This window comes from Aythya ferina, assembly GCF_964211825.1.
Source record: "Aythya ferina genome assembly, chromosome: 24".
In the NCBI taxonomy this organism is placed as follows: Eukaryota; Metazoa; Chordata; class Aves; order Anseriformes; family Anatidae; genus Aythya; species Aythya ferina.
Window position 1 is genome coordinate 4667261 of NC_140322.1, and position 140392 is coordinate 4807652.

General features: G+C 52.7%; 1 protein-coding gene and 1 long non-coding RNA gene across 5 annotated transcripts; one reads left to right on the forward strand and one right to left on the reverse strand.

Moving 5' to 3' along the window:
• Positions 1-8994: 8994 nt before the first annotated feature.
• Positions 8995-63996, forward strand: PTPRU (protein tyrosine phosphatase receptor type U). Of its 4 annotated transcripts, XM_084497390.1 has the most exons (32): positions 8995-9150; positions 22085-22213; positions 27753-28024; positions 28194-28275; positions 29260-29375; positions 29516-29690; positions 30280-30573; positions 32763-33071; positions 36026-36135; positions 36455-36656; positions 37503-37605; positions 37693-37966; positions 39563-39599; positions 40270-40408; positions 42612-42641; positions 43182-43339; positions 44866-45056; positions 46226-46298; positions 46856-46932; positions 47682-47699; positions 48141-48177; positions 48431-48528; positions 48617-48733; positions 49564-49718; positions 50928-51063; positions 51416-51565; positions 51679-51852; positions 54065-54205; positions 56254-56379; positions 58444-58601; positions 59186-59321; positions 61665-63996. In XM_084497390.1, exons 1-32 carry the CDS (start codon positions 9078-9080, stop codon positions 61725-61727), a joined length of 4353 nt encoding a protein of 1450 aa, XP_084353516.1. In that variant the 5' UTR covers positions 8995-9077; the 3' UTR covers positions 61728-63996. The 4 variants fall into 4 exon arrangements, with proteins under 4 accessions (XP_084353516.1, XP_084353517.1, XP_084353518.1 ...); XM_084497391.1 differs by lacking the exon at positions 47682-47699; XM_084497392.1 differs by lacking the exon at positions 42612-42641.
• Positions 63997-76170: 12174 nt separating this feature from the next.
• Positions 76171-77696, reverse strand: LOC311423401. Its single transcript, XR_014685700.1, has 2 exons — positions 77609-77696; positions 76171-77056 (listed from the first exon to the last, which is right to left on the reverse strand). It is a non-coding gene; the product is annotated as an uncharacterized lncRNA (long non-coding RNA).
• Between the last annotated feature and the right edge of the window lie 62696 nt (positions 77697-140392).

The following is a 140392-nucleotide window of genomic DNA, read 5'->3' on the forward strand; positions in this document are numbered from 1 at the left end:
GCTCCGCCAACCATTGCCGAAGGCTCTGCTAAACAGGCGAGGGGAGCGGAGAGAAAAATAACTTTTTCTCGCCAACTTCTTCCGTTCGGAGCTGGAGGTGTTGTTTGTAACAGCAGCGGGTGTAAACGTGCTCCGACACCCGGGGGATGTGCAAGCGGGTAGCTGCCGGCGAACACCCCCGCAAACACCCCGCACCCACGGAGCTGGTGGCCTCCACGAGCACCGACGGCACTTGTGACGCTGGTTCTGGCCACCAGGCTGGAGGGGCTGCGGGGACACAGCTCGGGCTGGCCCCAGGGGTGGCACAAAGGGGCAGGGGAGGAGCAGGGCTGGCCCCGGGGGGGCATCCAGGAGCCAAAGCCACCATGGGAGCAGCTCAGCCAGATCCTGTCTCATGGCACCGCGTCACCCCACAGCCCTGGGTTGCTCCGTCATGGGAGTTACTGGCTGCATTTTGCATTTTGCAGGGCTGGCCAAGTGCTTGCAAAGGGCACTGGTGGCTTGGGAGTCCCAGGTGAGCCCCCAGTTTTGTATCCCCCCTCTTGCAGGTGACCCCATTCCTGCCTCCAGGAGAGGCCGTGGGAAGTTGCTGCCCTTTCCTTCCCCACCTCATTTTATTTCACGCTTTCGATAGCACTTGCTGGAGCCTGGCTGTCCATTTCCCCACCTAAACATCGTCCCCTCCACCTCCCTACACGGCAATTAATTCAATATATTCATTTCTACTGTCCTAAATTCAGCATGGCAATCAGAGAGAGATGGGCAGGAGTGCCGGGCAAGTGAAGTCAGGCACAACCGCGGGGGTCTCTCGGCCCATTTTCCTGCCCCAGCTGGCAGGACACCCACAGCCCCATCTCCAGTGCCCCTGGTCCCTGCTCCTGCAGAGCCCCAAAGGGCAAAATGGGCTTTTCCCACGTCTGGTGGGATCCTGAGCATGGCCGTGTCCTAGAAGCATCCATACCACTGGGATGTGATGGTCCTCGGGCCGGTTGCCCAGCTGTCCCCATCCCCATTACCCCCTTTAAATCAGCACTTCAATGCACAGCCATAAAACAATGGGGTTTTCACTGCACCAAAAGCTGCACCTTTCTGAGGAGACTCGTGGCTTTCCCTGGTGGGGCTGTGAGGTCGGTAGGTTTTCCTTTGCCATCGAGAAAATTGGGATTTGGGCCAAAAAACTGTGCCGTGGTGCTCCTATGGCTGCAGTAACCCCATGGCTTTGGGCACGGTGGCAGTGTGGAGGATGCTGCTGGGTTTAGGATGGAGCAACGTGGACGAGCAGGCGCACTGGGAGGCTCAGGTGCCCAAGCTCTGCACTGCATGGCAAAGGGTTAATAACTAATTACAGCAGCCAAATGAGATGCCTTTCTATAGCGTTAGAAACGTATGCATTGGCAAATCAGGGCTGGCAGACTATTTATGATTATTTTGTTAATGTTTCTCCTGTAACAAGCACAATTTCCTGGTGATTAATGACTGCTTCATCTCCTGAAATTGCAATTTTTTTTTTTAGGAGAAGCACACGGAGATTTGCATGCGAGGGCTTTGGGAGTGGGTGGGGAGAGGGGGAAGCGGGGACGGATCCTGAGGCAGAGGCAGAGAGAGAGCTGAGGCCAGTGGAAGGAGAGATGCTCCCGGCTCCCCTTTGCCTTTTCCTGCCTAAAACCCACTGCTGCCAACTGGCAAAGGTTTGTCACAGCTGATTTGGGCTGGTCACACTGCTCAGGGATGGAAAGCAAAATGCTGCCAGGCAGGGGGTGGGTTTGGTTCTGCACACATGGGGAGCCCCTGGCCAGGAGCCCCAGGGGATGCTCATGAGAGCTGAGTGGCACCTGGGTGATGATTGCTGTGATTTTGCCCCTAAAACCTAAATCCTGTTGAGGATGGGAGGGCTGCAGGGATCCCCTGGTCTCCAAGGGGGAGCCCAGCGGCTTTGCCCCAAGCCTTGGAGCTCAGGAGTGCTGAGATGCCCCCGGCTATCACTGCTCTTCATCACATCCATGTGGGATTATTAATTAAGTACTTACAAGATCGACACAATTTTAACTAAGGAGAATAACAATCTGTTGCCTTTTTGGTGGAGAGATTGAAGGTGGACCTGTATCGCTTGGGAATAACTGGGAAAGCGGAGGCTGAGGGCTGGATTTTGGAGGGTTTTTGTTTGGGGACACACTTGGTGTTGTGCCTCGGTGGCCTTCCTGCGGAGGGTGGGTGCAGCCGAGCCATGCTGGACCTTGGAAACACCAGGACCGCCGTGGGGGTTTGGGCTTGCACGAGAACAGACCTGGGAAATCATCTGCAAAACAAGCCCCAGTTCTGTGCAGAGAAAGCGATGCTCTGACAAAGAGTCGAGGCCGGTGGATTGTCTGATTGCCTTTTTATTAAACGTGCCTGGATCTTAAAATGCAAAATACATTGTGCTTAAAGAACCACTTTCCATAATCCTTGGCTTATCCCCGAATCCCTCATTTAACACCTCTGATGGCGCTGGACAATCCCATAGCCTCTGTTGAATCCTTTACCTAAAGCCACCCTCGTGCCCCACGCTCCCGGCTCTGTGCGGCAGCGAGGGAGTTGTGGCTGCCAGCACGCGGATGCCCAGGATTAATTTTTTTAAGCAAGCCGATGGCTGGCTCTTGTGCCTCCAGAACAGCCTCCAAAACTGTATTTCCTTTGAAATGTTTCATTGTCAGATAATAACACAAAAAAAATAAAAAGAAGAAACACAACGCTCGGCGGCTAACGGAGAATTGATGAGTTCTGATCCTCTGCCAATGAGATGAGAAAGGAGGCTCTGTCCCGAGCCATAAATAAGGAGAGGAGCTGACAAAAGATCCAGCCCTGCCTCGTAACTCTGCAGTGGGACCTCAGAAAGTCACCGCGGTGTCTCCTGAGGGTGGGCAGTGCCTGGCTCTTGGCAGGTGGGGAAACTGAGGCAGGGATGGCCGGGGTCTCACTGAGACAGTGAGATGGGTCCCTGGAAGCCGATGCGCACACGGCGTGCACAGGCATCCCCCTGAACACCTGCCCTTGTCCATACTCACAACAATGTGTGATTGAGGAGATCTCAGGGCAAATCCTTTATGGGGTCAAGCCAGAGAATTGCAGGGCAGGAGCCAACCCTTTTGGTACCGTTTTTGGTACCGAGACCGATTCCATCAGAGCAGTGACCCCTCTGGGCAGGGGAGAGCTCTTGAAATAGCTTGGAAGAAAGCTCGGGTGAAGAGAGGAATCAAATCAGCACCTTTTATGCTTTTTTAATCTGCCTTTAACTTTTCCTTCAAACTTTTTTCCTCCCTTCCCTGCTCCAGCTCCCGACACGTCTCCATTCCGCCCCCTGACCATGCAGGCTCCTATCGATGGCAGACCTGACACTTTTCCAGCCCCGCATTAAACTGTGAGCACGAGCCATGCTATGTGGGACAAGAATCGATTGTTCTCCGGGTTTTGCTGGTTGTTTTAGTTCGCTCCTGTTCAGCTCAGCTGCCTGACGAGCTCTTTTTGTTGCAAACTGCAGAGCGCATCCTTTCTCTGACGGCGTTTGGAAAAGCACCAAAGCGGAGCTGCGAGGAGGACAAACACAGGGGAGGAGAGCCGACACTCCCCGCATACATAAAAGCGAATAAAACAGAATAAAACAAGCTGCAGAAGCAGTATCTTCCCCCAGCGTAAGGATAAATAGGAAGTGCTGGACACGGCAATGCTCCCTCCTCTCCTCCAGGTTCGGGGCGGGCAGGAGAGGCAGTGCTCGGGCAGCAGCAGAGCTGATGATGAGAAACCTGAGCGATACCCCAAATCTGGGCTGAAAACAAACAGCTCTTGTGATGTGGGATGCGATCAGGGACCACGAAGCACGCCGGCTGATTCATGTTCCACTCCCCCTTTAAAAAAAAAATGCAACAAAATGGGAAAAGCGCTGAGTTTTGGTGCAGATCTGCTGGGTTTTAATGCCTGTATTCTTTTGTACCGAAGTCATTTTATTGCTGAATTTAGGGATGAGCAAATCCTTGCAGCTGGGATTGCAGCTGCTCTGTGGACCTGGGTTAAGTGCTGGCCAGCATCAGCCTGTGATGTCTGGGATATTTTTGAGTTAAATGGTTTGTAAATCCCTGGGAGCTCCTGATGCAGAATGAAGGGATGCTCCTGGGCAGCTCCGGGCTTTGGGCATTGGGAAGGGCCTGGCACTGCCTGTTGTGCCCCTGGTGATGGGATTTTTTAATGCTGGCAGGTGCTGGGCTGAGGAGAGAAGTGCAGGGCTTCACCCCGACCGCCCTGTGGGGCTTGCCACGAGTCCAGGAGAAGAGCACAGGTGAACACGGCCCTAAGAGAAGCATTGGGGTTTTGCATGTGACAGCAGAGCTGCTGCTGGGGGCTGTTCCCTGCAATCCTGGGGCACTGGCTCCCACCAGAAGTGAGCACCTGGCTTTTTGCTCCATGAAACCCCTTGAAAATGCCACTGGGGGAATTTGTGGGTGCAGCACGGGGACGATCTCAGGTGGCTGGGGCTACCGGCATCCGCTCTGGCTGGGGAGCTGGGACACTGCCATGGGTTCTGCTGGCACTTTGGGGTGTCTGCATGGGAAATGCAGGGCTGGCTTGGGACACCTCCTTTGGAGGTGAGAGCAACGTTTCTCCTTGCACTCAGGAGCTGGGGTGGAAAAAGCAGCGTTTTGCTGCATGCGCCTGCTTCTCAACCTCAGCCACACGTCGGGTTGGTGCCATCGGCTCCAAAACTGCACCGGGGCAGGACTCAGCTCTGGGGCTGGGGATGGATCCTTCCTCTTCCCAATTCCCCAGCGAGAAACCCCAGGGCCCTGGGAGCACAAAGCAGCAGGCAGGCAGGGAGTCGGGTCAGAAATAACCCCGCATAGCTCGGTGTAACACCGCACAGCATCTCCTAACTGTTTCCTCCAGGAACTCTTGTTCACTTGTTGCCTCGAACAGGAATATGGGCGGCTCTGCGGGTTTATTTGGACGAAGACACAGAAGTTATTTCATCCTTTCAGGCGGTGATAACTCATCTAATAGCCCTATTACATCCGGCCACCGCACCGCGCCGGGCGCCTGACCGCTGGCCGGGCGGGATGAGATAAGCTGTTTTGTCTGTTAAGAAAGAAAAGGATTTTTTGGCATTAGGAAAGGCAGGTGATTTGAGAAAATAGCGGAGACTTATTAGAGATAAAGAACTGGATGGTGGTGTAATAGGCGTAGATATAGAAGAAGAAAGAGGGAGGTGTGTGGAGAAGAGGGAGGGAGGGTGGCACGAAGGTAATGGAGGGGAGAATTAAGCAGGAGGTAAAAGTTTGGGGTGTGAAGCAGGTTAAATCCCCCCCGTAGCAGTGCAGAGTGCTGATGGACATGTGGCCACATCCTTAGCTTTTGGGTCCTCATGGGAAAAATAGGAAATTATTCCACTGGCAGCAAAAAGAGGCGTTCTGAATATAGGCTAAAAATGAAAGGTTTTGGCACAGGCGCCACGGTCACACTCCTGCAGCCCACCTGGGTGCTGTGGCCCCGTCCTGTGGGTGCTGGGGAGGGCTCGGGGCAGCCCCACTCCATGGCTCTGCCCTTTTATAAGCAAGTGCAAAAAACCCTCCCCAAAGTGCTGCTGATTCCCAACAGGCCCCAAAGCCCCAAAACCCAGCGTTTTACCCCCAGCCTGGGGGAACCCAGGAGTGCAGACGTGCCCGCTGTGTTCAGGCTGCTGTCACCGAACACCCTGGAGCTGAAAACATTTATCCTCCGAATGGGAGAGAGGGTTTCGGCTGAGACCATTTGCAATCACAGAGAGGCCTGTATTTTTGCTGCAAATGACTGTACTTGAAGAGTGATTACTTCATTTTAGCTCGATTGCTCCTGCAGGCGCTTGGGGCTGATGGCAGTGGGAGACGGGGCAGGGACGGGCAGGGGGCTGCGGGCCCAGGGGCTGATCCTGCGGGGTGCTGAGGGCTCCCTGGTATCGGCCCCCTGGCTCCTGCTGCCAGGAGGAGGTGGGGAGGGATCGGGGTCAGGGTCCTGCTGTGTTCTCCCCTCTTTCAGCCCTGTTACGCTGATGGGGTTTCACCTGGATGTGCCGGAGGGGAAACTCTCCTCAGCAGGGCCTGATCCTGCCACACTCGTGGCTGTGGGGCTGCCCTAATGGGCAATTCCTGCTTGTCCCCAAACCTACTGGCAATAAAATACATGCAGGCATCCCCTCTGTCCGTCCGTCCATCCACCCATCCATCCATCCATCCATCCATCCATCCATCCATCCATCCATCCATCCATCCATCCATCCATCCTCCCATCGCATCTCCTCTGCGCATCCCATCCCTGCACACTCAGCCCCTCCACCCATGCCCCCACCTCATTAACTCCCCATATGCCCCCATACACCCCTGTATACCCCAATACACCCCCATACACCCCCATACATCCTCTTACACCCCCATACACCCCCCATACACCCCCACAACCCCCCTTGCAGCTGCCAGTCGCTGAGACCCCCGCAGCAGGGGGCAGCCCCTAACAACGTACTTTTGTGGCACCCCTGGCTCTGCTCATGCCAAATTTGGGCTGCGTCCCCACAACAGCTCCAGGTGTGGGGCCTCCCCAGCACCAGCAATGGGGATGCTGCGATTTCCCCCTCCCCATGACCCCCAGAGTCACCCATGGGTGCAGATTGTGAAATGTTGGGGAGCCTGGATGAGGTTGCGCCACGCTGGCTGCTAAAGGAGATTTTGGGACAGCTGCTCTGGTTCCCCCTTTTCGTTTTGGTTTTGAAACACAACTTTTGGGTTTAAAAATGGGCAGCGTGGCTTCAACGCTCCATGTTCGGGTTGTTTGCCCCCAAATCCTGGCAGCATCCTGCTTCTGCTGGACCCCATCCAAATCCCCCCCATGCTGAGACGCTCGGCTGCTGGAAACAAATCCCAAATCCCCCAAATCCTGCAGAGTGTCCCCAGCTTGTCCCCTGCACAGAAACACAGGACTCGTGTCCCTCAGGCAGGGTTTTAGTAGGATTTTAGTGCTGGGAGGGGATTTGTTCACTTTGCTCCTTGCTCGGTGCCATTTGGAGGCTGCTTTGGTTTGGAGAGAGGGAGTGGAGGTGTCCCTGGGCTCTCCTCGCCTCCCACCCCAAAACGTCCTCCCTGGGCTGGGGACACACGGGGCAGGACGTGGCCAGGCCCTGTGCCCTACGGCGGCTTCGGTGCAGCCCTGCAAAGTGCCACCACGGCCAGGAAAACGCGCTCGTCTTGGTGGCAGGGAACTGGCCTGGCCCCTGGCACGGTGCTAACTGGGCTGGGGGCTGCTGGGAGCAACTGGGAGCAACTGGGAATGGAGAGAACTTGTTGCACAGCCCTGTGGTGCCATATCCTGGGGCTGGGCATTATCCCTGGGACTGGGCAGTTTCCCCAGGGCTGCCAGCAGAGCCATTTTTGCTATTATTATTTGGGATTATTTGTTTTTTTAGCCCCAATTTTGCTGCAGCGTCCCGGGGAGGCTGCGCTGGGAGGGTGCCGGTGTCCGTACCTGGGCGGATTTCACCCTCTGGGGATAAAACAAACAAACTCGGGGTGCAGCAGCCGCAGGGCAGCCGGGCTGGAGGTGGATTGCAAAACTCCCCCCCCCCCCCCAGCTGGAGGAAAAACCTTTTCCTGCAGAGCCGGGGCTGGAGGCGAACAAGGGCCCTTTCATCCCCTGGCAGCACCGCATCCCCACGGGCACCCAGCGCCGCGTCCCGCGCCTGCGCCCGCCGCCCCGTGCACATTTTCCTTTTTTTTGTGCCCCTTTGGGTTTGTTTCCCCCCCCCCCCCCCCCCTTCCCTCGCTGCAAGCCACGGCTGTGCCTCCTGCTACCTGCCCCCCCCGCCCGTCCAGGAGGGGCGGTGGCTTTGCTGAGTGTCACCCATGGGTGCTCCTGGCACTGTCCCTGCAGCTGGGGACCCCCCCACCCCGGGGACCCCCCCACCCCAAAGCTGGGGCCCTCTGGAGGTAGGGGTGCCCCAGGATCGCTCCAGGCTAGTGGTGGCCCCCTGCAGCTGTCCCCCCCCAAAAAAAAACAAACACACCGGGATCCTCTGTGCAGCTGGGTCCCCCCTGCAGCCATGCACCCCCCTGCAAACAACCAGGGACCCCCCCCAAATTGCAACTGTGTCCCCCCAGCCTTGCAACTCCTCCATGCAACTGGGACCCCCCCGAAAGTGTCTCTATCCTGCAACCATGCACCCCCCAGCTTTGAATCCCCCCCTTGCAACCTTGCACCCCCCAGCCCCGCACCGCCCTGCAAACAGGGACACCCCAAAACTGCAACCACACCCCTGAGCCTTTCGCCCCCCCCTTTTCAACCTTGAAACCCGTGCAGCAGGGGACCCCCCCCTTGCAACAGGAGACCCCCCCCACCCTGTGCCCCCCGCCACTGGGGACCCCCCAAACTGCAACGGTGCCACCCTGAACATTTCCCCCCCTTACAACCTTGCACCCCCACAACTGAGGACCCCCCCAAACTGCAACCGTGCCCCCCCAGCCTTACACCCCCAGCAACTGGGCCCCCCCTTGCAACCAGCGACCCCCCCCAAAGTGCACCCCCCTGCAACTGGCCCCCCCCCCAAACTGCACCCCTGCACCCCCCACCCCCATTGCAACCTTGCACCCCCTGCAACCCGGGACCCCCCCAAACCCAAACCGTGCCCCCCCCTTCACCCCCCTTCCCCCCCCCTCCCCATCGGGGGCGGGGCCGCGCCCCCCCTCCCGCCGCCAGGGGGCGCCCCCCCCCCTTGCCCGCAGGTCCCGGAGGCGGAACGGCGGAGCTGGAGGGGGGGTGTAGGGAGGGGGGGGGCAGGCTTTGTTGGGGGGGGGGGCGGTGGCGAAAGAAGGGGGGGGGGGGCCCGCTGGTGACGTCAGAGCGGCGCGGGGCCGCCGCTATTTGAGGCGCGGGGCGGGCGCCGGGGCCCCGCTGCGCCGCCCGCAGCATCCGCGGGGCCCGCAGGCGGCGGTGGCCGCCCCCCCCCGCCCCCCCCTCCCCGGGCCCCCCTCCCTCTCTAACCCTCCCCCCCCACCCCTTTACCCCCCCCCCCCTTCCCCAAAGCTCGCACCATGCGCAGCGCCCGGGCGCTGCTGCTCGCCCTCGCCCTGCGGGTCTGCGCCCTGGACACCGAGACGCCCTCCGGTGAGGGGGGTTTTGGGGACGGGGAGGGGATGGGGGGGACGCGGGGGGGTCGCTTTCGGTCGCCCCCGATCGCTTTCGGTCGCTCCCGGTTGTTTTCGGTCGTCCCCGAGCGCTTTTGGTTGCTTTTGCTCGGTCCCGGTTGCTTTGGCTCGCTCCCGGCTGCTCCAGCCGCTGCCTTGTGCGCGCCCCTCCGGAGCCCCGCGTTCCTTTGGGGAGGTTTTCTGGGGGGGCTCCGGTCCCGATGCACGGCTCTGCCCCCCCTCAGCCTGTCCCCGGTCCCGTCCCGGTGTCCCCGCAGCCGCCGCTCCCGTCCCCGTCGGGGCTCCGCCGGGTTGCGCAGCCTGGCAGCGGGGTTCGGCGCCGCTTTGGGGAGGGGGTCCCCGGGGTCTGCGGGGGGTTTGGGGGGGGTGAAGGGGTCTGGGGTCCCCCCCATTGTCCCCTCCGGTCCCCAGCACGGCTCCAGGAGCGCTGCGGAACAGGTGGCGGCTGGCAGCGCGCTCCGCTCGCAGCCCAGCGCTGTGCTGCGGGGTTATAATTAGAGCTTCCCCAAAGAATGTGTTATTATTTCTTATTATTTTTCCCAATTTCGACGTTTTCCCTCCTCCGGGCTTCCCTGCCTGGCCCCCAGCCGCTCTGCTGGGCTCGGAGAACAGCTCCTGGGGTGCAGCAGCCCCACTGCCACCCTCCCCTATTGGGGTACCCGTGGGGTCTGTGGGTTTGGGGCCGTGCTGGGTGCGGGTCTGGGGAGGTGCGGGCACGGGGGAAACTGAGGCACGGGGCAGAAAGGACCCGGTGCTGCAGCTGCCGGCTGCTGGGAGCCGCTCCCTGCTTCGGGGCTTGGCTTTGCCTCGCTGTTTCCTGTTTTCCTTTCACTTTGGGGCGCAGCGGCTCACCTGCGTGCAGCCCCGGGGTTTGGTGGTGGCCCCGCTCCAAAAATCATAAATAGTGCCGGGCAGCTGCGGGGAGCTCCGTCGGGCTGACCTGGGTGCGATGGGGAAACTGAGGCACGGGGCTTTGCTGGGTCCACTGCTGGAGAAAGGGGATTCTGCCCCCACCCCTGGTGCTGGGGGGTCCGGGGCTGTGCTGCTCCCCAGCCCCGTGTGGGGTTTTTCCCCCTCATAGCATCCCGGTGTTGTCACGTCTGGTCTGCAGCAGCCTGCGTGGGGTGGTGGTAACGGGGTCTGTGTGTGAAACATCACGGCTTGTGGAGGGGATTTGTGCTGGGCAGTTTTGGGGAATCGTGGTTGTTTTCCCCAGAGGGGGGCTGCAGGGGACCACCCGCCCGCCTGGGGGGCAGTGGGATGGGGCTGGGTTTGGATGGGGAAGGGGCTCGGGATGGGGTTTGTGTGCTCCCAGGCGAACCTCTTCCCTCCCGTGGGCCTTGGCATCCTACCCCCAAGTTGAAATTTGCTGAGGACCGGCTCCAGCCCCAGTCGTGGGCAGCTGCGAGCCGGAGCCGCGCAGCCCCGAGTGCCTCCGCTCAGCGCTTCCCCTGCTACAGGCAGCGCCCGACCTGCCTCCAGCCCGCTGGGTCTCTCGCCTTCGCTGCAGCCGGCAGTTTTCCCCAAATCCCAGTGTAAATCCCAGTGTCTAGGACTCAGTGACCCGGCTTCGTGAACCCAGACGGGTGCCCAGTGCCCTGGCCGCAGCCTGCCCCGTCCCCCCGGGATGCTCCCCGCTCCTCTCCGGAGCCCTTGAACTTTGGTGATTTGTTACAGATTTGTTAAAATTTCCCAGTGGCTGTATTGTGCATATCACAGTGTTTTATTTTTTATAGGGGAGGGTCCCTTTGGTGGCACCCCTGGGTGCTCTGGTAGGGGCTGCTCTCGAGGGGTGCCCCGATTTGGGCTGCCCGTGCCCCCCAGCACCAGCTCGGGGTGCTTTCCAGCAGTGCCTGGGGCGCATGGCAGCAATTAGCAGCAATTAAGCAAATAAAATATTTGGGTTTGTAGCTTTCCCTTAGGAGGAGGTTCAGGGGGGAGCCCAGACCTGAGGTTTGGGGCCCCTCTGGTGGCACCAGGACGATGGTTTTGGGGTGGGCAGTGGAGGGGTCAGCACGGATGAACTTGGCCTCTCCCCTGACCCCGTGGCCGTGCTGTCGGGGCTGGGTGAGTGCGAGCGGCTGCGTTCCCCTGGGTCAGGGATTGGGGTCGGGGAGCGGAACAAATCTGGCGGCGTCCCCCCGGCCGTTAACGGCCGCGTCTTTGTCAGCAGAGGCTGTGGGGACAATGGGGGATGCTGGGGACAATGGGGGATGCTGCAGCTCAGCGTCCCCACGCAGGGGTCAGGACCCCAGGGGCCGGTGCGGATCCGGGGGGCTCTTGTCGCCGGCAGCCCCCTCGCTGGTGCTGGGCATGGGATAGTTCCTCCTCCCTGCCTGTACTGCTGTGTTGGGAAGAATTTTGCTTGCTGTTTTTGCTGCATTTTGGGGCTTTTTAAGCTGTGCTCCGTGCTGCTGTCGGGCACTGGGGTGAGGGCTGGCTGTGGGGTGCTGGATCCTGCAGCACCCGGCCGGTGCGGGCACACCGCGTCCCTCCTGGGGTGCTCTGAAAAATCCTGCTCATGGCAATGTCCCTGAGTGTGCCCGGGGTTGAGCTTTTCTGCTCCCCTGCTCCTTCATTTTTGGCTCTCTCGTGTGGTCCCCTCTCTGTAGGATCCGGACTGCACTGGGCTTCGCTGTCCATGGGGGTGCAGCAGAATTTGGGGATGCTCGGTGGTGTCAGAGCCCGCGGATGGAGCCGGAGCTGTGGCTCCATACCCGTGGTGGAGGGCTGCAGTGCTGCTTCTCTCCCCCAAAGGCTTGTGGTTGCGTTTGCTTTGCTTTTGCCCTTTCTCTCCCCTCTCCGGAGCTGGTGCTGCTCTCCCTGGGTCGTGTTTTCCCCGGCCGCGGGCGGGTGCTTGGACCTGCCCCGGGATCCTGGTGAGTCACCTCTTGGCCCAAGCTGAGCATATTTTCCTTTCTTATACAAACTAAGACAAACCATCCAAATCCCAGCTTCCTGGGGAGTTTTCCCTGCATGAAGCCAGCGGGATCAGCAGGATCTGGCCCCTGGAAGACAAAGGTGGCCGCTCGCTGGTGGCTCCAACCCCTGCCTCCCCACTGCCAGCTGCTGAGGATGATGTACCCCTGAATGCACTGGAAGGAAGCTTTTTTTTTGCTCACAACCACTTCTTGGCGTGGTGCATGAAGCCCTGAGCCCCCTGTCGCCCTGCTCACCCCCTGCTTGCTAGGGGACACCCCCCAAAAATCCCCTCCTGTCCATGACCCCCCAGGTGTTGGCTGCTTACTGCCAGCAGCCGTGCAGGGGTTAAGCGTGCGGGGCTGGAGGCAGGGGCAGGTAAATCCCTTCCGCATGCTCAGAGCTGGGAGGTGGCAGGGCTCGGGAGAGCCTTATCAACACAGCCCTGCCATCTGCCTGCTTAAACCTCCATAAATAAGCTTTTTAATAATCTATTATTAACATGCACTATAATTGTCTTATTAGACATGTCTGGGAACCTTTCGTTACTGCGTGATTAAATGTCAGATTCCCAAACCTCCTCCTCTCCCCGATGGCAGCCGGGGGGCTGCTTTGCAGCTGGCTTTGGGCACCGCTCCCGTGGCCATGGGGTCCCCACTGTGCCCTGTCCACTGGGAGCCTCATGCAGGCCACGCTTCCACCCCATACGGATTTATAAAGGGTCTCATGCCGTGGCCCTTGCCATCCCAAAGTCTCGCTGTGCCCTTCCAGGCTGCACAGCCTGGGGAAACCGAGGTTTTTCCCTCCAGGCTGGAGCTGCGGCCCGGGGAGACCTGGGCGAGGAGGATTCCCAGTGCGTTTCCCCCCCCCCCCCCCCCCCCGGGCTGATTGCCTCCTTGTTGGCAGCCTTAAAATAAATCCGTCCTGGAGACGGAGCGCTCTCTTTCCGCCGCAGATGGCCTCTTCAAACCCCGCTCCCTGGCAGAGGCTGCTGTTGATTTTTAGCGTGGGGACGCATCCGGGTGGGTGCCCGGACCTGGCACGGCCGTGGGACATCCTGAGGACACGGGGACCCGCTCGTCCTTGCTCTCACCCCCGCAGGGCAGCCCTGGGGAGGAAGAGGAGGAGGAGGAGGGACGGTGGGAGCTGGCAGGCGCCGCAGGGACTTCCCTCTTGCTGCCTGAGCTGCGCTGGGTGTTTGTCGAGCTCTTTCCTTTCCCGGCGCTGGGAGCGGCTTCTGCTACACCCTCTGCGTGGATCCAAAGTCCAGCGCTGCTCCAGAGCTTGGGGACAGCCCTGTCCCCTCCCCAGGCTGGTGCTGGGGACACGCAGGCTGGTTGGGGTCTTGCAGTCACCAGCACTGCCCTCACCTGCGTGCCGTGGGCTGCGAGGTGCTGGCAGAGCAGTTGTTGGCTCCCTCCTGTCCCCAGCAGCTCCCCGGCTTCACCCGAGGTCCTGGGCTGGGCACGATGTCCCGGGGACACACACACACAGGTCTGGGGGGCTCCGGCTTTGCTGCGCCCCAGTTCCTCCTCCCCAAAGCAGAGCCCGTGGGGCTGCACCTTCCCGGGGCCATCCCCATGCCCCCGACCCCAAATCTGGGGGTGCCGAGGGCTCTGCTGTGGCTTGGTGGCCGGGGCTGCGCCGTGCGGTGCCACTGCCACCAGAGGGAGCGGGGACACGGAGCTGCTGCAGCAGCAGCCAGGTCCCCACGGCTGGGGACACCGCGTGCACCCCTCGGTGCTGGAGGAACCCCTTCTTTTGGGGTGGGGGGTACAGAGGTGCGGTGCTGCAGCTGGAATACAAATGTATTGTGGCTGGAGAAACACTGAGTTTATTTTTATTTGGTGATTTGGCTTTACAAATATTGGGGAATCGCCCATAGCAGGGTGGTTGCAGCGGTGCAAAATTCCACTGTGGGGAGCCCCTTTCTCCGGGAGCCCCCCCGTGTGAGCCAGCAACTGCTTTGATTGCTTGGACACCCCCCTACATGGATCAGCTCTTGCTTGGCTTCGTTAAGTTAATGAGGGTTGTGGCTCGCTGGAGCTGCCATCCCAGCCCTCCCCGGACAGCACGAGGCGGCTGCGGTGACCTGATGTGCCGTAATGAGGCCGTGGTCGTGCTCGGTGCTGGTGGCCTCAACTGGGGCAGCAGAGAGGAGCCCTGGCAGCCCCGGGGTGTTCGAGCCGTGCGTGCATCCCTGTGCATCAGCCATCCAGCACAATTAGCCCAATTAGCCCAGCCGGGGAGCAAGCCTCGCTCCAGCCCAGTGCACTTCATCTATGATGGCACCTTGGGGACGATGGCACCGCGGGGACAAAAGGGCTGCTCCCACCCAGCTGCTCCCCACTGAGGGGCTTTGTCTTTGGGGTAGTGCCTGGGGTCTTCACGTCGTTGGGGGGAGCCGGTGTTCCTGGGACGAAGGCTGTGCAGCATCACAACTGCTTGCCCGTGGAGATGGAGGCAGGCTGGATGGATGGACGGAGCATGGACAGACGGCATTTCCTTGCTTGGATGGACCTGGAGGTGCCCACAGAGCTGCTGCAGCTATAGGGGATGCTCTGCGGGGTGCCACTGGCCGTGTGCTCAGTGCCACCTCCCTGCGTGGTGCTGGTGCCCCCGGTTGGATGTCTGAGGGTGTCCCACGTGTCTCGTGTGCCCTTCCGCTGAGCTGGTGGAGCCTGTGGGTTTTTGGGGTCGCTGGGAACCTCTGAAGACTTTGCTTTTCGTGGGAAAGAGAAGCCTGAGCTGTCACAGCAGGGCTTCAACAGCAAACTGAAATGTGTGCCCAGTCCTGGGCTGGTCCCGAGTCATGCAGAGAGCAAAGCCCCGCTCTGAGCTGGGCAGGATGGCAGTGGGTGGCACCGTGGGGCTGCGGCCATCGGCGGTGCTGCAGGGACCTGTTAGACTCATTAATGCTCCGTGTAATTAACCGAATAAATGCTTCTCACATAATCATCAGCTGCAATTTGCCTGATGGTGTTAGCGGAGCAGGGAGGGCCCCTGGTGACTTTGCACCGGTGGTGCTGCACGTGGGGGGCTGCAGGGCTCTCACCAGCCCTGCCTCTTCCCAAGGACTCTCCCAGTGCTGTTCATTTTTTTTTGCTGTATTTTCAGCCTCACGGTCGCTGTCTGCCTCCTTGCTGAGTGATAAAGTCCCATCGATTTTTTTTTTTTTTTTTTTTTGTTTCCATGACCAACAACCGGCCTGCTTTACTTTTGCATTAGCAGCCTCAAACTAAAGCAGCGCATCTCTGCATGGGGAGAAAGTGTTTCTCTTTATCACTTATTTGGTAACTCTCACCCGGGCTCTTGCTCATTTGCTGCTGCTCGCCTGGGGTGCGTGGGGCCCTATCCTGCCTGCTGGGTTCATCCCCCGGGCTCTCCAAAAACCCAGCCCTGATGAGCAGGTCCCTGCGTGGGAGAAGCTGGAGCGATGCAACAGACGGAGGAGAAAAGGGAGGCACGAGGCTGTGCAATGGCCAGGACACAGAGCAAACCCAGCACCCTGCGCTGGGCTCGTGTTTTTATCCTGTTTGCAGCAGATCTCAGGGTTTTGAAAGCTCGGCGTTTTGCTTTCAAGGCGCTGGGTTCACTGAACCTCGTGGTTCGGTGCAGCGAGTTGGCCAGACCTCAGCCCAGCACCCGGGCACCTCGCTGCTGTGTTTTCACAGGCCTTGGAAACAAAGTGGGGGAGCTCTGAGCTCGGCAGAGCCCTCCGGAGAGCTTGTTTGTATTCCGGAGGAAAGGGAAATTCAATTTTTTGACAAATGACACAGGCCATTTGCAGAGCAAACCTGGCTTTGCAGACAGCGCTGCGAGCGACGGAGGGGAGGTATTAAAAGCAATAAATAAGCTGTTGAGGGAAGGCAGTGGAGGGCTCTCGCGGCTCTGGATTTACGATGTGCTGGCCCCCAGCGATGGCTGCTCTGGAGCCAGCACCTGCACAGGGACCTGGAGCTGTTACCTGATGCACAAAGGGGCAGGGGGGTGTGGGGCTGGGGGCTCGCTGTCCACCCCTGGCAGCACAGAGGGGGCATGGAGACCCCAAGAGCTCACTGCAGGTGGATGGGGTCCTTCTGAAACCCCCCCCCCCCACTGATTTTTTTTTTTATTTTTATTTTTTATTTTTTGGCTCAGCTGTATTGTGCACCTTTTCCTTGTTTTCCCTGCCGTGGGGAATTCTGTGGGGCGAGCAAGCAGGCAGGGGGCTTGCTCACAACAGCCCTGTTGCCACCTTTAAGTCTGCATATTGCTTTCCTCTCCTTGTTTTTCATGGCTCAGCCCAGCCAGGGAGGGTGATGCTGACCTGGATTTTGCAATGGGATGTGCTCCTGGTCTGCCCTGACCTTCCTCCCCTCTCCTTCCCCTCCTGCCCACTTCACTTATAGGGGCAGGATGCTTTTCTCCCCTTTGAGGCTGCAGCACGGGGTTGTTTTGGGGCTGCTGCAGGGAACTGAGCTCCTTGAAGCCAGTGGCACATGGTGGCCATCTCACAAGGGTTGTCCTCTTGCAGCCCCCATCATGCTGCAGGTTCATGGCTCTTCTGAACCAGGAGTGGCCCTGCTCTGGGTGTTGTGAGGCCATAAATAACGGGGCTGAGCCCCCCTGGCACCACCACGTGCTCCATCACTGGAGGCTTTGCTCCCTGGCGTGCTGCTCCCCGCTGCAGCAAGGAGGTACCCGGAGGTCGAGAGGCTGCATCCCTCCCTCTAGAGGGGGATTTATTCCAGAAACCCTTTTTTTCCTTTATTTTCCTGGCGTGTTTTCTGCAGCTCAGGCTGCTAATGGAGCCCCACAAGGCTGCGGTGCTGATGCTGCTCCTGTGCCTGTCCCAGGGCTGCTCATTTCACTGTCCCAACCCATACTGGGGAGCATCTCCATGTGCTCAGGGCTTCCCATGTGCTTGTTGCTTACCTAAAATCAGCATTTTGCCCATGTGGAGCCTTCACTACAGCCACGGGCCCCTGATGATAATAGCAGGTAGGAAAGAGGCTTGAGCACCATTTTTTTTTTTTTTTTTGCCATTTTTTTTTTACCCCCTCAAGGCCAGGTGGATGAGAGCTGCCTGCACGTCAGCCCAAGGGCTGTAATTGCGCTGTGAGCAATCGATAACTGCAGGATGGAGGTTTCCAAAAGCCTGCGTTTGTTTTTCTTCTGATGCCGTAGAAGAGGCAGCCCTGACTTTGTTAATTAAGCAATGGTTAATTATGAAAGCACTTGCGTTGCAGCTCGGTGGCCTGCAGCCAGCCCCTTTCCACATTGTATTCTCCCAGCGTTGCATTTTCATGCGTTGCGTTTGCTCCCCAGAGGCTCCCAAGTGTCCACAGGGGGTCCGGGTCTCCCCGTCCCCACCCACGGCTCTGTGGGGCTCAAGAGCGGGGCCTTTGCAGGTGAAACCCATAAAGGGAGTCTTCAACAGGCCCAAAAACGGATTTATGACTTCTGTAGTTGCTGGTAGACGGATATTGTTCTCTTAGTCCTGCGCTTTCCAAACACCGAGGTTATCAGGCATAAGTGACTTATTATGCAAATCCTCTGTCTTAATATCTGGCTGTTCTCTCCCTGGAATTGCATTGGCTAAACCCCATGCGTTATTGGAGCTGCTAATGTTTACACATTAGCTTCTTTGGCTAATATACAAGGCTTGAAGTTGCAAATTGATGTTTCTTACAGCTGAGCAAATTATTTTTCTATTAAATGCAATATTTAAAATGATTTGGAGAAGCAAAACAAACTACTGGCAAGAATTTTAATGGAGCTGCTTTCCATATTCTTCTAATCAGCTTTTATCGGGTCCAGGAAATCAGTAATTTTTTTTAAACGTTTCTATTTCGCCAGAGCGGGGAGAGGAGGAGAGGCAGGGAGTGGGTTTGTTGTAATCTCCGGTGTGTGTAATGCAGGAGGGAATTTGCACGTGGCTGTTGTGCTTGTGTCCCAGGTCCTTTGAGTGTGCAAAACGAAGCTGGTTGGGTACCTAGCTCCATTCTGCCTGGACTAAAGGGGCATTTAAGCTGTGGGGACTTAAATCAGTGAGATTTGGGGCTTTGAGGGGCTGTGGAGCTGTGGTGGTATGGGAAGGAGTGGCTGGTAGCCCCGAAGGCTGTGCTGCGTTCAGACAGACCTGTACAGGGTTGGGCTGAGAGGAACCTCATTAAATTCAACGAGGGCAAGTGCAGGGCCCTGCACCTCAGGAGGAATAACCCCAAGCACCAGCACAGGCTGGGGGGGTCCTGCTGGAGGGCGGCTCTGTGAAGAGGGACCTGGGGGTCCTGGTGGGCAGCAGGCTCACCGGGGGGCAGCAATGGGTCCTGGTGGGCAAGAAGGCCAGCGGGGGATCTTGGGGGCATTTGGCAAAGTGTTGCCAGCAGGCCGAGGGAGGTGATCCTGCTCCTCTGCTCGGCCCTGGGGAGGGCACACCTGGAGCACTGTGCGCAGTTCTGGGCTCCCCAGTACCAGAGGGACATGGAGCTGCTGGAGGGAGCCCAGAGCAGGGCTATGGAGATGATGAGAGGACTGGAGCACCTGTCATGGGGACAGGCTGAAAGCTGGGCCTGGTTAGCCTGGAAAAAAGGAGACTGAGGGGGGGAGCTCATCAGTGTGCATAAATATATGAGGGGAGGGTGTTGAGAGGATGGAGCCATCTCCTTTTGGTTGTGCCCAGTGACAGGAGGAGAGGCACTGGGCACAAACTGAAGCCCGGGAGGTCCCGGCTCAATGTGAGGGGACACATCTGTGCTGTGAGGTGACAGAGCACTGGGACAGGCTGCCCAATGGAGGCTGTGAAGTCTCTCTGAAGATATCCAAAACCCATCTGGATGCCATCCTGGGCAAGGTGCTCTAGGTGATCCTGCTCGGCAGGGAGGTTGGCCCAGATGATCTCTAGAGCTCCCTGCCAACCTCGGCCATCCCAGGATTGTGTGTTTGGAGCGTGGCACCCCACCACAAGCACTCCATGGGGATGGAGGGGTTCCCAGACCTGCAGCACCCTCGCTGGGGCTGGGGCATCTTTGCATATGGGGAGGGGGTGGAAACGAGAGCATCTGGCACGTGAGAGAGCTCTCGACCGATGGCCTGGGATTGCTGCATTTGGCCGCAGAGGTGCCCGATTCCCATGGCTCTGGGGGGCAGTTCAGCTGTGGCCTCCCTTTTGAAGCCTCTCTTTTAAAGCCTCCCTTTTGAAGCCTCCCTGCCTCCAGTGGCCGAGCCCCAGAGGGCGTTGGGCAGCCCCGTTGGCGCGGGTGCCTTTTCGAGGCCGCTCGATAAAAACGAGGGGAAGCCCGCGGAGCGCGTCCCACAGCGCGGGAGGTTAAACAGCAAAGGTTTAAGTGTGTAATTAACTCCAAAACGAGAGCAGCACAGCCTCGGCGGATGAAAGAGCGCCGGGCAGGCTGGTGGGCAGGCGTCCACGCGGGGATTTAATGAGACGCCGCCAACTGCGCGCGCGCTTCTTCGTCCTTTCCCTCCCTCCTCTGCACGGATCTGTTGTGTCCCTGCAGTCCTCTGCTCCTTCCCTTGTGGCTTGGGGGGGTTAGGCTAATTTGGGATGCTCAAGCATTGTCTGGGCTGCATCGAGCCGTTGGGACCAGGCAGTCACGCCCTCGGTGGTATTTTTATCCGCTCTTGCTGTTGGAGCCGCTCCTCCCGTGGCGCTCGCTGCATTTAGCCCCGCGCCGAGCTGCTTTTACCCTGGCGTCGAACCAAGGCAGGGGCTGCAGTGTGGAGCTCTGTGCTTCCACCTGGGGATTTTTCAGGAGCATCTGGACCCGGAATGACTCCTGCCAGCCACATCCCGCTGCCAGCAGCCTTTTGGATGGGTAAAACCATCCCTGTGTGTGCAGAAGGGGATTTTCGGTAGCGGGGATGGCCTGTATTGGTTGTAAGCATGTCGATAAACCCTTAATTTGAGGGGGGCAGCTCAGCGTGGGAGCAGCCAGCTCTGTCCATGCCCTGCTGGACTTGTCACAGCTGCTGGAGGGTGCTTGGGCTGCTGTGGTGTCAGGGTTGGGTGCTCCTTTTGGGGAGGAAGAAGGGAGTGGGCAGATCCTGGGGTCTGTGCAGTGCAAGTGCAGGAGGAGGCTGCCTCGGCCCCGATGGTGGGAATGGTCCTTGGGAGTGGAGCCTTGGGGAATCCTTTTGTCTGGGACATGGGGCTCTGCAGCCCCAAACGCCTTGCAGGGTCCTGCTGCTTTCCCTCTGCTTCCTCAGGCAGGATAAAACAACCCCATGAACGACTTTCTCCCTCCTACAATATCCCATCTCAACAGACTTTGGAAGGAAACGCATGTTTTTTTTTTTTTTTTTTTTTTTTTTCGACATCACTTGGCACTTAAAAATTTCCAGCACTTATTTTGCCTTTTTTTTTTTTTTTTTTTTCCCCTTTCCTTCATGGAAAATTTTGACAGATTTCTGCTTTTTTTTTTTTTTTTTTTTTTCCCTCCCATTAGGAAGCCAAGCCAAGCTTCAGGCTTTTTAGGCTCTGGCGGGGCTGGTGATGGGAAGCAGCCGGGGCCGCATCCGCGCGTGGGCACGGCAGGCGAGGCAGCGGCGGGGTCGGCGCTGGGAGCTGAGCAGCACAAACGGCCCATTTAGAGAGGGATTTGAGAAAACTGTCAGGGCTCCGCTCCTTCGGTCCTATGAATAGGAGAGGATGTGCTTTTAGTCTTTGTGAAAGAAGTTTCCCGTTCGCGTGGTTCTGGGGAGAAAAAGAGCTCGGCGCTGTGGATGGTGCTTTAAAAAACTGAGTGTAAAAAGAGAAAAAGCCTCAAATCTGTTCTCATATATGAAAGTGTTGGGAGACATTTTTTTTTTTTTTTTTTTTTTTTTTTTTTTTTTTTTTTTTTAAGTCTTACAGGATTTTTTTGCAGTGGTTTGACTTGGCAACGTGGCTGTTTTGGGGCTGTTTGCAGCAAAAAGGCATCCCTAGGTCCCCGCTGTAGCCTTGTAGGGGAAAATCCCCGTCTGGTTCCATCCCATTGCCCCCAGGGGGTGACGCTGACCCTGCCACAGTCCCAGTGGTGTCCCCACCATGGATGGCTTTGCACAGGAGACGTCTGTCTGTGTGTCCCCTGGTTGCTTGGGCAGGGAGCATGACCTGCACCAGCTCTATGAGTGCAAATCCCCCAGCAGCGGGGAGGATTAATTGATGTAATTTGGGGATAAAATAGGAAAAAAAAGAACAAAACCCCAAAAAACACACCCTGGCCCAGACTCTGCTTTTCCGCTGGCCTGTTTGGGGATGTTTGTCTTTGTTCTTTCTGCTTGCTCAGGGCTTTCCTAATGTGCCTGCCCTCGCCAGCCTAGGGGCTCATGTTAATTATCACTGGAGCCCCAGTGCTTGTAATCAGTGATTTTAGCAGAACAATGGGGCAGTGTTAATGAGCCGCCCTGGAGCAGCTCCCCAGAGCCCAGGGGCTGGCACACGGAGGGGAAGGATGGAGAGGGAGGGCTGGGGAAGGGAAGGATGTGGAGCCCCACAGCCTGGGGATGCGCAGCTTTTGGGTTTGCTCTTTGCAAGGGGAAAAAGCAACACCCCCCAGCTCACAAATAAAGGGGCATGGGGGTGCCAGCTGCAGCTGGGGGCTCGGCAATGGGCTCGTGGGGTGGGATTGCTGCTGGGGGTCTTGGCTGGGGCCCAATGCTGGCGGGTCAGGCAGTGCAGAGCTCACGGTGTAAGGGTCAGAGTGGGATTTTTGCCCCCTGAGCTGAGACCTGGCAGCTCGTTTCACTGCTGGGGAAACTCAATGGGAAGGGAGGGAGAGGCAGCTGATGGGACCTGTCCTCACCCGACCCCTGGCAGTGTTTGTGGCTGCACGGGGCAGCTCTGCTCCCGCGTTGGCAGGAGTGAGAGCAGAGGGAGAGATGCCCACACCACTCCCCCTCTTTTGTGGGATGCAGCAGCATCCATCCCGGCTGGGCTTTTGGGGAGGGAGCAGCCGGTTTGCGGGGGCACTGACACGTCTGTCTGTCCGCAGCGGGCTGCACCTTTGAGGAAGACGACGACCTGACCCAGTGTGAGTACAGCCAGGGCGAGGACGATGACTTCGGGTGGGAGCTGGTCCGCAGCTACATGATGCCGCACCTGACGGCCGACCTGCCCCACGGTGAGTCCCGGCCCCGCGGGCATCTGCCCCAAACCCATCCCCTGCCCTGGAGCCTGGGATGGGAAACACCCTGTGGGGCACTTGGGTTGTGATTTATCCTTAGTTTTGGGGTCGGGGTGCTGCTGTGCCTGATGGCGAGGTGTGATGAGCTGTGTCAGTCCTCAGCAGGGTGCTGCGTGGCCCCGGGGGTGTCACAGCTTGGGGACATGGAGCACAGGGCCCTGCTGCCAATGCAGGGAGGTGTCCCCGCAGCCCTGGGCTCTCCCCGCTGTGGCGCTGGGATGGCAGCAGCTTGCCTGGGTCCCTGCAGCATCTCCTGCGACGCGCGCCCAAGCTCGCCGTGCCAAATTCCCCATCTGTCTTGGAGTGCTGCATCTGCAGCCCCTGCCCTGCCTCGCCAGCACGGGAGCCCCAAAATCCTTCTCTGACGGTACCTTCAGCAGCTCTCCCTGCTGGGGCATCCATCTGCTCGTTCCATGGTGCTCGTGAGAAGGTCCCATCTCCGGGAGTCGTGGCAAAGGGAGAAGTGTGTTCCTGGCTCTTGCACTGCGGGGAGAGGCTTTTGGCTGTGAGCTGGAGGATAAAAATATGAATTGAATTTCTTATCTTCTTTTTTTAAAATCTCGTTACTTTGGAGCCACTCTTTGTTGTTTTTTGGGTCCAGCTTCTTGCTCTGATGTCTGGGCTGTCGGAGTGGGTGTTTTGCTTGGGGGCTTTGCTCATCCCAGCCCCATGCTGCATCCTGGTGTGTCCCCACTGAGCTGTCCCCATGCCTGGCAGCCCAGAGAAGCACCCAGAGGCCAGATCCCACCCTGAGGCTGGGCAGAAAGAGGGAAAATCTGGTTTGTAGCTGGAGAGTAAAAATGACTTGTCATTTACTGCCTCATAGAAATCTCGTTTCTGCTCCATCAGCCTGCCTCCAGCCGCTCTTCTGCCTTGGGCTCGGCTTGCTTCTCCCCTCTGCTAATCCCTTCTTCGTTTATCTTCTCCTCTTCCCAACACCTGTTTGATCCAGGATTTCTCTCAGCATCCATGGGGTGCATCCCTGAAGGCAGCAGCCTCTACTGGCTTGGAGGGCTGGGGATGTGCCATGGGGCCAGCATGTACCGGGCACTGCAAACCAGCCTCAGCCACCCATGGGGGCTGTAGGACTGCCGGCAGCTCCTCCCCAATGGTTGTCCAAATAATTGCTTTAAACCGAATTAACCTAATTTGTGCTCTGATGGGGTTCACCTGGGGGCAGTGAGATGGGAAATGGAGCTGGGATGGGGATGCTGGAGATGGAGGATGGCGAGTCTCCCGCCTGTAATTGGGGTTTCTGTTCGGTTTCCTGCTGTAATTTAAGAGCTGCACTGAGCTGCTGCAGTTCAAAGCCTGGGGGCTTGTTGGGGGGCTGAAGGGGTCAGGTGGAGACTGTGCTTGGCCACAAAGCTGGGGCTGCTTGCTTTGCTCGAGGATGTAATCACCAATTAGTGAGAAGTGGGGGCTTAAATGGAAGCAAAGAGTTGACCTGTTTATTCTGCTGAAACTCAGGGGTGCAACCATCTGCGGTGCTGAGCTACGAGAGCGTGTGGCAGGGCAGGGTCCGGCCCTGGGAAGTGCCCCCATCCCAGATGCTGATCGGGGAGAGACGGGTGGCACCCATGGGGGTGCTCAGCCCCTTACCAGGGGTCCCCAAGAGCTCCCCCAGCTGTTTGCAGACAGGGGCACAAGGTGCAGGCAGCACTGTGCCTCTCGGCCCCCTGGCAGCTCGGTAGATGAACGCTATTTCACAGCGCCGTGGCCTCTCCAGGGAGCACTTTACAAAGGAGTCTCGTGGTCCTGGATTAAAATGAGTTTTTATTGGAGATCAGCCAATTTCAAGGAGTGCAGGATTTATTTGAGCGGATGCTGGCTGCCAGCCACCCGCTTCTACCTTTTCTTCCCTCTTTCTTTTTGTTTTCTTGTTGTGTTTGTTTTTTTCCTCTCTTTCCGTCTTGACTCGTCTCCCTCTTTCACATAAAGAAGACGGATGGGTCTCTCCCACGTTGCAATCTTGCTTTTTCAGCTCGTTATTGTTCTTTTAAGGGAGAGTGGTGGAGAGCCGGGGCAGGCTGCGCCACCGCTGCTGTGGTGCTGCTGTGCCGGGCACCGGGGCTGAGATGAGGGTTGGAATTTGCTTAATGAGCACCCGAATAAAGCGGGTGCTTGGGTCAATCCCTGCATGAATCTGTTGGATGGGACAAGGGCAGGATGGAGCACAGGTCTGGTTTTTCAACTGGCTTTTTTTTTTTTTTGGGTTTGCATTGCAAAACCATCAGAAAGTTTTCTATCCAAACCCAGTGGTATTGGAAAAATTCCCCCGTGGATCCCTGCTTGTCTCTTCTACATCTTCATACATCAAACTCCTCTGTGCTCCCTCCGTCGTCCCCACTGCTGCCACCCCGGTGCCTCTCCTTCAGCTGCAGCCCTGCTTCCTGACTGGCTCCTGCTGCATATCTGTAAAAACCTTGGAAAAAAATGACCTCGGTTTTGGCTGCTGGGCAGAGGTATTGGGGCATTTCCAAGCGCCCCGTGGCAGTGGCTGGCCAGCCCTTGATGCCAGGGCTCCCTGGGGAGATGCTCGTCCTATGGCTCAGTGCAAAAATTGGGTGCTGGTGCACGCTTCACATGCCTGCCTCGCTGCCTCTTAATGGCTCTCTCCTTTTATTTTTATTCCCCTTTCTGTGGTTTTGTACAATAAAATCTCAGCAAGATGTGGAAGTGCTGGAGGGGAGCACGGCAGCGCCTCCAACCTCCCTGCAAATCGGTGCTAGAGGTGCTGAGTTGTCCTTGAAGACCTGGTTTGAATCACAAGGAAGGGATGATGTCCCCAAAATGGGAAAACAAGGCTGGGGACCTTGCACAAGGACTTTGCAGGGACAGGTCCAGGGCTTCCTCCTGTGTGCAGCCCATGCAGGCAGAGCTGCTTTTGCAGCTCAGACCTTCAGACGCGTCTCGCCAACAACTTTAGCCTAACAAATTGATGTTTTTTCCCGTCGGGAACATAGCTGGAAACTTATTTCTGTTTTCATTTGAAATATTATTTAGCGCTTTTGAGACTCCTCTGTTTCTCTGCCGAGCAGTTGGACTTTTCCCTAAAAGCCCACCTGAAAACTAAATTAAATTAAATTGCCGGTGTCCTCCCAGCCGAGCAGAGGGGCTGCTTGTCTCCGGGGGGGGCTGGCTCATTACTTGCAGTGACGAAGCGGGGTGACAGCCCGCTGGGCCAGCGTGTCAATTAAAACCAACCTTAGATTGGATTGAACGGCGGAGAAAGGATTTAACAAACGAGGCGCGGCATCGATCGAGCCGCCTGCGTTAATGGACTCGGCGCGGCCGGGGGAAGGAGGGACGCGGAGGGAAGGATGCTCGCAGGGCTGCCTCCATCCTCAGCCCAGCCACGGCCCCTTCCTGGGGCTGCTGAAGCTGCCTGTTTCGTGTGGGTTTTGCAAATAATTCCCTTCTCGTCATTTTTGGAGGGGATTTTTGCTGTAATGCTGGCATACGGACAGGGCTCACAGAACCCGGCTGCAATGTCGCCTTGTGCTCTGGCTGCTGGGATCGGTCCTGCCCATCCCTATGGCTTTGGGATGCTGCAGGGCAGGGATGTGGCCTCTTTGCCTCCCCAGGTCTGCTGGCAGCAGTAGGATAATTCTTAATTTCAAGCCCCCTGGGGCTGCCCATTGCGCTGGGACCGAGTTTTGTGGTCTTACCACCTCTCGGAGCTCCCTGTGTGCTGGTGCTGCTCCTGGGGGCACCCAACTGGGGCCACACTGCCTTTGTAATCGGGCTGCTTTAAAAAACAACCAGAAACGGGCTGAAAATTGGAAAAATGCCTGCAAACAAGCCCAGGGGAAACCTCTCCTTGTCCCCTAGCATTTAAAATACCCAACCTGCATGCAGGGGCTTCAGGTGGAGGCAATGCTGGGAGTCAGCACCGGTCACTTTTGGGGAAAAGACATTGCAAAGATGCATCGTTACTGCCAGAGCAGGCAGCGGGAGCCTGGTTTTTCCATTGCAGCAACACCAGGAAAGAAAGTCACGGAGGAAAATGTAGAGGGTGGGAAGCCTTGCCAGAGGAGCTCTGCTGCCCTGCTGCAGTCAGAGCCAGGGGTGTCGAGTCCCAGCTGAGGTAATGGGCGTTCTCTGTCTTTAAAATAACTTTTCAGGGGGTTAATTTTAGTCTCAGTCTTTTTATTATTAGTTTTTTTTTATGTCCTCTGGCTTTGTTTTGTTTGTGGACAGGAGGAAGGGCTTCAGTTATCGATGAGAGCCCGGAAGATGGGGCGGGCAGAGGTTGCATTTGGGAGATGTGTGTCAGTGCCAGCATCCCCTGGCCCGAGCAGAGCTGCTCTCATCTGTGCAGGAGTAATTTTTCAGGAGAGAAAGGAAAAAAAAACAACCAAATAAAACCCAGAAGGAATAGCTGCATATTGGCTTCCCCTCTGTCCATGAAATGTGTCTGTGTTATCCGAGAAACTAAATTTATTTCACCCTGGGCACCTGCCTGGAGAGGCTGGGATGCTGGGCAGCAGCGTGGATCGGTGAATATGGCCCAAATTTTGCTTTTTGGTGGTTTCTTTCCCCTTTCAGCTACCCCTGAGCTCCATCCCTCTGGTTCCTAGCTCTAAAGGATGTCGCGGTGCAATGCTGGTGCCACTTTTCCCCAGGTGAAGATGGGGCCCGTTGGGTGCTTCAGGGCCACCCATGGGTGCAGCTCCCAAGGGCCAGGGGAGTTGGACGGGTGTCCCCTGGCCTTCGTTAGGCTCCGTCGGTGCCCATGCCCTGGTCGAGCCGCTCGCCAGGGGTTGTTGGGAGAAAAGTGTGTGAATTCATGTAAATTAAACAGCGGTGAGAGCTATTAATAATTAAGGGGCTGCTGTCAGGAAAACAACGGTTGACTTGAATAAATGGCCTGGCTTTGTTACTTACAGTGCCTGCTGTTATTAAAGTGGAAGGAATATTAATAGTCTCGTCCTTGCTGTGGGGTGGGGGTGAGGACCAACTGTGGGACCCTGGGCTGCTCTGGGACTCCAGTGGGATTTTAGGGTACAGCCTGGGGGTAGATGCTGCATTTTGGGTCCCCTTTGGGCTTTTGGTCCTCATGGGAAATCCTGGGTGGCCCTGGGTTGAGCATCAGCACCTATGGGCTCATTACTGGTGGCTTTGGGTGTGGGGCAGAGTCTTTGGTGGCATCAAAGCCACTGATGGTGGCACAAGCAGCAGGACCTGGTGTCCTGGGGGGACTGGGGCCACAAGCAGCTTGTCCTGGGGGCAGCAGGTCTGATCCTCCCCTCCTCCTCCAGCTGCTGGGTCCTATTTTGGCATTGTGCTGCTGCCTGGATCTCCGGCATCCCTCTCTCCTTTAGGGCCCATCCTTGGGGTCCCCTCCCTCTCAGCTCCTTCCCATGGGTGCCACCCTCCCCGTCCCCAAATTTAGGGGCGAGGCGGAGGAGAGAGGCACCGTTCCACGCTCTCCCTCCTCTCCCCCTTTGATTCCCCCCCTCCCCGGCCACAGGCTCCTACCTGATGGTGAACGCCTCGCAGCACGCCGCGGGCCAGCGGGCTCACCTGCTCTTCCAGGCGCTGAGCGAGAACGACACCCACTGCCTGCAGTTCAGCTACTTCATGTACAGCCGCGACGGCCACAGCCCCGGCACCCTCAGTGCCTACGTGCGGGTGACGGGGGGCCCGGTGGGCAGCGCCGTCTGGAACGCCTCCGGCTCCCACGGCCGCCAGTGGCACCAGGCGGAGCTGGCCGTCAGCTTGTTCTGGCCCAACGAGTACCAGGTGAGCCCCCCCAAGCCCCCCAAATGTGTTACAGATCTGTCTCTCCGTCACCTGCTGTCAATGTGTGTTTAAAATCCCTTTGCTCAGGGGATGGGGTCGCCTCCGAAGGCTGGGTGCTGGGTTAGGGGACCCCCCGGGCCAGGCGTGACCCCTCTGTTCGGTGCCACAGGTCCTCTTTGAGGCGGTGATTTCCAGCGAGCGCCGCGGCTATCTCGGCTTGGATGACATCTTGCTCTTGAATTATCCGTGCTGTGAGTAGGGGGTGGGATGGGAGTGGGTGCTGTGGGGAGGTGGATCAGTTGTGGGTGCTCCAGGGCTGGTGGCCCATGGGCCAGTCCTAGGGACAGTGAGCACCAGGATGTCCTGCTGTCACCGGGGTGGGGGGCTCCCATCTCCTTGGGTACCTGCAGGGCTCCTTCTTCATCTCCAGCCTTGCTGGAATAGAATCACAGAATCGTTAAGGCTGGAAAAGTCCTCCAAGGTCATCTGGTCCAACTGTCCCCCATAGCGCCACCATCACCCACTGCCCCTGTCCCCCAGCACCACGTCCAACCTCTCCCTGAACACCCCCAGGGACGGGGACTCCCCCACCTCCCTGGGCAACCCGTCCCAACGCCTGAGCGCTCTTGCTGAGGAGAAATGTCTCCTCATTTCCAGCCTGAACCTCCCCTGGCACAACTCGAGGCCGTTCCCTCTGGTCCTGGCACAGTTCCCTGTGAGCAGAGGCCGACCCCAGCTCCCCACCCCTTCCTTCCAGGCAGCTGCAGAGAGCAATGAGGTCTCCCTGAGCCTCCTCTGCTCCAGACCAAACACCCCCAGTGCCCCCAACTGCCCCTCACAGGACTTGTGCTCCAGGCCCTTCACCAGCCTCGTAACCCTTCTCTGGACACGCTCCAGGGCCTCGATGTCCTTGTAGTGAGGGGCCCAAAGCTGAACCCAGCACTCAAGGTGCAGCCTCACCGGAGCAGATACAAGGGGATGATCTCCTCCCTGGCCCTATTGGCCAGAAAGCACAGGCTCCTAGGATGGGCACCAGTCCCCAACCCCAGGCTGGAGGTCCTGCCCCAGGAGATCACCATGGGCTTACTGGGCCATGAAGATGCCCTTGAGCCCATCCAGTGCTCTCAGGAAGCTGCATGCTCCAAGCTAGTCTCCCCCAGGGCGGGTTTGGAGGCTGCAGCAGGGATTTGGGGCAGACAAGAGCCTTCTGACTCTTCCCTTGTGTCCCTCGGCAGCCAAAGCCCCCCACTTCTCCCGCCTGGGTGACGTGGAGGTGAACGCGGGGCAGAATGCCACCTTCCAGTGCGTGGCTGCCGGCAAGGCCGCCGAGGCAGAGCGCTTCCTGATGCAGGTGAGAGGGGAGGATGCACCGGGCCAGGGGGGAGAAGGACGACCCCATCCTCTCATCAGAGACATCCTTTGGGACCGTGTTTGGTGCCTCTGGGTGTCACGCTGACCTCTCCTCATGCCTTTTCCCTCATCGCCGGGCAGAGGCAGAGCGGCGAGGTGGTCCCTGCTGCCTCCGTGAAGCACATCAGCCACCGGCGCTTCCTGGCCACCTTCCAGCTGGACGAGGTGTCCAAGGGCGAGCAGGACCTGTACCGCTGCGTCACCCAGTCCAGCCGCGGCGCCGGCGTCTCCAACTTCGCCGAGCTCATCGTGAAAGGTGGGTGCTGCCCCCGGGCGTCCCTCTGCGTTGTGCCACGGCTCCTGATTGCCCCTGGCTGCTCAGGGGTTTCCGTCAGGGCACCAGGACTGCGTTTGTTCGCTGTGACTGGCATGAGCTAAACTGTGCTTTAGCATAAAACCTGGAAACTACCTTTCCCGCTGGCCTTCATTTATTTTTCATTGCAGTCGGTGGGAATTAATTAATTCTGGTGAAACTTTGTACTACCTTACTGAATGCTGGGCAGTGCATCTTCTAAAAATAATTGAAGTTTGGTCAGGTGAAACCCTATTGCTGCCAAGGCTGCTGAAGAGATGCAGGGCACGTGGCACAGGCTGAAATTTAAAGATCAGCCTGTTCTTTCTGACATTTCAGTGTCAATCTCTTGTCAGCATTTTGCTCATCCTCTGGGTGCGAGATCAGAGTTTGTCCTGTGACCTGACAGCGATGGGTTGGTTTGGGAGGAGATGTGAATGTGCTGCCTGCAGTCAGCTGTGGTACCTGTGGCTTGGGGTGCTGGGATGGGGGATGCTCTGGCTTTGAGAGGGGATGCTCCAGCTTGGAGAACCACTTCTCCTCTCTCTTCCAGAGCCCCCCACACCCATCGCGCCCCCCCAGCTGCTGCGGGCCGGCTCCACCTACCTCATCATCCAGCTCAACACCAACTCCATCATCGGCGACGGCCCCATCGTGCGCAAGGAAATCGAGTACCGCATGACCTCGGGGCCCTGGTCGGAGGTGCACGCCGTCAACATGCAGACCTACAAGCTGTGGCACCTGGATCCTGACACGGAGTATGAGATCAGCGTCCTGCTCACGCGCCCCGGCGAGGGGGGCACCGGCAAGCCGGGACCCCCCCTTATCAGCCGCACCAAGTGCGCAGGTGGGTTGGTGTCCATGCAGTGTCTGTGGCTGGGAGCAGCAGATTTGGTCCAGGGGCTGTGGTGTGGGTTGGAGCATTTCTCCTCTGGATGCATGGAGCTGCATTTTGTTGACTTTTTAGGGGCAGCGCCTGGTTCCCATCTCTGATGATGGGTGAAGGGGGCTGGGGACAGCTGCTCACCTCAGTTGCGGGGTCCCCAGTGCTGTCTCTATCTCAGGGCATCCCTAAAATTTCAGGACAGGCTGGCTAGTGTGTGGTGGCCACCTTGCTGTGGTGACTGGGGCTTGGGGATGTCCCCGTCTCCAGTTGTTGGGACAATGAGGCTGGTGGAGGCACCTCTGCTGCCCCACGGCAGCCACCTCTGGTGTGAGCTTCGCAGTTCTGGCTGAGCACAGGTGATGAGGTGGCAGTGAGGGGACGTGATCGTCACATTGACACCATTCCTGCCATCAGCTGGGTGGCAATGGCAGTGGTGACAATGGGCCAGGACTGTGCCCTGTTTTAGTACATACACCAAAACAAGACAAAACTGGTGGTCCTCGTGCTTTGGAGCACTTATCCTTTCCAGGAATGAGCTTATTTTGTTGTTTTTAATCAGCTCAGCCTTAATGCTGTGGGTGGAGGGTCCCTGTCCCAATGGATGCTCCCTTTGGGGGTGATGGAGGGATCGAGCAACTCAGGTATCAGCAGCATCCTTCCCTCTGAGTTCGAATCAGCCACCAGGGCGTGGGGACGTTGTCATCGTGCTGGTGACAGCGCTGTGAGACGCTTGTCACCTCTGGGTGCATCCTCCCCGTGCTGCCGCTGCAGGGTGCAGCCCGTGGGGCTGGGACATCGTGGAGCTGGAGCACCGTGGTTCTGCCCATGCCTCTGACCCTGCAGGGTCAGCTTCTGACATCACTGGAGGAGAAGATCAGGAGATGCAAAGCTTGACCCAGGGCCTGGCAGGAGCTTTTCTCCCAGATTAATTTTCACAAGTGTTCTGAGAAAGCCGGGCTTTCATTATTACCTTCAAGCCGATGACAGGCGCTGGTTGAAAGTGTCGGCGCCCCGTGTTGTGTTTCTGATGGTCCCTGCCTCCAGCCCAGGCTCCCTGCGCTCCTCCTGTGTGACACAGCCGTGGATTTCACTCCTGACCCAGCACGTGGTGGCTTTGCAAGGGATAAAGCAGCCGCTGCTCTTCCACCTGAAAGGCAGCAACGTGTCAGTCACTGGCCCTGCATCCTTGCTGATGTGCCAGCCTGCGCCCTGCAGCATCTCTGGACCAACCCCTGGTGACAATGGGCTTTGCAGGATCCAACCCACGAGGACTCTGGAAGAATCCACTTAAAGGATAAATGCATCCTGCCCCGGGGCGAGGGGAGATGCCCAGTGCTGTCACCCGTGATCGACGCTGCCTGCATCCGTGCAGCTGCATTAGTGACTGTGAGCGCCAGCGGCTCGGTGCTGGCACTAATTGCGTGGATATATTCGGTGGTATCGGTGCCTGCGGACGTCCTCGTTAGCTGAGCTCTTGCTGAATTGCTCTTTGGATCTGCACACGTTGGCCCGGGGGAGTCTGCTCCCCACTGACCACTTAAATACAGCGGAATGAAGAAGAAATGGGTTCTCCATGGGTGAAGGAGATGACGCGGTGTTTGGTGATGATTGAGGTGAAAATGATCATTTTCCTAATGATGGTGCCAGAGGTGGGTCCCTGCCACCAGGCGTTGAGCAGACCCACCGTGTGCAGGCGGTGAGGATGTCCTGTGAGGACATCTGAAGCTGCTGGAGCATCTGCTGAGGATGGAAATGCCTCCTGCAACCCTGCGCTGCTCCAACTCCTTCGTGGTGCAAATCCCATGGGAATTTGCTTTACGCACACTGCTCAAGGATCTGCTCTGGGGTGCGATAGGCAAAAGCATCTGGTCCAAGCCGTGTTCCAGCAGGGCCATCCAGAGCAGGGTGCCCGTGTCTGGATGGCTTTTGAAAATCTCTGAGGAGAGGAGGCTCCGCAGCCTCTCTGGGCAACCTAAGGCAGGCCACAGGGCAGCAAACTGGGACCACTTTTGGGGTCAGGGTTGCTGTCTGTGCACTGCTGCCTTGCTCCAACACCACGGGCTTTCCCGCTGTGTGCCTGAAGCTAGGTGAACGTGCCCTTGGTGTAAACCTCTGGGCGATGTGTTCTGACTCCTCTCTCCCCCCGGCAGAGCCCATGAGGGCCCCCAAGGGCTTGGCCTTCTCCGAAATCCAGTCGAGGCAGCTGACGCTGCAGTGGGAGCCGCTGGGCTACAACCTGACCCGCTGCCACACCTACACCGTCTCGCTGTGCTACCGCTACCTGGTGGGCAGCGGCCACAACCAGACCTTCCGCGAGTGCGCCAAGATGGAGCGCAATGCCAACCGCTACACCATCAAAAACCTGCTGCCCTACAAGAACATCCACGTCAAGCTCATCCTCTCCAACCCCGAGGGCCGCAAGGAGGGCAAGGAGGTGACCTTCCAGACGGACGAGGATGGTAAGGGCACGCGGCGGGTTTGGGGAGCGTCCCCGAGGTGTTCCCTCTGGGGGCACAATGGGAATGTCTCCTGTGGGGAGGGGAGGGTGATGCAGTGGTGGCAGAGGGGGGGGAGAAATGCTGCGGGTGTCCCAGGGGAGTCGGGTGGTGATGGGACAGCACTGGTGTTCTGGCAGAGCAATGTCCTGCATCGCCCCAGGAGCACTGATCTTGTGGTGTTTTAGCCCGACTCATCCCCACATAGTGGGTCCTCCTTCACCCCTTGTTGTGGAGTTGAAACCTCGCAGGAATAACAACTGATTAAAACAATTAATGCTTTGCACTTCGGGAACTCCTTTCATCCGCAGGGCTCAGGCTGATCAGTTTGGCTTTGCTACGCTCCTTGGTGAGCGCCATGAGCCAGAGGTCAGCGCGCTCCCGGCACAGCTCTGGTTGGCTTCCCCAGCACTTCTCCCCAATTAAGTTTGCTTTCGGGGGGATTTGGGTTGCATACATGTGCTCTCCTTGCACAGCCAAACCATTTCTGTTCTTCCTGCTCAACCCAGCTCCGTATCCAGAGGCACCAACAAGGGGCAATGTCCCTGTTGGGGTGTGAGGAGCCATGGTGTCCCCGAGTGGGTGCAGGGTGCCAAGCGTGCCCGCAGCATCCCTCCCTCCATCCCTGCTGGCTCACTCCGACTCGCCCATCACACACCATTAACTCTCTGCAGCACGAATGGGGAACAGACCACGTAACTGGGAAGAAATCACCTGCTTGCTCCGGGGCAAAGCCTGTTGCCTATGCTTAAGCAACCCCTCGCATAGTTGTTAATCTCCGAGGCGCTTTTTAGGATCAAGAATCAGAATTAAGGCAGAAGAGCTGCAAACTCAACTGGAGTCTTTGGGGTCCTGCTTTAATCTCTGAATGCTAAAACCAGAGCGATTTCTTCATGCGTCCCATCAGCGCTTGGTGTGCCCCCAGACCCGAGCCTGCCTGCCCGTGGGCGCCCAGCTCCACGCTTTATTTTCCGTCTCTAATTGCTTCAGCTGTTTGCACTGTGCTGTGACTGCTCCAGCTGCTTTCCTATTGTATATTAATACAGTAGCTCCAGATGTTTTTGTGCTATCCTGTAATCGCTCCAGCTGCTTCCCTCTATGCAGATTAGCCGGCACTGGCTGCTTTCCCCTTGGATCGAGCATGGTGCAGCGAGTGCTTCCCGTCCCGGGAGGGATCCATACATCTCTGGGTGCATGGATATACTGCAAACATTACACGTGGGTTTGGCCCAGCTACAGGACTGCGCAGTTTAGCTAAATTAGCTAATGACCGGGTGTAAAGCTCGGCTCCTACTGCTCCCAGATTCCTGTGGCAGGCTTGCGGAGGAGCAGGGGCTGGTGCCTTGGCTGTGCTGGGGACCCTGCAGCCACCTCACAGTGTGGTGGGGACAACCGCACCATGGGCCCTGAGTCCCATGGGACAGGAACATCTTTTTAAGCGACTGAATGTGGTGGGAATGGGCTGAGTCTCTCCCCCTGTGTGCTCTGTGGCTGAGACTGGGTAATGATGATTTGAGTTGCCAGGACTGGGTAATGAGCTGCCACACATGCAATTACAAGAAGGTAGTGAAGGCTCAATAATAGGACCTTTGGTTGTGTTTTATTTGGCTTTTTTGTGCTTTGTTTGTGAAGCACTGGGGTTTTTCCTTGGAGAGTCGTTGGAAAAAAAGACCTGGCTGGGGAGGGCTTTGGTTCCCTGGGCTTTCCTTCTGCCCGTCCTTCCCCTCACCTCTGTGCTGAGCAGAGCTGTGTGCAGGTGCTGCAGTGAGCCAGTTCTCTCCCTTGCAGGCAGGGTGCAGGCACTACAAGCCAGAATAAAAATATAAAAATCCATAAATATAGGTGTAGATGGATGGCAGGGGGGTACACACAACCGGCAGCCGTTGTGCACCAACGCTGGTCTGATTCCAGTGCATGCACAAACGCATGGTCCATGGGAACATCCCCGAGCAGTGGGATTTTCCCCCAAAAAAGTAGAAAATACCACTGCAAGTGCAATTAGTGCTCACGGACACAGCAGAGCACATCGGCCAGTGCTGGAATCCAGAGGTGGGCACCTCCGTGTTGCTTTATTTGTTTGCAGGAGCGATGTATATTGATACGTACACACTACTCCTGCCCTAAAGGTTTCCGGAAATTTAATAAGCGTCTTGTGTACACGTGTAGGACATGGTGCCTGTGATTAAATTAACTTGTAAATCAAGTGGAAATTGTGTATTTGCACGGTGGGAAGCATGCGGAAGGCAATCCCTCTCCCTTGGCCGTGTAATTAGATCTGAACAAAAGCTGAAAAAAATAAATAAATAAAGGGAAGATGGGGAGAGCTGGCACCTAGTTGGAACGGGCTGCTTTCCTGCGTGTGAGGCTTGCATGGCTCAACCTGCCCAGACCCAAAGCGCAGAGCTCAACGAAGCTGTGCTGAATATAAAGCCGTCAGCGATGCCTTGCCTGGAGTGCGTCCCACCAGGGGCTGTTCCCAAGCTGCTAACGCTGCCCTCAGTCTTTCCTGCGCCTCCAGCATCCCTGCGGAGCATGGTGTTTTTTTTCTGGGAAGTGGGTTTAGTTGCTCCTGAAACGAGGGGGTGTGTTTTTCAGGCAGTGAAGCGTTATTTCTGCCTGGGAGTAATGGGAATAGTGGTCTGTGCTGAGCTCCTGTCCTCCTCAATAACCCCCTTGGGTCTGGGAGGGGGGGAACGAAGGAAATCCACAGTAAATAAGGGAATATTGATCCCGGCACCTTCACCTGCTGTAATTACTGGTGGGTGTTACTGGTAATAGTGGGGAGTGCAGGAGGGTTATATCATGGGGGCAGTGCCAGCTCCGGCCCCAAGGATGCATCCCTGGGGAGTACCAAAGCACCCGGAGCAGATTCCTGCAGGGCTCGTCCTCACGTGGGCACCTTCGCTTTCCTTCCCCAGTGCCTGGTGGCATCGCCTCTGAGTCTCTCACCTTCACCCCGCTGGAGGACATGATATTTCTGAAGTGGGAGGAACCGGTGGAGCCCAACGGCCTCATCACGCAGTACGAGGTGCGTCCCGAGCCCCGGTACCCATGGATCTATCAGAGCTCAGCAGCTGCTGCTGGCTGCGGTGGGAGCACGGGTCCAGCCTGCTGAAATCCTCCTGGCCACAGGGTTTGCGTCTCCTGGGTCAGCTTTCAGTGCCACTGTTATTATCCGGCAGTGGCTTTTCCAGTTATCTTCTGATTTACCCCAAAACGCAAACACAGACACCTGCTTTTAGGGCTGCTCCTGTGGATGAATCCCTGTAATTAATCCCTGTAATTAATCCCTTTTGCCATGCCGTCAGCCCTTGCCCTCTCGTAATGCCCTGCCCTTGTCCCTCCAGATCAGCTACCAGAGCATCGAGTCCTCTGACCCGGCGGTCAACGTGCCCGGCCCGCGGCGCACCGTCTCCAAGCTGCGCAACGAGACCTACCACGTCTTCTCCAACCTGCACCCCGGCACCACGTACCTCTTCTCGGTGCGTGCCCGCACGGGCAAGGGCTTTGGGCAGACGGCGCTCACTGAAATCACCACCAACATATCTGGTACGTCCCCTGGGCTCTGGCGCCGAGTGCTGCTGGGGCTTTGAGGAGCTTTCTCCTCTGGCACGTTGGTGGTGGCAGTGCCAGAGCATCTGCAGAGGTCCTGTGGGCTTGGCTGTTGCTTTTTGAAGGATGCTCACGGTGCTGTGCCCACAGCCTGGGACTACATTTGTGTTTCCAACCTACTGTGAGGTCAAAAAACGTCTTTGTAGTTTTTTAGCCATCACCTCTTCTCCAAAGCGGTGCTGCTCTGCATCCCTACTTCCTCCTCCTCCCTGCTGTAGGTTCAGGGGACAGCCTAAGGGAGATGCTCCGCGGGGCTGTGTGGCAGAGCTCCCTCAGACCAGGGGGCACGTGGCAACCAGCAGGATGGAGAGGGCAGTCCCCTTCTGCTGGGGGTCAGGGTCACAAGCAGATCCCAAAGCAGATCCCATGGCTGAGATGTGTCCTGATGTGTCCTGATGGGGGGCACTGAAACTGCAAAGCAGTGCTGACGATCACCTGGGGCCCACGGGGCTGTGCTGGGCACGGGGGGATCCTCTCCTTGCCTTCAGGGTGCTGCTGCCCCTTGGGGCGATGCTTGTGCCATGCCAGAGGTTGGACGTGGTGATGTCCCCACGCACACTGAGCGCATCCCAAGGCTGGAGCATCAGCCCAGGTCTCATCCTGCTCCGTTTTCTCCCATCAGCCAGACCGGTGGTGTTAATTAACCCCCTCACTGCAACCCCCTCCATGGTCCTCTCCAAAATGCAGCACTCGCTTAGGACCTGGGGGATTCTGCTCGTGCCTCAGTTTCCCTGTGCAGGCGGCCATGGGGCTGTGGCTCACTCCTGCCCACTCCCTTTGCAGCTCCCACCTTCGACTACGGGGACATGCCGTCACCGCTGGGCGAGTCGGAGAGCACGATCACGGTGCTGCTGCGGCCGGCGCAGGGCAGGGGGGCACCCATCAGGTAGGCGGGGGGCTGCGGGGGGCTGAGGGCATGATGGGCAGGGCAGAGTCGTCCTCCCAAAACTAACCTGCACCCGCCACCCCCCAGCACCTACCAGGTCATCGTGGAAGAGGATCGGCCCAAGAAGATCAAGCGGGAGCTGGGCGGCCAGGAGTGCTTCCCGGTGCCGCTGACGTTCGATGACGCCGTGTCCCGTGGCTCTGTGCACTATTTCGGGGCCGAGCTGCCCGCCAGCAGCCTCACCGAAGCCAAACCCTTCACCGTGGGGGACAACCAGACCTACAGCGGCTACTGGAACCCGCCGCTGGAGCCCAAGAAGGCGTATCTCATCTACTTCCAGGCCATGAGCAACCTCAAAGGGGTGAGTAGCCGTGCGGCTCGCTGGGTCCCTGTGGGGACCACCAGTTTGCCACCAGCCCCCTGAGGTCCCGGGGGTGTTGGAAAGCGGGGCTTGCTTCAGATCCTTTGCTTTAGGTCCTCCTGCTGGCTATTTGCTCTTGGTTCCCATCACTCGGGGCCACCCTGGGGCACGCTGGGAGCAAAGCTGGGTGCTCCCTGTCATACCTGGAGCCTGGGCACCCACTGGGGTGTGCGTGTCCCCTGCCCGGTCCTGGCTATGAGTGCTGGGACTGGGAATGTCCAGCCTCAGCCCAGCTGCTGTGGGGCAGACCCACGTTCCCAGTGGCTGATCCTGGGGTGAGAAAGGACGATTTGGGAACCAAGAGATGTCTGCACATTCCTGAGCCACCAGTTCACTGGATTCCCAGCGGCCGTACCCGGATCCGTCTGTCCCAAGCTCTGCTCCCCATCTGGGCTGATTTCTTCCAAGCTGCCATCAGGACCCCCGGGAGACCCTCATCATCCTCACATGCTCCAGCAGCTCCTGGTCCACCCTGGGGACGAGCTGCTAAACGTGAAGCTGTGGCACCGTGGCAGCATCTCTGCTCCTGCGTGCGTGGCTCCACATGCTGGCTGCAGCTCCCTTCTCGCTGGGAAGGAGCTGAATTTTGAATCCTCCTCCTCTGGGATCGTTCACACCTCGCTGGCTTGTAATTAGAGCTGAGACAGGCGGCAGCATCTCGGCTCCGGCTCGCTCAGGCACTGCTGGATAACTGGTGCTTCATAACCTTCCTGCTGGGAGGCAATGGGTTTGTGCTGGCTGCCGTCAGGCGTCGTGAAAAAGCTGCCTCCCAGCTTAGGTTTGTCCTGGCTCTGGGGCCAGCTGGACCACAAAGCAGGAGAAGCCAGACCTGGCACCTCTGGGAGAGCGGTGCCGTGCCAGCCACCCCGGGCACCTCGTGCGGGCAGATTTTGGCACTGGGCTGCGAGGACAGAGCGGGTTTGGCAGCGCCGGTGTCCCGAGGCGCTGGAGGAAGCTCAGAGAGGAGAGCTGTGAAAATGGTGGAGTTTTTTTTTTCCAACAGAGATCAGATACATGGAGAAACGGAATATCTGAGCTCAACCCCCAATGCAAATGTGAAAATTATTGGACAACTGAGCGTGAAGCCCTCACAGCAATGTTGGCAGCACGTGCAGAGCACCAGTGATGGGGTTTGAGAGCTTTGATCATAAATAGAAACCCCATGAAGCTCTGAGTGGTGACCTGGGGTGTTCTGGCCGTGGCCAGCAGCTTGCTGGTGACCTGCAGGTGGCTGGGACCGCTGGGGTCCCTCCAGGAGCTCTCTGGGGACCTTCACTTTGCACCTCCCTGAGCTTTGCTCCCCCTCTGTGCCAGGAGTGACAGCTTTGTTAAATCAAAGGATGTTGGTTTAGAAGATGCTGGGGACAGATAACTCAGTGGGATGGATAACTCCGTGTGCCCCAGAGCTCCTAAGGCTCAGCAGCGGGTGCTTCAACACAAACCACACGGGAACTCCCCCAGTCTGGGGGGGGCAAAAGCATCAACAAAGCAGGTTTGCATCCAGCCAGCCTGACTCCTCGTCTCTTTCCTCTGCAGGAAACCCGGCTGAACTGCATCCGCATCGCCCGCAAAGGTAAGCTCCCTGCTTTCAGCAAGATCCCTGCTCTGGCAGCTTGACCCAGGGTGCTGCGGCACGGTTGGGTGCTCAATGCTTTGGCAGAGCTCAGCCGCACGCTGCTGGGAGGGTGTGTGGTTGCTGCTTGCTGTCTGGTGTGTTTTGTTTTTACCCTTGGCTGAGTTTTTTTTTCTAATGCTGTTATTGAGGTGGTGCTGGGGGTGGTTGTGCTGGATGCTGAGCGCAGGGAGATTGTGTCTGGGGTGACAAAGGTGGCGCAGAGGGACCACATTGCCCCCTGGGGATCGAGAGGTGAAGGGAGGTGCCCAAGGCACTTCAGCTCTCCAGGTTTTTCCTGTAGCATCTCGGCAGGGATAAAACATGCAGGGAGCTCAGAGCATCTCACGGGGAGGAACTGCGGAGAAGAGAGACTTCTGGGCTCTGTGTTGCCTCCTGCTTTGCACCCCCTGCATGTAGAGGAGACATTACACAGCATGTTGTATGAACATCACATAGATGTTACGTAGGAGTTGGATGCAATGGTCCTCGTGGGTCACTTCCAGCTGGGGGGATTCTGTGAATTTCCTTCCCCTCCCTGGCCACGTGGGAGGCAGGGGACGGTGCCCGGCCCTGGCAGGGGCCAGGAGGGAGCTGAGCACTGACCCCTGCCCCTGCTTTCCCCTGGCAGCTGCCTGCAAAGAGAGCAAGCGGCCGCTGGAGGTGTCGCAGCACTCGGAGGAGATGGGGCTGATCCTGGGGATCTGTGCCGGCGGGCTCGTCGTCCTCATTATCCTCCTGGGAGCCATCATCGTCGTCATCCGGAAAGGGTAAGGGGAACCCGCGCCTCCCGTCTGTCTGTCCGTCCTCCCAGCTCCAATTTACGGGGAGATGGCACTGACTGGGGGTGACTGGGGACTGGTGACCTCCTTCTAGCACAATAGGGGGGAATTTTGAGGTTTCCCATTTTTTTCCCCTGCCCCATCCAACCCTCCCCTGCCTGCCGGGAGCCTGGGGAAGGGCTGGTGTTGATGGCTCGGTGGTGTTCAGCCCGCCTGGGATGGAGGGAGATGCTGAGCACCCGGGGCATTGCATGGATCGAGGACATGGAATAAACCCAGGCACAGCAGCAAAAAAGGCTGTGTCCTGCCTGTGACACTGGGCGACCAAAGGACAAAGTCCTGGGATGCCCCTTCACCCTCTGCAGCTTTGTTCCACCGCTCTCCCCTGTGTTTTCCAGTCCTTTGCTGCTCCTTCTTGGCTTCGTGCTGCTCTGCTGGTTCTGTAGGGACTGAAATGCTGCAGCTTCAGGGGTCCTGGGGTGGTGCTGAGCCCCTCTGTCACCATCCCTGTGCTCGAGGGCACCGGGACGAACAGGGCTTCCTGCTCCCAGGCTTGGGCAGGAGGATGTGGGTGCTCATTTTAATGCAGAAATACTGATTTTTTAGTAGCCTCCAGTTTTTCTGGCTCTGAGACGTTCCAGTTCCTGTGCATGCTGGAGGGGAGCCTCCCAGGGCTCTGAGCTCTGCTCCATGGGGACCCCAAACTCCTCCTGGGGGGGGTTCCTGTGCTCCCCAGCTCGAGCATCTGCCTGGATGCAGCCGTGGCCATTTCAGTTGGCCGATATTCGGGAAACTCGGTGGGGCAGGAGGGAGGAGGATGAGTGTTTTCCAGGACACTCATCCCCGGGAGCATTGGGGCCGTGGCCGCTGCTTTTTGCTGGAGTGCAGCACCCCAGAAAGTGGCCTCTTAATGCGGGGGGCTCGAGGCAGCAGAGCCAGGGGGGGTATTAAAAGCCAGGCTGGCACAATGGGGAGAAAAGGGCAGCAATTAAACATCGTCCCCGTGCCGGGCTCGGGAGTGAAATAAGGAAAGTGTGCGAATGGCTGGGGGGAGCAAAACAGCCACAGCCCATGCAAAGTGCAGAGCTCTTTGGTTGTCACCTGGAGGGATTCTTGCTGATTTGTGCCAGCTTGAAAGCAAGGCTGCGGTGTCCCATCTCCGCCGTGCTGCTGTGCAGGATCAGCCCGTAGCTCCCTGCCTGCCCGTGCATGCGGTGTTGGACCTGTCCTGTACGGAGCAAACGCCACTGGTGCTGCTGCATTTGAAGCCCTTTGGTTCCTACAAGTGATGCTGTTGGGTCAGTGGGTAGAAAACCGCTGCATTTCCACCGGTCTGGGGCAGGAGGAGGAGCTGCTTTGCTTCAGCATCCTGGTGTGAACCGATGGAAGGGGGCCACAAATCAGCTCCGGCACCGAGGGCCCCGAACTGGGGGCTGTCGGGAAGCCGGGACTGGCTCATAAATCTCCTCCGGAGCATTTTGCCGTTGGAAAAACGCTGACGTGGTGCAATGGAAATGTGCCCCCAGAATCCGCCTGTCCGTAATGAATGGTGACAGGCAGCGGAGGCTGGAAACGCGGCGCCCCGACCCCACTTCTCCCAACGGGGGAACGAGCAGGCTGCCTCCTCAGCTCCCCGGGGAGGGCCTAAATTCTTGGCGTGTTTGCTGCTCAGTCTCACAAAACGGGAAATATCCCCTCGGACACCTCTCCGCCCGCCCTGGGACCGTGGTGGCCACAAGAGCCGATGCTTGGCCCCGCTGCCAGGATGCCCAGGCTCCTGCAGGTGCAAAAGGGGAGCCAGGTTTCTGTTGGGAGCATTTAATTTCCTGAGCACTGAGGAGGGCTGAAGTCCCCAGGGCTTTGTCTGACAGCTCCAGGCTCCCCGATGGTAACTCACAGGCACATGCAGCCCGTTACCTGCCCTCCAAGGCTCCCTGCCAGGTGCAGGGAAGAGCCGCTCTCAGCTTCCATCCCGTGGTTTGATGCTTTATGGAGCAAAAAGAGAATGGCCCCATGGGGAAGGAGGGCTGGAGAGGAGGGAGAGCGCCCCGAGCTGCTTGGGGCTGGCTGCAGTGTGCCCATCACTTCCCTCCCGCACCGTGCCCCCGAGCCTCCTGAGCCTCCCTTTGCTCTGCCGGAGAAAAGCTGCTTATGCAATTTCTGCCGTTCTCTTTGTTTGCACGCCTGCCAGGAGGAACTACTATTCTTATTCCTATTACCCGTAAGTAATTGTCATTCTCTCCCCTCCCTTCCTCCTGCCCCCCTTGCTCTGCTGCTCTCCACTCCAACAAGTCCTTTTCTCTGTCAAGTGCGTTTTAAGGGCCTCTTTGGCTTGGGAAAATAATGCTTCTGAGCTCGTTAGAGACCAAAGGAAGCGTAAGCAGGAAGGGCCAGATACCCAGCACGGCTCGGCTCCTGCTGGGGCGGCTGATGCTTGATTAAATGCAGAGTTTTGGCAGCGTCCTGCAGGGTCCTGTACCCGCCGGGAGCTGTGAGGTCCCTTGGGTGATGTGGGTTTGGGTCTTCTGCTTGTCCTCCCCAACCTGGCGACAGAGGGGGACAGAGGATGGGTGGTTTGGACCTGCTCCAGCCAGCGAGAGGTGCTCCGTGCGGGGCTGCAGCTGGATCGGGGCAGCAGAAAACCAAAGCAGCAGGGGAAAAAATCCATCCTGGTGCCCGAAGGGTCACTGGATTGGGGACCTGGCAGCACGGCCAGCACAGCTCTGCTCACCCCCACTTCTCCCCTCCCATCCCGCTGCAGCAAACCCGTCAACATGACCAAGGCGACCATCAACTACCGCCACGAGAAGACCCACATGATGAGCGCCATCGACCGGAGCTTCACGGACCAGAGCACGCTGCAGGAGGACGAGAGGCTGGGGCTGTCCTTCATGGACACCCACAACTACAGCAACCGGGGTAAGGACGGGGAACCATGGCGTGCCCAGCTCTGCAGCAGCAGCAGCACACCCAGATCGGCTCCTCGGCTCCAGCTGGACGTGTTTTGTGTCACTGTGCACAGCTGTGGGGTGTGGAGGGTTAAAGAGCCACAGCGTTCATATCAGAGGGAGACTGATAACTTCACACCCACTGGAGGATGCGTCTCGGTGCTGATTTAGTTGTAAAATAACTCGTTCAGTGCCCCAGTTTCAACCATATGCTAATAACATCTGTTACAGTAACTCCAAGATGCTGCTTACACACAGCTCCTCTCCGCTGGCTGCTGGATTAATATGATTCCTGGCATTGTCTTGCAGATAATAGAAGCCCAGAGGGCAAACTTTTCCTCCTTTTAATGCATCCGTATAGGTGTATTATTTTTCAGTTACGCTCCTACTGGGGTTTCTTGAAATGCTCGTAACTGGGCTGCTTTGTACGGAGCTTTTCCTCTGTCTCGGAGCCGGGAGAGCTGACTGCGCTGGGTTTCTTTTAAGAAGGGGGCTGAGGGGCCCAATCCTGCTCCCACCTGGGCTGGAGCTGCTTTCCTGCTCATCTCCGGGCTGTTCCCCATCCCTCTGCTCAGCTGAGGGGTGGAGAAGGAGACGTGGGAGGCTCAGCCTCTGCTGCAGCCACACTGACCCCAAACCATCGCTATTTAATGGGGATAAATGCCTGGGCTGCTCCGTAACCCGCTGTGGGCTGTTCCTCAGCCTGCCTCAGTTTCCTTGTGTTTAAACCAAGTCCCTAATGCATTTGTAAGAAAATCTAAGAAGCTCCTCAGTGTTTGGCTGTGCAGATCCCAGCCTGCCCGGAGCTGCCGGCACATCGCAGTTCATTTCCCAGTAATCCCAAAGGAAAACGTCTCTGTGCAGGCTGCACAGGGAGCGGGGGGATGTCGGCACGAGCAAGGGGTGCTCCCTGCATCCAAGCAAACCCCATAAAAAGCCTGGCAGCTGTGTGAGCGAGCTGGCACGGGCGGTTTTTAGAAGTGTTGTTAGGGAAACCGCATCCAGGGCTCACCGTCGCAGCAGAGCTGCGTGCTGGTGCTGCGGGCTCTGCGCCGGCCGCCTCTCCTGGCAGCAGTGGGAAGCATCGGTTCTTGCCCAAACCCCAATTTTGGGATTCCGTCTGCTGGCCAGGCACACGGCTGTGTGGGATGCTGGTAATTACATGGCAAAGGCACGGACTGGGTAAAACACTGTATGAACTTGCCCGTTAAGCAGCAGCAAAGCCCGTTGTGTCGCTGCTAGCAATAAGGCGATGGGGTCCAGCAGTGAGGAGAATTAACCCTAAGGCTGGTTTGGAGACATTGGCAATGCAATTCTTCGAGGTGGGGCTTCAAGTGGATGTCTGTGCACGTAGCTCTTGCTTCTCTAAGCCCTCCAATCGATGGGAAATAAGCACATGAGCCCCCTAAGATCTTGCCCACTGGTTTTAAAGAGCTCTGCTCTGGTCCTAGAGGTGTTGCTCCCCTGATGGTCTTGTTTCTCCCCCCCTGCCCGCAGGTGACCAGCGCAGCAGCGTGGTCAACGAGTCCAGTAGCCTCCTCGGGGGCTCCCCTCGTCGCCAGTGTGGCCGCAAAGGGTCCCCGTACCACACCGGGCAGCTGCATCCTGCCGTGCGCGTGGCTGACCTCCTCCAGCACATCAACCAGATGAAGACGGCTGAAGGCTATGGCTTCAAGCAGGAGTATGAGGTGAGAGCCTCGCGTGCCAGTGTCTTGGGGAGGGTGGGTTTTTGGATGGACACGTCCCCTGTGATGTGGCATGGCATGGGGAGGACCCACGTGCAAGAGGATGCTCCAAATCTGGAGAATCTGCGGTTCTCTGGAGGGGAGGAGGTGGGTGTCCGAGCTCTCTGAGCTCTTTGGGCATCCTGAATCATTGGGTGCTGTCAGCACATGGGGTGTCCCTGCTTTCTGGCTGGTCTGGATTGGGTTTCTGGTGCTGGCAGCTCAGGATTTAATCAGATGAGATGAGCCCCAACAGCTCTGGCAGCCATGCAGTGAGTCACCCAACATCTCCTGCTGGGCCTGGGGATGCTTCTCCGTGCTCAGGTCCTCCTGGGCAAACACCCGGCGGTGTCACCTCCCTGCCACCTCCTCCCTCTCCACCGTGCCCTCCCCGTGACTGGGCACAGCCCGAGGACGAGCAATTCCTCCGAGCAATTCCACAGCAATCCAGCAGCTCCCAAGGCTGTGGCGAGGCTGCATGGGAAGGATGTCCCCCAAGGGTCACCACTCGCATTGTGCCCATCCAACCTCGTGGGGCTGCAGCTCTTGTAATGGAGCGCGGTGTTCGGCGCGGCTCCGCTGCAGCGCGCCCAGCAGTGTTGATTTCCTGACTCCTCGGTGTCCCACAGATCCGGCGATTGAAATTTCCCAGGGAAATTACTGTTTAATGTTTAGTTGTTTCAAGTGCAGGAGCTTTTTTCCCCCCCTTTTCATGTATTGGGCAAACCAGGGCTGGCTATAATCATTAGTGCTCCTTGAAAAGCTGCTGTATGTTCTTGGAACTAGTCATTTGAAAGCACTCAGATATTATGGGAGGGGAGAAAACATGTAATTTCCTTCCACTTTCCTCCTCTTATGCCAATCTATGAATGTTACTGTTATTACACACAAACCTATTCTGTGCTGGGGAGAGAAAGGGGCTGGGGAGATTAAAAAAAAAATGCTGGGAAAAAAAAATGGGCAGCACATAATTTGCTGGAAAATGGGGCATTTTGTGGATGCAACAGAAGCATGGAGCTGGCAGAGCTGCTATGGAGTTGGTGCGTCTGCCCCTGCGCCCTGGGGAGGCTTTTGGGGCTGGGGGTGTCCCCAGAGCCCTGTCCTTGGGTTGTGACAGCCACCTCTCCTTGCAGAGCTTCTTTGAAGGCTGGGATGCTTCGAAGAAGAAAGACAAAACCAAAGGGAGACAGGACCACGTGTCGACATGTGAGTGCCTGTAACAAAGGCTTGGGTAGCCCAAAGGGTGTGAGAAGCCTTCTAAAGGGCCGGTTGGTTGGTTGGTTTGGTTTTTGGTAACCGTCTGGTCTGTGGCAAAGAATAAACTGATGGGGTTTGGCTGGTCGGGGGCAGCAGAAGGCTTTGCTCAGCGGGACTCCAGGCCTGGGAGCTCCCGTGGGATCAGCACCAGTGCAAACGGGAGGGCTGGAGCTGGGAGCAATTGAAGATGGGACATTTTGGGGTGCTTAAACAGCGGCAACACCCACAATATGGCTCTGGTGCGCCCCGGGTTGCTCCCGGTGTGGGAGTGCAGGTGGTTGGGGGTGACACAGGGGCTACACGATGCTCCCTGCACGTTGCTGCAGGGATGGGGACCCACCAGGTCCTCCAGGAGCCCTGCTGCTGCTTCCCCCTGCGGCGTGCTGCTCTCCTGGAGCTTTGTCCTGGAGCTGGCACTGCCCAGGGCCCCGTTTGAAACTGAAGGTGGGTAGGTGACACGCTGTCCCTGTCACCTCCTGACGCTACCCTCTCCCCTTGCCTCCCAGACGACCGGCACCGTGTGAAGCTCCATCCGCTGCTGGGCGATCCCAACTCGGATTACATCAACGCCAACTACATCGATGTAAGTGGGGACGGGGCCGTGGTCCCCTCTGGCAGGGGCTGAGTGTCCCGTGGGGCCATCGGGGTCCGTGCCATGCAGGGAGCTGAGCCAGGCTGGGCTCTGACAAGCCTGGTTTATGTCCGTCAGAAATTTCTGCTTGTTTCTGTCCCTATCCCATGCAGCTGCATCTCTCCCTTCTCCTCTGCTCCTCTCCTTCCTCATCCCCTTTTCTATGCTCGCTGTTCTCCTCGCCATGGTCCCAGGATCATTGCCTACCCAGGGTATAGGATGCAGAGGTTGGGGGGGACACGGGGACAGGCTGGTGGCTCGCCCTGGGCTCAGGGGGCAGCAGTGCTTGAATTTGGGGTACCCCGGTACAGCAGTGCTGCAATTTGGGCAGAGCTCAGCCCCCAGAATGACATCCCAGTGCCTCCAGCAATGCCAAGCCCAGGGGAGACTCGTGTCTCTGGGCTCTGGTGGAGGCTTCGTTAGGCACTGAGTGAGGAACAGCTCAGGGGGGCTCTGTGGGCTCCTCACATCTTCTGGAAGCAGCAGCAGATCCCATTCTTCCCTCCTGTCCAGAGGACATCATCCAGCAAAGGAGGCCTGATGGCACTGTGGTGGGCTCCCTGTGCCCGAGCAGTGTCCCTGTGCCTGTCCCCGTCTGTCCTTCCTGCCCCGTGGCTCTGTCCTGTCTCTCGAGCTCTGCCTCACTAATGTCTGTCTCTGATCTTTCTTTCTCAAACCTGTGTCCAAACGGGATCGTTCAGATTCGGATTAACCGAGAAGTAAGTAGATGGTTCCCTGCTCCTGGGCATGGGGCCGTCACCCTGCGTAAAGGTGTAGGATAGTGCCCGTGAGAGGCAGGCTTGGTAAAACGTGTGGACCGAGTGGGAATGGGGGGAGAAACAAAGTCAGGGGCAGTCGTGGGCTGGGCAGTTCTCATCAGGCTCTCGTGGTGGTGTGGACATACTCAGCAGTGATGCTGGAGGAGCCTGGGGCGTTTTGGAGGTGCTGTTTCAGAAGGGGGCTGCGGGCTGGGGGGTTCACAAAAGCCTTTGCTGGGATGGGGGGGACGAGATCTGGGCCAGGACAGGCTGCTGGGGCAGCACCGGGCCGGTGGCACGGGCAGCCTGGGGACCTGCTGGTGGTGACAGAAGGGTTTGGTGGGGCAGTGCTCGAGTGCCCCACGACCCCCCCTGGGCCTGACACCTCTGCTTCCCTTGCAGGGTTACCACAGGTCCAACCACTTCATAGCCACCCAAGGTGAGTCGACCCCCTCTCTTCTCTCTCTGTTGGATTTAGCAGCCGGGTTTTGTCCCTGGGGTATTTAACCTTGTGTTTGTGAGAAAAGGGAGGAAATGGGCCGGTTTTGGGGCCAAATGAGGCAAAGCCAGTCAGCTGTCCTAGCCACAGGATCCCCAGGATCACATTTTCCACCCCTGGCTGTGTGGTGCTGGCCAGTTGGGGATCCCATAGCACCCAGCCCACACAGCTGCCCCCTCTGTCCATCCTGCAGGTCCCAAGCAGGAGATGGTGTACGACTTCTGGCGCATGGTGTGGCAGGAGCACTGCTCCAGCATCGTGATGATAACCAAGCTGGTGGAGGTGGGCCGGGTAAGCCTCTCCTTTGCTCCTTCCTACCCTGTGGCTCTGCAATCTGCTCCACAGGAGCCGGAAAGCCCATCCTGTCCCCTCCTTGCAGGTGAAATGCTCCAAATACTGGCCGGATGACTCTGAGATGTACGGGGACATCAAGATCACCCTGGTGCAGTCGGAGACGCTGGCGGAGTACGCCGTGCGCACCTTCGCTCTCGAGAGGGTACGCTCCCATCAGCCAGGATCCTGCCCGACCCAGCAGGCAGAGGACAGACCTCGGGCATCTTTAACCATTCTCTGTTAACATTTACCAAAACCCTCTTAATTTACCCCAGCGTGGGGCTTTCTGCATCTTTGGAGGTGCCACCTCCAAGCCTGGAGACCTCCTCCCTTTGTGCTTTTTGCTGCAAGCCCTGTCCTGGCCCTGTGCCCTCTGCCCAAGCACACGGCTCAGCTCTGCTTTTGTTTCTGTGGTCAGCGGTGAGCATTGAATTTCAGGGTGAGCGCCGTGTAATTGCAAAGGAGGATGAATGATGCTTTTTCCCCTCCAGGCTGCGGCGTGCGTAATGTGGCAGTTATTTTCCAGCGTGGTACCTGGGGATGGAGCCGGTGTAATTCACCCCTTAATCTAAAGGAACATGAAATTACTGTCTAGTTAGGAGGCAGGTAGAAAAGATGCTCATGGAACAGATCCAGATTGCCCCAGGGCTGCTGCTGCCTTCTCTGGTTGTTTTTAACCCTCTTGCAGCTGAGGAGGAGAGAGCTGTAGGGCTCCTGAAGTGACCGACTGTGGTGTGGCTGCGAAAATCCTCGATTCCAAGGGAAATCGGGTATTTGGGTGGCTGGGGCAGGATTGTGCCCTTCTCTAGCATCCCTGCTGCAGGGGTTTTGTCCCAAGGGCTTGCACAAAGCAGCTGAAGCAAGCTCAGGGGCTGCTCCTGCTGCTCTGCCACATGCAGCGCCCCCGTTGCAGTTCCCAGCTTCACGCAGCATCTGTCTGTCCATCCATCTGTCCATCCTCCCGCCTCACACCGTGTTGCCCTTCCCTTGCAGCGAGGTTACTCGGCCCGGCACGAGGTGAAGCAGTTCCACTTCACGTCCTGGCCCGAGCACGGCGTCCCCTACCACGCCACGGGGCTGCTGGCCTTCATCCGCCGCGTGAAGGCGTCCACGCCGCCCGACGCCGGCCCAATCGTCATCCACTGCAGGTGGGCGCGGGGACCGTCCCCATCCCACACGGGTTTTTGGGTTTTTGGGATGTGCACGGGGCGGCGCGATGTGTCACGGGTGGGTGCTCAGCCTTTGAAAAGCCTGGAAATTGTATGGTTCAGCAGAGAAATAGGAAATGTGTAACGAAAGGGAGGGCCGAGGCAGGGAAGGAGCTGGGGTTTGCAGCTGGGTGTCCCCGTGTGAAGGCAGCGAGCTGTAAGGAGTTGTCCTAGGGCTGTGGGTAGCTTGGGGTGGGTGGCAGAGAGTTATCTTGCTGTGGGTGCTGCCCTAGCACCCTTGGGTGCTGCCCCAGCTTTGTCCCCATGGGAGATGGTGGCACAGAAGAATGGGTGGCTGGGCCACCAGCGGTGGCTGTGTCGGGACGCTGGGTTTGCCCAGAGGGAGATGCTGGGTTTGCCCCGTGGGGCAGCACCATTCCCTGTCCCCACAGCGTGTCCCCGGGTCTGGCCGTGGGAAAGCAGAGCTGGGAGCAGTGGTTTTCTGTCTTCACGCAGGTGTGTGACAGGTTAATGGCTCTTCCTTAGCCGGGCAAACAAGGAGGAGCCGGTGAACGGGAGGGATTTTTTATTTGATTTCTCCCTGTCAATTGCCTCATCAGTATTCATTCACTGGCAAGAACCAGTGTGATTAGTTCCCATAGTATGTAATCGCTGATAATCACGACGAATGATTCATCAGCCCCAGAAATTAGGATTTCACTGCGGAGCACTTTGTGGGAAAGGAGCAGGGGGGCGGCTCTGTTCTGGGGGGCTCAGCCTCGGTCGCTCTCTGGCTGCAGGGCCGAAGGTGCCAGGATTTGGGCTGCTGCCTGCTTTGGCTGCGGGCATCGGGGCATGGTGCTGAGCATTGGGGCATGGTGCTGAGCATCCTCCTGCAGCACCCTTTAGGGAGGGGTCCCGCAGGACTGTCGGCACTCAGGGCTGCCGGGTTTGTTGCAAAAATCGTGGATTGCAGCTGTGCGAAGGCGCTGATTCCCCTTTTCCATGAGCTCCCACGCACAGCCCCGGCCCTGCAGCAGCGTGTGGGTGTGTGGAGGGGGTGGATGAAGGGAAAGCCAGGCTGAGGGCTGCGTTACGGAGGTGTGTGACATCCGCCAGCCCTGCGCAGACCTTGTTGGCACCTGGGGCTTCGTGTGGGTGCCACGTGGACTGGGAACATCTCTGCTTTGTTTTCCCTTTTTCCTCCAGCGCTGGCACGGGGAGAACCGGCTGCTACATCGTCCTGGATGTCATGTTGGACATGGCTGAGTGTGAGGGCGTCGTGGACATCTACAACTGCGTGAAGACGCTGTGCTCGCGGAGGATCAACATGATACAGACGGAGGTGAGCAGGGACATGGGGTGGGTCATGCTGCTGATGCCAGCAGCTTGCAGAGGGATCGCTCTCACTCTGCCGTCCCCTTCCAGGCTGTAAAGTCCTTCCAGCCTGGTGCATCACCAAAATCATGTCCCAGGGAAAGCCAGCACCCATCCTGTTGTTTTTAAGCCTTGTGGGGTGGTTTTTCTAGGGCTGGCAGAGCTGCAGCAGGAGCACGAGGTAGTTTTGCTGCCCGCAAGCAGAAGCTGCCCTGGCTTTGCACAAAGTCATTTGGCAGAGAAGGGGCTGGGCAATGGGGGAGGAGGAGGAGGAACCTCCCGTGTTCACTGCCCAGCTCAGCCTCTTCCCTCCCCAAAAGGAGCAGTACGTCTTCATCCACGATGCCATCCTGGAAGCCTGCCTGTGCGGGGAGACCAGCATCCCCGCCAGCGAGTTCAAGCCCACCTACAAGGAGATGGTGAGGATAGAGCCGCAGAGCAACTCCTCGCAGCTGCGGGAGGAGTTCCAGGTGAGCGGCCCCGAAACCCCCACCACCCCTCCCAAACTCCCAGCTGAGCCAGGAGGGGATTTGGGGACCGGTCCCAGCAGGGATGGAGCTAAGGGGAGCGCGTCTGCCTGCAGACCCTGAACTCGGTCACTCCCCACCTGGACGTGGAGGAGTGCAGCATCGCCCTCCTGCCCCGCAACCGGGAGAGGAACCGCAGCATGGACGTCCTGCCGCCCGACCGATGCCTTCCCTTCCTCATCTCCGTGGACGGAGACAGCAACAACTACATCAACGCGGCCTTAACCGATGTACGTGTGCTCTGGGGGGGGGAAGGAAGCGGCTGCTTTGGGTTCAGTGTCCCCACGCCACGCTGCAAACCTCCCTGGATGGTGTGTGGGCTTGGAGGTGGCATGAGGCAAGCCTTGGTGCCCTTGTGGGTGGAAATGCTGGGTTTCTTGGGTGTCATTGGTATAATTTCAAGGGTGTCCCTCTTGGATATGGGGGCCCTGGGCTTGCAGAGGGGATGTGGGGAAGCCTGGTGTGGTTTTGTGGCTCGCTGCTGATCCTGCAGAGTGGTCAGTGCCTGTGCAGCCCACAGCATGCAGCCTGAGCTCCCCTTTCAATGCAGGAGTGGGCACGCTGCGGGTTGTGGGGTTGTCGTAGGCTGTGGGGTGGCTTTTCATGCCAAACCCTTGCTCAGTGTGCACTCACAGTGCCTTGTTTCATACAAACGCACAAAGGTGTGGGCACGTGTCAGCCCCAGCCTGCGCAGGAAGGGCAGGAACCAGCATAGTGGGGTCCCTCACCCCTTCTTTTGTGCAGTGGCATCTTGCTTGTCTCAGAAGAGCCTTTCATCGCTCACAAAAGAAGGTCAGGGCACTATCTTCATTTATTTTGTAGTGAAACTGGAGCACGGAAGGGAGACGGAGCTCTGGCAGGGGGTTGTTAGCACCAAGCCTCCCTGCGTGCTGCCAGCGTCCCGCGGTGCGTGCTTCTTGCCCCTTGTGCTGCAGTTCAGGGGGCTCCAAAGTGGTCCCAAAGCCACCGTGCGTCCCCTCGTGCAATCAGAAAGGCCACCCGTCATGGAAAAGCTATTTCCTGCCTGCCAGTGATGGCGAAGCAGAGCAGAGAGGCTTGCTGCAAGCCCGGAGTGTGGAGTGATGGGTCATTTGTCACCGAAACCACTTTCTGGAAGCGAGCTGGGTGCTTTGGCTGAGCCTCGCAGCTCTGCGTGCCCTGGGCAGCCTCCCCTCCCCTGCCTCCCCCCAGCATCTCCGAGCACCTGAGCAGCAGCACCTCCTGGCTCAGCCCTGCGTTTTTCCCCCAGATGGTGATTTATCTCGCTGCGTCTCTGTACAGATCTTGTACCTGCATTTGCTTGCAGCAGGAGCAGTTCCTGCGCCGGAGGTGGCTGCTTGATGGCTCCGGAGCAGCAGCCGGCAAATGGAGGCTGTGGCGATCGTGTGCTGGCAGCTTTGTTTTCGGCTTGCTTGGGGTCTGCACATCCATTTTGTGTTTATACATCACTGAGCCTCTCTTCCTTAATCTCTGCTACAGGGACTGCCCGGGTCAGAGAATACATTTCTATACAGACACAAAAAGCCCTTTGGATGAAATTCTTGCTGAAGGGCTAAAATCCATTTCCCTCTTTAGAAAACAAACAAAAAAAGTCTCATTTTCTTTTAGTGCCAAAGCCATTAGCTCAGTCAGTCTGTCCGCTTGTCAGATCCATGGTCCGTGCTGCCCACCGCTGGTGCTGAGCACGGTGGTGGCACCGGCAGAGCCACAGCACCGTCATTGACCCTGGTGCAAAAGGAGTGCGGGTGCTAGAGGCATGTATGGTTACTAGGGGAGGATGGAAACCTCGTCACTGCTCCTGTTGTGCTTGGGGAGGTTGTGCTTGGGCACAGCCAGTCCTGCTGGGAGGGTGCTGGCACCCAGCTGAGCTTCTCTGGGTCCCTGTTGGGTTTGATGGGAAGGAGGGACCCCAGTTTCCTTTCTGGAAACCTCCCCTTTCTCCTTTTGCCTCTTTCCCTCCCTCCGTCTGTAATTTGAGGGGTGGTATTTTTAGGAGCTGAAGCGGTTTCTCCTGTCTCTAGAGGTCTTTCATTCTGGTTTCCTTTCCCCCCTGAAGATAAGCTGAGCCGGTTGTCTCTGCTGCTTGGAGTGCCCAAAGGTGCTGGGGCGCAGCGGTGGTGAGGCCGGGGGTGATGCAGAGGCACTTTTACTCAGGGCTGGGGCCATCCAGCTGTGCTTGTTCTAGGATCCAGAGTGATTTCTCTTTCCAAGTTGTGTTCAGAACGCCTTTCCCTGCTAGAGCCAAGAGCAGAAAGCCGATGCTTTCATCCTCACCAATAGCCTGGACCTGGTTTGATAGCATCTCCTGGAACCAAGACCGAGGCCAATGCCAGGGAAGCCAATGGCTTTACTGGCACTCAGCACCCTTTTTTTGGGGTGTGACAGCAATGGCTTCAGTGCTGCCGCCATATCCTTAACGGTGCCCATCTTCCCTCGCTGCAGAGCTACACCAAGAGCGCTGCCTTCATCGTCACCCTGCACCCGCTGCAGAACACCACGACCGACTTCTGGCGGCTGGTGTACGACTACGGCTGTACCTCCATCGTCATGCTCAACCAGCTCAACCAGTCCAACTCCGCCTGGGTGAGTGCTGCTGCTGGCCCTGCAGGAGGCCCTGGCCTGCTTGACGTTGGGTTGGCGTTGGGTTGGCGTTGGGTTGACATTGTGTTACTGTCCTATAATCTTTGTGGATACCCAGAGGAGATAAAAAGTTAACAGGAAAGGGGAAGTTCAGCATTAAAGAATTGATTCTATCCTCCTTTTACAAAAGGGGAAACTGAGGCACGGGGATTTCCCTGCTTCTTTGAGATGTTTTGGTTCAGCTTGGCACAGAATGGGACTCCCCTGGTTCTTTTTTTGCTGGGATGCACCACCAGGACCATGTTTCTCCAGCAAGGTGTGTCCTTCCCTCTCTCCTGTCATGAGAGGGTTTGTGGTTTCCTTGCACACTGTCAGCGCCTCCAGTGCTCTGCCCTGGTAGGGGTGATTTTTCGGTGCCAAGCCATCAGGTGTTTGTCTTCCAAATGACTGGTGACTTGTGCATGCTGCTTTATAAATGAGCCTGCTGCAAAGTGGCTGTCCTGTGGCTTTACGGTGTTGATGGGATGTGCAGGTCTGCTGAGCTGGAGGGAGATGTCCCCTGACACCTGTCCCCTATAGAGAGGGGACAGAATCCCTCACCCGAGGTGGCCAGGGAGCTGGAGCCACAGCCAGAGCAGGTGTAAAAGTCCACTCCAGGTCTGTAACGTTAATTCAGTGAGGAAACTTGCTGGATTTTACATAAAATTACCCTTATGGATGCTTAATGGATGTCTGGAGAAGACTTCATTAGCTGGCTTATTTGATGAGGTGAGATCAGATACACGATGTAAATGACCCAGACTGGCAGTTGTAGCATTCATCACAAGGACATGGATGCAGCACTGGTCCTGAGTGGTGTAAATACAAGTGGTGTAAATACAAATACAGCAGGGGTGCCACACAGGAGCAGTGGGCAGGTCCAGCAGGGTGGGTGCCCAGTGCGTTTTGCCCCTGGATTCACGCTTACCCTCCTGCAGGGGGAACAAAGTGCCCCTTCCAAGCCAGCCCCGTGGCAGTGCCACCATGTCACCGTCCTTCCACCGGGGCCACGCATCGCCTCTGCAGCAAAAGCATCAGCTGTCAGCTGAACCCTGCTGCAGGGAACCACGGCAAGGGATAAAAAAAAAAAAAAAAAAAAGAAAAAAAATAGAAAAAAAAACCACATTTTATTTTTTCCCTGTCCACCTGTTCTTTCAGCCCCTAGTTCAGAGGTGCCCAGCAGGAGCTGCCTGTCCCCGTCTCCATCCCTGTCCCCATCCCCTGCAGTGTGGCGGGTCAGCTGCTGTCCCACGGCGCCATCCTGGCAGGGTCTCTGCCGTTTTTCTTCATTATTCAGCCCTGTCTCTCTCTCCGGACATCTATTCTTCAGGGATGTCTGTGTTACAATATTTAGCTGGGTCTTAAATGTTTACCAGTTTAGGACCAACAGCTAATAAATCAGCCTTTACAGCAGGCAGCTTTGAAAGGTGACTTAGAGGGTATATCCCTCACTTGAACTATGTCTTGCCGAAGGAAGTTTTAATATCCAAATTATAGCTCTGAGTCTAGAAGGCTTAGAGATCTTGGAGATTTATAGCCCCTATTAATAACCAATTATTTCTCAAACACATTTGCCATGCAGTTAGGCCCAAGCCGTTAGATGGCCTGAAATGCTAAATGTTCTGTTAAAGTGCGGTGACAAACATCATATATTTTGTACTGCTGCTGCTTTCCCAGCTGTCAGGGTGTGAAAACAATCCCAGCCGTGACCCTTGGCCGGAGCCATCCATCAGTGCCCCACAGGACACACGGGAGGGACACGGCCCTCCCTGGGCTGTTGGCTGCTACCGGTGTGATTTTGGGGATGTCCTGGCCATGGGTTGAGGGTCCCCATTGTCCCATTTGCTGCTGGTGGCAAAGCTGATTATAAAACCAGAGCAGCCAAGCCCTGCTCCATCCCAGTGCAGGATCAGGCCCGGGGGCCATCCTGCCCCCTCTAGGACCAGCTGCCCGTGGTGTGAGGTGCTGTGCCCGTGTCCCCGGTCACGGTGCTGGGCCTCTTCTCCCCGCAGCCCTGCCTGCAGTACTGGCCCGAGCCCGGGCTCCAGCACTACGGCCCCATGGAGGTGGAGTACGTTTCAGGAGCGGCAGATGAGGACATCGTGTCCCGGCTCTTCCGAGTGCAGAACATCACACGGGTGAGGCACGGGGTGGGTCGGGGGCCTCCACGTGTGGCTGTGTGCAACCAGGCTCCCCCAGTGTGGGTAACTGGAGGAGCTTGTGGGGGAGGGCTGGGTGGATCTGGGGAAGGGCTGGGGCACCTCAAAGAGCTTCTTTATGAGAGTGAAGACCCTTGGAGAGCAGAAGAATGCACCTGGTGCCTCGCAGCCCTGGAGCTTGGTCGGGCCGGGTAACTCACCCTACAAACTACCCAACCTGTGGGTGCTGCTGTGCTCTTCAGCCCAACCCAGCTCGTCCAGAGGGTGCAGCACCAGCTGCCTCCTGGCCAAGAGGAGCCTTCAGTGCTGTTGGCTCCATCCAACCGTCCTCCAGTTCCCACGTCCCTACAAGATCACAGAATTGTCTAGGTTGGAAGAGACCTCCAAGATCACCCAGTCCAACCTCTGATCTAACACTAACAAGCCCTCCAGTAAACCATATCACCAAGCTCTACATCTAAATGTCTTTTAAATACCTCCAGGGATGGTGACTCAACCACTTCCTGGGCAGCCCATCCCAATGCCTAGCAACCCTTTTGGTGAAGTTTTTCCTAATACCCAACCTAAACCTCCCCTGGCGCAAATTTAGATCTTAGACAACTCAACAGAAGACCTTTCCTGTCCTCCTGGAGGTCTGGCTGTACCCCACTGCCTGTGCACCTTGGGACAGAAATGCCCCCCGGGGTGCTGTGGGCTCTCTGGGACCTGCAGAGCAGTTTTTGTTTGGGGTGAGACCTGCCCAGGATTTTGTGTCCTTGCTGCAGCGTTCACTGCAAGCCCGGCTTTCATGCTTGGTCAGTTTGGCTTGCTTTTAAATGAGGAGAAATGGAGTGAAATTGGGAAAGGACACGGATTGTGATGAGCAGCACGTGTGGGTGCAGAGTTTCAGGCAGGGAAGAGCTGGTTTGACTGCAGAACCTGGCTAGGAAGAGGTGATGACCCTGAAGGCTTTACATCTCACAGTGCTGAAGGGTTTAGGATGATGCTCTGCTGATGGAGGTCATCAGGCAGAGGGAGTTTGGGGAATGTCTGGGCTCGGAGGAGATGGCTCCTGCCTGGTCTGGAATCAGGGGGTCTTGGTTTGTTCCCCCCATGGCAGCATCTGGCCCTTCCTGAGTGTCAACCTGAAACCCTTTGCGGCTGGTGGCAGAAAACGCCCCTTGCTGAATTAAAATGCAGTGCGATCGCAGTCTCTGGATCCGAGCAGAGATCTCCCCAGGGAGCAGAGCGCCGGAGGAGCACTGCTAAATGCAAGGAGCTGCTTCTCAACGAGCCGTGCCGGCTGCTGGTGGCTGGAGGGGAGCCAGCTCTGTGAGCCAGAGCTGTCACCTAGAGCCACAGAAGCAGAGAGTGTCCCAGGTTGGAAGGGACCACGAGGGTCATCAAGTCCAACCCCTGGGGCCACACAGGACCACCCAAAAATCAGGAGCACCTAAGCTTCAAGATTTATCTTGCAGTTTTCCATAGTGGGCTGTCAGAGGAGTTTGCTCCTGGTGCCCAGAGTATTTCAGAGCAAGAGCCCCACATCTGCTGGGCTGCAACCTGGCCTCGTTCAGCTCCCTGAGTGTAATCCTCCTCCCGCAGCCTGCTAACCAGATTAGTTTCAAGGCTAACCAGCTTACCAGGGTATTAAGGCGTGCTGCCACCACGTCCCAGTTCTGTGGGTGGCAGCTTTCGGTGAGCTCCTGGCTTCCAGTGAACACAACAAAACGTGTCCCCTGGGGATCCTCTGCCTGCGAGGTGAGGATGTGATGGAGAAGCCCTGGGGGAGGCTGAGATGGCAAGTTCTGTGAGATACGTGGACAGCCTGAGATGCTGCTGGTTAGGGGAAACCACGTTGGTGGTGGGACTGATGGGTCGATGTGAGCTGGGAACCATCCGTCTTGCTGCACCAGGAGAGGCTTTTCCTCTTTTCCTCTGCTATTAATAAACGGCAAGAGCCCTCTGTGAATCCTCCAGTGGAGCTAAAAGAGGGCAGCAGAAGGAAAACAGAGGGCACATCCCATTACTGTGGGATCACGTTAATGAGGTTTGCTTTTCTAGTTGCAGGAGGGGCACCTGATGGTCCGGCATTTCCAGTACCTGCGGTGGTCGGCGTACCGAGACACCCCGGACTCCAAGAAGTCCTTCCTGCACCTCCTGGCCCAAGTGGAGAGGTGGCAGAAGGAGAGTGGTGATGGCAGGACCGTGGTGCACTGCTTGTGAGTGTCCTCTGGAGAGGAGCGGGCTCTTGCATGTGGGGGAGATGCCACCAGCTCTTTTGTCCACAGTCCTGCCAGAAATTCTTCTGAAAAGCCCTTTCCAGGGCAATTTTTGTGCCCAAAACTCCACACGCTCTGCTCAGATGGGACCCAGCACGTTCACAGATTGGTAGAGACAGCAGGCGAGCCTTTAATCAAAAATTAATTACGGCCTCGTCTGTCTTCATTAGCCAAAGGATAATTTGAGAACATGCTTTATAAAACACCGGCGTTGTGCTCGCTCTTCTCTCCCCAGTCCCCGTTGCTGTCAGGGATCAGACGTGACCGTGTCGGATGGTTTCACCCCAGGGTGAATGATTTTTCCGCAGCACAGGTCTAGCCCTGATGGTCCAAAAAGGCGTTTTCTTGCTCTGTTTTGGCTCTTGTGAGAAAGTAGGGCCCAGTCCAGGTCCCCCACTTTGCAGGGGGCTCTGGGACCTCTGCTGGGAGGGGAGGGATGGGCAGAGAACGGGGGGAACTGGACAGCGCAGGAGGATGCTCAGGTGCAATCCTCCTGCCATCACCACACGTGCTTCTCCCACCAGGAACGGGGGCGGCCGGAGCGGCACCTACTGTGCCTCCACCATGATCCTGGAGATGCTCAAGTGTCACAACATGGCAGATGTCTTCTATGCTGCAAAGACCCTCCGCAACTACAAGCCAAACATGGTGGAGACCTTGGTAAGCGTCAGGCACTGCCAGTGTCCGTGCTGGCTGCTGCTCCCTGTGCGTCTGCCTTCCTGCAAGCCTCTGGCAGAGGGGCGATGTGCTGGGGGATGCATGCACCCCAAAAAAACTCATTTCCCACCCCAAACCCAACTAGTGATTGGGGCATCCTGCAGGAGAATGTCTTGGTGAGTTCCCCAGCAGGTTGAGCTGGGTGGGTAGGTGAAAGCCTCTTGAAAGCCACCTTGGTGCTGCCTTCATCTCACTGTGCTGATGTGCCCTTGGCACTGGGCTTGCCAGAAACCCATCCCTGGTCTAATAGGGCAGGTTCGCAGGGGTGACAGAGCACTGGAGCAGAGACGTGGTGGGGTCTCCTCTGTGGATCTTCCTGGAGATCTTCAAAAGTCATCTGGAGACATGGCTGTGGGCAGTCTGCTCTGGGTGGCCCTGCTGGAGCAGGGCTAGGACCAGATGGACCCAGAGGTCCCTTCTCACCTCAGCCATCCTGTGGTTCTGTAACTGGGGCTCTTTGGAGGGTTGTGGGGCTGGGAACAGGACAGGTCACTTGCTGCTTGCCTGGCTTGGCCGAGCTGAGCCCCCGGCAGCACCCGTGTGCCCAGGGGTGTCCCTGGGGAGGTGGCACATGGTGCTGGCTCCTTGTCCCCATCCTCGGCTGGAACAGGGGGTTTTCTTCCTGCTGATGTGATTTAGAGAAAACAGCCTGGAGTTAAATTCACCCAGCCAGTTCCATGGGATGATTTTGCGCTGGCAGGAGGGGAGCTGAGGACTGGGAGGTGAAGCCTGACAAATTCCTGTTGGAAATACAAAAGGGAAGGGCGTTTTGAGCAGGATGCCCTAGTGGGCAAGCTGCTGGGGGTGGTGATGGAGCCACGTTTCGTTTGGGGAGGGTGAAAGTTTTGTGCCCTATTCCAGGCCCCCTATGGCAGGGTCGGGGAGGGAGCAGGCACGTGGCCGTCCCCATGCGTCCCATGCTGGGCTGGTGCCTCGTGGTGGTTCCAAAGCAAGCCAGCCGGAAATGTTTGCCCTGCCCGGATTATAAAATCCCTAAGTTGAGAAATGAAATGGTTTTGAGGGGGATGTGATTTGCATTAGGAATTAAAGTGGAGAAGAAGGTGAGGGAGGGGACCGGGGAGCGGAGGGAGAGCCGCAGCTAATGGAAAGATGATGTGACAAGCATGAGGCCACCAGCCCCATTGGGTTAAATTGCCACGGTATTAAAAAAGCGACATTTCGCATCAGGACATGAGCGTCCTCCAGCCTCAAATGAACCTGAAACAGCTATTCTGGGAATCCCAATCTACCGGAGCTGCTGGAGGCTGGATCCTCCCCCGGTGTAAGGAGCCGCAGCCCCGCAGTGATCAGCCGGAGCAGAACATTTCCCTCTGGATCCAGCTTGTGCTTTTTTCCCCCTCTGCTCGCCCGTGGGGGGTTATTTTTATATTATAATAAATGGAAACAATCCCTTTTCTTAATCCAGAAGCTTTATGTGCTTTTAATCTAAGCTGCCGCAGCCTCCTCGCTTTGAAGCCCCTCTGCCCACTCCCACCTGGGGATAACGGGATTTGCACGCCGGGGCTCAAGCTGCCATCTCCATAATGCTGCCGAGGATTTGGGGAGATGAGGGGACCCAGGATGCTTCCACCCAGGGGCATCAGAAACCCTAATGTTTTCCATTTTTTCCCCTTCTTGTTGGATGCGTGAAAGGAGCAACATGGAGCTGGACACTTTGGAGGTCTGCGCTCCCCCGTAGTTCTGTGTGCTATAAATTGTATGAGAACAGGAGAGCACAAGAACAGGTCACGTAAAGGAGGACGAGGGTAGACAAAACAGCCTTCGTGAGCCCAATTTCAGTGAGCTTTGCTATAAAAATAGGAGCCAGCTATGTTGGGCTTGTCCTCGTGCAGTCAGGGAGCCAGGTAGAGGGAAGCAAAAAGTAAAAAGTGCCTTGGTTTCAGGGAAGGCTCAGCCCTGGTGCAATTAATAAACCAGATCCTCAAGCTAAGGGGATGTTCAGTCCTTGTCCTTCCTTCTGGGGGAGGTGAAGATGCCCTGTGCCCCCTAAATACAGGAAAATCAGTGCTGTTGGTGTGTTTGTGTCCAACGGGTGTTTCATCCATTTTCCCCAGCAATGGGCATTGTTTGCTAAAAGAGTTGTTTGTGGCAGTGTTGTTTTGGCAGGAGCTTTACAGGGGACAGGAGAGGGAGGAAGGCCCTGGTGAGGTCCTGTAGAGCTCAACAGCTTTTCCTTAGGGCTGCTGAAACTTGTTTTGCCTTCAAACGGGGCAGCTTTGAGAAACAATTCGGGATCTTAACTCTCCCCTCTCTCTCCTCGAACAGGAGCAGTATCATTTCTGCTACGACATAGCACTGGAATACCTGGAGTCGCTGGAGACCAGATAGCACCTCGCCAGGAGGGCGAAGGCAGGGGGCTGCGTAGGGTTTGTGCCAAGCGCGCAGGTTTGCGCTCAGATGTTGCGTTAGTGCTGAAGGCGAGGAGGGGAAAAAAAAAACAGCAAAGGAGCGGATGCAAACACAGATCGAGAGCAATGAAAGGACGTGGGGATGCGTTGGCCGTTCTCCATCTTCATCCTCTGCTTTCCAAATCCCCTCCCCTTGCTCCAAGCTCGTCTGGGTGGCTGTGGGTCGCTGCCACAGCTCGTCCTGTCCCATCCCTGTGGTGGTGTGGGGTTGGTGAGCATGAGAAGTTGCCCCAGAGCGCTGCCTGGTCCTGCTTGGACACATCTGGAACAGCTGGAGAAGACCCCAACAAGGGGAGGAAGAGGACAGAAGGATGTGAGCCTGTTTCCCAACAGGGCAGGATGGATATTTGGGGAAAAGACGTTGTTTTTAAATCGTATGTGGAGTCGAAGCTGCTCTTTGAGGAGCCCCGATGGCCGCCGGTGGGTTTTGCCCTTTTTTTGGGGACCTTTTGTGCTCTGTGCTGGAGCAAAGCCCCTAAAGGCAGCTCGTGGATTTCTGCCCGCTCGCCACGAGTCTGGTTTCCACTGTCGTATTTCTGTGAGCTGCGCCCCTTCGTGCATCCAGCTGTGGATGGAGCGGGGACGTGGGATGGGAGGCAGGGGACACACGGTGTCCCTCTGTGGGGACCGGCCTGGAGCCCTCCCGGTGTCCTTGTAAAGCTTCAGAAGTGTTTTTTCCCCCGTGGCTTGTCTGTCTCCATGCAGTTGTCTCCATCCATATCAATTATCCCCTCCTGGAGGGCTCTGAGTGCTGGTGACAAATTCCTGGTGCCACCCAGGCAAATGCCTGGGGCTGGGGCTGAGGGCATCTGATGCTTTTTGGCTTCATCCAGCTACAGGCAGGCAGGAGATGTCACTTCTGCTGTCTGTTGTAATAATTGCAGGGTTTTGTGCTTACTGGGGGAAGCCAGGTTGTCCTCGGGCTTGGGGAGCCAGCTGTGGTCGGGGTTTTCTCTCTGCACATGGCCCCACAAAGGTGCAGCAAAGAGATGCAGGTCTGGGGGCTGCCTCGCAGACTCGAGGAGCTGGGGATCTTGATTGTCTTGATGGCAAGACCCTTGACAGTCCTTTTTGGTGGGTAGAGAAGAGCAAGTAAGAAGCTGGCCTCCGTGTGCTGGAGGTTGTCTATGGGCACCTGCATCCTTCATCCCCCTGCATCCTCCATTTCCAGCCCTGGTGCATTCACACCCCAACCATGATCCAAAGCCCAGGCAGGTGCCTTTTGGCTGGACCAGGCCACAGCGTGAAGGTCTCAGAGCCAAAGGGGCTTCACCCCAGCTGTGCAAAGCCCAGAGAAACTTCCACCTGCTTTCCAAAGGCGGAGGGGGATGAGGTAAATCTCCTCTCCACCTTGGAGGATTTATGCTTGGGGAGCCAGTGTTTGCTACTCGGTTGGGAATAAGCTTCACTGCTCTGAGCTGGATCCTGCACCTCCTTCGAGGGGACTGCGGTGGCACCGGAGCATGTCTGTGGGTTTTGCCCAAATCCTTGGCGTTTCAGTGTTCCCACTGCCTAATTCGCACGGCTTGACAATACCTGATCCAAGGGCTATACAACGTGTTCCCCTTCGTTTCCATCCGTGCTGTGTGCCAGTGCTGTTTTGTGACCAGATAGTCTCCTCACCCCGACACGGGCTGCTTGTGGCAGGACTTCGGGTAACGTCAGTGCATGGAGCAAGTCGGTGTCCTCGACCCAGCCCCTTCTCACTGCCTGGGGACCCGCAGGGTGCTCTGCTGGGCACTGCTCACAGCCGACCTGTGGCCAGAAAAACAGGAGAAAAAAAAAAAAAAAAGAAAGAAAAAAAGGAAAATTTGAACCCCCCTTTAGTCCCGATAAGGTAGAGGCTGGTGGAGTTGTATATATGTTTTAAAAGTGAGATTTTTTTTTTTCTCTTTTCTTTTTTGATATCTCCTTGCTGGATGTCTCTGGGTTTTTAGGGCATCTCTTCCAAAGGGCAGACTTTGACATCAAAGTGCTATAAAAACCGACCCATCTCCAGCTCCTGCCGGGATGCTCACGTGACACAAGGCAAGGACAGCCTGTACATAGAAATATATATAGAGAAATATATATATATAAATATAAATACTGTTCTTAAGATGGATAATGTTTATTGGTATTACAGGTTGGAGTGGTGCTTTCTTTTTTCATTTCTAATAAAAAAAGAAAAAAAAACAAAGAAAAAAAAATTAGAACCCAAGAAAAAACACCAAATTGGAATGGTTTTGACCCCCGAAAACTTTGGCAGCATCCAAGAGCTGCTGCCAAGGGGCCTGGTGCCGTGAAGCGGCTCCACCGTGGAGGGGACGTTGGGGGCTGCGCGGTGGGGACTTAGGGGTGGCACGGGAGGGACACGTCTGATGTGGATTGTACCACACACATCCAGCTGTTATCTGTTTAATTTTTATTTTTTTAATTATTATTTTTGGCTTTCTTTCCTTTTAAGAAAATCAGTTGCATAAATAAATGTTCCAAATTCGTGATGGCCTCTGGGTTTCTTTTGCTGGCCCTAGTCTGGGACCTGTGCTTTGGGGAGCCCTGATGCACTGTGCAGTTTAAAAACAATAACAAAAAAGAGAAAAATATAAAGATACAGCTGTATCATGCTTTGTTCAAGGATATCTTGGGGGAACCCATTTGTAGGGCTAGATTCTGGGATTGCAAAGCCTTCCTTGCACCAAGGACAGGGCTGCCTTGTGCTTGCAGAGCTTTAGGCTTTCCTTCTGAGAGCGGTATGGTGATGTCTCAAATGAGGTCCCATGGCTGAGAATTGCAACTCCCCCTCCTCAACCAGTGGAGTGTGAGTGCTCACAACTTCACGTGGCACTTGTGATGGAGCAGTGTCCTCGTGGATGGTGGGAGTGCCTGTCCTTGCCCGTTCCTCTGACTGGCTGGTGAGGAGCAAGATTTCCTTGCACGGGGTGGGAAGGGGCTTCCTCCTTGCTTGGTCTGTCCCGATTTCCTGCAGGGATCGTGGCTCTGGGAATGGCTGGTGGAGCCCCTGGATGTGCAGAGCTCTCGGTATGGAGCAGGCGGCTGGGAGGATGCTCCCATTCGGTGCCACCTCCACAGTTCCTTGGGAGCTGGGGCTGCAACAGGGCCAGGGTGGGCAATGCGCCATCCATCAAGGCCACCGTTCTCTGGGCTTTGATGATGGGATGTCCCCAGGGCTCTCGCCCAACCTCAACCAGCTCATCTGGCTCTGACCCAAACCTCAGCAGCATCCCCATCACTCTGGGCAGGCTCTGAGTCTCCAAGGGCAGCCCCTGGGATGATGCTTTGTCTCTCTTTTGCCTCTGGGCCGATTTTCCATCCCTCTCTTTTCCCAGAAAGCAATCAGGGGGCTCTGTGGAGATGCTGGGAATAGAAAAGAGAGAGAGGGACTGGTCCTGGGATTCCCAGCGATGGGATGGGCCGGTGCTGGGACAGGTGAACAAAGCAAGAAGAAACTTACCATGCCCTTCCCAGCTGGGAAGTGAACAGCTATTGTAAGGAAAGCCTTCTGAAGAAGAAAGCTCCTGCATTGTCTTTGGTGATTTATTTATTGCAAAGCAGCCTTTAGTTTAATGTGTTGTGATATTAAACACTTCCAGTAACACTTGAGTCTTAATTTAATGGAGACCAAAGAAAAAAAAAAAAAGATCTAATTGACTTGTCAGGACTGTTTTTCATCTTTAATTAAGGTTCGTGAAGGATGTGGTAATTACATTTTATCAATAAATAATAAAAAAGGGGGATAATGCAAATTAAAACCAAGAACCACACCTGGGAAGGGCTGGGGGTGTGCGTGGCACCCTCAGGCTGCGGGGTCTGTCCTTGGCCAGGTGTCCCCAAACCCTGCAGTGCTGTCCTGGAGCGGTGGCAGTGTCACCGTGCCCACCCCCTGGTCCCCTCCCTGCTGGTTTTGGGTTTTCCTCAAGCCGTATTTCAGCCACAGCTCGTTGGGTGCTCGCTGTCACCGGCCGCTAACGATGACAAAACCTTTCCCCTGGGTTTATGAAGGCCATCACTCGCTCGGCGGCTCCGTAATACAAACAGCAGCTGCTCTGCCAGGACTGACGCGTTGCCCTTCTCCGCCGTGCCCCGTGAAGGTAGAAGAGGAGCTTTTCCCCGGGGACAAGGGGTGGTGGCAGTGTCTGGGTCCCAGCCTGGCCATGGGGCACAGCAGGGTGGCACTTGGTGGCCAGCTGGGGAGGGGTGCGGTGTCCTCCGTGGGGTGATGGGGTGGTGGAGGAGGGCTTTTGGGGTCAGGACAAGAGCGGGGATGCATTGCCTGCAGCTGGCGGCAGTGAGGACCTCACTTTCCTGCCTTGTTTTATCCCCACAACATCTCGAAGACGCGCGGAGAGCCCGGAGCACCAGGCAGCCCGCACCGCCCTGCGGAGCCAGGGCAGGACCTGGAATCCGGGTCCCAGTCCCATGGAGAGGTCCCTCGTGTCCCAGCACATCCCAGTGAGTGACAGGCTGGGGACAGGGTGGAGAGGAAGGCCTCAGGCCCTGGGCACAGCCACACATGCCCGGGTCTTGCTGCCCCTGGATGGATTAGAGCTACTTCAATGGAGTGGTTTGTCTTTCAATACTGACTGCAAACGTGCCGCCTGATGCCCAAATTTTGGTTCCTAGGAACTGTTCCTCATCTCCTTTGTGCCCTTACCTGCAGCACAGCCGGCAGTGGTGTTACTGGAGGTGATCTGGATATTCCTGTTCCTTTTCCAGCCTCATTCCCTAACCCGGGCTGGGTGTGCAGGAGGTGCTGGCTCCATCCTCTGCTGGTGTCCAGTGGTGGCAGGCGGGGTCCCCTGAGACCCCCATGCCCCCCATACCCTGCATGCCCCCTGTCCTCCCACTTGCAGGGACTGGTGCTCCCTGTAGATGCTTTGCTCCATCCTCTCCATCCATGGCAAGCGTCCTGCAGAGGTGGCTGTGATGGAACCACGCAGATGGCAAGGCTTTGGGCTTGCTCCTTTGTACATGGCGTTGTCAAAAATTGCCTTGAATGAGGGTGGAAGGAGGGCTGGGGGAAGGGCAAGCTAACCCTCTCTCCCCAAATTAACCTTGGCAGATTAATTCATGAAAGCGAAACCCAAATTCAATTAGCTAGAGCAGCTCATTTATCGCCTGTGATTTATCTGCTCGTGGCTCAGGTGGGGCTGTCACCTCCATCCCCTTGCCATCACCAGCCTCTGAGTGCTGGTGCCTTTCTGATGGGCCTGGAGGGGACAAACGTGTCACAGCTGTCCCCAGGGCACAGCCACTTGCCCAGGACAGCCGTGCCACCCATCCTTGGAACAGGAACCCAGCTGGGAACGTGATCCTAACCTCCAGGAAAGCCCCAAATCAGCCAAGGTTTCACCCCTTAGGAGATGTAAGAGGAAAGCTCCCTTCTGCTAGCATCAAGAAAAAAAAAAAAAAAGCCCCCACGAAATATTGTTTTTGATTTAAACCCTGGGCTGTCCCTGGCCATTGGCAGCCAGGAATGGTGCCCCGGCTCCCAGATTTCATCTTCACTGGGCAGTGGCTGCAGGAGCCAGAGCCTGCAGGAGGAGGAGGAGGAGGGAGGAGGAAGAGAGTGACACTTTGCTGTGATGTTTCCCCCTTTGGTTGTTAATCTGGGGCTGCCCTGACCCCATGCAGCCACGAGCTGGGGTTCCCCCCAGAGCAGCCCATTGCTGAAACCTCTTTGTTCACCTCTTGGCAGCTCAGAGCTGCGGAGCTTCAGACAAGCACAAAGCAGCAGCACGCTGTGGCCACGGCTGCTTTTACAGCATCAGCTGCTGATAAAGATCCTGCAAGTCCTCCTGCTGAAATGTCCCTCACTTTTGACTTGCAGGAAAGAAAAAAATAATTACACTTCTCAAATTGAGCCATTTCCATAAAAAAAAAAAAAATCCAATTCCCCAGGGGAGGAAATATGAATTAGCACTGATGTTGCTCGGTTCATTTTTTTGGCAAGAGGAGTGGAGGGATGCTCGTGGCACCTCCCTGATGAGCACGGCGAGTGGAGGCTGCAGTGTCCGGTGAGTTGGTGGTGTGGGCACCGTGCATGGCTGGAGCCTTCCCATCTCCCCAGCACTGCAAATACAGCCGGGTAATTTATTTAAGTAGCCTTAATGGTACTGCAATCTATATGCTGATGGTGTCACCTCTAAATGTGCCATCGAAAGGCTCAATGGGAAGAATTTGTATTTCGAAATAAATATTTCCTCACGGTGTGCAAAATATCTAATCATGTATTTATCCTTAAGTACTTCCAAAAGTCAACATAATTATTCTAGTCCCATTAAGTTTAATTTGCAGTAAATTATGCATTTAGCTTTAAGTTGAGGTTGCTGGTTAGAGTCAAGATAAAGCTCTTGCTATTTATAAAGCAGTATTTCAGCGTGGATACCAAATACAAATGGCTGGGTGAGAAAATCCTGCCCAGAAAGTTTGGGGAGAATTTGAAATAGGGAGGCAAACACGGATCTGTGCTGCTGAAAAGCACACGAGCATCCTGCAGCCGGCTAGTTCGAGGTCCTGAACAGCAATGGGGGCTGCCAGGAGGATTTCACTCCAGCTAGAAAATGTGACAGTGTTCTCAGGACGTGATTTTGTAAAAGAAATGAATCACTGAGCTTTCCCTTACTGTTGTGCCTTTGAGGTTCATGGGGCAGGGAAGGTGTTCCTGCTGGAACAGCTTTTATCTGGAATTTATCCTCAGTCTCTGGTGTCCCTGCAGGTTAACGGCAGCGATCATTGATCCTCCCCTCCCTGAGCAGCCTGAAGCCCTCTGAGTCCCTAGAAAATCTCCCGTCCATGGGCTCTTTCTTCCCTTCCTGATGCTGTTGGAGCTGGTGCTCCAACCCACGTGTCCCTCGGCGTCTTGGGGCCAACAGCCAAGTGACATTTTTCTGTCCAGTCCCAGGAGGTGACGAAGCTCCTGTGTGGGTTTCAGTGCCATATAGACACGTTGCTGGTGCTGGTGGATTGAGAAATTGTCCCTTTCTGGTGGGCTGGGGGGTGGTCCCATGGGTAAGGCAACTGAAGGGGAGTGGGGCCGGCTGCTTGGTTTGTTCAGCAGCACTTTTGGGACAGGATCTCTGAATGCTTCACCTCTTTGCACAATCTGAGGTGACCTTGTCCGAGGTGGAGCAGATGGGCAGCAACCCGGCATCGCTGGGGAAGGGCTCAGGGTGTCCCTGTGCTGGGCACAGCCTCTGAGCCCGTGCTGGCATCTTGCTGTTACCTTGGGGACAAAAACCCTGCTGTTCTGCCTTCCCCTGAGCCAGAGCTCTGGGCTGAGGGCTGCACAGCGCCGAGCAAAGCAGGGCTGGCTCAGGGCTCCTGGATGCTGCTGCTGCCTATTAAGAAGGGCTCAGCTGGCTGGCGAAGCTGCCAGGTCTGTAAAGGAGAGGCACTCAGCCGTGTCTGAACTCTGGGCCTCCTGAGGAGAGATGAATGCACCCAAAATTCGCAGGGAGTTTGGGAAACGAGGGCTTGCAGCAGCCCCACAGGGATGTGTAGGGCTGGAGGCAGGCCAGCGGCATGGTGAGGCCGTCCCCAGGATTTGGGACGTGTCAATCTGCTGCAGGACCAGCACAGCCCCAAAGGGTGGTGCCCAGGGCATCTGGACATTCAGGTGACTTTGGGATTTTCTCTTCCCCTGATACCTTTCCCCTGACCTGCTGCTCATCCTCGCCGCTCGCAGAGGGGCAGCAAACCCGTAAGGAGCCAGCAGGCGAGCACCCCGGGCAGCCCGAGCTGGTCTCCTCTGATTGCTTTTCCCAGCCTTGCACGAAGGTGTTGGCAAGCTAATGTGCCACCTCTGGACCTGACATCAGGCTGTCAGTCCCAACACTGACGGGCTGCCCACCAGCCTCGTTTGTCCCCACACGTGGGGGTAAGGCTGCAGCGCACTGCGGGGGCAAATCCATGCAGTGAGGTTTTCTTAGCAGAAGGTGCATGCCTGCAAATCTCTTTAGACCTGAATAGCATTCATGTATATTTGTTTGTTTTATTCTATTTCTTGCTTTTCATTTATTTATTTTGAAGGAGAACATATTTTGCCATGTCAAACACTTCTGCTCAATAGTCACTACAGACTGAACAACCTCTCAATATTCCTCCATCCCCTGTTTCAGAGCTCCGTGGGCAGCTCTGTGCTCTGCAGCTCTCATGGTTCTCTTCCACCCAAATCCCAGAGATGCTGCTTAGTGCAGCCCCACCAAATCCAACGGAGAATCACTACATTTTGGGGCGACAACGCGTGTCTGCATCAGACGGTGGCACCCACAGCCCCATTTGCATCCTCAGCAGGGCGCAGGGACGGAGGAGGGCTGGGGCAAAGCAGAGATGAGGTGCTGCACCCAAGGCCAGGAGGCTGCTGAATGCAAAAGCCAGGAGCTGCACACCCAGCTCCTGGGCTTCAGGCGACCTTCAGACCCGGTCATGCCGTCGTGCAATGCCAAGGCATGCACCTGCAATCAAATCGTTCCCCTCCCTTTTTGCTTTCTCTTTCCCTAGAGCTTTTGGAGACCATCAAGGAAAACAAGAGGTGTTTGCAAGGTTAAGAGACTCAGTGTCTAAACGTGCCATAAAGGTTTGCAGTAATTTACAGCTGTAGGCAGCAGGCACTCTTGGTGGGGGGAAGGGAAATGCAATTTAAGAGAACAGAAATAAATAAGAAGCCGCAGCAGCTAACACTCTCTGATTTAATCCCCAGCCCATGAGAAAGATTTATTCTGTTATCTGACAGTTTGATCACTCCAGGAATCCCATAGGTCAGCCCATATCTGCTGTTGTTATCTCTGGGCTGTTTCCAGTGAGATGCGCAGGGGAGATTTGTTAAAGAAATGAGCCAAAGAGGGGTGCTGATAAGAGAGTTACAGATGGGACCCCCAGAGACCTTTGGCATGGGGGTTCCTCGACAAGAGAGAGCAATTTGCTCTCTGCTATGGGGCTGAGGCATCACTGGGAGAGTGTTGATGGTTTGCACGGCTTCTGCTGGGGGGAGCAAGTGAGTAGGAGCACATGCGTTGCACACCCACATGCAAAGAGCATCATTTGGTTGCGAGTGGAAGATGCGCTGTAGTGTGGAGGAACCAGAGGAGGAACCATTGGGCATCTGAAGCAACCAGAAATCCTTTTGTAAGGCTGTTAGAACAAGGAAGAGCTGCCCAAAGACTTAGTGGGAGAGGAAGGTTGATGAAGGATGGATGAAGCACCAGTCACTGTCCTTAGTCTTCATCGGTGCCCAGGTGGTGCTCAGGTAGGGCACAGCGACAGCAGTGAAGGTAGGCAGGACCTTGGGGCTGGGAAGGGGTCAAGTACGGACCCTGGGGAGCTGCAAAGCTTTTGGTTTGGTGGAACCTGCTGGTGAAACCGCACCCCAGGGTGCTTGAACGGCTGCCTGGGGAGCGGTGGTGGTGGTGCTGGGCCTGCCACCAGGGCAGGAGGAAGGTGCTTCTGGGTTGTAGTGTGGGTGCCCCAAGGATACATCTCCTGAGGCCACTGCTGCACGTGGTGTGATGTCTTTGTCTTGTTGCAGTGCCAGCACTGCAGGGCTGGATGTTTAGCGTGGTTTTCTTGGAGGCTGCTGTGCCTGCTCGCTGCTGGGGGCTTGGAGTGCCCATCCATCGGGAACAGCCCTGGGCTGCAGTGGGGGTTACTGGTGGGACACCAGTGGCACTGGCACAGCACACCTGAGGGCCCTGCAGACCCTGCCCAGACAGGTCTGCTGCCTGTAACGCAGTGCTAAGATGTGCTTGTGTGATAAATCCTCCCTCCTGAATGCAGGCACAGGCCCTAGCATGCCTCGGTATTACAAAAAGGTAGGGAGCGTTTGCAAGGTTGAGATCTAAAGGATTGTTGTCTCCTGCTCATTAAACTGGCATTAATCTACCGGAGAGATCCCAATTTCTGCCCCTGGAGCACCCTCAAGATGTTTTATGGTCACCACCTGGCTCCTGTCCCTTTCTGGCTCAGCTCTTCCAAGGTGTTAGCAGAGGTCCAAAAAGGGTTTTCCATTTATTTTTTCCTTCAAATCCAGTAGGGAAAAAAAGTTGTACAGATGCTGGTTTGGGGGGACTGGCTAGAGGAGAAGGATAAAATGGAGACCCGAGCACCAGCAGCTTTCTTGCACACTGAGAAGGATCCAACCCCTGCTCCTGTGCGTGCCTGGGTACAGGAAAGCTTCGCTTCGGGCAGGTCTTTCACATGCCAGAAGAGGTGGGTGGGAAACATCCTTTAAAACCATGAAGGAATGAGATGCAGGTTGAAAATTAACTATTCCTCAGTGCTTCCTCCCCTCTTCCATCGCTGTTTAATAATCTCCCGGCGCAATGCGTGCCTTTTGCTGTCAGAGCTGCCTGGGAATGGCACCAGAAAGCCACGGGAGCTCTCCTACGCAGTCAGGCACGTAGCCACAGAGACATATGTGGAGGGAAAGGCAGCCCGTACCAACAAACAGCCCGAGTGCAGACGCACAAACAGACACAAATAAACAGGCTCACGCCCCCCCAGTAAGCCTGAAGTGCGTGCACGCAGGCAGATGTGTCTGCAACCCTCTGCAGAGCTGCTCAGGTGTGCAAAAATGCACGTGCGTGCCTGGGTTTTCCCCTTCCCTGCAGCCAGAGCAGGAGCGTGCACAAAAGTGGAGCATAAATGTCTTAAAATACGCCTGGTTTTATAGATGCACCATTTGGCAATGCCCTTGGTTTGAGCCTCTCTAGCCAAAATTAAATGTATTGCCAAGATGTAGAAGCTGCAGTTTTTAGCAAGCCTGCCCTTGCCCAGTTTCATGCCTTTTCTGGGCTTTTTTGGTTTTGTGATATTCTGACTAATGACAGCACAAAAAAGCAAAACAAAACAAAACAAAACAAAACAAAAAAACAACAAACCCTGTTGGTCAAGGAAAGGGTGCGAGGCCTGTCCGGGGAGCCCTAATTAACAGTGCTGCCCTAATTGACTGGAGGAGGAGGGAGAGGGCTGTATTTTCCTGGGGGTAGATTTGTTTTTTTTGGTTGATCCAAGGTTTCTCTGACATGAACCAAAGAGCTGTTGGCCTCCCAGCTGGCCTCTGTGTGCTGTGCCAGGAGGGGAAGGTGTTTGGCTTAGCTCCAGGGGTGACGGTTTCACAGGAGGAAACTTTTCCAGGGTCTTCTCCCCAGGATGCTGCCCTGGAGCGCAGCAGGTTTGGGCACTGTCCTGTCACCTGGAGCCGGGCTCTGCTCCACACTGAGACCCCAAACCATGACTTTGGTTCGTAAAGAAAAGAGCAAAAAAATGCTGAAAGTTGCCAGAAGGGAAAAAGGAAAAACTAGGAAAGGAGAAGGCAGTTTCTTTTTATTTATTTTTTTCATTATGTAGTTTCAAATGTTTCCCTTTGAGGCGCTCGCAGGATTTCATGTTGACATTGGCTCTTCAGGCAAGAGTGAGGTTTGTGTCAGACCACAAAATATTTTTCAATAAAAACTAAAAAGTAACATCAAAAGGGAAAACACACAATGCTGAGAGCGCGTTGAAACCTGATATTTTCCAGTGCTTTTCCATGGCCTTCCCCCACCCAAAAAATACCCTTTAAAAACCCAATTGGATTTGGCAAAGCTTGGAGTGTGTTTCTAGCAGCAATGCCAGGGTCTGCAGGCTGCTCTGATCCCATATGGACGTGTTTTGCCACTGTCTTGTCCCCCAGCTGCTTGTTTTCACCCTAAATCAGTATCTGTGCTATTTTGCAATGAATCCTGCTGTGGGTGCTGGGCAGGAGGCAGGTACGGGTACGCTGCGTGCTGTGCAGGGGCTCTGGCTGTTTCTGAGCACTGAGCAGTGGCAGGAGGCCAGGAACAGCCCAGTACCTCTGCCTGCTGGTTTTATTGCCCGCTAACCCCATGTCTAACTGAAACCAGGACACCCCAAAATATGGGTGACCAGCTACGGAGCCCAAGCCACTTCCAGGAACAGGGTGATGGTGCAGGGATACCCAATGGGCTGGTCTGATCCAGCCAAGGGTGCAAAAATGGGGACAGGATTATTTGTCTGTGTGCATTACGGAAATTTGGCTGGGCAGCTCGGGTGTAAATGTGGGTTAACACATGTAGGGCTTGAGGAGAAGCCCCTGAAGTTCTGAAAACCCACAGCTCCTGCGCCTGGTGGCATCACCCAGCCCCAGCACGGGGGCCAGGCAGCGCAGGCGACGACAGAAGGGCTTAATGAGGGTTTGAAAGAAACATCTTGTAAACTTTGGAGCGAGGAAGCTCCGGTTTGATTTGAACATGTTTGCTTGGCAGGGGCTGCCAGGGCCCCTGCTGCTGCTGCTGCTTTTCCTGGCACTAATTAGGCAGGTTTCCATCCCGTCGTGCGCGGGTGCTTCTCCTAGCGGGGGCTGGAGGTGCTGAGCGCTGGGGGCAGCCCCCACCGAGCAGCCTGGGGAGGGGACGTGGCCCATGGGGAGCACACATACTGGCTGGATGCATGTCTTGGAGCAAAGCACCAGCGATGTGGGGGCTGGTGGGGTGCTTGGTGACTCCCAGACCCCCAGGACCCCCTGCTTTGCGTTGGGCACACAGGTTTGTACGGAGCACCCAGTTGTGCACGGAACACCCTGGGCTTCCAGCAGTGCTGTGGTGGCCCAGAGTGCCGAGCACCTGAAATCCTTTACAATATCAGGGCTGATCCTGCTCCCGCTGGAGCTGCCCTGTCTGCACTTCCCTTCCATTGCAACCATCTGCTGCTTTTGAAGCTTGGTAAATATTTCCTTTCCCCCGCTGCCTCTCCCTTTGGCTCCTCCTGGACATCATCTTGCAACAACCCGAACATCTGCAATAGCTAAAACACCTACAATAACACCCCCCTTCACCCCAAAGACCCTTTTTGTTTCCTTTTTCTGGCACAGCTTCTGTCCCCTGGTGCCCTTTGGAGATGAGGAGGGACATGAGGGATGCCGGTGCCACCCTGCCCGTGCCAGGTCTGTGCCGAAATGGTGGCTGCTCCTTTCCTGTGCCCGTGTCATGCGCCAGAGATCTGCTTGCTCCCACTGCTGGGGGAATCCATCTCCCTTGTTTGATGTTTGCCATGAGACAGGCCCCTCTTAATCTATTACCGTGTCATTAAAAGGGAAAATGTTTGCTCTGTAAGGCCTCAAATGGCCTTTTTAAACTACAGTAAAAATGTAATTACTGGCTCGCTTAGGAATTTAACCGTTTCTTGATGCCCAGCTCTGTCTCCATGTAGAACTGTGGAGATGGGCCTGATTCAGCAGCTGGGCAGGAGCAGCTCAGGTTTGGCTGCAGGGTAGGTGCTGCAATGCCCTTATGCTAGGGACGTGTGGCTCAACAGGGCGGGTGAATGTTTTGCAAAATGCTCTGGGGTCTGCAAGTAAAAACAGTGGAGTTCAAGACAACAAATATCTTAGCCAGAGCTTAGAGACATTGTGGTTTTCAGAATCGGGATCCTATCCCCTTTGAGATGTTTGGGCTTCACCCAGGCTGGAAATAATCTCCCCATGCATGCATGGAGCAGCTCAGCCCCTGTGGGCAGCCCCTACATCCTGGGGGTGTCTGCAGCCCCACCGTATGGAGCCCCTTGAGCTGTATGGCTTAGTGGAGGTGTGCCTGGGGATGCATCCACTCTGCACAGCCCTTGGAGCCCCAGGGCATGTTCGTCACTGCCGTCGTGCCTCCGTTTGTCACTGCAATACGGTGTGGGACACAGTAGGGCCAGCTCGCAGGGGCTGCCAGACGTTCCCCTGGGCATGTCAAACATGCTATGGAAATGGCAGCATAAGGACATCATCCCAATAATTCCCTATTTTCACGTGTAGCCAGTGCTCCTAAAGGCAGATTGCTCTGCTGGGGTTGTTTTCTTGCCTGTTTAGACCACAGGGCAAGGTCTGTGTCTGTGTGTGCATCCCATGGGTGCCACAAAGGGTGCAGCAACTCCCTGGGGACCTGCTGTGGAAAGGATGGCCCAAGCTTTGTCACTGAGCAGGCTTAGCTCACTACGGTGTTGCTGCTGAAAAGGGGAGAAGAAACACCCACAGCTGGCCAAAGCCAATTATTTTTATTAAGGCAAAGAAAAAAAAAAGCACCACCTTTACTCATTCTGTGTGTGTACACGCGCGCTTTAAATTGTGGCAGTCACACCATCGAGTGGAACTTAATTATCTTCCCTGGAAGCTGGGATTACTTAGTGTGTCTCACAAAGAGATGCACTGCATGCCGTGCCCTGAATGTGGCTGAGGTGAGGAGGTTTCATCGGAGCCAGCACCACCATCCCTGGGGAGCAGCCTAGACCACGGAGTGATGGGCACCCGGCTTCAGGTGGCCCCGAGGAAGGTTGCTGATGCTTTTTCAGAGATGTTTGCTCTCTGTCAGTGAGGTATTTGCACATTGTTGGGGTAGCAGGGAAGAGGCTCTTGTTTAAAGTGCTGCCTTAAAAGTCTTGGAGTGAGAGGAGGTCCTGGTGACCCTGCCCGTGGAGGACCTGAGAGGCTGCCTCGGCTGATGCTCTTGGTGAAGCACCGTGATGCTGAAGCCCCTTGAAGTGCTTGAACCTTGCTGTAATTTAAAATTTCATGAATTTCCCCTGAAGAACCTTCCCAAGGCAGAGTTTATCCAGAAGAAAAATCTGGTGCCTGCACGCAAAGCCTGAGAGATAAGACCAATTTTAGAGTCACCAGCTCCCACAAAGAGCCCTCGCCACGCAGCAGTAGCTTTGTGTCTTAGCAGCACAGCTCCAAAATCGGTCATTTTAACCCAAGCAGGCTGTTTTGTGACTCATTCTGTTCTTCTGTGTGGCCTGGAGCCCAAACAGGTTAAAAATGAGATCCGACCACCTGGAACCCAGGAGATCTCCATGGGGAACAACCTCAGGGCAGCTTCCCCATCCTGGGCTGAGGGTTTAGGGGCGCAGGTTTCAGGGAACCCAGCCAAACCCAGGTGGCTGCCAGCTGCTATGGGCTGCTGGTAGCTGATCTGTGCTGGGATGGATCCTGCCCTGTGCTGCTGCTGGGAGCAGAGGATTCGTTGCCCAGGCAAAGAGAGCACCAGCACAGGGCTGCTCCGTTCTCAACAGCTCCACGTTGTATTCTATGCTCCAAATTGCATGAAAAACTTAGAAACCTGTTATGCAAATGAGACTTTATTTAGTTGTGATTTTGCTGCTTTTTTAATTTTGCTTTTCCATTCTGGTGCAGTCAGGAGTCATCTTCATGGCAACAACTGAGGCCCGTCTGAGGGTGAGGTTCTGCTCTGCAGGCAAACTGATGGCAATCACCTGGGGAGTAAGGGGAAAGCAAAACCCTTCTGAGCCATTCCCCAGCCCCATGAGATGGCCATGGGAGAAGAGAAAAGTAGGCTCTGACTCCTGCCATTTCTTGTTGATGGTGTTTGGCAAATGACTTTGTCTCTGTCCCTCCTTCTGCCTTGAAGGAGGTGGGAAGGGCTGTCGGGGCAGTGTGGGAAACCCAGAGACCACCTGCCCCAAACATGGTCAGGAGGGATGTTGCAGGAGCATCCAGGAGGTACAACAAGTGGGGAAATATCCCCCCCTCATGTAGCCCAGTTCAGAAAGGTTGGTGTACGAATACTCAGTGCTGGAGCATCATTTTGGCGGTGGGTGACAGGAGATATGCTGTTTTGGAAGGGTGCAGAGGGAAGTTGCCACCTTGTCCTTTTGAGCACAAAATGGTGGTATTTGTCCCCACTTCCAGCTGTAGCGTTTGTGCTAAGCAGTTCTCATAGTGAGGGGTGTCCCAGGGAAGCCCATCAGCCCTGCTTGCTTTGACCTGGGGCTGAAGCAGGAGAGAGCATCTTCAACCCCCTGTACCTGAGCATGATTGTGAGCCTCTATCCTCCTGGCTGCCCCCTTGCAGTAAAGGTTTTCTTCACTTCAGAGCAGCAAAACTCTTCTCTCTCCATCCCAAGGGAAGGCTGCAGACTGTTAGGGTTTATGCTAAACAGCTAATTAGCTGCCAGCTGTGCCTGAACAAGGCTGGTGCAGCAGCCCTGCCTGGGTGAGGCACCAAAACCAAGGTGGGTGGCTGGGGAATGCAGCCAGAGTGCCTTGGAGAGGCTGCCCTGGCTCCCATCCTGATGTAGGGTGGCTTGGCCAGCACCATCCTGCTGCATGGGCTCAGCATTGCTCCATCCAGGTCCTGCTTGGTGAGACTGGGGGGTCCTGAAGGCAGCATCCCCTGGTAGTGTCTGTAGGGGCAGCTTAAGCCACCCTAACTGCTCCCATGTGCTTTTGGGGCAGGTTTTGCACCTCTGGTGTCATTTAAAATGGGATTGCAGAGGGAGAAGTCTGGTGTTCCTGGCTCAGCTGTCTGATGTCCACATCTGGAGCCCTGGCATGGCATCACCTGCATGGCCACAGCCAGACCCCAAACTTGCAGTAAGAGCCACGGCTTCATCGTGCTGCATTAATGTGGAAACCCTCCCTAAGGTGTGTGTGCGTCCCCCAGGAAGCATTTCAGCAGTTGCACGGACTGGTTCCATCCAACGCTGCTCTGGAAGGCCACCAGTGTTGGGCACGTCCCTGCTGGCAGGGCTCAGGCCGTGGAGCTGGTGTTAGCGTGTGGTTTGCTGCCATTCCTGCAAGCTGGCAGCAGTTCTAGCTCCACCTATTGTTGTGCAGTCAGATGTAGTAGAAATTCTCATAAAACTGAGCAGATATTGGTGAAACCTCTCACGTCTAGCCAGTGCACAAGTGTGCAGGTAGTCTTGTCGTGTAACCCAGAGAGGATGAGTGCACGGAGGGGTGCTGGCTTTTCAGGAAAGCTTTTGCTGTTGGAGCTGAACCCTAAGCCCTGCAGTCAGTCTTCTCCCAGTTCTGCTGCTCACTGGATCCTGGCAGCCAAGGGCACGCATCTCCCTTTGGGTCAGCACCTTGAGAATCTCCTCTGGAAAGATGTCCCTGACTTTTACAGTGGAGATGTCCCAGGTGGGCAAAAAACTGCTTGGGCTGGCTCCTGCAGGGCTTGTGGGTGCCCCATGGCAGAGCCCAGGGTGCATTTCCCCATCCCAGCTCGTGCCCTTCCCGCAGGCACAGCTCAGCCGCCGGCTGTGCAGCCTCCCCTGAGTGCCTTGCTCCCTGCTGAGAGATCTTAATTACATCTAATTACCCCTGACTAGCTCTTAATTGTTCCCCAATAACACAGCCTGATTAGGGAAGGAGGACTGTATTCTACTACAGCTGCAACATGTTGAACCTTCTCCCTTCTCCTCCCTGAGTTCACAACAGATTAAATTTTGGTGCAAAATGTTGTGGGTTTGTCTTCCCTATCCACCAGTGGCTGCTCAGAGCCTTTCTCTGGTGCAGCCTCAGCCTCCTTGGGTTGTTTTTTCCTATTCTGATCAGTTTATGGGCAAAACAGAGGGGGACAAGGTAGTCCTGATGTGTTATGCCAGATGTGCCTGGGACTGTGCCAGGTCTGTGGCTGCTGAGCACCATCCTGCCCGATCGCCTGTACAATCTTTGTACGATCTTATGGGTTTTCTCATTTCCTTCCACACCTTGATGTAACGGCATGAAATTAAACTACATCAAATTTCAGCTGTCAGGAAGGGGAAAAAAAATAATTAATGGCCAAGTCTGTTAGACCATGGAATAATCTTCCAGGGGAAATGGTGTGAGCTTTACTTCAGCCACTTACATCTGGGCTAGACAGAAACACTAAGGAAAAGAAATACTGGGAAAAATGCTGTGAATACGAAGATACCTGATGGAAGAAAGGGGCTTTTCTACTGGAGGATGGCTGACCTTGACTTGCTTCTTGTATATCCCAAGCAGTGAGGGCACACACATGGCTCTGGTGTGGGGCTCTTGGCTCTGCTGCTATGAGAAATCCCCTTCTAACAAGGGGCTTCTCTGTAATGAGGAGCTGAGATTTGCTAGGTGCTCAGGTACCACAGTGCTTAAAGAAAAGCAAACTGATTAGGTCTGTCAGCTTTCCTGCAAGTTAACTAGGCTTGGTAGGATTCAGCCTTTATTTTTATTGAAAATCAACGGTTAGAAATTGAAGCCCATTTTCAGTGGCTGACATTTATTGCTGCAGTAATGTATAGAGGCTCTCAGCCTCTCTTGCTCTCGAGCCATGCAAGCATGGTTCATGCATTGCTCCGTGGAGCTGAGGTGGATGTAACAGGGCTGGAAGAGCTTTACCCTGTTACGAGGAACATCCAACCTCCCGTGTTTTCTGTGGGGTGTTTTCTCCTGAATGTTCCTGCCCATGATGTGTCCAGTGAGACCACCTCCTCTTCCATCTAGGCTGGGAATGATTCAATCCCAGCCAAATGCTGCTGCAGAGCAGACCAGCAGGTTTCGCTGCTGTTAAGCCCCCTACTACACTTCTAATCCTATTAATTTCCCAGAACTATTTCTCTGCATTTGGGTGTTTATCAGGATTTAGTGGCTATTGAGTCTTAAATATTTAAACACCAGCAAGTGTTCCCATTTCAGCAGCTTGCTCTTTGAAACGGCTATGCCCTGAGACTTGTTTTGACTCCAGGACCCCCGAATACCTGAGTGGTTCCCAAGGCATTTGAACATCCAGATGCAGGGACCTGTGCAGAGCAATGACCCCAGGCCAGGGATGGATGCGGGGTTCTTGGGTCTCATTCTGCCCCATGAGCACCTCCATGGATGTCCTCAGTCCAGGCTGTGGCATTTGGGAGAAGCTCCTCTTCCATCTCCAGGTTTCCTATTGCTGTCCCTCTCTCCTCCAGTCACATCTCCCTGCTGCTGCTGTTTTGGGGAAAAGGACTTCAGGCTTCAGTGCCTGCCAGGCTGGGATGCTTTGGGGACAACAGAGCAGGAAGAAATCCCTTCTGGCAAGGTTATGTTGTTTCCCAACCAAAAAAGCTCGGAGCAAAGCAAATGGATGTTTATCCAAGGTGTTGGTCTCGTCCTCCTCTCCTGCACCTCCATCTCCTGCTCAGGTACATGCAGTTTTGCTCCCAGTTTACGCCAGTGCTCATATACTGTGTGTCCGGCATTACCTGAGCAAAAAACAACTTCAACAAGCACAAGTGTGCTGATAGGAGACCCTCATGTTGGGCCATCAGGGAGGGGATGGGTGGTGCTGGCAGTCAGCAACAGCAGTGCGAAACCCACTTCCAGGAAGGGTGATGAGTGTTAATAGTACCTGAAATCAATAGAAGCACCAACAGATCCATTTTTAACAAGCTGTCTGGAGAAGGTGAATGCAATATCCAGAGATTAATAAAGCACGTAAATGTGTTCTTCAAAGAAGTGGTAGTGGAAGGAAGCTGTGTTAACAAGAAAGCTGGTACAAGGCCAGTTTGGGTAGGGGGGAGAGCTTCCCAGGCGGGGGAAAAAAAAAAGGTGGTGAAACAGAGGTCAGCAAACTCCCCAAATATATCAAGGCTCAGGATCAGAAAAAAACCTTCAATATTCTTAGGAGAAAGCTTGTGAGGACTTGGGAGCTATGAGGAATGGATGACATCTGTAGCAATGTAAAGGTGATGGGAATTAAGAGAGTACATCTTGCACCAGGGTGAGTGATGTGCTTTGTCCAGCCTGAGTGAGGCATGGAGCAGGTGGGTGCTGGGACATCTGCTCACTCCTGACCAGTAAGAACATCTCAGCCCTGACACATATATATATAAATAAATATATATGTTAGCTTTTGGAGCACTAGCAGCAACAGCCATCCTTGGTCTGACCTCACTGCATGGGTGACCCTGGCGCCCTGTGTTAGTCCTTGCTCTTCTGCCTCCGGGCTCCTCCAAATGCTTTGCAAATGTGCATTTATGCTATTGTAATGTTAATGCGAGGTCTGTTCAAAATTCTAGTGTGAACCCCAGGCAGGCAGCTTTGTAGATTTTAAGGTGCAATCAGGCTCCTGCTCCTTGCAGTCAGCCCAAGAGCACAGGACCCCAGAGCACCTTGGTGACTACGGAGATGAAAGCAGAACATGGAGACGAAAGCCAGGAGGCACGAGGCTCTGAAGAAATGGTTGCTGCTTGGTGTGGTTTCAAGACAGCAAGGAAATTCTGCTGCCAGCTCCTTGCCCTTGGGAACCCTCTGTTATCTCCACAGTTTTCATGTATTGGTGTCATCAGGCTTGTAGGGGAGAGGGAGTGGATTTGATTAAGAGGCAGCTCATCTCTTAGCCTCCCCTTGTCAGGCTCTGAGCAAATCAGGAGCTCAAATCAGGTTTATCTGGCAGCGAGAGCACAGAAAATGTTCTCCATCACAGAAGACTTCATTCGGTCTTTTAGCATTTCCTCCTCTTTTTCCAGTTCCTTTTCATTTCTTAATACCGAGAATCTTTTCTTGGTACTGATATTTCACATGCCATCCCCACCAAGGGAGAGTCAATTTTCCTTCCAGCTCCATTATAAAAGCTTGTAATAAAAACTGAAAGGGCTGGATGATAGGGCTAGTTAGTAGGGTTTAATTAATTAGATATGGGAAGATGAGTCTAGGGGCTTTCTTAATGCAGTTTAGTTTTATGGATTGTTATTGCAGGGCTTTTCTCATTGATCAGGAGAAATGCTCTTCAACGTTTGCTCCAGGGGGCTGACACACCAGGCACTAGTGCTGGGATGCTCGTGACGGGTTTTCTGGCACTGTCTGATAAATACATGAAGGAGCAGGGCTAGCAGATCTATGAATGCTAAATGATTGCATTATGTCTTCTGTTGTGTCTGAAGATGATGGGTGATAATGAAATTTCTGGTACTGGAAACCAAAATAATCTGAGACGGTTGTGGGCGTGAGAAAACCAGGCTTGGGGGAAAGCAAGACAGCAGAAGAAAGGAGGTGACAAATCCTGGTGTCTTAGATGAACCCTGAGCCAGTGTCTGAGATGGTAATACATCCTGGAAAGCTACCAGAAATCAGTTAAGGAAATGAACAGCAGGAAGAAGACATGGCTTCGTGGGAGCTTTGCCAGATCTTGCCCCAGCTGAGAGGGATCCACTGGAGCCAGTAGTGCTATGGCCGTGGGCACGGGGTGTGGGTGGACCTGGCCCATGACATCTGCCGTGTGGGCTGGTGGCTGTGTGGGTGACACAGCCCCGCTGGGAAAAAGCCCAGTGGCTGCTTTAAATGCAATCAGAAATCGGTGGCTGCGGATAATAAGGGTAAAACCGCTTCTGGGCAGGTTCTGCTGCTCTGACACTGAGCAGCTCCTCCAGCAGCTCCTTGGCTGCTTCTGCTTCCTGCCCTATGGGAGCCTGATCCCCCCAGGACCTCCTGGCACCTTCCCCCAACCTGATCCACTCACGGCTCCCAGAGACCTGCTGCAGGCAATAGCAACAAGGAGAGACGAGGCAGAGCAGCCGTGTCCCAGCATCCAGCTGCCGAGGTAGGAACTGGGACACCTTCCTTCCTGCACAGAGATAAAGCTTTTGTTCTGCGCCGTTATTGCGGGAGATCACAGCAAAGCCGGGCGGCAAGCTCTTGTGCTGATTCCTGCTCTCAGAATAACTTCAGTGCTGGCTGCTTTCATCTTGCAGGAATACATCCAGCTCTAAGGGCTCCCTCTGTCCTCCTCTGCATGCACAGAGGTTGCAAAAGGCACTCCTCATCCTCACAAATACTCTGTAATTATTACAGTGCATGTGCATAGGGAGACATAATCTCCATAATATAAACCCTTTAGCAGCCCATATGCAAAACCTTTCCCTCTGACTGCCTTGAGTCAACAAAAACAGATTTTGGTCTAGGATTCAGCCCGCTTTCAAAGCCTCAGGCTTGGTGCTGGTGGGGATGGTGCTGTACTGCAAAAGCCTGCTTGGGAAACCTTTCTCAGCAGCCTTGATGTAATGGCCACAGGAGGACAAATATTTCCTTCAGCTTTTCAAATGGTCTCTCTAGGTCAGGGCAAAACTATGTTTGAGCTCAGAGCTCTTGTCATTCCCGTGCCTGGCTGGTTGCTCTATTATTGAAGTTTCAAGCTTTCTTGTTCAGCAGCTTTAACCAAATTTGCTCAGAAAATTAGAAAATTGCTATGTATATATCCAACCCACTTCTCTTGTCAATTCTCATTTAGTGCCAGAGATCAGAGGGATATTCAGGTAAGAGCATCTGGTAATTGCCCTCTGAGATATCTGGTTCCCAAAGGCACCCTTGAAAGGAACAGATTTTCACTGTGGGGAAGGGGGGGGGGGGGCCAGCAGTAAATGCAGTTGCTTGGAGGTCAGAGAGGATGCTTGGGAAAGGCATGGCAGGGAGAGGCTCCAGTTCGCCTTGGTGTGAGCTGTTCAGGCTGGGGGAGATGCTGCATGGTGTGAACCGCCTACCCTTTTCCTCCAGGAAGGCTGCAAAAGTGGTGGGTGCTTGAATTGGGAGTGTGCAAGTGCCGAGGTATCACTTGTTTCTGGGGCAGCTGCTTCTGATAGCTAGCTCCTGTGGAGCACAGTGGGTTTTGCCTGATGCCTTCTTTTCGCAGTCTGCCACAGCCCTGGACCCCAAAACTGGGGACTGAAGTCTCCTGATTGCACCTTCTTGATAGATGTGCCCTAGGAGCTCCACCTGCTCCTGCACAAACCATTTTGGGAGGTCTGTGAGGACCAGGCTGTGACACAGGGATCTCATCGGCTCTATTACTGGACGTTCAGAGCAGCTGAGAATTGCAAACCTCTAATGCCAGCAGGAGTCCTGAGCTTGTCCTGTCTCTGCCCCCCATGGTTTTCTGGCAGATGGGGAGGTCGGGGGTTAGGACAGAGCTGTCTCCTAACCCGTGGCCATCCTCATCTGCCTGTGTGACTTCTGCAGGAGTTTTGGCAGGGTGAAGCTGCAGGGATGTACAACTTTTGCCCACAGGAATAAATGCATCCACGGGGGCATTTGACTCGGGGTGACAAAAGCTTGGCTAAACTCAGTTTTTGCTTTTTTGGGGGATGCTGCTTGGGGTGACCCCAAAAGGTCCATGGGGCCCCAGCAGAGAGATTCACCAGGGCCCTGTACAGGGGGTTGGGGCTGGCTCCTGGGAGCGGCCCCAAAAGCAATTGCTGCTCCTGGGGGGGGGGAGACCCACGAAAATCATTAGAAATATCCTTGTGCCACATATGGTTTATTTTGAGGAGCAGACAATAACCCTGCATCCCCAAATGAAATATTGAATTTTAAGGGAGATGCAAACAAGTGCAAATGAAAAATGTCTCTGATCATAAAGAAAGCATTTGCTAACATTAAAATGGAATGCATTACTGTCCAGGCTGGAGACAGAAATGTCAGCAGAGCTATGAAAGGGGAGGCTGACTACTTAGGTGACCAGATACATTTATTGTTTTCTTTCCATTAATGCCAGTGGCAGTATTAGAGGAAAAAAATCCAGTTGCCTGACAACAATTCAGAAGTGAATTAAGTCCAGGTCTTGCAGAGATCTCCTTAGCTGGTGTTTCAGCAGGAATGGAGGCTTGAATGGACTCGCATCCAGAGCGACAGGGATGGGGAGAGAGGAATTAATTTTTCTGAGCAGAAATAATATAGATAATGTCATAATAATCATTAAAAGGACAAGTGGAATTGGTCTGGCCCTTGAAGCAATCAATATGGCCCATTATCCAGTTGATTTGGCATTTGATGGGAACGGCTCGTTATTGTATTGGATATGCCTGTGTTTCACATCATCGCCGAATTTGGAGCCAGAGGTGTATTAATATATGTGCATTTGCAAGGGAGTTGTGGCAGGTTTGTGTTTAGGAAAGCATTTACATGGCTAATCTGAAGGCGTGCTTGAGCATCCTGCAGGATGCATTTCAATGCCTCTGAAGAGAACTGACCACACCGACCTCATCCACAGCCTGTTGAAGTTAATGAAAAAGCATCCAGTGACTTCAGTGGGCTTTTGGCCAGGGTCTGTGTGTAGACAAACACACTGCTCGGTGAGATGAGCACCATCTGTAGGTATGTAAGGACTTGATGTGCGCTTGTTGACTGGGGCAGGTGCTCTTGTGAAAGTTCAGGCCCAGCCAGACTGCAGAAAACTTGTTTGGGGGAATTGCCTGCCTTGTTTTACACCTCCATGAGGCTTGGCTAGTTGGGAAGAGAGTACAGAGAAGGGTCTGAGAATGTGGTGTTTGTTGCATGGACCATTAAGGCATAGGTCTCCAGGATGGTTCCCTTGGGAGGTTAGAAACATGACAACAAAATGAGCTTGGTTTTGTAAGAGCTCTGTGACAGGTTTCTATGCACAGCATCTAAAGCTGGGTCTGTTTATCTGCACAAAGACTTGCATCCTTTTTGTAGAACCCCCAGTGTCCTCTCTTCCAACAGGACACCACAGCCAGAGCTGAAACACCTGGCCTGGTTTGTAAATGTTGCTTCCTGGTGAAAAGCTGGTGCCCCATGTCTTGGTGCATCCATCTCTGGGACACAGTAGCTCTGCTGTCCGTGGTAGCATGCGAAGCACTGAGGGAGCTCAGCCTCAGCAGTGATTGCAACAGAGATTTACACTCTTTAGAGACACCAAACTTCCCCCGAATTGCAGACCTGGATGTCAGGTATTATCTTTGGGCTGTGGATTGGACTTTGCTGTGTTCTGTCCCTTCTGCTTCTCGGGTGGATTGTGGGGGGTATGTGGGGGGGTTGTGATGGACAAAAGGAGCTGGAGGACCTGATCCTGGAGCAAATGAGGATTTGCTCATACAATGAGTTGTAGCAGCAAAGCTGGCAGCAGAGCAGTGCTTGGAAGGGCAGGATTGAACAGCTCAGGACTTCCAGCCTCTCGAGCTGGAGTTGCAGTAGAGCCCTGACCGCTGTCGCAGCATGGCACTCATCTGTCGGTCACGAGACAGTTAATTGCCATTTCTCTCCAAGCAGGAGAAAGCACAGAGGCAAAAAAAATAAATAAATAAACCAGTGATTTCAGTCAATTAAACCGAAGCCTACTGGGTCTGTTACTTTGGGATTTTTTATTTATTTTATTTTATATTTTTGTAAATGAGTCTTCCAGGGTCTTCGAGCATTTACCGTGGGGAGTGACAATCACAATCCGCTGCCTCGCCTCTCCCCATGCTGCCTCTCCACAGGAGCTCAAGAAATCTTAACATCCCATCAAAAGCTAATTACATTCTGACACACCAATTGGAGACATCGAGAGATGGGGGGGAGAGAGCAACTTACATAATGGCTTTAAAATTACATGGAGCATGCTGAATATTTGGTGTTATGAAGCTTGGATAGTTTGGAGCAGCAGAGGGAAAAGGGTAATGGGAAGGAGTTATAACGCGATTTGTACTTGAAACCCAGTCCTGGTTGTTGATGCTAGGGCTGGTCCTGTGTCTTGTCCTGGTTTTTGATCACTGAAGTTGCCCTTCCCTGTCTTGGGTCTCTTTCTACCTGTGGGATCAAGGCCTTAAGAGAGTAAACGGGGTGGCTTTCATCTCCTCCAGGTCCTGAGAGACAGAGACAACCCCAAAAGGAGTGAAGAGAGTGCAGTGGCAAGGTGAGATGGCCAAGAGCAACCAGGCAGAAGTTCAGGGCTGGTCACTGCAAAGCTGCAGGCAGGTAAGGACTGGAAGAGACTTTCTGGGATATGTCCCTACTTAGTCATCCCCTTCTTCTGTTCCTTCTGAGGTGCTTGCTGTTGGACACTACTGAAGCCTGGTTAAGGTGAAGTGGGTGGTCTTGAGCCTGGGGCTGGAGGCTGTGGTTGTGAGATGGAAGCAGGTTGATTTGCCATGGGTTATGGGGCCATTTTCTGCTCTATGGCACTGTGACATGCCAAGAGGTGACAGACACCCACCAGCTGGATACTTCGCATGTCAGCAGCTCCATGGAGCCCCTGGGATAATGAGTTCCCCAAGGAAACTTGTGAACTGAAAATATGGCTTGTTTTCCTCAGCCTAGTGGAGAATCCTCACTTCTGGCTCTCAAAGACCTACAAGTCACAGCCACGGACGTGCATCGTGCCATGGGAGAGCAGCAGTGAGTGACCCAGTGCAGAGGGCTGTGGGACTGCATCTCTCACCCCCCTTCATCCTGGAGAAGGTGCCGTTCCCTGAATCAAGTCATCAAGATGTGGTTTTCAACCAGCTGCCCTCATACTGATGTAATTCTTTCTTAATGTTATTGGCCGGGCTCAGGAGCATGGCAGGAGGGCTGTGGCTGACCAGGCAGCAAATTAACTGGAATTTCATTATCTGATAATTTATATGATGCCTGTGTTTTTTGGCAAGACACTTTCATTAATAGAAGATGCCCTCTGTCCGCTGACTATTTACACTACTGGTTTCTCAGGGACCCCATGTGAGGCTTCCTTTTTCAGTGACCTTCATAAAAGAGAAGAAATGATGCTCATTTCCCTTGATTTTGATAATGAATTTTGTTCCTTTCTGCTTTGCAAGGACTTGTTCTTCTGGGTTTAAACACTACAGGCTTAATTTCCTTCTATACTGCTGTGATTCAGGATTCACTTCCCTGATGTCACTTGTGTTACAAAAGCTGCTGGGAGCCTAAGAGAGATGCCAGGGGGACCAGTTTTTTGGAGGATTTGGTGGCCCCAGACTGCAGGATGAGTGCAGGGACAGGGGTTAAACATCAGCCAGCAGTGGGAGAACATGAGGAGCGATGACCAGCAGCTCAGCTTCTTCTGTGGCAGCCCTCAGAGATGCTGCTGGGTCCTCTGAGTGTGGGCACTGTGCCACCACTGCTGTCACCTCTCCCTGGTTCCAGCACATGCCCTCATCCAGGGCAATAGAAGGCAGAGCAGGATGTCACCCGCCGTGTCCATCCCATGAGGAGGGTGGTACCTGGCAGGGTCTAGTGAGGACAAAGCCATCCTCATGGGTGTGTTGTCCCCAAGATCTCTAGTGCCTGCTTTTGATGTCAGTTAGCCTGCTTTAGGCCATTTGGGCTATCTCTGTCCTCTGGTGGGGACTGTGACACTTGCAGAGAGCCCTGTTGGCTCCCCGGGATGCTTGGGACTAAGCTTCTTAGAGGTTTTTCTTAGCTGAGGAAAACGCAGGCTCATTAAATCCACCTCTAAGCCCCAGTGACGTGGAGAGGTGACACCAGCGACGTGACCCTCAGAAGGCCAGCAGGAGAGCAGCCTGCAGGGGGACAGGCTGGTGCCTTGCTCTGTGAGAGGGGACAGCTCGCAGCCTGCTGGTGCTTGGAGGCAGGGGCTGTGCCCGGGGGACAGACACCTCTCACCGTGTCAGCCTGGGGAAAAGCTTCCCTGCAGGGATGGGAGCTGGTGGGAACCCACCTGGAGCCTTCTGCCATGGGGCTGGAAGCCTCTGATGCAACGGCAACGTGGTGGCAGTGTGACCCCAGCAGGCTTGGGTCCATCTCCAGGTGCCCAAAATTCCCAGACCTGCTGCAGTCCCCTGCTACACCGCAGGCACAGCACCGCTGATTCTGGATGTCAGCAGCTCCTTTGTTTACCCAGGGCAGATGGCTGCCCGAGCCTGGAGAGGGCTTCCTGGCAAAGAAAGTTTGCAGTTTGCAACCCTTAAGGCACAGACCATACCCCAGGTACCCCTGGAGAATATTGTCCCAGCCCTCTGCATCCTGTTTCCCCCACCTTGGGGTATTCGTAGGCAGGGGCTCCGCCACTCAGCAGCTTCCCTGCTTCACATCAGACGGATGCTCTGGTTTGGCTGGGAATTAATCTGCTGTCACCAGTGAAGGGCAAAGCCTCCATGGAGTGACAGGCAGGGACAAGCTGTTCCCCTTCCCGTCCTCCCCCTCTGATTGATTTGCAGAGCAGCATCAGCGAGTTGAGTATCTCCATTTCCTAGTGCTCGAGGGCTGCAATGAAAGCCTCTCCTGGAGAGATAAGGGTGCTCCAGAGCACCACGGAATCAGCGGTGCCAACTGGCATATGACACGGGAATGAGGGCTGGAGAGCCAGCCGAGCCACTCTGCCATGTTGCTAGTGCTCCTCTGGAACCTCTCATGGTCCCAGGAGGACCACATTCCCTGGGGACAGTGCTGCATGGTGTCTCAGCCCCATTGTGCCGCAGGATGCAGCTCCCTGCTGCCAGCACGGGTTTTCTGCCCTTTTAATTTGAGCTGAGAGGAGGGAGGGTGTGAGTGGAGGGGGAGGAAGAGGCAAAGCTCAATTTGTGGTCCTGCAATTTGTGGTACTGGTTTCAGAGGATGGTGGGGAGGAGTTGGGGCTGTTACAGGTCCTGGTGCTGCCTGATCTGCCTTGTTGTTTTGGCCTCTTTGAAGGACAGTGTCCTGAAAACCAAGGATGCTGCACTGTGTTAGCTGGGTACCAATTGTACCACGTCCCTGCATCAGCTCAGGGAAAAGCCCAGGCTGGCAGACCGAGCTCGTCTGCCCTGAACCAAGGAGTGCCCAGCACTGGGCCTGGGCTGGTATTTACTGGGAAAATCTAACCTGGGGCTCAGCTTGGCCTTTTGGAGCAGTATGAACTGGACCCAGCAAATGGATAGGGACTTTGTGTTAATTTGGGGCCAGTAACAATTAGGATCTGCATTTATTTATCTCACATGCTCCGTGGGTTACTGACTCCATCCTGGTGCACTCTGCTCCTCTGCAGCACTCGTTACTTTGAATTCAGTAACACCAACAAAAAGGGGAGGATTAAGCCCAAGCTGAAACCCAGCAATTCATAATAATTCATAATTTTTGCCCTGAGCAGCTGGAGAACCTGGTATGCACCTAAGCAAGGGATCTTTGGTATCTCTGGAAGGATTTGTCTCCAGAGCAAGGATCAGGAATGTAGGGAGAGAGGAAGGGATGGATGGATGGATGGACGGACAGACGGACGGAGAGATGCTGGTGGTGCCGGGACACAGGTTTTACTCCTAAGGGAAGAATTTTCCATGATCTCTACAGGCAACAGTGGGGTTTTCTGTGATCTGGGTGAGCAGAGACCAGGATTTTTAATGCCCCAGAGCTGGTGGGAGGGCTGGCTGGGCTCAGCAGGTACTCACTGCTCATTCCAGCCTGTGATCCTGCCTGTGAAGCCAGCTGCCAGTAGCCCAGGTACCAAATTGGCTTTTCATCTATGGCCAGTGGTCCTGGAGGTGTGCAGCACTTTATTGCGGGCTCTGCAGGAGGGGCTGGGGTATGTGGTGTGCTCATCTATGTTCTCCAGCTAATTAAAAGAACTGGAGCTGCTTTGTAGTGTGCAAAGCCTTGGAGTGGCTCCAGGGCCCCCAGTCTCAGGCTTGGGCTGGGACACAGAGCTGGCATGGGGCAGCTGGGGGACAGAGACGGAAGGCTCTGCAAGAGCAGAGCTTGTGGCAGAACAGAGATCCTGCAAACAGCCGCCCTCCTCCTCCGAGGAAGGTTTGTTGCTATCTACATCCTCTCTGCCTGCCTGCTGCATGCCTCGAATGCTGATGGAGACCATCCCTCCCCGCTGCAGGGAGTCCAGGGCCAGCTGACACCGGGATTTGCAACCACATCAAGCAATGCCAGGATACTTATGAGTATCTCCTGCCCCAAACCAGGAAGATTTGTATTCTCGGACCCAGCAGTGAGGGTGAGAGCTGGTTTTCCTGCTTTCCCATAGAAGGGCTGTATCATAGCATCGGATGTGTGGCTGTGGTGGGGATGTTGCCTGTGGCTGGTGTTGGCGTGGGAAGGTGCAGAGATCCAGGAATGAGCAGGGCTTCAATTTAGGGCCCATCCACACTGTGTGCTGCAGCCTCGTGCTGAGATATTGCCTTGGTTTCAGCAGCAAGGTCTGTGGCCAGGCTGAGCCCAGCACCTCCAAAAGCTGGCCCTCAGCACCCCTTCACCGCGGGTGGTGGCTTCTAACTAGGTGCCTGTGCAGTGACACAACACGAGTCCTGCTGGTTCAAAAGGGCTTTATCCATCTTTGTTGTCAGCAGGGGGTTAGATGTCGAGAGATCTGGACTTTATCTCTTCATCCCGAAGTGTTCCTGTCTGTAAAATGGGTATCTGTGCTATTGCATCCTGAACATTTGGAAGCGGCTGTATGAAGGCACTGGGAAAATGGAGACATCAGGGCATATCCATTGATTTGATTGCAAAAACCCTAATGAAAAGGGAATAACAACCTTTACATCAGCCACCTGCATTTTTGCAGGCAGCAGTTTGATCCCGGATGATATCCCAGCTCTGTACAAGGGCAGCCGGTGTCAGTGCAAGCAGTGAGGCTTGTTGTCTAGGACAAAACACAGTTGCCTGGGTTTCACTTCCTTCTTTCTTTCTTTTACATCTGTTTGGCCAGACCATAAAGACCTAGATAGTGTTTGATGGTAAACGGCATGGCTGAAGGACTTGGATGGGATTTGGGATTTTGCAGGACACCTGGAAAGGCAAGGAAACTGCCCCACCCGTGAGATGTGTCATTCTGCAGCTCAGGGATGCACCTCTTAAGGAGAACAAGATTGTAATGACAAACCCATGGATGCATCCTGATCCTTTGCTAAAATACAGGCTGAGCAGGCTTGTGTCAGTTGCAGGGGCTGGAGGCACAGTGTCCCTTGTAGGATGCTTGCTTTTGGCAAGGTGTACGAGGAACCCTTACACCTAAGGGGAAGAGGCTGTGGGCTGTCAGCACTGTCTTAGCCCCACGGCAAGGCAGGCAGGAGGGAGCAGTGCCCCAAAGATGAGATTTAAAGAGGAAAGTGCCTGAAGATTTCACTGCACAAAAGAGATTTTTTCCAGCTTGCTCGGGCAATTATTTCAAGCACCACAGAAGTAAAGCTTGCCCGTCTGCAGTTGTGTTTCCTTGGTGTGAAATTCGAGTCTGTGCACATTTGACTAGAGGGCTTCAGCAGCAAGGAAAGATCCTGATTTTTGCAGAAATCAGATTGCATTTATGAAGCATTGGCACTTGTGGTAAATTAGTTTGTCAACTCTGTAAACATGTATGTCTAGGATGGTGACATGAATTAATCTAAATCCAAATGCAGGGATGTGAGGCGGGGAAAGCAGATGCCGAAATGGAGAAACGACCAAAGAAGTTAACATCCTGACCATGACAGAGATGGAAATTCTGCTATGACATTAATATTTTGCCATTGGCCTGAAACATTTCAATAACTGGAGAGTCAGCCCTCCAGATTTGTGGGGTTTTACAGTCTGCTTGGCCTGCACAGCACAGGTTGATTTTTCTGAGAAGATGAAGGGGAGAACTGCCAGCAATTCTCTCCCTCTGAGTTACGAGTGGCAAATTACCGACAATCAGCACAGAAAGTTTTCCAGCACAACTGATTATGTTGTGGGGCTCGGGACTGGAACCATACGGGTGATTTGGAGAGAGCTGGAAATTGCTCATGATCTCATAGTGTCAGGTGTCTCATCTACAATAAAATACACAGAAAATACACCCCAGACAATTCCTGTCGGATAGCGGGAGTCATCAGTTGGCGAGCTTCCTCAGAATTCAGTATTTTAGGTCAGCCGGGTTTAACTTATTGGAAACCGCAGGCAGATAAATATCAAGGACTTTGAGTCAGAGCTGTGGTGTGCTGAAGACATTCAGTTGTTCATATGGGGTTTGGGTCAGTCCGTAAATGAATAAATGAAGTGCAGAACCAAGAGAAAACCACTTCCAAAATTTCCCATGAAATTAAAAAGCAAACTGTCAGTTGTTTTCTTTCGCCTCCCATGAATATCAAAGGCAGTGAGTGGTGCTGGGGAGCCCAGCAGTGGATTCGGTGCCTGTGCGCACTGTCAGGAGTGTTTCTGCGAAGGGCAGGGCTCGTTTGCAGCAGTTGAAATGGAAATGGAGAGGCTGCACTTTGTTCTGCTCGTCCTGCAGGGCTGGAGATGAGGCACACTGGCAGAAGGGCTGCTGGAAGTGCGGATGCAATCTAGCACTGCATCTCGGCAATTGCAGCTCCTGGTAATTTGTAAACATGAGGATTCACAGAGCAAACCTGATTTGTGGAACTCTGCTCATCTAATGGGAGAGAAAATGACGATCGTCCAGCCTTAGCACTTTGCCCCAGCTAAGCCCGTCGCTCTGGAGCTGGAGACCAAATCCTGGTGATGAAAGGCTCACAGCCGGCCGGTCGTCTCCGAACCACGGCTCCCGCTGGTGCTGGTTCCACTGACGTCAGCACGGATGTCCCCAGCAGGGACTTTGTTCCCCAGAATTATTCCAAGCAATTGTTTAGTGAATAATTCCGGATAATGAAAATGCAGAGGGAAGGAATTGGAAAGTTGTTCGGACCAATTCACAAAAGAAAAGAAACGGAGGGATTTATCATGTCAATGGTTTGTCTATGAATTATTCACTTGCTTCACAAAAAAAAAAAAAAAAAAAAATCTCCTCCCAAACCCCTACCCAGTCCAAGATGAGTTCGCCGGCTTTGCTGTAATGTGTTTTTGATGTGCTGGTTGCTGGCAGTGCACCCCACCAGCTCCCGCGCGTTGCATTGCACATCGCACGCGTGACATGTGAGCCCTGCTGCCGGAGGGGAGGTCGCCCCTGAAGCAGCGAAGGGAAGGCAAGCAGCAGTGCTAAATCCAGGAACGATGCCAGCGAGGCTATAAACAAGTGGAAAGGCTATTAACGGCGTATAACCTGGTGCTGCTATACCAATAATGGGAGGAGACTATGCATCAGCAAGGGACATTAGAGCAATGTTTTACTGTCTCCGTGCTCTTAAGCATCCATTTGGCAGCAGGAAGGGAAATGCCATTGAAAGGGGTTGACGGAGGGAGGTAGAAGAAATATGCTGCTGTGAAGGAAGGGAGGTAAAGGAAGGTGGGTGGGAAAGGATGAAGGCTTGTTTGCTGCTGCTCTCTCTGGTTCGTGTGCTCAGGTCGGGTTGAGTTGAGTTCAGTTGAGTTGAGCCTAGGGACTGGACCCTTTGGGAAGAGGAAAGGGCAGCTCCAACCAGTGATGCATGTCAGGGATGTGCCTGTGGTTGTCTTCGTGCTTCTGACCCTGCTAGGAGCTAGGAGATGGGTGAGAAGAGAGCCTGGAGAGCTTTGCTTAAACCTTGAGGCCTGGAATTTCATCAAGGCAGAGGATAAATGGTGGGGAGCATGTGCTTGTTTCATTCCTGTGTGATTTAAATCCCCATGGATTTGGCTGAACATGCTGTTTAATAACCCATTTAGGTTATCTCAGTAAGAATTGTCCACAACAAGGGCTTCTAGTGCGTTTGCTAAATTGGTTTAAAACCTCGACTAGAAAGTGGCATAATTTACAGGAAGAGACAAAATCTGACATTTTCATAAAATAACAGTGCTAAAACCAAGCCAAATTCTTAAGAACCTAAGCTTATAAAGCTGAGCATTCACTAAAGCTACATTTTAGACTAAGAAATGAGATTAAAATGAAAATGAGACTAAAAATTGAAAACAAAAGCAGATCATCACCTATCACCTTCATTACAGTTATAACTGCATGCCTTTCTTAAGACCTTCTCAGAGCTGGTCTCTGCACTAGCATGGAGCGAGGTGTTCCTCCTGCCTCCTGCCCCACATAAAGGAATATAGGAAAGGCATAAGGGACAATAAGGCTTTGTTCCTAGGACCTTAAGTATTCTTCGATGGGGATTAGAGGAAGCAAAGCCACGGGATGCCCATGAACCTGGTGCCTTCCAGCTAGGATCTAGTGCTCTGTGCTTTTCCTTGGACCAGGCTGTGGAGGAGACACTTCCCTACACGAAGAGCAGAGGTGGCTCTGGTGCCGGGATTCCTCCTGCTGAGTGAGTGGAGAGAAACACAATCGCACCCATCATTAATTCAGCGAGCAGGGGAGAGCCACGTGTTGTTTTTGTGAATACAGCAGGCTCTGTTACGTGGTAACAAACGGTGGGAGCGGTGCTGTATTACTCCTCTGTGGCTGTTGCTGGGTGGATCAGACAGTTCACGGAAGGCGAAAATGTTCCCAGGGAAGTGTTGCTTATAAGCAGCTATTGATCTGATGAGGTGTTGCAGAAAATATGTCTGAGGTATCACAGTCATTTCTGATTTCTCTTTTGATGTTTTCCTGAATGCCCTGTGTTTAGCAGAAGGATCCTGTGTGCACGGGGGAAATGGAGACTGGGAAATAAGGATACATTAAGATTCTCATCCTTTGGTAGGCAATTGAGGCAGCTCAATTTGTCAGTCCCTGGGCTGGCAAAGTTCATCCTTTCTAGTTAAGAACTAAGGGGAAAGGTAATGTGTGGGAGCAGTGCCAGGATGAGAGGCAGGTCCGTGGAGGAGTCCTGCAGTCACAACCTGGGGTTAAGTGGGCTTGAATCTGCTCTGCCCAGGGAAGAGGAAAAGCTATTGGTTGTTGCCCCCCTCTGCTCTGTCCTATTTAGTAGTACCCAGGTGTGAATATTTAGAATCTGGGAACAAAACCACACGATGCCTGCTTTCCAGAACACTTTTGTAGTGTCACTGAAGGTTTGGCCTCAGGCTTGGGTAGAAGAGCTGCTGGGGTAAACCTGCAAGGTTTGTCCCTTCACCTGGGGCTGTGGCTTGGGGCAGGAACATGAGAAATGTGTGTTCCCATCCACAAAGCGAGCAAATGGACCCTGAAGGTGACGGTTGCCCTTGACGAGGCTGGAATGGGGACAAAACACTGCAAATGAGCCAAGAGCTGCACCTGCAGAGAGCTGCGTGTGATGGGGCAACTGGGTTTCGTGAGGGAGGGAGGTTACAGCTCAGCTGGCAAAAGGTGCGTGGGGAGATCGTGTGCTTCGATTTCCCATGCTGGGAGAACCTGAGCAGGGTGGGATCGGTGTTAGAAGGGAAGTGAATTCAGTGGTGTAAAGACTGAAGTAATCATGTGGAGGGTTTGTGTGCATGCATGCACAGGCATGCCTGGAGAGACCTTACAAGGTGAGAAGTAACACCACGTGTCTTTTATTTGGGATTATGTCAGGGATTGGTGTTTGGTTCACGCAGGGGAGGGTGCTGTGCACAGGGTTACACGCACAGCAAGGGATAAGTGCCTGATGGGTGAGCTGGTTTTCCTGGGAGCCCTGTTTTCTCCCACTGTTTTGCCATGGCAGCCTACACAGCCTTTTATCGGTCCTGTTAAAGCCAGCTGTTTGTGCAGGGATTGATTTTAGAGGGGCACAGACTTAATTCTTTCCCAAAATGGAAGACTGAGTGTGCATAAAGCAGACTCCATCTCTCTTCCCTCCACCCCTCCAGATAGGTGAGCCAGAGTATTTCATACCTTATCCTTGCAGATCTGGAAACCCTTATGGAGATTACAGTGGAGGATGGAGACGATATTCTGCCTGCATGTAGATTCAAGGATAAAACGACAGATGTCTTTCATTAAACATCTCCGGAACGAGCTGTTCAGGAGGCAATATGTATTCAGACGCTATCAATATTTCATAAAGCTGTAATAGATGTTATCATAGATCCTCCATCCAATATTTATTGCACCATAATCACTGATACATTGCACTGGGGCTCTCCATCCCTCCCTTCCTTCCTTGTCCCCCCCCAGGACGTGTACCCAGGTACATGGCATTTAAATGAAGTGCAAACCTAGTGCCACAGTAAATTTGAAGGAGTTTGAAGTTGTTTGTTACTTCAGGCACTTTCAGGCCCAATGATAATGAAACAAATCTGTTTGCAGAAGGCGTTTTTATGGAAGGGTTTCAAAGTGAGTTGGCTCAGTGTAAATCTCTGGGTTGAGGCCATTAGAAAGCATTTAAGCTGCAGCAAGGCGGCAGGCTGTGTCTCCAAGTCTGTGGGTGTTGGAAAGCAAAGGCCTAAAATTAGCAGTGTGGAAACTATGAATGCTCTAGGAAGTTTGCTGCTAGGTAAACACTAGTAGGAGAGGCCTGAATACGGCTAGAGCTGGACCCTGCCTTCTCGGCCCCTCCACCATCCATCGTATTGAGCTTTCTGAGCAACCTTGGTGCTTCCAGGGGAGCTGTGTAGGGAAAGGATTGGATCAGAAAGATTTATAGTTGGGATTTTCAAAGGAGCCTAATGGATGAAATTTTATAGCCTGTGTCACTGAGGAGGTCGGACCCTGGTCATAATAATCCTTTCTGCCCTCAAAGCCCATCTGTCTAAGGGAGGCCAGCTGTCACCTACTACACTTATTCCTAAGTTGGTCAAACTTCTAAAAAGCTTTTGGCTTTGTAACACAGGACATGCTAATGGATAAAGAGGAGCCATCCAAAATCAACATGGTGCACATTAAATGGCTGGGTCTTTTAATTGGTTTCTAAATGGAGACCTAAAAGGAGAATCCACATCAAACATCTTTGTTTCTCATGGAGACCCTAAATGGCTGGTCTTGACCCTACCCCATTCAGCATCTCTAGCAACGATCCAGGGGAGAAAAAGAAGAAGCCATTAAATCCTCTTTGATAAATGTTGAAAGAGGCACAAAGACCCTTGCAGAGCTCCAGTTAATGATGTAGAGCCTCAGGCTTGCTTGGCAGCCCTGGGTCAAGTAAACACAGTATTTCGGTGTGGTCAAATGTCAGACCATTCATCACACTTAACCCAGGCCATCTAGAAGTTAGGTATGTGGGGTCCCCTTCTAGTCCTAAGAAAGGTGGAGAGTGGGGTAACAGATAACTCAGGAAAGCCCCATGGAGACAAGAGGCCATCAAACAACTCCTGTGGCCAGTTTTGAATGGGAAGGTTGATACCTCCGTACTTGGCACAGCATCTGCAGTTCAAAAAGGGTGTGGGGATATTGGAGAGGATTCAAAGAAGAGCCAGAAAAAGACTAATGAAAGGAGAATCACACCTCTCAGAGAGCAAATCAAGGAGTGTGATCTGCTTAATTTAGCATGGAGTCGGTAATAGCTGGCTGATGGCACCATTACACCTGCAGGGAGGCGAAGCAGTTGCGTTGGTCGTGTCAGAGAGCTTCCCAGCAGGGCAGGCAGAAGCTGCTCGAGCATCAGTGGCCGCATGCCTTGGCCAGGACAGCCCAACCAGAAGCAGGGTGGTGGTTTTCGATGGCAAAGGAAATGAGCTGCTGGTGGTGCTGGATTTCTCATCACTTGGATGTTTTGGAAGCAATAAACTCCAAAACATCCAAAACATCTTTTTTTTTTTTTTTTTTTTTTTTCCCCTCCTGAGTTATGCAATGCATCTTACTGTGTTCCTCACTGGGGTTTAAGCAGGGTCATGAACTGTTAGAAAATGCCTCAGAAACACCTATTTTACAGAAATTTTATCATCTCTTCAGGCTTGTGAGGCCCTGAGGGGAAGCAGACCATAAGGAATGTGTGCATGCATGTGTGGGGGGGCAGGGATGATGTTTTAGGATGTGTGAAAAATACTAGCCTAAGGCTCACGGCCGTCTTGAAATTTGAAACATAAGTGAGATAAAGAGCCTTCCCTTCAAAGTAAGGTGCCCATGGAGACACTGGGTGCCAGATGGGTTAGGGGACCTGGGAGAGGCTGGAGGCACTAGAGAAGAGGAGGTCTGGGCTGCTGCCTGGGACTGGGGGCACTGGACCTCATCTCAGTGTCTTTCTTCATTGCTTTCCTTTAAAACAACACCCTGAAGCCAAGCATCATGCCTGTAAACAAATAGGGGTTTAGTTTTGATTCTCCATAAATCACGGGAACAGTTTTCACTTTGGAGCTCAGTGCGAGGGTTGGGGTTTAACGAGCTGGTTCATGGGGCAGGCGGGAAATGTTTTCATTTCTTTCTTTTGGGCCCTGGGAGCCCCCAGGATTGACTTTGAGTTTCTGTGAAACAGAAAACATTTGCTGATGATGTAAGGGAGCCTGAAATAACTAAGAAAGCTTGGGGGCTGCTGACACTTGAATAAATCCAAATGTCCTGGTATTTGGTTAAACTTGAATCTGAATATTTGTGTACATTTTTTACAACATTTACTTGCCTCGGGGAGCAATTTGTGGAGCTGAAATAATCCAAGAGTTTTTTTTTTTCTTTTTTTTTTTTTTTTCTTTCTTTCCCTGCCTGGTATTTCCACCCTCCAGGAAGTGAAAAGCCTTGAGAAGATTGGATCATGCATTATTTTTACCCTTGCAAATGGTTCCCAGACGCACGGAGCTCAAGCTGTGAAAAATACAGAGTGCAAGACCTCGGCGTGCACCGGCTCTTGAAATGCTGACCGGGAGGCTCAGACTGGACCATCCATCTTACGGATAAAGCCTCTGCGGGGTTCCAGCTCAGGCTGCATTGCCTCACGGGGCATTGGCACAAGCACGGCCCTGTTTTTCCTGAACCTCATCCCCTCTGTGCCACTCCAGTGGGAAGAGGCACACACCTTGGTTCCTCTGAGATGAATTTCAGCTTTCTGCGGAAACCTGGCTTCCTGTCAACTTGGCTTCATCTGCTTATTATATGTAACACATAACCTCTTTAATATTACACATGGCATGTTTAACTGCTTAATTTACTTTGGGAAATATTGCCAAATGCAGCTATTCTGTTGACATATCATTTGCATGATAAACTAGTGTATTTTAAGCCACGAATAGGATGCATCTGTGAGCTATCTGTCTGCACTTCTACAAGCTACAAGCGCTATCTTCACACCTATAGTTGGAGAACATAGCCCCACATTGTGCCTGGGGAGGGATTCATCCTTTCTGCTAGGAAAGCAGAGACTCGTGGCTTGTCTACAGCAGGGAATCAGATGGCATAGTTATTCTGAAATAACTTCCTGTGTAGATATTCTCTTTGGACTGAAAATGACTTTTTTTTTTTTTTCCCTTTAATTCACTCAGAGCTATTTTTTTTTCATCCACTAAACTATTCTTGTTTGGATACAATCGGAAATGATGCTTTTTCCCTAGACAAAAGAGCTATTCTGGTGTGTCCCCTGCTGTGCGACCAAGACCCCAAAGAGGCTCGTTGTGAGGATCCTGGTTCTCCCTGGGCAAAGCTTCATGCGTGCGAGGACATTGGTGGGTGGAAGCAGACCAAACCAGCCTGTCCTTGATTTCACATCCACCCCTTGACCCCTCTCCAGATGCCTTTAGCTGGCATCCCGTACTTGCCTGCATGTGCAAAATATATTTTTGTACCTTTCATATGCAGCAGAGGTTGGGCTGATGCCCGCCAGCCACTAACAAGCACGTTCTGCTCCCTCAGTGCCCTGCTCTATGGGGCAGCGTCACCTCCTCGCTCTCCATCATATTAGGCTTGCAGTCACGCAGCGCCCCGTAAAGCTTCAAGGCCTTTGAAAACCGAAGGCTGACATCTTGAAGTCTAATTTGACACGTTTCCAACAGGGGAAGCATTTATTACATTAGACAAGTTGATGCAGCTCTCAGGTTGGGAATTGCACTTATTTGCCATAATAATGGTGTAAAGTCCTCTTCCTTTTATTGTGTTATCTCTCTTTAATCATGCAGAGACGCTCCCCAGTAATTTTAATCAAAGGCTCAAGCATCACTTATCTGAAGACTAATGACTCAACTCAATGAGAGGAGAAACTTTGAAGAGCTCGCAATTGAGCTGGGAGGAGCAAAAAAGAAGAGTTTATTTGAAACTTTTTTTCTTTCTTTACGTGTGTCATAATTTCACCTGATTTTAGCTGGAGAGCCTTTGTGTGTGCAGTGAGTGGGGAAGAGCCATGGCTTGCTGCTTTTTCTGATCATGCTGCATTTAGCAACATGGATGAGAGAATGAGGGGTACTTTCACAAGAAGTCCGTTTCCATCAGAAAAAGATGATTTGGTCAAAAGTGTTCTTTTCTGTAGAGAAAAATGCCAGATTTTCTGAATCTTTTCCCTTGTTTGATGAGAACATTTGAAAGATATTTGTCTTGGAATGAATGCTTTAATCTTGAAATGCCACTTCTAACAAGAAAAGGAAGGCACTTTTTTTTTTTATATATATATTTGACTCAAAACAGAAATTCCAGAAGCCCCAGAAATTTATCATAAAAAAACCAAAGAAGGTATAAAAGGATTTGTTCATGTGAGGTTTATAAACAAAAACTTTCAATTTAGTACTTATTTCTGCTGTTTTAACTGAGGAAGCTCATTGTCTATTTTGGAATTTAACTGCTCTGCTTTAGATTTCTTTGTGGGCAAATCCCATGGAACTTCTGACGCAGAGACCATCTCCTTCGGCACGACACAAAAGCTCTGCTTGGGATTTGCTGTGGTGTTGGTCTTTGTAGGTCGAGATTATCAAAAATGGGTGCCCAGCTTGCTCGGAAGCGTGCCTCCAGCTGCCAGGGGCTGGGACCTTTCCAGCAATCAGGCCTTTTTAGGTTGCCTTGGCTACAGCAAGCAGAAGTGAATCTTCCCAAATTGCAGTGCTGTTTGAGTGACTTGCCCATGTATAATAGAGGGCTCTGTAATGGCCAGCAAACAGCATCGTCCCAGCTTTCTAGCTAGGAAAAGACATGCATAGAGTCAGTGCATTGCTTGAGGATCTCAATGTTGGAAGGAAATCAAAGATTTTCAGGGCTCTTTGCAAGCCAGTACAGAGATCCCAAGACTTGGGGGCTGATTTGGCCACCTGTCCCGGCAGGACCTCCTGCCTGAGGAGCCTGGATCTGTCCAGGAAGCTTCTCTGCAAGTCCCTCTTCACTTTCCTGCAGCTCTGCACAACCACAGCATGTGCAGAAGCACTGAAAGAGAGCTTCCTTCAGTGGTGTTGCAGGGTGGATGAGAGGCAGGAGTGAATGTTCAGCTTTTGGTGCAGAGTTCCCTAAGAGCTGTGTTTTTCAGAGTCTCTCTGTTGAGAGACCTCCTGGGAAAGGCCTGGACTGAAATCCTGTTCATGGTGGTCAAGACCAAAAGTCCCCAGCCAGGATGCTGCTGCTGCAATTTCAGCTTCTTCCAACAGTTTCTTCCTGTGGGACCAGTTTCCCTTGGTGGGAGACCATGGACTAACAGCTCTTCCTTTTGTCTTCAGCATCTCGCTTTGGTCTCAGGAACGAAGAAAAAAGGGCGACACTGAACAAGACCCAATCTCTGAGTAGTTTTACCTATTTCCACCATGCGCTTGGTATACTCATGTGCAGGAACCCATAAGCAGTCATGCTTGCTACCAGTTTATCACTTCTCCATTTTGGGCATGTGGATTCTGGCAGAGATGCAGGATCTGGAATCTAACCTGGTACTGGCTGAGGAAGGAATGAACGCCCTTCACCCTCCTTCTCCTGCCCTCTATGCTTTTTTTTTTTTTTTTTTTTTTTTTTTTTTTTTTTCAGAGAGACTGATAGAAAGATGTCTATGGGTAGGGGACCTGCTCAGAAGCAGGCGACTTACAGGGTGTTTTCCAGGCATTAAATACAGCCTTGATAGCAGCTTCTAGTGGGGTGCTGCTCGCCATGTGAGGACCTCCTTAGTTTGGTAACCATGGGCCCAGGAAAAGAGGAATTCCTTTCCAAAGACCACTCAAGTCCTACTGTTAAAATCAATTGAAACTAAAATGTTAGGTGCTCTGCAAGGGGCTGTGTGCTTGCAGTAACTCCTCTTTCTCTGTGGTTTTGCAGACTCCCCTTGCTGGGCCTCTTTGCATGCCGCAGTAAGAAGCTCTCTTGCTTTCCATTTTGGTGCTCCCAACTTTTGCCTGTGGGTTCCCATCTTCCTCTCCAGGAGCCGTTTAGAAGTGATTTATGGCTGCTGGCATGTCAGAACCAGTGGGAGCTCCTGGGATGGAAACGGCTGCCTGATTTGCCATGCTGATAAGTACAAGCCAAACACACCCAGCAATGCCAGATGGCGGCGGCGTTATCTATCACAGAGCATCTCAGAGCAGACGGATGTTATACAAACATTTCACAACTGTGGTATTATTATTGGTGCAATTACTATTAATACTATTTATAAGTGTTAAATTAACATAAATATAGCACTGTAATAATGAACACAAACCGTATTTAGCATGATTGCTGATGTAATAATTAATGACCTCTATCAGTAATGCTATCTGCTCTTATAAGGAATGATTCAACAGTAGCTTGTCTTGATTTCTCAAAGGAAGGAGGGTTTGGGAAAAGGTTAGTGTGAGTCAGAGCCCGGGGAAAGCTGTGGGAGTTGGAGATGGTGCCCAGCTTCAGAGAAAATTGTCATGGGAGTCTGAAAACTGAGGACGCTAATGAATTGTGGATTTTGGGAGAAGCAGACAGCAGTGTGGGCTTGTGGCAGTTTTCAGGCATGATGGCTCTGTACCAGCTATTTCTGAAACGGGGTTTGCAGCTTTCTGGGCTTGGGTTTCAAGGTGGCCAGAGTATCTGAACTAGAACAATTTGAAGTGTATGGTTGGTGCCATAGTGCCAAAGCCAAAACATTCATTTGGGAATCTAAGACCTGTTACTTGCCCATGCTCTCATTTCAATGCTGCCTCTGACCTGCTGTATAACTTTCCATAAATCTGTGCCTCCATCTGTCTTTTTTTTTTTTTTTTTTTTTTTTTTTTTTTTTTTTGGCAGTCTTTTTTGGGTCCTTGTCTGTATGCAGCTCCTAGCACAATAGGGCACTGAGCCTGATAGGACCTCTGGATCCCATAACGATGCTGGTAATGAGATGACTGGGAGATTCTGGCTGGAGCTCAGGGCCTGACGGTGGTCCAGGGGCAGGATTTGTCTGCCCTGCCTTGAAACACTGATATGTGTTCAAGTCTGAACTTGTTACCACAGCCCAGTTCTTACTTTAGGGCTGATTGTAGCATGAGATAATATATATATATATATATACACTTCTCCATAAGGATTATCGAGGTGTCTAACTTTAAGTGCTTAGCTCTCTTGTGCCTGAGTCAGGGTGGCTGAAACTCTAGCTTTGAGAGAAGGGCTTATATTCCCCTTGAGGTGTAAAGCTCATACATTGAATTTAGAAGCAACTAATTCTGCTGACAGACAGAAAAACGCAAACAGGTCTCTCAAGTACCTTCTTGCCCAGGCTGTCATGCGACGGCATGTCTTCTGGTGTGTCAAGCCCCGGGAGATGGAGAGGGCTAAACACCAGCCCTCGCTAGGGAAACAGGCATCCTCTGAGTGCCCTTGCAGTGATGACGCCCCTAAAGCTGAGTGGCTCCAAAGCATCTTCCCTGCAAGGTTGTGCAGCCCCAGGAGAAGCAGTGGAGCCATGGTCCCAGAAATATTCAGAAATTGGCTGGATGAGGCCCTGAGCTAATCTGAAGCTGCCTCAAGTTCCTCTGAGAAGGAGGTCAGACTGGAGAGCTCCAGAGGTCCCCTCTACCCCAACCTATCCTGTGATTCTCTGACATTTGTAAAAATCCCTCTTGGTATGCACATAATCTTGAGGCATTGCCTTGGAAAAATCAGTCCGAGACCTTTCTGCTCCAATAGGCTTCTTTGGGAAACCCGGGCTAGGCTATAAATGGCTTTAGAAAATATTTCCCATCTATATATGTCAAATGTAATAAAGGGAGCAGGAGGTTCCTGCCCGATAAAACAACACGAGAAAGATTCATGGCATGGGTTTTAACCTCCCCACCCCCCAAGAACTTCTTGGCTTCCCCGTGCTTTGTTAATGTGCATTGATTATGTTCTGAGGAGTTTACTGCTCCGTTAGAAAGTCATTTAGGGATTTATTGGACTGGCCTTAAATACTGAAAGTGAGTCATTGCCCTGCCCCGCTGGTGATGTGCCTGAGCCTAATGGAGTTCAGGAGGGGGAGACGGTGGTCCGGCGGTGGGAGCTGGTGGTGAAAGCCCTCCCAGGGAGCTTTATTTGGAAGGTAACAAATGGGTTAAGCAGAGCTCATTAAGACACATCACTGCTAGTCCACGAGTACATAGGAATCGCCTAATTTCCTCTTCCACCCTGCTTAATCAGAGATAATAATAGGATAGCGACAAGAATTCAGACCCGATGATGATGAGTGCCTTAGAACAAAACCAGCTGCGTAGGCAAAGCCCAGCTCTTCGTGCTGGTGACAGGGCATGAGGGATTTTTCACTGAAGGCTTTTCACTGAAGATCAATGGGACTTGGCTGCCCGCCTCCCATCATAAAATTGAATGTCTCCCCCTCAATTCAGATGACTATTGGTGAGACGTGTTGGCAGTTCCCCTTCAAACAGAAGGGGAATGCCGGAGAGTTTCTTACAATTTAGGATTTGGCTCAACCTGAATCCTGGAATGGGCCATCAGCCAGGAAAACAGGAAACTCTCTCTGGAAGGACCATTTGTAGCTTTGTTATATTGTAGTGCTTTGCTGCAGGAGGTACGCTTGGGATTTCTGGTTCATGAATTCACAGTAATAATAATAATAATAATAATAATAACAACAACAACAATAATAATAATAATAATAATGGCAAGACACTGAGCTCCACACCTGCAGTGTGTTTCCTCCCAGCACACAGTCCCAGCTGTGAAGTTGGGTTTCCCATCCAGTGGCTCCCAGAGATCCATGGAGCTGAGCTCTGTGGCTGTGCTTGGAACACAAACCAACTTCATCACCTCCGTTTGCTTTTGCACTCAAGCTTTTTCTGCACTTGGAGCACTCAGAGCCCCCATTTTCCACTGATGCACCACTGCACCCAGGTGTGCAAGGAAATCATGCAGACCTGGGAAGGCTGAAGTGGGCTCAAGTGAGTCCAACACTGTCAGAGGGGTTTGGATGGCTCCTCATGCCAATGCCAGCACTGTTCTGGTGGCAGATCTGCTGTAATCAGCCCAGCTTAGGGTCTGCTCTAATTTACATCACTTGGCCACCACCCCCTTTATCCACGCAGTGAGCTTGGAAGCACTCCCACTTTGCCAGTCCAAAATGCACATTTGTGCCAAGTCAGAACATCTCCAGGAAGGACTCGGTGATGCCCTGCGAGCACCAGCTCTCTCTGCTGCAGGGATTTCCTTCAATACCTTGCTGGGATTATGTGGATGGGGAGGTGAGTCTGCCCTCCCTCCACCCCAGAGACCTGTGCTACATCCAGGATTTAGAGGAACCAAAGCAGACTTGTGGAGAAAGGACAAGGCAAGTCTAATAGAGCTTTTTCAGCTGCAAAGGACAAAAATCTTAGCAGCAGGAAAAGGAAGAAAAAAATCTCAGCTTCAATAAGGAGGTAAAATAAGTCAAGTGAAATGTGCAGTGTGAGAGGAAGCCCTGAGCCCCCTGCCTGGGCAGCTCTGGGTCCCATCACTCAGAGCAAATTGGGATCCTCGTGCTCCTGTAGGATGGGAGCATGTCTCACCACGGCACGGGGTGGTTTGGGGGTTTGCTGGAGCAGATCCAACCTGCTGAGGTTGGAGGGCAATGGTTGTTCTTACAGAAGGTGAAAAAGGCATTTTCTGCTCTGGAGGGGTGAATTCAGAAGGAGGAAAGGGGTTAAATGGTGATAAATCAGCCTTTCCATGGGGGAAATGTGATGCAGCACAGAGGGGAGAACACAAGATGTGCTCTGGGCTGGTGCTCGGTGTGGAGCATGAGGAAGGGCTGGGGGCCAGGCTCTCAGCTGTTAGGAATTAACATCATTGCATCCACGTCAGGAAACACGCACTGCATTGTACCAGCTCTTGGGTTTCAGCTCCTGAGGCCCCGCTCGGGTGCTGGAGGCTGAAGGCAGCTGCCTCTGGGTTTCTGGGGCTGGGGAGTCTGCAAAAAGTTCCCCTCATTGCATTGGAAAAGCTGGTCAAAAACAGATGCTGCAGTCTGGGCACTGAAGAGCAAGCTATAGGGTACATTGCATTTCATGTTTTCCCATGAAAATGTCCTTGTTCTATTGGGTCTGTGTAGAAATTGAGATTTCTGGAAAGTATCCCCCCCAACCCTGTAAGCACCAATTTGATTGGGAAGCATTCCTTTCTTTTCTTCAGGAAAATATGAATGAAATGCTTCCCTCCAGGCTGAAGTTAAACTGTTTTGTCTGAGTTGCCACAAGTGGAGCTTTCTGGGTAAAAATTGTCACCTGGAACAGTTCTGACAGGAAAATCAGAATGGATATAGTCAAAGTATTTTGCAAATTCAAGTTGAATTGTGACAGTGAACAAAGAAACCTCTGCACAACACCTGGCGTTCTGCCTCTCAACGTTTTTAAAATGAAATGAGCCTTAATTCAGGACTATTTTTTTTTGCCACTTAATTCCTTTTCACTAAAATGCACATGCGCATGCACACGGAGGTAATATATAAACACAAATGAATCTTTTCAGTCCAGAGAATAGATTTTGTTCTTATCAAAATGGATTTCTCCTCAATATTTGCTCTGCAGCCAAGCGGGAACCCCAGTATTTGCACGCCTCGAGGGAGATGCCTGTGATCCCCCTCTTTGGTTAAGGGATTCCCGGGACTGTTTCTCCTTCATGGCTCAGGGATGTCAGCACCAGCTTGGTGCCTGTCCACAGCATGCCCAGGCTGAATGGCAGCGTGGGCAGTGGCAGGTTGATGTCTTTCTGCACCAAAATGAGTTGTTTTGACATTTCTGAACAGGAACTCACAGAATCACAGAATCACAGAATTTCCTAGGTTGGAAGAGACCTCAAGGTCATCGAGTCCAACCTCCAACCTAACTCTAACAGCCCTCCACTAAACCATATCCCTAAGCTCTACATCTAAACGTCTTTTGAAGACTTCCAGGGATGGTGACTCCACCACTTCCCTGGGCAGCCTGTTCCAGTGCCTCACAACCCTTTCAGTGAAGAAGTTCTTCCTAACATCTAACCTAAAACTCCCCTGGCTCAACTTAAACCCATTCCCCCTCGTCCTGTCACCAGGCACGTGGGAGAACAGGCCAACCCCCACCTCGCTACAGCCTCCCTTGAGGTACCTAAAAAGAGCGATAAGGTCGCCCCTGAGCCTCCTCTTCTCCAGGCTGAACAAGCCCAGCTCCCTCAGCCGCTCCTCGTAGGACTTGTTCTCCAGGCCCCTCACCAGCTTCGTTGCCCTTCTCTGCACCCGCTCAAGCACCTCCATGTCCTTCTTGTAGCGAGGGGCCCAAAACTGAACACAGTACTCGAGGTGCGGCCTCACCAGAGCTGAGTACAGGGGGACGATCACCTCCCTAGCCCTGCTGGTCACGCTGTTTCTGATACAAGCCAGGATGCCGTTGGCCTTCTTGGCCACCTGAGCACACTGCTGGCTCATATTCAGCCGACTATCAACCATCACTCCCAGGTCCTTCTCTGCCTGGCAGCTTTCCAACCATTCCTCTCCCAGCCTGTATGGGATTCCAGTTCTGCAATTCTTTCCCTCTGTGTTTTGAATTTTCTGTCCTTAGCTGGGACAAGCAAATGTCAAAACATCACATTTGACTTTCTATTGCCTCTTGTCTCCCAGTCGCTGGCTCAATGGGAGCACTGGGCTGAGGGTTTGTTGCTGCCGGCATCACCCAGGCTCGGCCCTCACCCTGCAGCAAGGCTAGGCTCACTGCTCCAGGCTCCCGACAGCTCCCAGGAGAGCTTTTTTTTTTTTTTTTTTTTTTTTTTTTTTTCCCACAGCAGCCTGCAAATCACTTGCTCCTTACTCCTTTTCTGACAGCAGGTGCTCTGCAGGCTTGTTGAATTATGTTGCTTCCATCCGTGGCAGGGTGGAGGTGAAAGCCCCCAGCTCACCACCAAAGGCAGCCAACCCCTTCCATCCAAAGAAATTTTATCTCTGTCCCACTTGAAAAGGCTTGAAAAGCCCTTCAAATTCCCCATATTCATTTATTTCCAGGCTGGCTGGAGGTTACTGTGGGCAGGGAATGACCTGACCTGGATTTCCTCTCTCCCTGGCCGGGGAGCTGTGCTCTGCTGACGCCTAATTACATCCAGGCGAGTGTAATGCACGGAGCTGGGCTCCAGTCTCAGCTTCTAAATAAAGCTGTTCGCAGGGTGTGGAGGCAGAGGAACGAGCAGCCACAGAACCATTAACACTGCCATGGGAATTAATGGGTCCTAAACAATTCCTGTCTTCTGCTGGGCCTGCGTGCAGCAGCCGCCTGTTGAACTGTGGCCTCTCCCTCCTCTATTTAAAGCCACTTAATATTTTATGAACATGTGTAAGGCAAGGCACTAGCCTCCATCTCCTCACCAGACCTTGATAACTTACTTGCCATTTTTATTGTGCATTAAATACTTTATGGGAGTGATTGTGAAACCTTTAGATGTGCTTCCAGTGCAGTCAGCCTCAGTGTCTACTTTAAAATGTGACAGCCAGGAACGGGTGCTCATTGCTTCCTCTCTTTGCAGGTGGCAGGTAAAATGTCCCTGATGGTGGCCCCATTGAAGCACTGGGATGGGCTGAATAGGGAAGTGGTGTATGCCCCATGCCTGGAGGTATTTAAGGGATGTGGGGATGTGGCACTAAGGGACATGGTTTAGTGATGGGACATGGTAGGTCTGTATGATGGTTGGACTTGGTGATCCTGAAGGTCTTTTCCAACCCAGATGATTCTCTGATTCAGCTGCACCTGTGCAAATGAAAGGCCAGTTCCTGCTCTGAAGCCTTGCCTGGGTTTGATCTAGCCCTGCCTGTGAGAGATAAGGATGCTGGGGAGGATGCGGTGTTGCTTGATGCAAACTGGAATTTGCTCAGCAAAGGTTTGGGACAGCGTAAACGGGGATGACAGATGCACAGAGCTGTGCATCCTGACGTGTCTGAAGCTGCAATAGCCAGGGGAGCGCCGTGCTGGGGTACCCATGGTGTCTGTTTCGTCCTAAATGAATCCTAAACTGGCAGTGATGTAAGAGGGAGGGAGACAGGGATTTCTGGTTATGATTCCTGCCTCAGTGAGGTTATTTCAGCTCTCAGTGGAGAGTTTTGTGACTGCTTCATCTTGGAGGTGTTTATTATCCACGGGGTTGAACTCTGAAATTACAGATGGAGAATTTTGGGTGCTCCAGGGACCACAGGAGCTCCATCACAGTGTGGGCTGGGGCAGGGAAATTCGAGGAAGGAGAGCAGGAGCAGTTAGGCAGAAGTGGGCTGCTATTGAAGTCCCTCCCACTGGTACCTGGTCCCACTGCTTTGCTTTGTCTGTGTTTGCAGGGCAATAGGAACCCTACAGAAGGAGTAATAACTCTATGTATTTGTCTCCTGGGATTTTCTGCCAGCATCTGCTTTTGATTCCGGAAGATAGCCTGGTAGTCTGATTGTTCGTGTCTCTTTGACTTCACTTTCCAGATGCAGAGATGCATGGCAGGCAAGAACAGCTGGGGAAAAAGAAACTCTTGGAGAATACTAAGAGAATATACATGGGCAGAGTTCTAAGATATTCACTCTCAAAATGTCATCCCAAGAGTTACTGTTTTTGTGTTTAATTACAGAGCTGGTATACTGGGAATGACAGGTCCCCAAACTCTTGTCCCATTCCCTCCACGTGTCACCTGCAAGCCCTTGCTCGCACAAGGGAGCCACAGAAGGACCAGAGTCTGCAAGGATGGGTCCCAGTGCCTGAATTCTGGGCCTTCCCTTCTTGTACATGCCGTACCCCAAATTTGCCAGAGAGAATTAGATGCTAAAGGGTGTGTGAGCAGAGCTAGGATCCTATGAAAAGCCAATTTGCTGAGAGGGACCCCAGCTGCTTATTGTATCTGGCAAAACCTCCCACAGCACCTCAGGGGAGACACAAGCTTGAAATCTTAATTAAAAAGCAGAAACCAGGGTTTCATGCTAGGCTGATATTGTGACTCTCTTCTCTTTATGGACAATTCTTATGCAAGCTCCTACTGTGTCTGTGGAATTGCTAATTTAAAGGAAGCTACAGATTTGTGCAGAGCAGGGCCTGTGTCAGCAGTGTTTAACGTTAGGAGAACGGAGGTGTGTGCTGATCACTTTGGCTGTTAGGAACTTTCTGCTCATTTTCCTCCCAGTCTTTCTCTTCCCAGTATCTACTCCAGAAAGTGCCCAAAGGAACCTTGTCGTGAATTGGGTTATGCGAAGAGAGCACTGATAAACCAGAACATCACTATTCAGCACTGAAATTCTGTTTATGGCCAAATAATGATAAAGTCCCTATCAGCAAAAGTATCAAATACAGGCTTGCCAGTGCAGAAGTCTCCTTTGGAAATCCATGGGTGAAGTTGTTTTTGCAGGACAGAGTTGTTTGGACAAGTACACAAGCATCTCTGATTGAGGAGGCTGAGCACAGGGTTTGAGAGACCTGTGATTTATTTTTTGATTTGATACAAGCCTGATGGAGATTTTGGGAAGCCAGGCTGACATTGTCAAATCTGGACCAGTCATATAGCTGGATTGATATGACACAGCTGTCCCATCTTCAGATGGAAATGGACTGAGCATACCAGCCTCAACAAAGGGCTGGCTGTCTTTCTGTGTCTAATTAGGGATGTGCAAGCTTTTCTTTTGGTGCATGACTTTGAAAAATGTAACTTCATTGCTTTAGTCTCTCTTCCGTCTCTGGAAGAAAATAAGATCTTCTGTCCCATTAGATCAGTGGGTGGAAAGAGACTGAGAAGGAACCTGATAGTGATGGGAAAGCTTAACAGACCTGAAAGCGCCGTTCATTGGGAAGGTCCTGAAAGACTCCGCACTTGCCCAGAACTAGGTAATTTCCCCTAGAACTAGGGAATTTTCAGGGATAAGTGGCACTTTATGCACACAGATGGCACTGGGGACCCCAGCAGCTCCTTCATGAATCCCTTGGGCACCCCGGGCCTTTGGCCAGGCATGACTTGCACTTCCTTGCAGAGATTCAAAGATTTGATTTCAGAGTGATGCCAACAAGAGATGAAATTCAAGATAACTTTCTCCCTCCTCTTATGGCGGAAGGACTTGCAGACAATCCCTAATTCAATTGTGAAACTCACTCCAGGGCACACTATGGAGACCAAAAACAGAAATGGGTTCAAAAAGTCATTAGAGAAATATGTGCAGAAAGGGCCCATCAAGGGCTCTTAAATACAGGTTACAGATGCATCAGGCTCAGGAAGGCCCCGAGCTGCAGATGGCCAGGATCAGGAAGGGTTTATGGCTACACGCCTGTCCTTTTCCTGTGCTGGCCATACAGCAGGCTGGCCTAGATGGACTTCTGATCTGATCCAGGAAGCTCTGCTTGTGCCCTTATCGCAAAAGGCCTCTGCTGCATGATTAGAGATTGATCTAACGGAGCTGGAAGGAAACACAGACTTGATCTGACTTTGTTGCTGGATCCTTCCAGGAAGGCAACCCATGGCTCTGGGTTTAGGCAATTTGAGTCTTTCCACTTGTCCCAGTGATGCTCAAACTTCATCCCCATGATCCGGTAAGTTTGCAGAACCTACAGATCACTGCAAGGAAAAGAAACCCTCTCCTCCCACAGCAGTGGGGTACGTGGCCATGGCGCGGTGTGGCTTTTTTTCTGGGACTGTGTGTCTCAGAGGAGTACTTGAGCATCCTTCAGGCTGCAAAGAGCGAGAAGACAGCGCAGGCAGGCGCGAGGTGCTCGTGCTCAGTAATGCCGTTTCCAGACAGAACAGGCCAGCGGTGAAGTAGGTTGATGGATTAGTCTATCATCTCAGTGAAGCGAGGTTTGCGTCTGCCTAAGGGCATGGCTGTAAATGAGCCCCTAATGGATTCTTCTCCTAAAACTTCTCTGTAATACAGAAATAGCTGCATCCCTTAGAAGTGGAGAAGGGGGGTAGAGAGAGGCTTGGTGTCAGACTGGCAAAGAAGGGTGGCAGAGCCCCGAAGTGCTTAGGAAGGCGAGGAAACCTGGGCTGCTGCTGCAGCCTGGCTGATGCTGAGACAGGTTGGAGACTATTAACTGGGAGCATTAACAGTTCCCTTTGCTCCCAAACTGTTCCTCTAATGCTTGCTAGTGTTTCTGCTGCTGCATTTTAAACCATCACAATTATTAGTCCTTCCCAGATCCTACCACAAAGGAATGTTAAGCATGGGATGAGGAAGAGAGATCCCCCTGCCCTGTTCTCTGACCCCACAGTTCTCCCTACCATCTACATCCCTGCACCCAGGACCCCTGGTTTGGCTCAGATCTGGGATGGGAACAGCCGGTGGCCTCGGAGTGCGGGATGCTCTCGTTGGGCTCCTTGTCTGCAGCCATTACCTCCCTGCAACAGCCCTTGCTGTCCCACTGGGTTAGCATAAGGAGATGCTGCTATTTCCGTGCACGCTCAGCAGTGCTGAGGACTCGGAGATGCTAATAGTACCACGTTGCTCCATGGTGTCTGCAAACAAACAAACAAACAGCACCTGCTCCATGATGGCTTCAGCTCCTCACAGGTTTTGTTGGCTTTTGCAGCTCCAGGATGGATGGAGGTGATCCTGAGAGTGCGGGGGGACCTGGAATTGGGCAACCCACCAGGCACAGAGGAGGCTGTGGGTCTGTAGCTGCAGGAACATGTACGGGTGCTGGATGTGGCCGTTGGGGCAGGTCTCTGTGCTGGGAGCAGGCTCATGTTGTCTTGTGCCTTGGCACACAGGTGACCCTCACCCACCAGGTCTCCTGCCTCTCTGCACAGCCAAGGATTGAGCGTGAGCCTTCCAAAGTCTGTTCCGGCTGAAATGAGAGCAGGGAAACTGAAACATGGATGGAGGCAGCTCCAGTGTGTGGCCCTGAAAAGCCCCAGGACACGGGTGGTGTGGGGAGAAAGGCTTTGCAGCTGCCACCTCCACCTAGCAGGGGGCTGCAAGCAGCGGACATGCAGGGAGCACAGAGCCATCGCAGCAATGCCCTCTCGTGGGGACTCCTTCGGCTGCTGAGATCCATCCCCTCCTTCAAGAAGCTGGTGCTATAGGATGCTTCAGCCAGGGGAATTTTTTCTTTTTTTTTTTTTCTTTTTCCCTTTTTCCAACATGCCTGTCAGTCAGGGTTGCGATTTCGCTTTTTTTTTTTTTTTTTTTTTCTTTTTTCTTTTTTTCCCCCACAGTCCTCTTAGGCCTATCAATGCCAGCAGTCTTTTTCCAATCCCCAAACACACTGGAGTCTCCAGCCCTGGTGCCCTCCTGCCCCCAAAATACAGCTTTGTGCTTTCCCCATGGAGCTGAGCAGCAAAGGGCTGCAGGAATTGCCCTTTGGTTGCTCAGCCAGTGCCAGGATCAGTCCCAACACTCACTACAGCCGTGCTGCTCTCTCTTGAGCCAAATATGTGATTCAAGGAAAAAATACTTCTAATTGTTTATAAGTCGCAGTGATGATCTTGGGTCTTGTACAAAGTCTGGCAGACTCTTACCTTGCAAGGAATCTTTTTCATCTGCCAAATGATTTCCTTCCCATTTTCTTCCATCATTTTTATGGACTTGCAGCCGTGTGCAGGTCTCGTTGTGTCTCAATGGGAGGTGGGAAATCCAGCTCGCTCTTCGCAGTAAGCGCCTGATTCATCACCGTTAATTCCTTTTGCCATTTGCCATAATAACAATAATCAAAATGAATTAATTTGGTGTTAGTGGAGAAAGAACATTGAAACTGCATAGGGATGGTGCTGCAATCAAATAAGGTACGTGTCTGTTTAAAGTAGGATTGCTCTCTTTCTCTCTTTACTACCTACATACCTACCAATGACAACATTTTATTCTCAAGGACAGGCTATCATATTAATACAACTTATAGTTATTCTAAAATGTTTTCCATCTTTCACTGCTTGTTCTAAATATTTTAGTAAACATAAAGTGGATTTTTCCTTTTGTCCTCCCTTAGCATGAGGCAGATGATAAAAATTGTAGTTTCCCCACAACAAACGTACCTTTTTATGGCTTATTGGGAATCAAGCAAAATATATCAATTAGATGATTGTGTGGAGCTGCTCCGTCTTTATGGGGTAATAACTCTAGGCAGATAGAAACAAACACCCTGGGTATATGGCTATAGCATTTATTAGCCAAAGATGTATTTATATGAGGCTAATAGGAAACACCATCAATTTAATATTAACACTAGATAAAGGTCAGGTCCAATACATTTACAATGGATGCCAGATTTAGGGACCTGTCTGAAATAAATTCTGAGATGCTCAGTCAGCAGCTTTACACTGCAGTTAGAACTTGATGGCCTGGGCATGTGGCTGCTTTGGGCCATTCAAGCTCAGGTATATTTATTTTTGTGATGCTCTGGGGCATTTTTGGATAAGTCAGCTGCTGGCACTGTCCATCTCCTCTCTGCCCTTCAGGATGCCTTTTTTCCTGACTCAGGAGGATGGTGATTTCCTGGTGATGCCAACTGCCCAGCAGAGGTGGCTGAAGTAGTCCTGTGAGGTGAGGAATTTTTTCATCCTTGTGTTTGCATGGAGGACACACTGGATGGAAAAAAGTGCTCCAGCTATTAGAAGACCTCAGAGAAATGCAGCACACATGAGGAAGAGTTGAGTCAGCACCTCCTGCCTACCTTCAGGGCTGAGAAACCTCCTCCATGGTAGGCAATAGACCTGCCTGTGCTCCTGATTTGCACCGATGCTGTGCAGGAACCCCATAATGATGTTTGGGTTGGATCCCCATGATATGCCCTAGAATATCTCCCCTTGTGGGAAGGCTCCACAGCCCCAGACAGAGAGGCAGGAGGCAGAAAATAGGCCCACGGCGCTGTGCTTAGCCCTGAGCCATTTGAGGCTCTTGTCTCTATTTTCTTCCCGTCATTCGGAGGCTAACTTCATGGGGGAAATATGAAAGAAACAAATTAGAATTGCCTCGCTGGTGTGACAGCGAGGAGAGCTCTGAGTTTGAGAAGCTGAATGGAATGATAAATCCCATCACTTAAACCGCGTAATGAATTTTCCTGGAGATTTGTCTCAGTGTAAAGAGAGAGAGGGGGGGAAAAAGGTATGAAATTCTCCTCCGATTTTGCAGCAGAGTTGCAGGCTGCTCTGACTGAAATGTGTGAATCTGAAGAGTTGGTGCTTGCAGTGTACCCAAGTAAGTTCCCCTTCCTTAATAGTCCTGGGTGCAATTTTCAATGAAATGTCAAATCATCTTTGCCTCCAGTGGCATTTGGTCTAATAACGTTATTTTGCCCAAGCAGCCTAGGAGAACTAACGTATTCCAGGAGTAATTCTGCAGCTAAATATAGAAAAGAGGATTTTTTGCATTACAAGAAAACATTTTTATGCTGCGAGGACTTCAGTGGGGAGTTAGAAAATCCTTTGCCGTTGATTTGTTGGGTGACCTTGAAGAAATCACTGTCCTTATGTCTCCTTCCCTCTCTGATTTTCTCCTGTACTCAGGTTTCAAAGTCTTTAGGGCAGGGACCAGCTTTTGCTGTGTCCTTCACAACTTGACCACCTAGTGTGCCAGGCTTATCCAGAAACCTTGCAGACCAACTGGTAGATTAGGAAATATTTCATTTTTTATGAAGTGTAACATAGCTGTAGATGACCAGTTGCAATGTAGGGGCCATGAATTAGATCCCAGCTGTTGCTGCAAGGTTGGATTTTCCAAAAGAGTCCAAAGAAGCAAGATGCATATGTTAGAACAGCTTCCCACCTCACGGAAGAAGGACACGATGACACAGAGGCTCTTCAGATCCTTCGAGGAAAATGCAATAAAACAGGCAAGAAAGAGCAGAGTCTGACCTTTCCTCAAAAACAGACCTCAAAAGCCCATAGATGAAGCCTTCTGCAGCCTCTGCTCCCAGTGCACTCTGAAGAAACGTGTTCAATACACTGTAATCCAAAATATTCCTACTGTTTCTCTGAAATATATATTCTAAAACATGAACAAATTTGTATAAGTATCTTATGGTGATTGCAAACAAGAAAGTGTGGTTCCTTTCCATGAAGCCTGTATCTGGGGTAGGAGGCTGGGAAGTGAACCCAAGATCTCAAACTTTGGCAGGACAAAAACCTCAGTCTACAGCTCTCAAACTCAGAAAAGCAGTCTGTCTACTCTGGGCTGTCTTTACTTCCAGCAGCTCTCACTTTCCTATCCACATCTAAATAGTGAGCTACACCATATTTTCTTTAAAAAAAAATAATAAAAAAAATCCGTTTAGTTTAGTTTAGTTTAGTTTTGAGAAACCCAAAGTAAAAGCCCTGCAAGTTGCCTCTTGTGGGAAGGAAACTTAGGGCATGAGCAAGTCTACAAATATGTGCTAAGAAAAATCCGTAAAATAAATGATATTCCCTCAGGTAAAAGACGAATGCTCCTCTGTGTTCAGCCTATGTTTTTCTTGCTTTACTGCTGCTTTTATCCAGAACAGTGGGTTGGCTGTCCTGGCCATGCAAAACCATCAGTTTTTAAAAGAATCCTGAGGATTCTCTACAGAAAGCACATTTTAATCCTAAAAAAGAAAAAAAAAAAAAAGAAAAAAAGACTGATTCGTTCAAATTTTTGCCCAACTACTGATAGGACAGCACATGGCCATGTCTCAAAGGGATTTTGAATGATTTTCTGAGCTTTAGGACAAGCATTGCTTCCATCTCCTGGATGCAAGGACCACCCCAGTGGGACACCCCCAGAGTCAAAGGCACACACTCCCATCCCCTCTCCTGGTTGTGGGGACACTGCTTGTCCCTCCAGACCCACCTGAGCAGCTCCCACCAGCGGTCATCTCCCTCCCTGTCCCCGTTTGCAGAAAAAATTCCAAGCCCATTCATCTAGCCCAGCGACGGACAATTAGGGATTTGCGGCACGAGGGACATTAGTCACATTGATTTGGCTTCGCAGCTCCAGCCGAGCTACCTTTAGCTTCACGCAGTACATTAATGGGAGCAATAGGCATGACAACTCTTACACACAAAGGCACCGGGCCACTTACAGCTGGTAAATGAACCTTGGAACTTACATAAAGCAGAAGGTAATGAAGAGTAATAGAAGTTTTAAGCAATTCATTTTTCTCTCTCGTTCTCCTTCCCATCTTCTCTTTTTTCCCTTTTCCTTCACCCCTTTCCTTCAAGGGCTAAGACAAGCTGTCGGGTCTTGCGCAAAGGGTGTCATAAGGGGAGGGACAGTGCCCTCATTGTCACTGCTGCTACTGCAGATGAGGCTTGGGGGATCAGTGTCACGGGGAGGGGAAGGAACGGAGCAGCCACCCTCTGCTCCCAGCACTGCTGAATTAAAATTTGCAGCTTAAAAATGCTGTGAAATATTGCAAAAAGAAGAGTGGGAAGTGCTTATTTTAGTGTAGACAATGTTCAAAACACTCTGAAAATCATAAATTTGAAAATTGTAACAACAAAATAATTCGTCTTATTTTTCTTTCTTTGTTTTTTCCCTGTCAGAGCAATGTGGAAGAGAGATGGCTGGATATTTCTGTACTAACAGGGTCCTGAACCCATCTCCACTTCCTAGCTTCAGATCTTGTCTTCAGAACTGTAGGAACTTCTCATGGGATAGGCCAGGTGTGTATGTGTGTGCACACGTGTATCTGCCCGTCTAGGTACTCCAACACTTTTCTGTTGCTTGGTTTGGGCTGATGAACGTGGCCCTGGGGTTTCAAGGATGAAGCTCAGCATTTTAGTGGAGATCTTGGCTGAAAGGTTGACCCAAACTTAGCAGAGCTGCAATTCTGGGGACTAAATGTACCTAGGGAGACAGCGACCTCAGTTTTGGAAGGATGGTTTCCTATGCTGGATGTACCTAGTTAGAGGGATAGAGCAGAAGGACCTGGTGTAAGGTTTTGGGTGGGCAAGGTCTCTAAAGGGCAGGTTGCTTTTGTAAACCAGGTGCCAGTAATGGCTTATAACTGTCTAATGTGAAAGGCAATGATTCTGCTCACCAGCTTCAATGAGATTTAATGCAGCCTAATGTAACAATTTTTGCCTTAGCTTTGCCTGATGCACTGATGAGCTGAGAGTGGTGGTATACACCCCCCCACACCCAAAAAATAAAAGCCTTTCCCAGAGGGAAGGAAAAGCTGTGTCTGCAGTGAAATGTCTCAGCTGAGTGGAAATGGGAAGGCTGAAAGCCAAAGAAATAATTTAGCAAATTACCAAAAAAAAAAAAAAAAAAAAGCTGGTTTAATTCATTCCTATTTCCTGAACTACTCATGGCCCTGGAAACCTCCTGACGTGGTGAAAAACAAGCATTTTGAAAATGTTTAATCGCACAGATAAAGTGAAAGTCTTGAATTTTTACTCCTGATTTAGAGACAGAGATAATGTAGGGAGTAAGAAAATTCCAGTGGACCCTTCCTTGCTGCAGGGGCGCACATACTCTCGCTTGAATGTTGTGGCATTGCTCACGGTTGGCAAAAGCATCCTGGTGTTGGCAGCCCACCAGCTGGCAGCTCTGCGGGGTGCAGCCTGATGGGTTAAACCCGATGTTGGAGCACTAAAACCTGGGTCTGCTCTCAACCAGCCTCTGTGTGACCCTGAGCAGAGCGTGCCTTCCCATTTCCTCCTGGAAAATGGAAACGCTGCTTTTACGTGGCTTGAGCTGTGGAGCACAAGGGTGGTTTGTTGTGAACGCAGATGAAATTTGCTCTCCTACCCGTGGCACGAAGTAGTGCAGTGCAAATTACACTTTCCTTTATTTGGGCTTTAGATTATGGAACTAAAATTAAATTTAAACTCTTTGCAGAAAGGTAATTTTTCCTAATCACTCACACTGCTGCACAGATCTCTACAACTTGATTACATTCTAATTAGATTAATTGGATGGAGAATAATTTCTTTCTCCAAGAAGATCAACTACAAAAGACAAGCAATTCTATAGACTCTGCAGGGGAAAAAAAATACAACAAAAAACCCCAACCTTCATTCAAATCTTTAAAACCAAAGCACAAAATGCGCAGTAATTAAATTGTTAAAGAATTTATGAGCATATCAGGATGAGCTAGGGTGTTTTTTTTTTTTTTTTTTTTTTCCCCTTTCTCCTCTTGCATCATTTTCCCTCATGCTCTCCCTCTTTTTCTACTGACCATAAAATAAGACGTGGAATTCCAATTCCTTCATTGATTTTTGAGATAAAAATTTAAGAAACTCAAGTAACAAAAGGTTGCACTCTCGCGTTCTGCATGCAAAATGGATTGCCTTTGTTACAGGGGCAGAAAATATTGAACTGTATAATGCTGTGAGGTCTTTGCCCTGAATACTAATAGTCATTACTTACCAGAAATGAACGCATGCCAGAGGTTCAGCATCTCCCAGTTGGCTTTGGCATCTCAACTGAGACAGTGAGTGAGGGACTTGGGGCTCCAAAACGGGGTCTAGGGCTCTGTTTCTCTGCATGGCCCAATATCACTGGATGTTGGTTGGGTAGCACATGTGGCTCTTTCTGAGCAGTGCTAGCAGGAGGCCACATTCCTGATGTCCTCACTGTTTTTTTTCTTTGCTCTTTTCTCAGGTAGCACTTGCTCATGAGCTCAGGCTGAGGTGGGACAATTTCCACAGTGTGCAGAGATAGGACAAGTGGTAATGATTTTAAATTAGTATGTTTAGCTTAAATATTAGGAAGAAATGTTTTACTATGAGGGTGGTGAGACACTGGAGGAGGTTGCTTGGAGAATCTGTGGATGCTCCATCCCTGGAAGTGTCCAAGGCCAGGCTGGATGTGGTTTTGGACAACCTGGTCTGATTGTCCCCATGGCAGGAGGTAGGAACTAGTGGCTTTCAGAGGCCTCTTCCAACCCAAACCACTCTATTCTATGAAATCTGTAACTATGAATTCATCCTCCCACGGGAGGCATGGTCACTGAACAATGCACATTTGGCATGGATAGGAGATGCTGGGCTGCAAACACAGCTGCCAGCAGCTGGGGACCCGTGGGGGCTGCAGGCAAACTCATCCCTGAAGCTCTTGGTGCCTCTCAGCACCAGGCTGAGCAGCGTCAGGGCCCGTTAACTTCTGGGAAGGACGCAGCGGCACCTCAATTGCTCTCCCTTGACTCTTAAAAATCCATCTGTGATTAGAATAAAAAGGAAACTTCACTGCTTGACCTTCAATATGCCTGAGCAGGTCAATTATAAGGGAGCCAATGGGACCAGATACGTTCCAGTGACTCTCAGGTCAACGCTGCTCTTTCCCAACTGGCCTACAAGACTGCTGAGAAAAAGTGCCTTCCCGCTATTCAGGGAAGGAGCAAATTGCACCTATCTGCAGCTGCATTTAAGCTCATCGCTGCTAAATGATACAGCATGGAGCCCTCTTCCTTTTAGCTTGCAGCCATTTGTTTCGCCGTGAGACGGGCAGCAGATTTATGCCTCGCTAGTTCGGCGGCTCTGCAAGGTGTTGGGCTGCTTTGTGCTGAATGCTAAGTGAGCTCTGGAGTTTGAAATATGAAAAGTATTTGGATAAGGCAGATAGGCCACCTTGAAGACATAATCCACAGGAATAATGACAGGGCCCAGCAAAGCCAAAGCAAGTACTTAAATTAATAGCAAGAGATCTATTAAAGGGATTAGCCACATGTTGTAACACTTACAATGCTTTATCTCACGGTGGTTATGGCAGGAACTATATATTTCCCCAAAACAAATAGCTAGGGGATGATTTATAGATTAGAGAGGGTGGAAATAAACTTTACAGCCTTGACTTTCCAAATCCAGAGGTTTGGCGGGGGGACAGGTACAGCACCTTGCCCTCTGGGGACACCTCTGTTAGCACCTTGGGACTGAGATGTGCCTGCCAAGGGATCCTCCCTGCTGTCCCCATCACCTTTTGGGTGACATCCTGAAGTCATCCCAGAGCAGAACTAGCTCATGTCCCATGTGCCTGGCCAGGAGCATCCCAGTTTGTCCCATCATTTTCAGAACATGCTGCAGGGCTTGGGCTGCTCCAAAGCACCCCCACACCCATATAATATTACCATTAACATCGCCAGAGCTGAGGACACAAATATTGCCTTTATTTTCCAAGGGGAGCTGTATTTTGGGGACCCTCCCTTCCTCGAGAGAAACCTCTGGGGGAAGCTTGCTGCCCTCTGTGACTGCCACACGTCCGTGCTGGGCAGGGCTGTGGCTCCACGGCTCATCCGTTCGGGCAGTCGAACACCATGAGTCATTTCTGAAAAGGTAAGGCCCTGACATTTTGTCAGCACTAAACGGACAGCTGGAGTGTATATATGCGCATATATCTCTATATCTACAAATATTAAAGTGGCAGATTTGAGCTGTCAAAGGTCTGAGTACTGGACTTTAGAGCCTCACCTTTTTTGACAGAGCTCTGTGTGTGCCATTTGTAAGATGAAAAAAAAAATTATAAAGCAGAAGATGGAAAACCTATTGTCAGAGCCACACAGAAGGGATGGAGCTTTCTCCTGGATCCCCAGGTCTGCAATATTTAACGTGATTCCTCTCCAAACCTGTCTCAGGGTGATAACAGCAAAGCTCCCCAGGACTGCCGTGGGAGGAAAAGCCATCCTCTAATCCTTAACGTCTCATTGGCACGTAGCAAATTCTGGGATGTTCACAGACTCTTGAACCACCCGGTTCATGGTGCAGCCTGAGCAGCTCTTTTATGTTTCCTGCCCCTTGTTAGCTAGTTTTAAGAGAATGTAAAGAAAGGGAAAATCAGATTTAGTCATTTCTTTTACAATATGCCCCTAAAAGGGGCCTCATAAAATATGAATTCCACTGAATGTGCTTGTTTCTAAATTCAGAACATGTGTCCGAGTGAATTTGTAGCTCAGGAGATGAAGGACAAACTGCCTGGGACAGGAGACCTGCAGCGAGGCAGCCACCCTCTTCTTTACTCCCCGGCCAGGGGGTAAAATGCCTGCTGGGGCATTTTTTGCCAACACCTCCCAAAATATATCACTTTTTGCCTCGTCCAGACAGGCAGTCCCACCAAATCCCACTTAGGCTGCCATACCCATAGTACATGCAGATGGGCACAGGGGAATGTGCTGATGCTCTAGCCTTGGTTCTTCCCCAGGGTCCAGCTCCCAGCCTTGCTTTGCCACCCCAAAGCTGCATGAGGTGAGCCTGGTACTTCAGCTGGAGTGGGGGGGGGGGGGATAATTTTCCTCCCCTGCTGAAACATTTTGAGCTCATCAGAGCTCCTTCACCAGCCACGCTGGGGTGGGGAGAGAAGCTCTCAGACACTGCCTGCAACGTGAGAGCTTGAGACAGTAAATTGCTTTTGATCTGTGCAAATAATTCCCCTGGCGATTTTGGGGAGGTTTTGTTTCCCTTTCTGCCGTGTTAACTTTATGTTTGTAATAATTAATTTCACGATAATCAGCTCAACATTGTGCAACGCAGAATCGTTTTAAACCAGAAATGTCTTCTGTTTTGCAGATATCAAGGCTGAAGCATGAACAAAGACGAAAATGTCCCGGGGGCAGGCAGAAGAGAGGTGCTGGGATACAGCCTCCTCTGCTAGATTTCACTTTTAGTAGATGTTTTCTAAAGTCCCAGCTTCCTCCTTGTTTCTGAGGACTTTCTTGGCTTCCAAGTCATTTTTTTTTTTTTTTCCTCCTTCCTCCTCTAATTTCTTATTTTTTTTAAGGTGTGATATTGTCTCTCTGGAATCCTTTCAGCAATTGCCACTTGTTTCTCTTCAGGAGGGGAATGGTGTGCAGGGAGGTGAAGGCTCTGCATAGCAGTAGGGAGCTCTTCCAGCAATGGGTTGTGTGCTGCCATAAATTACCCGGCACGGCACGAGAGGGAGAGGTGGGAGCGGGGTGTTTAATCAGAGCCACATCAAGAAGCAGCAGAACCAAATCTTCGCTCTTTAATGGCAAAATAGCCCGGTGGAGGGCTGCATTTAACAAGCGATGTATGAGCAGTGCCGCCCAAATGGAAGTCACCCAGTGATGTTGGTGGGGGGGACACACCCCACAAAAAATATTTTGTTTTTTTTTTTTGCTTAGAGGAGGTCTGATCTTTTGGGCTGGGGTTCCTTGTGCACCCCAGCTGCAGGCATGCTGCTGCTGGCTCACCGGTGATGATTGACCAGGCGTTTAAGTAGGGAGAGTGCCTGATTATTTGCTAGCTTTCAGGCTCTGCTTCTCTCTGTTAAAACTACAGGAAAAAACAAGGAGCAATGCAAGTAATTTTATGGGTAATGAAAAGGGTCAAACACATTTGCACTCTGATGAGAGAAGCTGTAGTAAATCCTTAACTGCGAACTGGGTGGATGAGAGTTTCTGAGCACAGACAGGCAGAGAAAAAATTAGGAGGCGAGATGGGCTGCTAGGTCAGTCTAGGAGGATAGATAGATGGATAGATTAAATAAAGATCTACTTAGCCATCCATCTATCTATCCTCAGTCTTCATCTAGGAGGAGAGCTCGCTTCCTATGATGGGAAATGTATCAGGGTTTAAGAAGAGAGATAGATAGGTGGAGAAACAGATGGATGGCTGGATAGCTTCCTACCGATCCATCTCCATCCACCCTTACACCTAAATCTTTATCTAATCTAGTCGATACAAGCAGATAAATAGCTGGAATCCTAAGTACAGAGACAGAGAGAGATGGGATTTAGGATAGTGTGGAGAGGGAGGGAGATGTTCTATTCACCCCCCAAAAGAAGGAGGTGGAGGATGAAAAGGAGGGAGGACACTGTGGTTTTGGAGAAGCCAGCTCCAAGGTCAGCTTGTTCCTGCAAGGCCACAGTTCTGCACTGATAACCTTTTGTGCTCTGGCCCTGATGCAGAGGAGGAAAAACAAAAGTAAAACTAAAAAAAATATATATTTTTATTTGCCTTGTGAGTTGCTAAACTCCCCTGTCCTGAGGCCTGAGTGCAAGATCATTCAACAGAAAGTTATTGAGAAAGTCACCATGTTGGCATTTTCTCTACAAATAACTCGGTGTTTCAGAGCGTCTGAAATTGCAACGTGAATCACAGGGGACAGCTGGAGCCTGTGCATCCCATCCTGCAGCCTGCATGCACACAGGGCCCTGTTCTGTCCCCAGGCCGTCTGTGACCACCCCAAGGAGACATCTCCAGGAGCGGTGCCTGGAGATCAGTAGTGTCCCCCAGGTGGGACAGGGAGATGCTGCAGAAGCCTCAGAACCTCAAAGACAAGTGCTTATCCCATTGGCATTTATGAGAAGAGCAGCTTGCAGACCAATCTTGTAAGGAAAAAACCTTGGTTTCTCTGGGGAGCAGTGATCCTGGATCTTTTAAACAGTGGGTTCCAAATTTTTAGGGAAAGGGATGCAGCCATAGAGATGCTCAGGAGCTGAGTGCAGTACACCTCCAACATGCTGTCACATCTGGACATCCCTACAGCTCTTGATCCTCTCCTCTCCCAGATCCCTTCCCAAAGCAATGCAATGGAGCCTGGATCACAATGATGGCCATTCCCCATTGCACTGGCACCTGGGGAATCCCAGAGCATCACCCCGAGCTTTTCATTCCAGTAAGCATTATTGCTCCCTGTCCATCAATACTGAGCACTGCAGCGGAGCTGTTATTTTAACACAGATTTGCATCCTTGCCTCATGTGCCAAAATCGATAAAAGAATCGTGAGTGATATTTCAATACTAACGATCATGATTATATATATGGCCATGCGCTGGATGCCGCGCTCAAATGCAAGGGGACCATCAGTCCCTTGTAGTTAAAGATCCCGACCCCAAATGGCCTGATACCAGGAAATCTGCTTACTGCTTTAATGACCTTTGGCTGAAGTTCGTGAGCAAAGAGAGGAGACAGAGGCATGAGTGCAGGGATGCAGCTTGCTTGTTGGCAATTATTTTATTCCACCTTTGTAGCCTCTTCCTCCCTGCGTCCCAGTGCCAAGCTTGCCCATCCCTCGGAATAAGGACCCCTCTGTGGACCCTTACTCGTCTCCCTTGGGGTGTGTACATTGGCACAGCCCACCAACGGCATGGGCAGGCTGCAGGGAGGGCAGGTGGGTGCTGCATCCCTTGCCAGGGCAGTGCCTTGCCGAAAGCATCCCTCCTGGTGAGGCACAACCCCGTGATAAGCCAGTAGCTTAGCATGGATGAAAATCGACGGGGAGCTGAGCGGGTGGAGGATTTTAATACCTATCCCTCTCTAACTGCTATGGAAAGGGAAAGTTCATTGGTTGTCGATATTATCCTGCTGTGATAAAAGCTTAAGAAGCTGCTTTGCAGATGCCCACTGTGAGGAGCATGCTATAAATGTTTCCAGCGTGAAGTGATACATCACAGCTCATGGTTGTTCCCACTGAGAAAGATCCCAGCTCCGGTTCCTTCCAGGGACACACTTATGAAATGCAATCTACTGGCACCGGCACAATCAAACACATATTGTTCCCAGGTACAAAATTGGCCACCGGTGAATTAATACCGAGAATGCCTTGCTCTTAGACAGCTCTTCCATCTGTCAGCCTCAAAATGAGTTTTGTTTTGTTGTTTTGTTGTTTGTTTGGTTTTGTTTTGTTTTTAAATGGGGATTAATATCATCATTTCTGTCCTGCCAGGGGGAAACTGAGGCAGGGGCTGTGCTACTCGTGTCTGTGAGCAGATTGCAGATGTGGTCATCCCAGTGACATCCTACACCCAGATCCGACTTTGTATATGGTAAGACTTCTGCAGACTTTTAGTTCATTTTTTTCCCAAGGAAATGGAGCTTGGAAGTAACTGCACATCGTGTGTGTTTTTCTGCCACCTCTGTAACTTTTGGATGTGTTGAGCAAATTTGTCAGAGAAACAGAGTTCATGTTTCTGCTGTTGCCTGCCAACAGGGGCTGAGTGGAAGAGCAAATCCCCTGAAATGCCCCTGGTGAAACTCGCAGCATCAAACACTTCATCAGCCGTCAGAGCCGCAGCATGGGCTGGCTGGGGGGAGATGGAGGAGACTTGACGGGATGAAAGCTCTCAGCATGAGCTCCCAGCCACCCACGAGACACCAACCTGCGGGGAACCGGCAGCTCTGAGTCTGATACTCATGTAATTATTTAATTTTATTTTTTTTCCACCTGATTTTTCTGCAGTGCTCCTGGTATTGCAGCAGGATGCAGAGGGGAGCCTGCGCCGCACTGTGCCAAAGCCACCCAGAGAGGCTGAGGGAGGGCAGGGGAGGGAGCCAGGCACCAAGCACATCAAGCAAAATGCCCGAACTTTCATGAGAGATGCTAAAAGGAACCTTTCCTCCCATTGCCATGCCCCTGTGACTGCCCTGACATGAGTTCACTTGGAATTACATCAGTTTTTATAGGCACGCGGATTTCCTTTGACCACTGGAGTGTACATCTGCTCAGATGTTCTGGAGCCGCATCATGAAAGCTCAGGAAAGTTATTTATTTCAGCCCATTTAAAGTGATTTTGCTAATGTATTCCACAGAGTGGGTTTAGTGTGTGAGCTCTTTACTAAAATCATTACTGTATTAATGAGACCTAACCTAAAGCCACTAAACATGGCTTTAAAGGAAAATCTCAAAGCTGCTATTGAGATGGATGGGAGCAGACAGAACGTGTTTGTAAAGTTATATTTAGTCAAATCAAACTGGAACTCATTAAATACAGCAAAATAATTCACTGAATAATTCACTCTGGTTGAATGTGAAAGATTTGGAGAACCTTGGGCTGTTTGATTGAAAAACAGCTTATTTATGCTCCCGTGTATTCGACAAAGCAGAAATACGAGTTGAAGGTGGAGAGCTCTGTCACCTTGGTGTCAAGGGCCTTCTGTGGAGAAAGGTTCATTAAAACTAGAGCTTGACAAATTCTGGATGGAAATAAGGCCTGCACTTTTGTTAGGGAGGGTAATTAAGAGCAGCCCCACTGACTTGAGGACATGGAGAACATCTGAGCATTTGTCATCTTCAGTGCTGGGGTGGGATGCGCCTCCTGCAGGGGATGTGTGCGGATCAAGGCTGATACCAAAATGCTGGCTGTGGGTCTGAGTGGGCTGGGGTGCACTGCTCCCACCCGTGGGACCACAATCCAAGGGCAGCTGAGGTTCCTGGTGGGATACAGGCTTGTGGAGACGAGAGCTAGCTCCAGCAAGCGGCGTGCCAGCAGCGCTGTGCTTATTCCCAAGCAGGGGGGACATCTGCTCTTAAAGCAAGGAGAAAAGCCATTACTCTTTTGTGTAGGATTTAGGCCATATCTCAAATGTGGTCCTAACTGTTCAGCCATCCCCACAACACAGGAGGTGATCACTCTTGTTTTACACAGGAGAAAACCCTGGCGGTGGTGAGGTGACAGCTCAGCCAGTGTCCCCCCCTGCACCCCCGCCTCCGTTAACCCCCTTTACACCAGCGTGCTCCGCTCAGGGATCTCCCAGCAAAAGCAAAAGCTTTAAACAAAATACAATTTTACAGTTCATTTCAGTTAATCACAGAGTCTATGTTCCGAAATGATCTTCTCAGCATTGCCTATGGAGAGAAGCAATGGCTGATTGGCATTCCATTACTAAACAGCTAAGCCATTCATAATGCAAAAAAACAGACTTGATGGAAAGATTTGATTCAGTTTTCAAGCTAGACTAATTCAAAACCCAGTGCTCTATAAATCAGAGCAAATGTTCTTTATAAAAAAAATATAGCCTGAGCCCGTGTGCTGTATCAGATCTATGATTTATGCCTGTATCCCATTAAACTGAAGGACAAGCGAGGGGAGCGTGGGGCAGCCAGCGGATGCCAGGTTCCCGTCTGCCCCGTAATAAACATGTTCTGTGGCTGCGGAAATAGCCGCAATGTCCAGGGGACATCTGGGGACATTCTGTTTTCCACAAAGGCTGGAGCACAGCTAAGCCCTGCCCTCATGTCACCGCTTCTAGCCCACGGGGACTGCAGAGCCTGCGGGAGGGCAGAGGATGGAGCAGAGCAGATCGGATGCCTTGGAGCACCAGGGGCATGCAAAATTGCTCCTGACCGTGGCTATTTCCACGGGAGGCACTGCTCCATGTGGACACCTCCCCCCCGATCCCACCATGTGTGCACATGCTGCACGCTGCAGACCCCACCCACAGTCTGGTGCTTTGGGTGCTATTATGGGGATAATGTTCCTTGCCCCCATTTCAATGCATCCTCTCACCCCAACCTTGTTGAACCCCTTGATTTTTCCTTCTTGGCTGCAACTCCTCATGTCCTGAAGTGTCCTTCTTGCAGAACATTGTATTTCTCATTCTGGATTTCTCAATCACAGCCCAAACTGGGAACGCTGGCATCTGGTGCCAGCCTCCACCCCTGGCCACTTGGTGAAACTCTGAGCTGCCCTGGTCCTGCTCTCCTCTGTCTTCTTCCCCACCGAACACTGCTGTGAGTGGCACTGGGAGTTGTGCTGGGAGAGAAGGCACTGATTTTGGTGGAAGAAAACAAAAGAATTCCAAAACATGCAGGACAAAGTATCGCTTGTTGTGGGACATGCATGCTGTTGGCTCTCCAAAGCCATCATCCCTGAGTGCAGGAGCAGAACCTCAGAGATGTTTCATACTTCCTCTGGGTGAGGTCTGCTGGAGACAGGATTTGTGAAGGGGAAATTCCAGGGGGTGAAGATTCCCCTGCTGGTGAGATATGAAAAGCCCAGAGTTTCGTCCTGTAGTGATGGAGTGGTGCCAGCACCCTGGGGCCACCTTTGGGCAGCAGAGCTGGGCTTGGGATGGACCCAGCATGGGGTGAGGTGCTCTCGGGGTTGGTGCTGGGCCTCTTGTCTCTAAGGAATCTGCTCCTGACACATCTTGGCAAACTCAGAACCACTGATGGTGGTAGGGCTCTGTCCAATGCATTGTTCATAATTTCTTTTTTAATATTTAATGACAAATGCGTGTTTAATCTGCCTCAAGGGGTGCAATAACAATTCCCCAACACCACCCTTAGGCTGCAGCACAACAAAGCAGCCAGGGAACCATCCCAAATCCATTTCCTTCCTCTTAAATCTCCCCATCTGACGTCGGCTTCACCACTCTGCAAGCCAAATATCTTTTTCATCCTTGGTGTACAGAGTGGTGTTGCAGGCTGCTCCAAGCCCTTTTTTTAATTCCCCCCCCCCCCGCAGACCTCACTGTCTGTATCCTGATATTGTTTACTTTCTCTACAGTTCATAAAGTATCGGGTGGAGCTGGGGGCTGTTAACATCTGTTGGCACTCCGGAGCTCATGGGGAAAAGGATGCCATCTTTCAGGAACTGTCAGTGACATTTTAAAAGCCATGTCTGAAATCCCTGAACAATTAAGAGGCATCATTTTTACATTCCCTCCCTATCTGCGGCATTACGCAGTCAAGGCACCAGCTGAGAAGTACATGTTGATCTTGACAGGAAAAGCTGCGATTAATGAATAATGGAGCACTGGCAATATATAACTTTCAGGCGGAGCCATCATAATTCAATCCAAACAGTAATATCAGGGTCCTTTCTTGGAGGAGTCTAAGCACAGTTAAATATTAAATAAAAAAGATGACATTTGATTTTATTTTCCTTTGGCAATTCTGCGTCTCCTGATTCGAACTAGCATAAGTAAGAAGTACCACCTTGAGGGGGGGATGTGGAAATTTAAATGCAAATTCATCTGCCCCCAGCCTGGGCTATAAAAGAGCTTGATGAGGGAAGAGCAAAACAACTTTGCAACATTTGGTTGGAAAGATGAGGCATGCAGCACTTTCTGGAGTGATTTTTCCACCTGGATTTATGCCCTTTGTCTCACTATCATCATTCAAATCGCTGGGGTTGCTCTAGGGAAAAGCGTCAAACTTTTCTGGCTGGTTTTGTGTGTGTGTGAAGGTACATTAAAAAAAAAAACAACAGACTACAATGCACTACAATAAGTCTGCACAGGAGCCTTGCTCAGTCGTCCCTTGCTGAGGCAGATTGAATAAAGGAGTGCAACAGGTGCTCCTTGCTCCAGCCACGGCCTTTTTGCTTTTGCTCCTCTATTTCCCTGGAGCTCAGCTCCCTGTGATGCCCAGAGGCTGTCTCCTCACTGCCTCACCACCATGAGCTGCATCTCAGCTCTGTCTCAAATCACCCCTCGAGCCCCCAGCACCTGGCTGGGCCCCCTCCAGCCCCACAGCCCTGCCCCATCCTCGCCCTCAGAGCCCGAACCTCCCCGCAGCCTCTCTGCACGTCTCCACCTCATTGACTCCTCATTTCTCTCCAGATCTCCTATCTCTCCTTCCTGGGCACTGTCCCTCTCTTCCTGGCGTTAGGGCTGAATGCTTTCATTAATTCCCCCAAGTGCTCTCCACATCACTGCTTCCCCTAATGACTCCATCCAGCATCTACTGACATCTGGTATTTAGCTCTCCTGACTCTTTTTCACGTGCATTTTGCATGTGAGCATCCCTGGCCTGACCACACCAGTGCTGCCTGGGTCAGCTCTCAAGGTGAAATCTCACCTCAGCACCCACCCTCCTTGCATTAATATTTATTAAATATATCGTGGTGATTCTGCTGTCACTGACCACTATTCACCTTTGCAGTAAGTGCTGCACAAAAATACCCCAAAATGACAAGTCTCTGCGAGGATGTATGAGGAAAGGGAGCAAATGGGGAAGATGAGAAGTTAGAGTGAAGCAGTGAGCACCTGATGGGCTGTGGGTACAGGATACCTATAGTCAGCCTCTCTTTATAAGCCCCATCTTGTAAATGTTTGGCAGATGCAAATGCATGGGATTAACTCTTGATTGCTTTTTTTTTTCATCTGAAAGAGCAGAACCTTGGCTTCTTGTCCAAATGGTGCCAGGCTGTGCTGCAAGCCAGCAGGGATTTCCTAAGAGAAGTGCACGCGCTGCTGAGAGCATTGGAAATTCCAATTCCCGGCATTGGAAACAAAGGCTCAATTCTGCTAAGTCTGTTTTGCTGCGAGCTGAGCCCAAGGCTGCACCTACAGGTGGCTGGGGATGTCCAGTGACCATGAACTGTCCCGGGCTGGGGGACACCCTGCAGAGCATCCCCGGGTGCATCCCCATCGCCGTGTCCTTGTTGCAGCTGTCCTGCACCACAGTCAGCACTCCTCCAGCCACCAGAATGGGAAAGGATGGGCCAGAGCCAGGCCAGCCCCATTTTCCCATCAAAAGATGGTGTAAGGAATGGGGAAGTGATGTGTCCAAGGCCACACTGCACCAAAAGCTTTCAGGCATTATTTGCCAGCCCCGCGGTGAGAAGGGTGAGCAGTGCCAAAATCTGCGCCGCTCTCTCAGACAGCAGGGAGGGCTGCATTTCAGCGCTGACATCCCCTGTAATAACAGAGCCCATCCATCAGATAAGGGAGACGAAGAGGAACGGGAAGAGGTCCGTATCTTAAATTCAGCTCCAACGTTGTGTTTTATCCACGAGACAACACTGCCTCCGCTGCAGCGCCGCGCTGAAGCCAGGCAGCCAAAGCCGCTCGGCAAAAAGTTGCAAACTGGAGGCATTTAAGTGGAAGAACTTAGAGAAACAACAGCACAGCTAAGCAAATAGCTCCGCGCATTTAGCAAAGGCCTCATCAACCCCCCCGGCAAGCAGGCGAGACAATGCTGAATGCAAAACAAACACAGTTAATCTGCAGCTCAGGCTATTTTTCAGAGACTTTCCAGCAGACCTGCCCCATGCGCTGCTTTTGTTTCCTTCCACTGTTCTTTGCCAGCACCAGTGGAAGGCTCGTTAACTTGCCAGTCCCCCTCCACAAATCGGCAATATTTTACCAGTCAGCTTTTCTTGGCAATTATTTTGCTTTCAGAATCATGCATTTTTTTTTTTTTTTTTTTTCTTCTTCGTAATGATTTAAAGTCTGCAGCTTTTTGGAGGGGGTGGGGAGGAGGGAATAGAGGTGGAAAAACACATTGTAAGGCTTTTAATGCTGTCCAGATAGGAGAGCTGCACTAAATCATTTCCAAAAAGAGAGCAAAGGTTAAGATAAGGCTCTGTGCTGTTCAGAAACATCTCGGTAATTCCATTAGAGAGAGAACTGGTAAAAAGCAAGCAGCCGAAGATAAAGCAAAATACATTTTCCTGTGAGTTTAACATAATTTTTGTCTCTGGAATTAGAAGGAACTCTCTCAACAAACGGGCTTTTCTTTCCCAAGGGAAAAAAAATGACATGAGCAGTCAGCCTGAAGACTTTCGCCTTACAAGGTTTGCCCATAAACCTTTGCCCTCCTGCCACAGTGCATCCACTGGGGCCATTGTGCTTTTCCCCTGTGTGAGCTCGTGTCCCCCCAAAAACCTGGCTCCGAGCATCCTCCTCCAGAGAGCTGTGCCTCAGCTGCTTTTATGGGACCGGTGTTTGGAAAGGGGGCTGAAGTCTTGAGGTTTCCCTGCTGAGGCTGGAATTTGTTAAGTTTTTGACAGAGTGGTATTTTTTTCTTCCTTCCTTTTTTATTTTTATTTTTTATTTTTTTATTATTATTTTTTTTTCCCATGAGGTCTGCCCGTTTCCTGCTGCAAATTTCAATATTTCACTGGGATAACAAAATCCTTGGCTTTTCGTTGACATTTGATTTGTTTTCAAGCAGGATGGTGTGCCAAAATGTCGACATTTTTCCAACAGAAATGAAAGCTCTTCTTGCTTAAGTTGCCTGTGAATCATTTTTCCATCTTTTTTTTTTCTACCAGTTCAGGCAATCTCCATCCTGAACCTGATTTCCTGAGACCAGCAAAGGAAATAACCGCTGTGCCCAAGGCTATTTAAAACTCCCTCCATGATGCACAAGTCACGCACTTGCAAACTCTGCAGACAGCACGCGCGGTGTAATTGCCCGGCTCTGCCCGTGGTGCCGACAGGAGGCTGCAGGGGGTCGCCCCCATTCCCCCCCCTGCCCTGGGCCAGTTTCCCATCTCTGCGTCCCGCTGGGTCCTGCTCGGGCTGCTGCCTTCTTCCAGCCAAGGAGCCCGAGTCCTAGCAAGATGCAAGTGGCTTAAATTGATACCTCCTGTGAATAGTGTGTCAACAAGGGTTTGTAGCAGTACTTTTTTTTTTCTTTCTTTTTTTCCCTTTTTTTTTTTTTTTCTTTTTACTTTTAGATTCTCCAAAGTGTTGCTCCAGTGAAGGGAAGTATCTTTAACTTCTTTCCTTGAGGAAGGCCAAAATGAGAAGGAAGACAGGAGAGGGGTGTCCAGGTGCCCACTAGGACAACCTGCCTCCCCCCAAAGCAGCATCAGCTCCATCCCTCACAACAGGGGCAGCAGAATTTCATCCCCCAGCACTAGGAAATGTGGTGAGGATGTGTACAACCAGGTAATGTGGAGGTAGGAGGGGGCACAGCTGATCACAGAATTGTAGGGTTTGGAAGGGACCTCGAAAGATCATCAGGTCCAACCTCTAAATGTGAGTCTGTCCCATGCTTTTGGGTGACAGTATGGGGATGGGGCCCACAAATTGTCTCAGGATAGATTTATGAGTGATATCTCAGCACAGTGCAGCTGCAGCGAGGCTCCGTGCCATGACAGTGCTTTTGTCGTGCCGAGAGAAATCTCATTTCTACCCACCCTCTGTAAGGCTCTGGCTGTAGGAATCATAACACAAGTTAAATTGAGCTTTTAGAACATGTTTCAAGCAAGCATCTGAAAGCACTTTGCAAACAAACATGAAGGTGTTAAGCTTCGCAGCGACTAGGTGAAGCAGATGAATATTTGTCTTCTAATTAGAGATTCAGGGAAGTGGAAGCATAGGAAATAGGGCCAATTCAGCATGGCATTAAGCGAATGTTTAAACCTAAACCTGATCTTTGGAGTCAGCTGAGTATGGTAGGGGATAAGAACATGCTTAAATATGCTGCGTTACGGACTTTGGGATTTTCAGAGCTGGCTAAGGGAATTAGGGACTCACTAACATATAGGGATTTAGAAAAATAATCCTTAAAGATTGACGTGAAGTCCATCTCAGTTCAACATCCCCCTGCATAGGATGGCATTTACAATGTGGTTTGGGGATGGGAGTTATGCCAGGTTCCTGAAGGCCAGCAAGCCACAAGAACCTGTTACTAACACCCATCTCCAGGGCTGTAGGGTGCTGGTGAAGTCCCACGGCCCAGCCCCGAAGTGGGACCCCTGGGTGGGATCAGGTCTGCAAGCTCAGATGCTCCTGCTATGCCGTCTATCATTCTCCTGTTACATTTGCCTGCATCATCCATTGGTGTCCTCCTGCACCTCCAAGAGGGTGGGGAGGTGTCCGAGAGCAATTCCCAACAGGGGCAGCCACAGCATGGGTGTCTGTCCCAGACCAGAGCTCCAGTCCTTTCTTCTTGTGGGACAAGCTGGGCTGCACCATAAAGCAGAAAGCAGTCCAAACTCCTTATTAAGATAGACTCGAGAGCTGGTTTTCATTAGTTGCCATTTCTAAACTGACTGAGAGAGGGGAAAAAAAAATCCGGGCGAGGTCTGTAGCTGCTGTAGATCCCCTCCTGACAGCTCCCCACTTCCTTGCAAGGTCTGCATCAGCCGAACCGTCATCCCTCCATCCCAGCTCGTCCTGCTGTAACTCACGGAGATGCATTCCCTGTCATCTCCGAAAGGGATGGTGGCAGGAGGGGAAAGTTATTACTCGTGAGAGCAGCGCAGCACGTGGCACTGGTTCTGCATAATGAAATCTCACCCCGCCATCCGCATTCATGCATCACCCTCTCCACTGCACCCTCTCTGTTGAAACAGCAAAGGGAGGAGGAAAGTGGGGTTTTGGGCAGTGCTGATGTCCCCGGTGCTGAAGGCAATGTCACCCCCAGCTGATCCTGAACTTGGGATCCAACCCATTCCTGCTTTGTTACCCTCTGGTGCCAGCCTGGTGTTTGACCTGGACAGAGGGATTCTGCTGAGGCAGGAGCATGGGACACGATGCTTGTGCTGACTCCGGGCTTTGCTGTGCTGTCATGATGGCAGTGGAAAAACAGATCGGTCTGCCTGGTGCAAAGGTTCCAGGAACACGGGTATGCCATCAAAAAAAATGTCCTTGTGTTCCCATCTGCTCCTTGCCTTCATGATCTGCGCTCAGAGAGCTTAACAGCAGAAAGGTGCTTAACAGAACCTTTCCCTCTCCTCTGTGGGGAGGAATGCCTTAAAAACGGCTCAACACACAGCTCAAAATGTGGAGCAGGAGCCCGGGGAGGCACTGAGTGCTGTGGCAGCATCCGTCCTCTCCTGCTCCCTGACAGTCCTGGTCCTCAGAAGCCCTTTGGGCTGGAAAAACACCCAGACCTCAGTCACGAGGAGCCGGCTTTGGTGGGAAGCCCTGGCTGAAATTTAGCCATGCGCAGCTTTTGGGTTGGGCTCCAGCCAGTCTTGGGCAGGCTTTGTCCGTGCTTGGCCCCTAACTCAGAGCAGCCATGGCCCCAAAACAAGCAGAATATGCTTGTTTTAATAATAGGGATAACCATGGCCTTGGGGCCAGAGCCAAAACCAATGGGTGCCCCACCAAAACCCACCTCATTCCTCTCTGCAGCATTCCCTGGAGCATTAGGTGCTCATGGGGTGTCACACTTGTCTCACTGACAGCTGGCATCACCACCAAAAGTTAATCAGATGGAAATAAATGAATAATGATGATAAAACCCTGCCAATATCTATAAACAAGGCTATTAATACTTTTTTTTTTTTTTTTTTTTTTTTTTTTTTTTTTTTTAGTGTTCTTCTTATCTTACAAAGAGGAGGGGGAAAAACAGCAAGGAAGATAAAAGCATTGAGTAAATCCCGCATGGCTGGGTTACACTATTGGACCTGAGGATTTCGGTGCTGTGGAGCAGACATCTGCTTCGTGCTCCAGGCTGATAGCAAGCACCGGCAGCTTTATCGCTAGTTTAGTTTCCAGGTAAATATTTTCCAAGTGCAAGAAGGGTCTTTCAAAGCCGTGCACATGCACACATGACACGCACAAATAATCTGCTTCTGCAAGGTTTGTGCTGGAGTCAGGCTGGACAGAAGTGGGGGGGACTCCTAAGAATGGTTAGCAAGCTGCAGGATGATCAATAGTGCTGATGGAGGCACGGTGGATTTCTGTTGTCTGGAGTTTATGGTTTTGTCATAAATAGAAATAATTGATCATCAATTAGTGAACATGATTGGAATGTGCTTTGCAGGTTCTCTATGGGCATTTGTTTTGGTTAATTTATCCTATAAAGCAAAGTTAGAGCCACACAGGGAATCTGTCATAATGCTGTGGTCAGACGAGAAGGTGATGCTGTCAGAGGTGGTGGCACTTCCCTGCAGCCACCCCAAGCTCTGCTAAAGAGCCGTGGGTGTCAGAACAGCTGAGCTTGGGGTGGGATGGACATGTTCCTGGTGGCTACAAGCACCTCCCCACAGACCAAGTCTGAGGGACATCTCGGTGGCCCAGGGTGGGTGGGTGGCCATGGTGGTCCTGCTCCAGACCTTCACCCCCCTCATCCCATGGTGGGAGGGGGTTGTTGTGCCACCACTGGTGGCACAGTACTGGCAGTTGGCTTCCTTCCTCTTTCCTAATTCTCATCTGGCAGGGATTTTTTTTTGCACTTCTATCCTCTTTTTGGGGTGGCAAAACGGGGCAACGGCTCCCTCTGACCTATAAACCTCCCTGGACCACTCTCCAGCTGCTTTGGTGACCCTCCCTGCACGTCCTGGGCCACTCTGTGAGATGGGGCTCAGCTTAGGCTCCTGTGGTTTTCTTCATCTTTAGCACTTTTCACAAGCAAAGCCCCATTTCTTAAATGTTGAGTGCAGCTTACTGTATTTTCACATAAATATCAACGGGATCTTGTCTGTTAAAATCCCATCTATTTGAGCATATAATTTTCCTGGAGTCAGAATCTATTAGTAAAATCTCACTCCGTGTGACAAGATAACAGAATCCTCAAATTAAACAGGGTTTCCACAATTACAGCTTCCCCCTTTCTTTCCCAGTATTAACACCATGAACGCTGCTGTCAGACAAGATAAGATCTGAATTCTCTCCTGACAAGGCAAATGTTATCAGAGATCAGTTAATTACACCCTGGGTTTCAACAGAGGCAAATAAACCCCCTGCGGGTTTGTGTGAGCACTGCTGCCTTCCCACCAGCCTCTCGCTGGGCCACCAGGCACGCGTTGCTCACCGTCCCTCCATCACCACCACGCTGAGGGAATGGGGTTTGCATTTTGAGCCTGATGTCAGCCCTTCCCTGGGGCTGGAAGGGGGCCCAACAGAAGGTCAAGGACACCGAGGACAGCTGATTCAGGCACAATTTGCAGGAAAGGACTCGCAAGCAGAGGAAAGAAGAGGTTCGTTGTGTTGGGAGGGATGCCCTGTGGCTCTGCAAAGAGAACCGGGGAGGAACAGGGGCTCAGCAAGCATAAAGGCTTTTGTGAGAGCTGGACTCAGCAAAGGTCTCATCCCAAGTCCTTGTCTGACTTTGCTTGCTATCTTAGCCAGGCTCTGGGATGCCCTAAGACCTGAAGCAAACACTCAGGTGCATCATGCATTGCATCTAAGTTTTGCCATCTGAATTGCATGCGGCTGTCTAAAATTGTCACCTAGACTCGTGCCATGCTGATCGGAGAGCAAGGCTTCTCTAGAGGGTTATCTCACCCGTCCCAAAGCAGTGCACGACTTGCTCTGTGAAGGTGACTCTCCCTGATGGTGCTGGTGGGACGGATCCTGCTCTTTCTGCTGCAGGCGGTGGCTGGGAGGAGAGGTGCTGGGTCCGACCATGGCACCAGGTGAGGGAAGCGCAGGGCGAGGACGCTTTGAGGCCAGCTCTGCTGTGCAGAGTGGGTTTGCCGAGAGATTAAGCAGTGCTTATTCAGCCCCGTATACAAATGCAATGTCTTTTCAGCATGCTGAATTTCACTCTGAGTTTACCTTGCTGTAATCCAGTAGTTACTTTATAAATGTTATAAATACTTTATAAACTCTATAAGCGGTATAAACCTTGGGTAAAATAACTGCCTTCTCCTAAACTCTGCAAGCTCTCCAGCTTTTCTGACTCTAACTTCTTTCTCTTTAGAATGTCTCGCTCTGAATTTTCTTTCTCCAGCTCAGCATATGCCTCTTAGCCTGCTTTCAGGAAGGAAGACCAATTATTCCTATTTTAAAAAATTGTTTCCTTACAGAAATTGGCATAATGGACTCATGCCTTCTTAAATTCTGCAGCTGGCTCTCAGACTGTATGAGTGTTTTTTTTTTTCCTTCCCTTTCTTTGTATTTGTAAATGAAGTGTTTACACCTTATTTTGGAGAGCAGCCTGTGTTGCATGAGCAATGTTTTTTAGGTCGGTGGGAGTTAGCATGGTTCTGTATTCAGGCCATCTACTGCAGTGCTGCAGGTGGATGGGACACTCACAGCTGCTGCAGACCAAGGGGCTGCCGGGGTCACAAGAAACCTACTGCCAAGGGCTGCCAGCCATGGCTTGTTATTCAAGCCAAAGCAAGAAAAAAGGAGCTAATTCAGAAAATTAGATAGAAATTGAGAGGTTGTAGATATCACTGCTGTGTTAAGAATCACGGTCTCTCCTGCATGATAACCACTGTGAATTACTTATTTTTTGCTTAAACTCCGGTACAACTGATGGTGGTGTGAATGCAGCACATCATGGGGATTTACACCAGTTGAGGATATGGCCCAAATCATCATGTTGCGCTGGGGAATGGCTTTGTTGCTTCTCTCCTTATCACCAAAGTCATGCCTGTCTCTATCAGCCCCGTCCTTTCTCCTGTTCTGTTTCCTTCTGTCCTGCAAACGTATGCAGGGTGTTCCTGCGAATGGCAGGGTTTACTCAACCGCTGATAACTCCAATCTAGTCTAACAAAGAAGTAAATGCACAATGACATCTCCTGCGCAGAGAGCTGTCATAAAGTGTGGCTGGCAATCCAAGTGGTATAAATGCTCTTTCGATTAAGTGCCTCATTGAGGTAAGTTGATGATGCTCCATTAGGCTGAAGTGATAGACTTCTAGTTCTCAACACAATCGGTGGGGAGAGGGATTCGGTGCTGGAGCAGGCAGTGCAACGCTCGTGCTCTCTGTTCGTTCCTGCAATTCTCTTTACTCCTGGCTGATCTGATCTATTGCAGCTTTGCCACTTCTGCATTGTGGGTCATAGTGAGGTGATATCTCAGCAACGTGATGGGGCTAGCAGGGACACAGCACTTGGACTTCTTGTCTCATTCCTTCCTCCCCTTTTCCCTTCACCTCCAGAGCTGCCATCCCCTTCCTGGCAGCATGGTACCCCCTGGACAAGGCTTGATGAAAGACGGTGGTCTTGGTGCAGCTTTTGGAGTGCCA

Bases quoted from the DNA above. Each gene is read 5' to 3' on its own strand.
- PTPRU (XM_084497390.1), top strand. From the start codon at position 9,078: ATGCGCAGCGCCCGGGCGCTGCTGCTCGCCCTCGCCCTGCGGGTCTGC. The intron at 37,967-39,562 runs GTGAGTAGCCGT...TTTCCTCTGCAG, and splicing joins CCATGAGCAACCTCAAAGGG to GAAACCCGGCTGAACTGCAT. The intron at 48,178-48,430 runs GTGAGTCGACCC...TCCATCCTGCAG, and splicing joins CCACTTCATAGCCACCCAAG to GTCCCAAGCAGGAGATGGTG.